The 144,179-nt window shown below is 43.3% G+C and overlaps 1 protein-coding gene and 1 long non-coding RNA gene across 7 annotated transcripts; one reads left to right on the forward strand and one right to left on the reverse strand.

Annotated features, from left to right (window-relative positions):
* Positions 1-44,920: 44,920 nt before the first annotated feature.
* On the reverse strand, positions 44,921-89,088 carry LOC139016143 (leucine-rich repeat-containing protein 37B-like). Of its 5 annotated transcripts, XM_070423782.1 has the most exons (15): positions 89,017-89,088; positions 82,221-82,276; positions 78,221-78,327; positions 69,442-69,513; positions 65,909-65,980; positions 62,774-62,845; positions 61,614-61,694; positions 56,293-56,408; positions 54,363-54,494; positions 53,980-54,107; positions 53,067-53,165; positions 46,736-46,773; positions 45,370-45,424; positions 45,188-45,288; positions 44,921-45,073 (listed from the first exon to the last, which is right to left on the reverse strand). In XM_070423782.1, exons 7-15 carry the CDS (start codon positions 61,631-61,633, stop codon positions 44,992-44,994), a joined length of 771 nt encoding a protein of 256 aa, XP_070279883.1. In that variant the 5' UTR covers positions 61,634-61,694; positions 62,774-62,845; positions 65,909-65,980; positions 69,442-69,513; positions 78,221-78,327; positions 82,221-82,276; positions 89,017-89,088; the 3' UTR covers positions 44,921-44,991. The 5 variants fall into 5 exon arrangements, with proteins under 5 accessions (XP_070279883.1, XP_070279880.1, XP_070279879.1 ...); XM_070423779.1 differs by lacking the exons at positions 61,614-61,694; positions 62,774-62,845; positions 65,909-65,980; ... (2 more) ...; positions 82,221-82,276; positions 89,017-89,088 and adding exons at positions 59,385-59,459; positions 60,085-60,150 and having other exon boundaries at positions 45,370-45,421; XM_070423778.1 differs by lacking the exons at positions 61,614-61,694; positions 62,774-62,845; positions 65,909-65,980; ... (2 more) ...; positions 82,221-82,276; positions 89,017-89,088 and adding exons at positions 59,385-59,459; positions 60,085-60,150.
* A 108-nt stretch (positions 89,089-89,196) lies between these two features.
* Positions 89,197-111,288, forward strand: LOC139016764 (uncharacterized). 2 transcript variants are annotated; one of them, XR_011472714.1, is made up of 7 exons: positions 89,197-89,450; positions 93,017-93,093; positions 99,209-99,302; positions 99,876-100,065; positions 103,946-104,016; positions 104,300-104,376; positions 110,741-111,288. It is a non-coding gene; the product is annotated as an uncharacterized lncRNA (long non-coding RNA). The 2 variants fall into 2 exon arrangements; XR_011472713.1 differs by lacking the exons at positions 93,017-93,093; positions 99,209-99,302; positions 99,876-100,065.
* Positions 111,289-144,179: the final 32,891 nt, after the last annotated feature.

Here is a 144,179-nt window from a genome sequence, read left to right on the forward strand (position 1 = left end):
ATTTCTCCAATTCACAATGACATTAGCCTTTTAATGAGTCCTGGCATCTCCTGAAATTACCCTCTAAAATTAATACTACACATTATTTAGCATAAAGAGTCATGGAATGAATATATATATATATATATATAATTACAATGTAGATTTTGAAAACATGGAGTGTATATATATATATATATATATATATATATATATATATATATATATATATTACAATGTAGATTTTGACATTATACTACAATGTAGACATATATGATATACTGGGGTTGACCAGTATCCCCACAAAACATTTGTTCACTCAGAACCTGTGAATGTAACCTTGTTTGGAAACAGGGGTTTTACAGATGTAATCAAATTTAGATGAAGTCATACTGAATTAGGGTGAGCCCTAAAAAGAGAGGCAGAGATTAAAATGATGTATATATGAGGGAAGAAATGCCAAGGGTTGTCAGATACCACCAAAAGGAAAGAAAGTATCCTCCTGTAGAATTTTCAGAGGGTACATGGTGCTGTTTACTAGGACATTGTGATTTCAGACTCCAGAATGGTGAGAGAATATATTTCTATGGTTAAAAGCCATCCGGCTTGTAGTAATTTCTTATGGTAGTCCTAGGAAACTAATATAAATGGTATGGATATGCCACCTTTTGTTTATCCATTCATCAGCTGATGGACTTTTGGGTTGTTTCTGCTTTTTGGCTAATAGAAATAATGCTGCTGGGAACATTGTGTACACCTATGATACATTTTGAGTTAATTTTTGAAAAGAATGGAAGGTTAGATAGATTCTTTTTTAAATCTATGAATATTGAGTTGGTCTAGCATCATTTGTTGACGATTATCCTTCCTTCAATGAATTGCTCTTTCATCTTTGTCAAAATCATTTGGTCTTACTTCGAGGCTCTCTATTCTGTTCCATTAATCTATGTATCTATCCCTTCTCTAACACAATCCAGTCTGATTACTACAGTTACACAGTAGGTTTTTAGATCAAGTAGAGGAATTTCTCCTAATTGATTCTTCTTTCTCAAAATTCTTTTAGCTATCTAGGTTCTTTGCCTTTCCACATATATTTTAGAATAATCTTATCTATTACCATAGTCTGCTTGGGCTGCTATAAGAGAATAAACACACTGGGTGTTTTATAAGTAACAAAATTTTTTAAAATGTATTTTATTGATTTTTTATAGAGAGAAAGGGAGAGAGATAGAGAGTAAGAAACATCGATGAGAGAGAAACACCAATCAGCTGCCTCCTGCACATCCCCTACTGGGGATGTGCCCGCAACAAAGGTTCATGCCCTTGACCTGGGACCTTTCAGTCTACAGGGCGACGCTCTATCCACTGAGCCAAACCAGTTTCAGCGAGTAACAAAAATTTATTTCTCACAGTTCTGGAGGCTGGGAAGCCCAAGATCAAGGTGCTGGCAGATTTGGTGTCTGGTGAGAGTTTGCTTCCTGATTCATACAGCATCTTCTTGTTGTGTCCTTACATGGTGGGAGGAGAAGGGAGCTCTCTGGAGTTTCTGTCATGAGGGCACTAATCCCATTCATGAGGGTTATGCCCTTCCCCATGACCTACCCATGTTCCAAAGTTTCCTCCTCCACAAACCATCATTTTGGGGATTAGGTTTCAGCATATAAAATTTTTTTTGGCGGGGAGGGGGGGGTGGGGGGGGGGAGATTAGAAACATTTAGTCTAGAGCATCTGTACTTACAAATATTTTTTTCTGAGTAAATCCCAAGTTTGAAAAATCAATTACATATTCAATTAAATGAATAAGTCACATATTTCTATCTCTTAACTCCAGCCTTTCTCCTGAGATGCATATTTGAATGTCCAACTAACCACTTGACAGCTACACTTCAGTATTTTGTTTTGAATATGTTAATTTTGAGATGCTCCTTTTATCTTCAAGTTTATCCTCTAGTCTTCCCCCTTTTAGAAAATGGCACCACTACTTAGCCAGATGCTCAAAACAAAACAAAATACAAGCTTCTTGTACTGGCTGGATGGCTCATTTGGTTAAAGTATCGTCCTCTACACCAGAAGCTTGTTTGTTCAATTGCAAGTGAGAGTACCTACCTAGGCTGAGGGTGTGATCCATGCTCAGGGTGCCTGCATGTGTGTGTGTGTGTGTGTGTGTGTGTGTGTGTGTGTATGTGTGGCAAATGATCAATGTTTCTATCTCCCTTCCTTTCTCTCTAAGATCAATAAAAAACAGCATATTCTTGGGCAAGGATAATAAAACAATAACAAAAAACAAACAGAAGAGTTTTAGTGTCTTTAAATACACACACACACAAGCACAGCAGAACATGTCTTTGTTAGTTTCAAAACATTTCAGGTTCTGGTGAAGTTGGCAGAATAGGTAAATGCAGTGCTCACAGTCTCCTACAACCACATCAGAAGCACCTGAAATATAGACGAACAGAAGTCCTAAAACTAAGGATACGCAGAAGAAGGCACATAAAGACTAGCAGGAGGGGCACAGAAGCAAAAGTTGCTGGCCCCACATCCATGTGTGGCAGGAAAAAATCGGGAGGGATATTTCATCATTGGAGATTCCTCCTGAGGAGCTGAGGAGCAAGGAGTCCCAGTCCCACACCAGGCCCCTCAGCCAGGGTTCCAGTGCCATGAAGAGAAGTGCCCATAATTTCTGGTTTTGAAAACCAGCAGGAACTGTGACTGATTGAAATGGAGGGCTTCAGGAGTCCCAGGTTTTCCTCTTAAATGGCCCATGCCCAGTGTTACTTGAACTCACTTGTTCTGAGATCCAGTGTGTGTGGAGTAACAGCTCTAAAGGCTTTAGGGGAAGGGTTGGCGGGAAAGCTTTCTGCAAGACAGAAGTGCTGGCAGAGACCATTGTTCCTTTGCTGAGCCTTCACCCCACAGAGAAGGTGCCTTGTCTGAGACTCCATTCATCTAGCTAACACTGTTTGCTCCACTCTGGAGATTCCCTGAGACCCTGCCCCAACCAACTTTTGGACCCACCGAACTTTCCAGTGGCTCCTCCATACAAATGGTCTGTCTTGGCTCATGCTGCAAACTTTCCTAGAATTTCTCAAAGGTTCACAAACCCCCAACAAGTAACATCTGTCCTCAGCATGCTCCATACCTCTTGCTAAGTGGCCCCAGGCCCAGCACCAATAGCAGCTGGTCTTGGTTTGCAGCTTGGCATTTCCCAGGCATCTCCAAACCCAGCACAGGTAACAGCCATCTGTAGATCTCTCTGTAGCTCCTGCGGAACAGGGCACTCGTGGCAAATGATCCCGGTCTGCACCTACTGAAAGGTCCCAGAGCCAGGGCATCCCGTAGACGGCTTCAGATCACACCAGAGCACCACCCAAGCACCCCCACAATGACACACTTAAGGGGTGAACTCAGTGGGCAGTGGAACCCCTCTGAAGTGGAGTTGGCCCCTGCACAGCAGCTCCTCTGCTGCCATCTTGGGCAGTCCTCAAGCCAACTGACCTGAGGGTAAGTCCCTCCCAGTGATGTGCCAACAAAAATCAAGGCTCAGCTACAGCCGGAGGGTGCACAAAGTCTCACAGGGTGAACCCCTGAAGCACCTCGTTTAGGTGACTGAGAAGTCTGAGTGGGCCACTGGGCCCTACAGGACACTTACTACATTAGGCCACTCAACCAGCAACTCTACCCAATACATAGAAACATACACAGGCAGCCAAAATTAGGAGATAAAGGAACAGTATGTCTCAAATGAGAAACAAAACAAAACAAACACACACACACACAAACCCCAGGACAAGATTGCAGAAAAAGAATTAAATAAAATCGAAGCAAGCAACAGATCAATGTTTCTCTTACATCAATGTGTGTTTCTCTCTCTCAAATCAATAAAAACATGTCCTCAGATGAGGATTAACAAACAAAAACACTTGTGAGCTCCAAGAGACAGCTTGTTTTGTCTGTGATGTTGTCTCCCCAAAGCTAGCTGTGTTCAGTTATCCATAACGCTTATTGAATGGGTGCATTAGAAAGAGAGGCATGACCCCCAAAGTACCAAACTACCTAAAAACAGTTATCTCTGAAAATCTCTGAAGTAAATAACTCCAAACTCTTACATCAAAGATTCCTTAAGGAAAAAAAAATCATTGCAAAACTTTCAAAGAATAGCACATGGTTACCTTCCTTTTCAATCAGCCTCGGGTGATAGTCCGTGCTCTTCCTCGGTGGATCTACATTTCTGTGGCATTTCTCATGGAGGTCAGCCGCGGAAACGTGGGTCTGGGCTGCCTTCACCTGGAGCTGTTTGTATTGTTGACTTGCTCTCTGAACATTTAAATAATTTCTTCTTCCCAGCTCTTGGTCCACTCTCTCCCCTTCCTTCCTTGACTGAATTTTTCCTTGAGTGGGTTTACACTCTCTAGGTGGGAAAGCGTGGGGTTTTTTTTTTTGTTTTAACTATATTTTTATTGATTTCAGAGAGGAATGGAAAGGGAGAGAGAGAGAGAGATAGAAACATCAATGATGAGAATCATTGATAGGCTGCCTCCTGCATGCCCCCTGCTGGGGATTGAGCCCGCAACCCGGGCATGTGTCCTTGGCTGGAATCGAACTTTGACCCTTCAGTCCGCAGGCTGACACTCCATCCACTGAGCCAAACCAGGTAGGGCTGGGAAGCGTTTTGATGCTCTTATATTTCTGAATCTACAACGACATCCGATCGCATGAAGTTTATTTTTATTTTTTAAAATATATTTTATTGATTTTTTACAGAGAGAAAGGGAGAGGGATAAAGAGTTAGAAACATCGACGAGAGAGAAACATCGATCAGCTGCCTCTTGCACATCCCACACTGGAGATGTGCCTGCAACCCAGGTACATGCCCCTGACCGGAACTGAACCCGGGACCCTTCAGTCCCCAGGCTGACGCTCTATTCACTGAGGCAACCGGTTAGGGCAAACCCCATGACATTTAAAGGGAAGGATTCTCCTGGCTCGTTCGCCAGCGCCCATGTGTCTCGCGGCTTCTTGCCTGCATGGATGGTGCTCCTTAGGGATAATATGCTCCCCTCTCCAAGGGTAGCATGTCCGGCGGTGGGTTTGGAGGCGGGTGGGAGACGGGGCGGCTGAAGGGGAGAAAGCATAGGCATACCTTGGCGTACAAATCCCAATGCCGCCCCAGCGACAAGTGGGGCAACCCTGAAAGCCCAAGCACTTCTTCAAACGCTGCCAGCCCCACCTGCTCCATGAGACATGCAGGTCCCATCTCATAGCCACTGGCCGCCCAGAGGGATGAGGGCGGCTGCAGGAGGACACGCGCCTGCGCACCTGCGCCCAGGAGCCCCAGGCCCTGGCTGGAGCACGCAGGTCCCGCCTTCCCGGGTAAACCAGCACGGCGCAGGCGCAGGCGCAGGCGCAGGCGCAGGCGCAGGCGCAGGCGCAGGCGCAGGCGCAGGCGCAGGCGCAGGCGCAGGCGCAGGCGCAGGCGCAGGCGCAGGCGCAGGCGCAGGCGCAGGCGCAGGCGCAGGCGCAGGCGCAGGCGCAGGCGCAGGCGCAGGCGCAGGCGCAGGCGCAGGCGCAGGCGCAGGCGCAGGCGCAGGCGCAGGCGCGAGCCAGTGGAGGGGGGAGGGTCGCACGCGGGCTGGGAGGAAGGGAGGGGCCGGCGGCCATGGCGGTGGACAAGGCCTCCAGAGTGTTCCGTGGCCTGGCGGTGGCTGGTGGAGGCGAGAGTAGCGAGAGCGAGGATGACGGCTGGGAGATTGGTTATCTCGACCGGGCCTCTCAGGTAGCAGGGGAGGCTGTTTCTTCTCCGCCGAGGTCTGCCTCCCCGGCCCTGGAAGCCCCGGCCTCCTCGGGAACCCTCTTCCTTCCTCCCCTGTTTGCCCTTCCTCCTTCGTTTCTCCAGTGGGAGTACAGGCGCTGGGGTTGGAGAGAAACCCGCAGCGTGTTGGTCTGGCTTCTTTACTGTGCTTTCCATCGCCGGCGCCTCGCCAGGTTGTCCACGTGGTAGCTCGTCCAGTGGGCTCGGACCCGCCATTACCCGGGCCCCTTTCGAGGTCATTTGAGACACGAATTCTTAGCAAACTTCGGGTGTCGCCCACCACCACCGTCCCGTCCCCCATCCTCCCTCTTCCAAAACGATCTACCGGTTACAGTGGAAATGAAAACGTGTATAATTGTTTTTTTTAAACTGTCTCCTTTTTTTAGAAATTAAAAGGACCGTTACCCACTGAAGACAAGAATGAAACGTTTAAGAAAGCGTTGACCACAGGCGATATTTCCTTGGTCCAGGAGCTCCTCAGTTCTGGTGAGAAATACGGGGTAGTTTCAGCCCAACACCATTGTCTAAGTTCACAGCTGTTTCTGATTTTAAAAGGTGTGAGTTGCTTTTCTCAGGGGGTCACAGCGAATGTTAGTGGATCGAGTGTCCTGCAAATCTTTCTGACTCTGAGTTCTCTCTGCCTTTTCTTCCTCTAGTTTGAATGCCACCCTGTTACCTTCCATTAGTTCTTCCACCTCAAGACGCTTATTCTGACCAGTCCTACACAACTAATACTGTTGTTGTTTTTTTTCTTTACTTTTTTCAGCATTTCTTAATCTATTAATATGTTCTCAAGAGTTGATTCTAGTTAGGTACATCTCAGTTACGGTTTTCTCCTGTGCCTGGTGTGTGTGTGCGTGTGCGTGTGTGTATGTGTGTGTATGAGAGTGTGTGTGTGTGTAACATGAGGCCTGGGGTAGGAATCAGAATATCTGGGTATCTGTCCCAGCTGTATTGACTGGTCAGTGTGGTTCCCTGGAAATGTCATTTAAACTTCCAGAGCATCAATTTCTTTGTGTCAAGCATCATAATTCTGGCCCTGGGTCCCATGACATTTTATTTTCCGTGGATCAAATACTATTTTTAGGAATTGCCTTGACGTAGAAATGTGAGTCGTTGATCATAATGATTGAAATTATCCAAAGGAACACCAGGCATTTACCATTGGAGTGGAGGTGTGGGGGTGGGTGGAGGATTGAGCAAAATGGAAAGAGAGAGAGAGAACTCATGGGCATAGACAGCAGTGTGGTGATGTAGGGGGCAGGGATAGAGAAGGTGGAAAATGCATGGAGGCAGTAAATGGTTTTGGAAAATAGAAAATAAAAACATTCACACACAAAAGAGTTAAATAATATTGTATATAGAAAAACGTTTGTCTTCTACCCTAGAGATGCCTCATTGTATAGTGGAAAGGAAGTCATTTTGTTAACAGTACAGTTCTGGGTTTGAGTACTAGCCCTGCCATGGGTGGCTCTGTAATTTTGACCAAGTTACCAAACATTCCTAAGCTTCAATCCCCCACCCCCTTTTCAATGGGATACATTTTATCAAAGATATTTTTCAGGGAGGGATGTTAAAATGAGATAATACATTAATAAAGTTATTAGAACAATAGGCATTAGGTAAATATTAGCTGTTATAACAAAAAAGTTTTATGTGAATTTGTGGACAATGGAACTTGAGTTGTAAGTGAAGAATGAAATTCGCATAATTAAACAGGGCCTACTACCTAACATAAGCACATGCAAAGAATGCACATAGTGTTGGATGTGATGTATTGTCTTTCTCTGACTTATTTCACTTAGCACAATGCCCCGAGATACATCATTCCTGTTGTTGCTGAAGGGAAAATTTTGTTATTTTTTATGGCTAAGCAATGTTCTATGTAGTTCTTCTTTTTTTTAAACATTTCTTTTTTTTCTTTCTTTCCTTTTTTTAACATATTTTATTGTTTTCTTTACAGAGAGGAAGGGAGAGGGATAGAGAGTTAGAAACATCGACGAGAGAGAAACATCGATCAGCTGCCTCCTGCACACTCCCTATTGGGTATGTGCCCACAACCAAGTTACATGCCCTTGACTGGAATTGAACCTGGGACCATTGAGTCCGCAGGCCAACACTCTATCCATTGAGCCAAACCGGTTAGGCGGGTTATGTAGTTTTCCTTTATTCATGCATCTGTTGATGGACATTCATGTAGCTTCCTTATCTTGCCAATTATAAATAATGTAGCAGTGAAAATATGTGTGCATATGTGTTTTCAAATTCGTTTTGGGATTAATTCAGACAAAATACCCAGAAAAGGAAATGCTGTGTCCTTTCTTGTCTCTTGTTATAGTCTTTGTTTTAAAGTTTGTTTTGCCTGGTATAAGTATTGCTACTTCAGTTTTGCTTGTTTTCATTTCATGAAATACCTTTTTCCATTCCTTTACTTTTCTTTCTTTTTTTTCTAACATATTTTTTAAATTGATTTCAGAGAGAGGAAGGAAAAGGGAGAAAGAGATAGAAACATTAATGATGAGAGAGAATCTCCTATTGACTGCCTCCTGCATGCACCCGACTGGGTGGGGATTGAGCCTTCAACCCAGTCTTGTGCCCTTACCAAGAATCAAACCATGAACATTTGGTTCATGGGTCCATGCTCAACTACTGAGCCACACCGGTTGGCCCCTCCTTTTACGTTTCAATCTGTGTGTGTCTTTTGATCTGAAGTGATTTACTTGTAGGCAACATATGCAATGGTCTTGTTTGGTCAGCCAGTCAGCCACCCCATGTCTTTTGATGGGAGCATTTAATACATTTACATTTAAAGTAATTGTTGATAGATATGTATAGTTATTGCCATTTATTATAAATATTTATTTCCTTCTTAATGAAGTCCGTTTAACATTTCTTATAATACTGGCTTATTGTTGAAGTCCTTCAACTTCGTCTTGTGTGGGAAGCTCTTTATCTTTGATTCTAAATGATAGCCTTATGGTTAGAGTAATCTTGATTGTAGGTCCTTTCTTTTCATCACTTTGAATATTTCTTACCAGTCCTTTCTGGCCTGCAAAATTTTTGTTGAAAACTTAGCTGAAAGTCTTATGGGATCTCCCTTGTAAGTAACTACCTGCCTTTGTCTTGCTGGTTTTAAGATTCTCTTTGTCTTTAATATTTGGCATTTAATGTATGTGTCTTGGTGTTGGCCTCTTTGGGCTCATATTGTTAAGGACTCTTTGTACTTCTTGGACTTGTATGTCTATTTTCTTCACCAGTTTAGGGAAGTTTTCTGTCATCATTTCTTCGAATATTTATCAGTCTGTTGCTCTCTCTCTTCTCTGATACCTCTGTGATAAGAATGTTGTTATGCTTGACATTGTCCAAGTTTCCTCAGACCATCCTAATTTTTTTATTCTTCTTGTGTGTGTTTCCTTTCTTTTTTTTCTTTTTGCTATTGCAAGTGGCTGTTTTTCGCTACCTTGTATTCCAAATTGCTAATTTGATCCTCTGCTTCATCTAATCTACTATTGATTCCATCTAATGTATTCATTTCCTTTTTTGTAATCTTCATTTATGAGGGTTCCTTTTTATGTTTTCTCTCTTCTTTTTTATGTGTTTTATCTCTTTGTTGAAGTTCTAAGTTCCTCTCTTCTTTCCCTAAATTCGCTGATCATTCTTATAACCAGTGTTTTGATCTCTCTATCTGGAAGATTGCTTGCTTCAGTTTTATTTAGTTCTTTTCCTAGAGTTTTCTTAGGTTCTTTCATTCGGGACATGTTTCTTTGACTCCTTGTTCTGATTGCCTTCCTGTGATTGTTTCTATGTATTAGGCAGAGCAGCTACATCTCTCAGTCTTGGTAAAGTGGCCTTATGTGTTAGGTGTCCAATGAGGTCCAGCAGCACAGTCTTCATGGTCACCTGATTAGGATCCTCCATGTGTTTCTTCCATATGAGTTATGTGTGCCCGCTTTGATTGAGGTTGGCACCTTAATGGGAGGGATTGAACCTCCGGTGATTGATTGTGATTATTGGCAGTTAAGGAGCTTAATGGGGCTCTAGTGCTGGCTGAGACTACCCTTTTAGTGTGTGGTTGGTAGAATTGTTTCTGCAGTGCACTGGTGTGGTCTGAAACTGGCCACCAGGTGTATCGGTTCTGGACCTTTTGGAAAGGGTTCTGGGGCAGGCCAAGGTCAGCTGCTGCCTGCACCTGCCCACAACCACTTGGTTTGAGCTAAAGAGTGACCTGAGGATGTTTCCCACTTATGATTGGCATGGAGGTCCCTGGAGGATGCTAAGCTGTGAACTGAGGTTGACTGCCTCTAATGCTGGGCTTGGAGCTGTTTATTAAGAGGACTAGAGGCCCAGTGCATGAAATTCATTCACTGTGGAGAGGGGTGTCCCTCAGCCCAGCCTGCACCCTCTCCAATGTGGGACCCCTCGTGGGATGTCTGACTACCTGCAGTCGGACATCCCTCTCACAATCCGGTACTGCTGGCTCCCAACCCGTCGCCTGCCTGCCAGCCTGGTCACCACCTAACCACTCCCCTGCTGGCCCGATCGCCCCCAACTGCCCTCCCCTGCCAGCCTGGTCACCCCCAACTGCCCTTCCCTGCAAGCCTGGTCACCCCCAGCAACCCTCCCTTACTGGCCTGATCACCCACAACGGCCCTCCAGTGCTGGTCATCTTGTGGCTGTGGGTGCTGCCATCTTTGAGGGTGGGGCATTGAATTACCATATTTCCTCCTTGACTATGGGTGCTGCCATCTTTGTGACAGTGTGAGGGTCAATTAGCATATTCCCTCATTATTAGATAGGATAAGAGACTGCTGTTTGGGGTTGTATACCTTTGAGAGATGTTAGGAAAGACGAGCACGAGCCAAGATAGGCCATTTGTATAGGAAAGCCATTGGAATTTACTTGAGTGGGCCCCAAATTTGGGAATGTTGGGGTCTCAGGGACTCATCAGGATGAGGCAAATGTTGTCAGCCAGGTTGATGGAGACTCAAACAGATATGGCACCCATCAGTGTGTGCAGGCTAAGTTGGGCAAGGGCTCAACAAAGGAACAATGGCTCTCCCCAGTACTCTGTCTGGGAGAAAGCTACCCCTACAGCTCTTGTCCTGAAGCCAGACAATTCACTTCCTGCACATCTCTCCCTGGTGCCTTGAACTGCTGCCCCAGTGCTGGAGTTCAGTGTGAGTGAGTCTCTCAGTGAATATGTGTGTGGGCCCTTTAAGAGGAACATTTGGGACTACAGCAGCCTATTTTCTCACTCAATCACAATCTTTGCTGGTTTTCACAGCCAGAAGTTACGGTGACTTCTTTTCCTTATACTAGAACCCTGGGCTGGGTGGCCTGGAGAGGGGTTGCTCCGAAAGGGGGACCTCTGCATGTGAAATAGCTCTCTGGATTTTGAACCACCACACATGGATGTGGGACTAGCCCCCTCCTACCTATCTGCCTGTGGCTTCTTAAGTATACCCTTAGCATTGTCTACATTTTCAAATTGGTTTTTACTTATATTTCGTCTGTTAGGTCTTTAATTTTTTCTGTTCCATGTAGACATTTTTAATCTTGTGGAAAATGGCATTGACTTAATATTTAATGATTAGCTTTCTATATAAGTACATAAAGATCTATTTTGTTGTTTTATTTTTTCTTATGTTTAAAAATTCTTTTTTATTTTCCCTCCAGTGGGACTAATAGTCAAAACATGATAACTTGAGCCTGGCCGGAGTTGCTCAGTGGTTGGGCATTGACCTATGAACCAGGAGGTCACAGTTCGATTCCCGGTCAGGGCTCATGCCCGGGTTGTGGTCTTGATCCTCAGTTTGGCGGGTGGGGAGACAGGGGGGAATGCAAGAGGCACTGGATAAATGATTCTCTCTCGTCATTGATGTTTGAGTCGCTCTCTCCCTTCCTCTATGAAATTAACTAAAGCATATATTTTTTTTAAAAATGGCAGCTTGAAAACCATTTTTACATTAACACAAATCACATCTTACGTTTCTCTTGGATCTTGCTATTGGCAATAATTAGTGCATTGTTTTTTGTCTAGCAAATATGGGAATTTAATACTGTCTTATTTATTGGGGTCTTAGAATTTGTTTCTGGGGTGATGCTTTTTAGTTTTTAAAGGAAACATGTATTGAATGTTTTCTGTGTACTGGTTATTGTGTTAATTACTTTTAACTGTTATTTAATATACTCCTTACAACTAGAGATAGATGCTATGTTATTTGTACATAAAAGAAAATTGGCATGAGAGCATTTAAGTCTTTGAGTGTAGCAGAGGTTTAATCTGAACAGGATCTCCCATTGGAATGAAATTATATTTTCCATTTTCTCTGTATTTGGGATTATATTACATATTTTCTCATTGTTGCAAAACACATGTCTGTGTTACATTGCCGTATGTCTTTGGGTTTTTCCCTCCCTTTCCCTAAATTGTTGTAGGTAATTGAATATTTGGGTTTAAAAAGTCTACAGATTGCAATGGGAAGCACTATATGAACAGAAAAACATTGTTACTTTAATTTGACATAATATTTAGCCCTGAAAACAAGGTAGCCTGTGATCAACTTAAGTGGAACTTGGCAATTGTGCCAAAGTATGGACTTCACATTCCTTTTTTATTTGCATTGGTAATCTACACTAATAAAAGAGAAACATAGTAATTGGCGTATGACCACTACCCTTCCCATTGGCTAATCAGCGTATCCTTATGCAAATTAACTGTCAGCCAAGATGGCGGCCGGCAGCCAGGCACTGAAGCGAGCAGGGAGGCTTGCTTCTTCCAGGGACTGCAGACTCCAACGTTCCCCGCCTCACTTGCCGGCCTCTCAACTGCAACTCTAAGCAACTATTACTATGTTGCAAATAAGAAGCTAAACAAAACCGGCTTTCAGTCAGCCCCGGACCGCAACATTGTATCCATGTTTTCAGCAGCGAGGCCTCAGAGCTAAAGCTGGCCCAGAATAAAAAAAAAGAAAGAAAACAAGGAGCGGTTGGGAGCTTTTAGTCAACTGCCAGCGGGAAAACAGCCCTCAGCCCCTCAGCCAGCCTGGCCAGGCACCCCAGTGGGGACCCCCACCCTGATCCAGGACACCCTTCAGGGCAAACCAGCCGGCCCCCACCCATGCACCAGGCCTCTATTCTATATAGTAAAAGGGTAATATGCCTCCCGGCACCAGGATCAGCGTGACAGGGGGCAGCACCCAATCCCCCTGATCAGCCCTGCTCTGTGCCTAATGGGGGGGAGCTCCCCAATCCCCCGATTGCCCTGCGGCTCTGTGTTTGACAGGGTGCAGCGCACCAACCCCCTGATTGGCCCTGCTCTGTGTGTGACAGTGTGCGGCGCCCCAATACTGCCCCCCCATGGGCCCTGCTCTGTGCCTGACAGGGGGGAGCTCCCCAACCCCCTGATTGCCCTGCGGCTCTGTGTTTGACAGGGTGCGGCGCACCAACCCCCTGATCGGCCTTGCTCTGTGTGTGACAGGGTAGAGCCATAACCTCCCCATTGGCCCTGCCCTGAGTGTGACAGGGTGCAGCACCCCAGCCCCCTGATCTTCCCTGCTCTGTGTGTGACAGGAGGCAGTGTCCCAGCTCCCCTATTGGCCCTACTCTGTGAGTGACAGGGGGGAGCTCCTCAACCCCCTGATGGGCCCTGCTCTGTGAGTGACAGGGCGCAGCGCCCCAACCCCATGATCGGCCTTGCTCTGTGAGTGACAGGGAGCAGTGCCCCAACCCCCTGATTGGCCCTGCTCTGTGAGTGACAGAGGGCAGCGCCCCAACCCCCTGACCGGCCCTGCTATGTGCGTGACAGGGGGTAGCGCCGCAACCTCCCCATCGACCCTGCCTTGAGTGTAACGGGGCGGTGCCCCAACCCCCCAATCAGTCTAACCTGAAAGTGACTGAGGGTGGCATTGCAACCTCCCGATCCGCCCTGCTCTGTGCATGACGGGGTGGCACCCCAACTCCCCAATCGGCCCGGCTCTGAGCCTGACCACGGGCTGCACTTAGGGATTGGGCCTGCCCTCTGCCACCCGGGAGCAGGCCTAAGCCAGCAGGTTGTTTTCTCCCGAGGGGTCCCCGACTGTGAGAGGGCACAGGCGGGGCTTGGGGACCCCCCCCCCAGTGCACAAATTTTTGTGCACCGGGCCTCTATTGTGGTAATAAAAGATAGTATAAATTATGAAAGTCTAAAAGGTTTCTATTAGATTATTAAATACATGATAAAATTTGAAACCTCCTTCAATCTTGCCTTAAATTTAGAATTGACATTTGTATTGTTGGAGACTTTTAAAAGTATATATAATAAACATTTCTGGATTTAGGAATTAGGTGGGTTTTCTTCCTAGTTTGCTGACACATTTTTTAAATAAATAAAAAAATTCATTACACTTAGAAGGCAGTTTTCCTGGCAGAAGAGGGTGTTCTATTGAGATTGCTCAGTCACGAGGTAAAGGTTTTGTAAAATGATGTGACACTTTAATTTCAATAGGTGTTTTATTAGTGTTGATAAGACAGCACACATTAACTAATGTCCGAGGTTTTTACGTAATCATTGTGCGATCATTAACTTGTCAAATGTTAATGCCCATTTTAACAAATAGAAAATACCCTGGGAAAAATGTTGCTTTCTTTCTCTGAAGAGAAATTTAGTTGTAAATGTCACTGAAGCTGTTTGGTAGATTGAGGCCTAATTTTGTATTATAATGTTAACTTGTTTTTTAGTTATGAGGAATTAAGTGATATATCTTTGTTGAAGTCCCACAAATATTTTCAGAAAGGGTTTGTTAATAGCTTATTTAGAAAACCTTACTAGAAATGGTGATTTTTCTGATTTTTTTCCTGTATTTTTTCCAATAAATTGCCTGTCCATATCCTATGCTCATTGTTTTATTTACCTGTTTTCCTTATGTACCTTTAGGAGCTAATCTTAACTTTGTTAGCAGTTTTACATGTTTGTAGACAATTAGGAATATCTTAGTGTAACTTTACATGAAGAGGGCATAGCATTCATATTGCTGTTTATGTACCTGGAAATCTACTTGTTCCTTTTGAAAGCACAGAATGGAGATGAAGGAAGTCCTTCGCAAAGGCACAGAAGTGAAGTCTTAACATTTAAAAAACGAAAGAAAACTACCTTCCAGATTCTGTCTTGACTTTTTGACTTACTGGTGTCTAGAACCAGTGGTAAGTTGTGTGCTGGCATTTATTCTCTTTCATTGTGGTCACATGGGCATATATAACTTCAAGGGAGTGAGAAAGTATAATCTTCCTGTTTTCACAGAAGTGAAATCAGTAATAATGGTGGACAGTCCTGACTCTTTACCACCTAAATATATTTTCTTCATGCCCACAATAATTGTATTTTTTTACTATGTGGTTAAAGCAATAACTAATTTGAAAATAAATTTGCACCAAGAAAAATTATTTATCTCAAATTATTTCATTTGCTCTTATATATAATTTGTCCCAAATTGGTTCTTTCTTTGTAATGTCTGTTAGATTCATTGCAGTTTTGATATTGTAATCCTTTAGGGCAGGGGTGTGGTACATCCAGCCTGTGGGCTGTCAGGAGGCCCTGGAAATCATTTAGTCAGACCCTGCCAGTGCATTAGGAGTGAGTTAACAATGTTTTACCAAATAGAGCAGGCTAATTTTTAAGGTGATAATTTTGTATGGCCTATGAATGATAATATAAATGGCCCTTGGCAGAAAAAAAGTTCTACACCCTGCTTTAGGGGTTACTTTTATAGCCCCCTAATTGATATTTTTTTAATATATATTTTATTGATTTTTTACAGAGAGGAAGGGAGAAGGGTAGAGATTCAAAATGCTGACACGCTGAGCTCAAAAGATTCGATATCACTGGTCTAAGAGAAGACTAATTTGCTGTTTTGTCAATGCGGTTTCAATTAACCCTTGGATGAGACCCCCAACACATGGGATGGTGTGAGATCTCATCACTGTAGCTCCTAATCAAAGGGGTGAATGTGGACACCATTGCTCTAGTGCAGTGGTTCTCAAACTTCTGGCCCTTTAAATACAGTTCCTCATGTTGTAATGACCCCCAACCATAAAATTATTTTTGTTGCTACTTCATAACTGTAATGTTGCTACTGTTCCGAATTGTAATGTAAATATCTGATATGCAGGATGTATATTCATTGTTACAAATTGAACATAATTAAAGCATAGTGATTAATCATAAAACAATATGTAAAAGTTGTCCCAAAGTCACAAGGAGAAGTAATTTTGATAGAAAACACAGGTTTATAATTCAAAATTGTAAATTTCTTATTGATTCATAAAGTATACCATATAGGGTTATGTATGGAATAGTATATGGGTTAAATGGCCTCAATGGCTTCACTGGCACATACGCACTCTTTTTTTATTTTTTTAATATACTTTATTGATTTTTTTACAGAGAGGAAGGGAGAGGGATAAAGAGTTAGAAACATGGATGAGAGAGAAACATCTATCAGCTGCCTCCTGCACACTCACCACTGGGGATATGCCCGCCACCAAGGTACATGCCCTTGACCAGAATGAAACCTGCGACCCTTGAGACCACAGGCTGAAGCTCTGTCCACTGAGCCAAATCAGTCAGGGCACATACGCACTCTTGTGTTGAAGTTTTCCATGACCGTTTTACATAAATGTGGCTGAATTTCGTTGATAGAGTGCTCAATTTCCTCCATGAAGACGTGGGTGGTCATGGGCTTGTTGGAGTAAACCTTAGAATTCAAAAAACCCCAAAGAAAAAAGTCCAACGTCCTTAAATCCCATGATCTGGGTGGCCAATTCTGATCACCAAAACGGGAAATTACACCACCCGGAAATGACTCATGCAGTAATTGAATTGTTTCGCGGGCGTATGTGGCAGCAAAGCCATGGAAGCCATTTACCCGATATGCTATTTCATACATAACCCTACACTGTATACTTTATGACTCAATAAAAAATTTACAATTTTTTATCATAAACCTGTGTTTTCTATCAAATTTACTTTTTGGGACACTCTTTAATTATATGTGTTTACTGATGGTCTTAGGTAACCCCTGTGAAAGGGTTGTTTGATCCCCAAATGTGTCACGAGCCACAGGTTGACAACTGCTACTCTAGTGCATCAGAGAAAGGACCCTCAATCCCAGGTTCCAGCTCACTCATCAGGTAAAGCTGCCAATGCCTTAGGGCAGTGGTTCTCAACCTGTGGGTCGCCACCCCTTTGGCGGTTGAACGACCCTTTCACAGGGGTCGCCTAAGACCATCCTGCATATCAGATATTTACATTACGCTTCATAACTAGCAACATTACAGTTATGAAGTAGCAACGAAAATAATTTTAGGTTAGGGTCACAACATAAGGAACTGTATGTAAAGGGCCAGAAGGCTGAGAACCACTGCCTTAGGGCCTTAGTGATGGTCTGTGTGCTGTGTTGTCAGGGATGAATGTGCAGCACTGGCCCACATCTTCCTCCTCCTGCCTGTTCTCCCAGGTCACCCTGCTGCTGGCAACTAGCTGTTCACCATACCTTTAGCTGCATCTTAAGGAGAGTTAACAAGTGCTGGTTTTAGAAAATATAATTAATCCACCACATTCCTGTTCACACCTCTATGGATAGGTGGTCAAATATCCTATCTAATAAAAGACAAAAAGGGTAATTGATGGTACCTTTGCTACGCTTCCCATTGGTTAATCAGGGCGATATGCAAATTAACTGCCAACAAAGATGGTGGTTAATTTGCATACATAGGCTCCAAGCCCACAAGTCAAATTGCCCCGAAGCCAGCCGAGCAGCCAGGCCTCCTGGCCACGGCGCCAAGCATATCCGCAAGGCCTCCCAGCCCCAGGATCAGTGGAGCTGCAAGGCCTCCCCGCCCCAGGATCAGCAGAGCCGCAAGGCCTGATAGCTGGGGTGGGGCTCTGACCTGAGCCCAGCCAGAGCAAAGGCCTTGGTCCTGGGTGCCAGAGGAAAACTGGTGCCAGCAGCCAAGGGAAGGGAAGGCCTATTGCACAAATATCTTTGTGCAACAGGCCTCTAATCTATATAATAAAGAGGTAATATTCTAATTTGTCCATTACGGTGTCCCAGTCACAAGTAGTCTGTGGGCAGGGCCGGGGCGGGCACTTCTGCCCCCAGCACTAACATCAAGTTGCCTGGGTGCGTCCCCATTCAGCACTGGTATGATGCTGGGGGCCGGGGGGGGCGGAGAGGGAGGAGTGGGGAGGCTGGGCTTGGCGGGGGACCTCAGGCCACATCCCCTGCTCTGACTCTGGGCCAGGAGACCTCAGGTTGCACCCCCCGCGCCAGCACTGTGCCGGGGAACATCAGGCCATGGCCATGGCCCACAGGGCTTGATGGGGAACTTCAGGCCATGCTGCCCGCCCTGGCTCCAGGCTAGAAGACTTCAGACTGGGCCCCCTGCCCTGGTGCCAAGCCAGGAGACCTCAGACTGCGCCCCCCACCCCAACACTGGGCTGGGGGACCTCAGGCCATGCCCCCCACCCGGCGAGGCTTGATAAGAACCTCAGGCGGTGCCCCCTGCCTGGTGGGGTTTGATGGGGAACCTCAGGCCGCATCCCCCACCCCGGCACCAGGCTGGGAGGCTTGAGGCTGTGCCCCCACCTGGAGGGGCTTCTCAGGGGTGTGGCCAGCCAGGTCTAGGTCTCACCCAGTGGGGATGTGGCCGGCTGGGTCTGGGTCTCCTGCATTTTCGAAGTGCATCAGGGTGGTGGGCAGGGACTTGACTCTAGGTCCCTCAGCATGCCCCAGACTCGGACAGGAGGGAAATTTTATATACATTTTACTAATTTCTTTCATCTCTGGCACTTCTATTACAGAGAAACAGCAAATAGCAATATTAAAATATTTCTTCTCATTAATCCTCTTTTAATGTGCATGAATTTCATGCACTGGGCCACTAGTGTTATAACTGGTGAGCCAAGGGGATAGAGCATCAGAATAACCTATACCCCTGGGGGAGGAGGTGTCTTCCAGTTCTCAGGGACTGAGTGTCTTGGGGAAACAAGGAAGAGAAGACCTCTTCACCAGGTTGGACCACACTGCTGCTTGAGGAAGTATTGGCTTCCTCAGGGATTCCAGCTTCAGCCCAGCTTTTCTTGCCTATGGCCCTTCTTATTTGTATATAAATACTTGACTATTTACACTATAATTCCTTACCTTAAGGCTAGAGTTAGCTATGAATTGATACATTCAAATGCATGCTTTAGTAACTATACTAATAAAAGCCTAGGTCAGGGGTAGGCAGCCTTTGTGTGAGTTCATGCCAAAACCAGCAAAATCTCTGCCTCAAAATTCTTCTCACTGCCAACCCTAATTTTTTTAGAACATGTTACACCTACTTGATATCTCTTAAGGTGTACGTATGTGAAGAACCTTGAAGAAATAATAAAATTCAATTGAGCGACAAAAACACAGTATATGATGATGAAAAAAACATTTATTTTTTTTCATTAAATCTTTATTGTTCAGATTATTACATTAGTTACTCTTTTTTCCCACCATAACCTCCCTCCACCCAGTTCCCACACCACCCTCCGCCCTCACTCCCCACCCACTGTCCTCATCCATAGGTGCACGATTATTGTCCAATCTCTTGCCGCACCCCCCACAACCCTTCCCCCCCCACCCCAAGAATAGTCAGTCCATTCCATTTCTATATCCCTGCTTCTATTATAATCACCAGTTCATACTGTTCATCAGATTATTTATTCACTTGATTTTTAGATTCACTTGTTGATAGATGTGTATTTGTTGTTCATAAGTTGTATCTTTACCTTTTTCTTCTTCCTCTTAAAGGATACCTTTCAGCATTTCATATAATACTGGTTTGGTGGTGATGAACTCATTTAGCTTTTTCTTATCTGTAAAGCTCTTTTTTTAATTATTTTATTTCTTAAAGTATTACAAAGGGTATCACATAGGTGTCCCTTTTTTTCCCCTGCCCTTGACAATCCCCTGCCCCCCCCCCAGTGTGTTCTACCCATTGGTTATACTTATATGCATGCATACAAGTCCTTCGGTTGATCTCTTACCCCCCTCCCTCCTGCCCCCCAACCCTCCCTGGCCTTCCTGCTGCAGTTTGACAATCAGTTTGAGGCAGCTCTGCCTCTGTATCTATTATTGTTCAAACGTTTGTAATGGTCTCTATTATCCATGAATGAGTGAGATCATGTGGTATTTTTCCTTCATTGACTGGCTTATTTCACTTAGCATAATGCTCTCCAGTTCCATCCATGCTGTTGCAAATGGTAAGAGGCCTTCCTTTTTTACAGCAGCATAGTATTCCATCATGTAGATGTACCACAGTTCTCTAATCCATTCATCTACTGATGGGCACTTAGGCTGTTTCCAGATCTTAGCTATGGTGAATTGTGCTGCTATGAACATAGGGGTGCATAGAACCTTTCTGATTGGTGTTTCTGGTTTCTTGGGATATATTCCTAGAAGTGGGATCACTGGGTCAAATGGGAGTTCCATTCTTAGTTTTTTGAGGAAACTCCATAGTGTCTTCCATAGTGGCTGCACCAGACTGCATTCCCATCAGCAGTGCATGAGTGTTCCTTTTTCTCCACATCCCCTCCAGCACTTGTCGTTTGTTGATTTGTTGATGATAGCCAGTCTGACAGGTGTGAGATGGTACCTCATTGTTGTTTTGATTTGTATCTCTCGGATTATTAGTGACTTTGAGCATATTTTCATATGTTTCTTGGCTTTCTGAATGTCCTCTTTTGAAAGGTGTCTATTTAGGTCTTTGCCCATTTTTTGATTGGATTGTTTATCTTCTTTTTGTTAAGTTGTATGAGTTCCCTATAAATTTTGGAGATTAGGCCCTTATCAAATATGATATTGGCAAATATGATTTCCCAGGAAGTGGGTTTTCTCATTGTTTTGTTGATGGTTTCTTTTGCTATGCAGAAGCTTTTTATTTTGATGTAGTCCCATTTGTTCATTTTCTCTTTAGTTTCCAATGCCCTAGGATCTGTATCGGTGAAGAACTTGCTTCTGCATATGTCTGAGATTTTGTTGCCTTTGGATTCTTCTAGAATTTTTATGGTTTCCTGTCATACATTTAAGTCCTTTATCTATTTTGACTTTATTCTTGTGTATGGTGTAATTTGGTGGTCCAGTTTCATTTTCTTGCATGTATCTGTCCAATTTTCCCAACACCATTTATTGAAGAGACTATCTTGGCTCCATTGTATGTTCTTGCCTCCTTTGTCAAATATTAATTGAGCATATTGGTTCGGGCTAATTTCTGGACTCTCTATTCTATTCCATCGATCTATATGTCTGTTCTTGTGCCAGTACCAGGCAGTTTTGAGAACAGTGGCTTTGTAATACAGCTTGATATCTGGCATTGAGATCCCACCTACTTTGTTCTTTCTCAGGATCGCTGCAGCTATTTGGGGTCTTTTTTTATTCTAGATGAATTTTTGGAGAGTTCGTTCTAGATCTTTGAATTAGGCCTTTGGTATTTTAATGGGAAGTGCGTTGAATTTATAGATTGCTTTGGGCCAGTATGAACATTTTAATGATGTTGATTCTACCAATCCAAGAACATGGTATGTTCTTCCATTTCTTTATGTCTTCCTCTATCTCTTTTTTCAACGTCTTGTAGTTTTCTGAGTAGAGGTCTTTTACCTCTTTAGTTAAATTTATTCCTAGGTAGCTTAATTTTTTTGGTGCGATGGTAAATGGGATTGTTTTTATAATCTCTCTTTCTGCAAGTTCACTATTGGTGTATAGAAATGCCGTAGATTTCTTTTCGTTAATTTTGTATCCTGCTACATTGCCGAATTCTTTTATTAAGTCTAAAAGTTTTTTGATGGAGGCTTTAGGGTTTTCTATGAATAATATCATGTCATCTACAAATAAGGACAGTTTTGCTTCCTTTTTTCCAATTTGGATGCCTTTTATTTCTTCTTCTTGTCTAATTGCAATGGCTAATAATACTTCCAAGACTATGTTGAACAGGAGTGGTGAGCATGGGCATCCCTGTCTTGTTCCTGTTCTTAGGGGAAATGGTGTTAGTTTTTGTCCATTGAGTATGATGTTGGCTGTGGGCCTGTCATATATGGCTTTTATTATGTCGAGGTATGATCCTTCTACTCCCACCTTGCTGAGAGTTTTTATCAAAAATGGGTGTTGGATTTTGTCAGATGCTTTTTCTGCATCAATTGATAGGACCGTGTAGTTTTTTTCTTTCAATTTGTTTATGTGATGTATCACGTTTATTGATTTTCGGATATTGTACCATCCTTGCATCCCTGGAATAAATCCTACTTGGTCATGGTGTATGATCTGTCTGATGTACTGCTGGATCCAATTTGCTAAGATTTTGTTGAGGATTTTGGCATCTATGTTCATGAGGGATATTGGCCTGTAATTCTCTTTCATTGTGTTGTCTTTCCCTGATTTTGGTATTAGGGTGATGCTGGCTTCATAGAATCAGCTTGGAAGTGTTCCTTCCTCTTGGATTTTTTGTAGTCGTCTGAGGAGGATTGGTTTTAGTTCTTCCTTGAATGTTTGGTCAAACTCCCCTGTGAAGCTGTCTGGTCGTGGGCTTTTGTTTGCTGGAAGCTTTTTGATGACTGCTTCAATTTCTTCCATAGTTATTGGCCTATTGAGATTTTTAGATTCTTCCTGATTGAGTGCTGGAATGTTGTATTTTTCTAGGAATTTTTCCATTTCCTGTAGGTTGTGTAGTTTGTTAGAGTAAAGCTGTCCATAGTATTTTTTAACAATCCTTTGTATTTCTGTGGGGTCTGTTGTTATTTCGTTTCTATCATTTCTGATTTTGTTTATTTGGGTCCTCTCTCTTTGCTTCTTGGTGAGCCTGGCTAGAAGTTTGTCAATCTTGTTTATCCTTTCAGAGAACCAGCTCTTGGTTTCATTGATTTTCTGTATTGTCTCTTTGGTCTCTATGTCATTTATTTCTGCTCTAATCTTTATTATCTCCTTCCTTCTGTTCACTCTGGGCTTTTCTTGTTGCTCTCTTTCTAATTCTTTGAGTTGTAGAGTCAGATGATTTACTTACCATTTTTTCTTGTTTTTTGAGATAGGCCTGTAGAGCTATAAACTTCCTTCTCAGGACTGCTTTCATTGTGTCCCATAGGTTTTGGATTGTTGTGTTTTCATTGTCATTAGTGTCCAGGATGTTTTTAATTTCTTCTTTGATCTCATTGGTAACCCAATCAATATTTAATAACATGCTATTCAGCTTCCTGTAGAGGGCCGCCTGGGAGGCACCTAGGCATTTTCTTATTATTATCAGCTGAACTCAGAGTATAGGCAGCCACGCCCTGGGAACATGCTTCCCCAATAAGGCTGGACATGTTAATCATGCAGGGGCAGAACTAGATATGTATATCTAGGCCTTTAAAATAAACCTGCTGTGTGGCTCAGCCGCTTTTGCTGCCTCTCCATCAGAGAGGATGGCGCCCACCTGGCCCCAGCTTAAGATCTATTTCTGCATCTTGGTCCTTCTTTAATTTCTTAATCCCCAGCTCCTCCGCTCAAGAACCTGTCGTTTTCCCATGCGGGTCGCGGGAAACAGAAACAGCCCATCACATTTGGCGTACCGAACAGGGATTGAGTAAGGAGGCAAGAGAAGAAAGCGAGGGGGTCGCTCCTAGAAGTGTGCACACGACAGATTGAAGGTAAGGAGTGTATTATGTCAATTGAATCAACCGGGTGTAAAATATGGGTAATTCAGAGTCTCGGGAAAGAGATCTCTACTCTCAAATACTTATAAGTATGCTTTAAACTATGCTCTGTTAGTTGTAGTCATATTCTTGATTTCTTGCTTAAGCTTTGTTGATGAAACCTGGGAAAAGGTTAGAAAGCAGTTGTGTGACGAATACTCAGCAAAAAGTCCAGAGAAAAGTCCTATTTTAATTGGCGATGGCCTTGATTCAGCACAGGAGAGTATAAAAATGTCTATGTGGGGTGCTGCCACCGCCTTACAGCCTGGAGGGGAAGGGTGCGAGTCTCTAAGAATACCATCTACACCTCCTCTGCCTCCAATGATTCTTTATCTTAAAAAATCTTTTCTTTCCTTGAAAAATAAAAATAAATAAAAATTGAAAAATAAAGAAAATAAAAAGAGTAAATGCCAGACCATTACTGAATCTTCCCCCTAAGAAACAAGGAGGTGGGGGAAGCCCACGTGGCCATCCAATATGGACGCCACTCCCCAAGAAAGCCACTTCTTCACCTCATCTTCACCATCTTTATCCTTTTTTCCAGCTAATGACTTAAAGCTTTTACAAATTCATAAATGTATCCGGGATTTCTGTGCACATGTAAAGAGAAAAGGCCAGTTTAAAAACGAGTGCGCATAGTTTTAAGCTGAATTGACCTTTTGCTGTGTACAGAATAAAAACCCGAGACTGTTTTGGCCTTAAAAATGGCGGAGATGAACCCGAGAAAGAAATACAGGGTGGTTTCCCAAGGCGATTTAAAGCAGCTCTTTTGAAATTTCCCACCCTGAGGCAAGTACCACCAGGAAGTTGATAGTCAAGTTTACATGTGAATAGCCATGGATTCCCTTCTTGACTTTCCCAGCAGGAAAATTGTGACCATTTTGAAATTTAGCAGCCATCTTTAGGAATGTTAATTTGCATTTCAATGGCTACACCTTTTGCTAGTCAACCTTCCCAGAAAAGGTGAAGAGGCCAAAGCGGCTCCTTTGAAATCAACTTTCCACCAGTAGTCATTTTTTAATACCTGCAAGTTTGCTTCTCAGTTTCCCTGGGCAGAAAAAAAAACGTGGTTTAAATTTAATTATTCGATTTTAATATTTATTCTTAAAAATATAAGAGTGTAGTTAATCAAAGAACTGCTAATATTTGACTTGTAAGCTCTGAAAGTTTAAAGTACAAATTGAATCTGGAGAAATTAATTAAATATCTAAAGTATAACTTGTTTTTGAAAAAATAAAATGTGTTTTCTCTTAAATAATTAGAAATTCAAAATATGTTACTTCTTGGTCTGATTTAAAAAATAGGATTAATTTTATGATCTCAACTGAAAATTTTTTAATACAAAAACCAGTTTAAATTTGATTGATATTCCTTAAGATAATTATAAAAGGTATAAACAGCTAATGAGATTTCTGTTTGTCTACAATATAATGTTGGTCATCTATCTTTTAGGGATGTTGGTTTGCTCTATCAAAGAACAGTGTAGACAGCCACCATTTTGGTCTTCGTGACTTGGCAGCCGCCATGTCAGCCACATGGCCTGCCGCTCCCCTGGGGGCCGCCATCTTGAAACAGCAAAGGCCCCTCCCTCAGATTTAGCCAAAAAGGTATGTCTTCTCACTGAGGCAGGATGGGATTTCAGAGGTGGAGCTTTAAGGCGGAATTTTACTACAAAAATGCGAATGAGGCATAAAGTATGCTTGCCTCTCGGATTTATTTAATACTATTTTTAAGAAGATATTTTTAATGCTTAATAAATTTAGCAATCACAGTCTTAATATAATTTAAGTGATATGATAGACCAATGTTTTAAGCAGTTGGCTTTATAATGGCCTACAATAAAGCTCGTATTCCTTTAAAAGGCTAAGTTATTTTTCTAATTTCTTAAATCTAGAAAACCCTACTTTCCTTAAACTAAGGACAATTAAAAGTTTTATGTTCCCTCCCTAAACAAAAGTTAAATAGATTATGTCAAAGTATTTAAAAGGGACTGATAACAGTAATCCAATTTCTGTGATCTCAACCGAAATTTTAAAACCAATTTAAATTTAATTGATATCTCCTAGTAGTTATAAGAAGTATATAATTTTAAAATCATATATATTTGATGGTCTTTCAAGTTGGATTTCAAAACTATAACCAAGGAATGACTTTATGAAATTTCACGGACCCTGAAATGTTTTCAAAAGTTTATTCTCTCTTTTTATTTTTTATTTTTATTTTTTTTAAATATTTTAATAATTTTTATTTCTTAAAGTATTACAAAGAGTATTACATATGTCTCCTTTTTCCCCCCCCTTGACATTTCCCCGGCCCCTACCCCCCGCCCCCCCCCCCCGGCCCTGTGTCTTGTGTCCATTGGTTAATCTTATATGCATGCATATAAGTCCTTCAGTTGGTCTCTTAATCCCCCCCCAACCCTCCCCAGGCTTCCCACTGTAGTTTAACATTCTGTTCAATGTTGCTCTGCTTCTGTATCTACCCCTGTTCATCAGTCCATACTGGTCCCCTTTATTTGTCCCAACCTCACTAGAGTAGTCTCAACCTCACCAGGGCCGTCTGAGCCTCACCAGGGCCGTTTCAACCTCACCGGGGCCGTCCCTACCTCACGGGGGCCGTTTCAACCTCACCGGGGTCATCCCTACCACACCGGGCCGTTTCAACCTGACCGGGGTTGTCCCTACCACACCGGGGCCGTTTCGACCTGACCGGGGTTGTCCCTACCAGACCGGGGTCGTCCCTACCTCACGGGGGCGTTTCAACGTCACCGGGGCCGTCCCGACCTCACCAGGGCAGTTTCAACCTCACCGGGATTGTCCCTACCACACCGGGGCCGTTTCAACCTGACCGGGGTTGTCCCTATCACACCGGGGCCGTTTCGACCTGACCGGGTCGTCCCTACCTCACGAGGGCAGTTTCAACCTCACCGGGGTCGTCCCTACCTCACGGGGGCCGTTTCGACCTCACCGGGGTTGTCCCTACCTCATGGGGGCCGTTTCAACCTCACCAGGGTCGTCCCTACCTCACGGGGGCCGTTTCAACCTCACCGGGGTCGTCCCTGCCACACCGGGGCCGTTTCGACCTGACCAGGGTCGTCCCTACCTCACGGGGGCCGTTTCAACCTCACCGGGGTCGTCCCTGCCACACCGGGGCCGTTTCGACCTGACCAGGGTCGTCCCTACCTCACGGGGGCCGTTTCAACCTCACCGGGGTCGTCCCTACCTCACGGGGGCCGTTTCAACCTCACCGGGGTTGTCCCTACCACACCGTGGCCGTTTCGACCTGACCAGGGTCGTCCCTACCTCACGGGGGCCGTTTCAACCTCACCGGGGTTGTCCCTACCTCACGGGGGCCGTTTCAACCTGACCGGGGCCGTCCCTACCTCACGGGGGCCGTTTCAACCTCACCAGGGTCGTCCCTACCACACTGGGGCCATTTCAACCTGACCGGGGTTGTCCCTACCACACCGGGGCCGTTTCAACCTGACCGGGGTCGTCCCTACCTCACAGGGGCCGTTTCAACCTGACCCGGGTTGTCTCTACCACACCGGGGCCGTTTCAACCTCACCGGGGTCGTCCCTACCACACCGGGGCCGTTTCAACCTCACCGGGGCCATCCCAGTCTTACCGGGGAAACAGGAAGTTTGGCCCTCTGTCCCCTGCCGGCGGCTCCCCACCAGACAAAGTCTCCAGGCGTTCCTGGTGGTTGAACATCCAGCACTCCTGCCCTCCACCAAGTGCACAGACTGCCTGTCTGCTGTCCCCCAGCGCCCCACAAGAGACTGGGACCAGTGGGCATGTTTGTGTGCCTGCTGGTACAGCAGTTCCACAGTGCCGGCCCAGTCAGGCCCAGCCCTGGCCGGTCCCGGACCCGACTCTGCCCCCCGATTGCGTCCCTCCCAGATGCAAGGAGTGTGCTAGGGTGATGGACTGCGCCATGGAAGGGTTACAGAATGTTACAGAATGTGCTGGGAGGGGGGACTGACGTATGGAGAAGGATTGTGTTGCCAGGATATGAGGATTGTGTATGTGCTGGGAGGAGGGACTGATGAATGGAGGGGAGTTGCAGGGTTAGGAACCATGGAAGAAAAATTGCTAGATTGTCTTAGACCAGCCAGGTGTGACTCTGTTTACCCCCCCTTTGTGCTTATGAACTTTCTGTGAGCTTCTAAGGTAACACTGTTTTGTTATAAAAATCATAATGCACACTTGCTCTTTGCCACATGCCGCGAGGCTTCCCAGAGGGGGAAGGTACGGGCTGTGGTCAGCTGGCCAGCTTAATAAACGGCTTTCAAATTTAAATTCTGAGTCGGTGGTCTATCTCGTTGAGCCAACCCATAACATTTGGAGGCCCGCAGCGAGATACCCAGCAGGGGTGAGAGGGACCCCCTATTTAGGGCTGGAGGCTCTCCCCCAGCAGGGGTGAGAGGGACCCCTTGTTTAGGGCAGGAGGCTCTCCCCCGGAAGGGAGGAGAGGGACCCCCTATTCAAGGCAGGAGGCTCTCCCCCACTGGTCGCCGGGCACTCAGCGAGATACCCCACACCTGTGGAGAATGATTACCAAGGAGGCCTCCAGTCCACCCAAAACTTTCAATTCGGAAACTGAGCCACCTGGACTCTCGAGAGAGGTAAGGACCGGTCGTTAAACAGGAATTGGGACGTCCCACGGAAGGATCTATACGGAGGGCTGGGCGCAGCGGTACTCCTGGTCCTGACCCGCGGCCACGACGGTGGCCAGGGTCCCTGGTTCGTGCGGCTGTAGGCTGCACTGGGTTTGTCTGTCTGGTATTTGTTTGTCTTGGTATTTGTTGTCAAGAAGTTGTATGCTTCTGTGCACACCCTGCTGCAATGTTTTTTGAAAATTTTCAGGACTCCAAGGAGCAAGCTGCAGGTTCCGGGCAACCTTAGGTTGCATTTGGCTGATTTATTTTGTCTTTGTTCTTTGTTGTCTTTGTCTTTGTCAAATGGGATAGGGGCAGTCATCTTCGTTGACCCCCTATCAGTCAGGCCCACTCCGGGTGAGTGGAAGGGGAGCTTGATCACCTCCCGGGAAGCTATAGAGCTCCCTCAGGAATTGGGAAATTGTTAGGAATTGGATGAATTGTTTAAACTCTGAATGAATGTCTGGTGAAAGTGTGTGAGTGTGGAGGGAGGGGGCCTGCCCTCTCCTCTCCTTTATGTGGCTCCACGACTTCGGTTACGGAGTCCGAGTGGGCCCCAACCTGCGGTTCCGCGATTCGTCATATGGCATAACGGTGACTCACCCCCACGTGGAGGTGACCAGGCCCGGGGTTTATACGGGTGTACCTTAGCTACGACGAATCTAAGCTCCCAAGGGACGCGGCCAGGCGGGCATCTGAGTGAGGATCTGTGAAAACAGGTCACCCCCTCCCTTGTCTGTCTCTCGCCACTGATCATCATGGGGTCGGGACAAAGTTTGTTTGTGTGGGACTGGCCAAATTACTACAGAGAAGAGAGACTGGATACAGCTCCAGCCTGGGCTGGTCTATCAAGAAAGTGTAAATCATTACTGGTCTGTGTGAAGTAAGAGCTACTTTGATTTATTCTGCTTTCTGTTGATACGCTTGGCTGAACGTTTGGGCTGGCCCCTTGGCAGTCTGCAAAGTCTCTCGGCAGCTGCGAGAATTATTTTTCTCAGAGTGTTTTGCTCACTGTTAAGGAGAATCAGCTCACTTAGTTAAAAATTTCTGTCTATCAGCTGCTCTTACCTAGGTTGTAATTTACTGTATTAAACTGAAGTTCTAGGGTAGATTTAAAGGTTATAATGTTAATGCTTTTGATTTACAGCGATTCTGTGAATGGGAGTGGCCCACTTTCCAGGAGGGGTGGCCGGATGCAGGGTCTTTTGATCTGACCACTGCCTACCGGGTCCATTACATCATACACGGCCGCCTGGGGCATCCTAATCAAATTCCTTATATTCAAGTTTAGGTTGACATATTGTCCAAGAAAACTCGGTAAATGAGGGCTTGCCTCCTGAGGGAAAAATTGGGACAGAGACAGACAATTCTTTTGGCCGGGCCCCAGAAGGGAAAGGCTCCCCGAGTCCTTCAGGGAGAGCAGGAAGAACCCATTAGCCGGCCGCCCCTTATGGTCCCCTGGTGCCAGATCTGGGTGATCCCTGGCCTCAAGCCCAGGCCACGCCACCAGCTCTTGACCGGGAGCCCCTGCCTCCCCTGATGCCAATTGTCTTCCCTCCACACCCACCGACGGGAGGGGCTTTGTCATCCTTCAACCCCTTCAGTCCGTCCCATACTAGACAGGGACAGCGTATGGAGGGAGAGAGAGAGGCGGGGGAAACTGCAGGACCCTGCAACATCTGCCAGTCCTGCAGTTCCTATGTTGCCACTACGGCAGGCCGGCCCTCTAGGTCTGGGGCTAGACAGGCAGCCCTCTGGGGAAGCAAGGCAGACCAAGGCGCTATTCCCAGCTCCAGACCAGATTGGGGAGTGAATGAACAAAGAAGGGGGGCTGAATGCCTGAGCTGCCTGCAGTGGCCCTGAAAAAAGAAGCAGCAGCAGCAGCGAAAAAATAGAGAACAGCAGAAAATTACCTGACACTAGAGCTGCCTCTCTGCTGCTGCCCAGTGAGAAATGAATGTTTTACAACAAGCAGTACAAGACCTGGGCCTTTGGCTTGCAGGCTACAGCAGTTAAGCCAGAAGCCAGTGACTGGTACTAGCCTTCCTGCAGCCCCAGGAATAGAGCAGCAAGCCTGAGATCTATGAAAGCTGCAGATAGAGTTAGTAAAAGCTCCCTGCTTGCAAATGTACTGAAAGGGTTTAGTACCTGTTGCTGCTGGAAGAGGAGGGGCTGATATCCCCTTCCAGTACATTCCCTTCAAAGAGGCCTGGTCGCTGTTCTGCCATAAAGGGGACTAGTGGGAAGACAAGGAAAGCAGGGCCCTGTAACTAATAAACAGAGTTAAGAAAAGGGCACTCTCCCTAGACCTGGGAGCCATCAGGACTTTGAAATTCTCCAAGAGAGGAGAAGTCTGACACAGAGACTGGCCGAAAAATCATTGGGTTAGGAGGACCGGAGGCTGCATATTGAACTTATAGACTGCAATTTGCTAGGCAGAGGTCCAAGCCCAGTTGTATAGGGATTAAGCTACCTATGTACAGCAAAACAACTTTCTCCTGTGCCAGAATACATTTTAAGAAAATTGGACAAACTGTATTTGTGGCTAGAAAGAAGAGCTGGCCTATGTGTAAACTGTCCTGGAAAAAGGCTATGTGGAATGAACCCAAAAAGTAAAAGGTGTCTAGCTGCCGAGAGGGCAGTTGCCCAGGTGGGCAAAGAAGAATACGCATTAAATTTTGGTCTCTATTGAGAGACAGTTGACAGTTAGCAACCTGTATACTGTCTTACAGGCCTGTGTGACCATGCCCATGTCAGGGGTGGCACAAAACCTCAACTGTAGGAAACTGGGGAAGGCCTGTCTAGAATAGAGGGGTTAATAAAGTGGTGAATACTAGCCCTCTGTTACAGGAATTACAGACCCTGTGAGGTCCTGTGACATATAAGAACCTGTAGGGAAATAAAGCTCCTTTAGTCCATTCTGAAAGAATAAATAAAAGACAGATTGAAGGCTGTGTTTCCCTCCAGGCAACCAAACTGGAACCCCTATAGTGACAGGGGAAAGGAGGCTCTCGATCGGTATCGCCAGACTCTATTAGGGGGCATCTGAGCTGCTGCTTGGAGACCCACAAACCTCTCTAAGGTGACAGAGACAGTCCAGGGGCCTAACCCTGATGCCCTGGAAAGTCGGAGGGCTGTCAATGTTGCATTTGTTTCCCAGTCGGCCCCAAATATTAGGAAAAAATGACAAAAGTTAAAAGGCTTTGAGGGGAAATCAATCTCTAAGTTGGTTGAGGTGGCCCAGAAGGTTTTTGACAATCAGGAGGACCCGACAGCAGGTTTAAACACCCGGATGGCCAAGGTCCTCCTGGCCCTAAACGAGGAGGAAGGCCCAAGGGGCCGGAGAGACAACAAGGGCAAAGAAAAGCCTCGCGGAAGAAAAGGAGTCCAACCTAGGCTTGGGAAAAATCAATGTGCATTTTGCAGAAAGGAAGGACATTGGAAAAGGGAGTGCCCTGAACCTGCGGGGGAACCGACTCCCTCCCATGCTGGTGGAGGAGGTGGATTGGGGTTGTCTGAGCTCAGCTGGTCCCCAGGAGCCCAGAATGACCCTGACAGTGGGGGGCCAAAAGGTGGACTTCCTTGTGGAACTCATAGCACTCACTCAGGCCCTCTGGTAGAGAAAGAGAAAAAGAGTAAACATTTCAGCTTCCTGAAAACAGCTGCCTTGAACCCTGCCACACTCCTCCCTGACGAGAAGGCAGAGGCCCCTTTGCCTGACTGTGAGGAGACACTGACTACCCTCACTTCCCTCCGTGAGGACCTCGTGGACCAGCCCTGCAGGATCCGGATGAGACTCTCTACACGGACTACGGGAGCAGCTTCATAGAGGAAGGTACCCGGTAGCGGGGGGCACATGAGGAGGAGCCAGGAGAGATCTAAGAAGCCCTGGTAAGCGCCCCGGCACTGGCCCTGCCAGTCCTACCCAGGGACTACAGGGATATATCTCCTCACACTGCCCTTACAGGAGGACACGGGAGCCACCTTAAAGAAGTCTCCTGACCTCAGGAGGAAAGGAAAAAGCTCCTGAGATACTTAACCACCTGGCAGCCATATAGGGGCCAAGGAATTGACTAAAAGACCAGCAGGGCCCCTAGAAGTTCTCATAGCCCTGCCAGCACAAAGGCTCCCGGAGAAGCCTACTCATCTGCCAGAGGAGCAGAGGCTAGCTGAGAAACTAAGGGCCCGGGAAGGAGAGGCTGAATGGCTAATTCTGCCAGATGGGAGGCCTATAATGCCAGAAGCCCTGGGGTGGACCATCGCTTCCCAGACCCACCAGAGCACCCACCTCAGGGGAATGAAGCTATCAGAACTACTGGGAAGAGAATTTTACATCCCAGGGCTCCAGGAAATATCTCAAGAGTTGGCTAGAAGGTGCCAAGTGTGTGCCCGAATGAATCAAGGGCCCCCTGTTGTGGCCACGCCAGGACAGCGATTCCGAGGTCAGAACCCCGGAGAACACTGGAAAGTGGACTTCACCGAGATACCAGGAGGACAAGGAGGGTATAAATACTTGCTGGTTTTCATTGATACCTTCTCTGGCTGGCCTGCGGCATACCCAACCAAGGCAGAGACAGCACAGGTAGTAGTTAGAAAACTCCTCACTGAAATTGTCCCCCGGTTTAGCCTGCCACTATGCATGGGGTCCGACGATGGCCTGGCGTTTATCGCCAATGTTACAATCCATAGTTAAGTCCCTAAGAGTTACTTGAAAATTGCATTGTGTTTATAGACCACAGAGTTCTGGACAGGTAGAGAGAATAAATTGGATCTTAAAGAAAACATTAACTAAGTTAAAATTAGAGACTGGCGAAAACTGGGTAAGTCTCCTTCCTTTTGCCCTCCTCAGAGCTAGGTGCACCCCGTATATAAAAGGACTCACCCCTTTTGAAATTATGTTTGGTAGGCCGCCACCTCTTCTTCCCTGCCTAAGGGAGGAAGAAATTGCCCAGCCGTCTACCCAAAGTTTGCTTAAGTCCTTACAGGCTTTGCAGAGCAGCGCCACGTCAGCACAACGGGTGGTGAGAGCAGTACGGGAGGAGGACGCACCGAGAACCAGTCCAACGCAGTCTGCCTTCTCTCCAGGTGACCTCGTCTGGGTGAAACGGCACAACCCTGGCAGCCTAGAACCTAGGTGGGATGGACCCTACCAGGTGGTGCTGAGCACTCCAACCACCATCAAAGTCGCAGGAAAGAGGCACTAGAAATTGTAACCCCGTCCTCCTCATGCCTCTTGCCTGGTGAACTGACCAATGGGAAGGAGAAAGACATGGAAACTAAGACTCTATGTCAGTGGCCGAGACCCTGGCCAATTCTTCACCATCAAATGCCAGACTCTTGCCGGCGGCTTGACCCCTACATTGCCAAATGCCTCCTCAATTTCATAACGTAGAGGAGGGCGCTGAATCAAAGATTTGATTCGGGCATAAGACCAGTAGGGAATGTGCTAGGGTGAGGGACTGCGCCATGGAAGGGTTACAGAATGTTACAGAATGTGCTGGGAGGGGGGACTGACGTATGGAGAAGGATTGTGTTGCCAGGATATGAGGATTGTGTATGTGCTGGGAGGAGGGACTGATGAATGGAGGGGAGTTGCAGGGTTAGGAACCATGGAAGAAAAATTGCTAGATTGTCTTAGACCAGCCAGGTGTGACTCTGTTTACCCCCCCTTTGTGCTTATGAACTTTCTGTGAGCTTCTAAGGTAACACTGTTTTGTTATAAAAATCATAATGCACACTTGCTCTTTGCCACATGCCGCGAGGCTTCCCAGAGGGGGAAGGTACGGGCTGTGGTCAGCTGGCCAGCTTAATAAAAAGGCTTTCAAATTTAAATTCTGAGTCGGTGGTCTATCTCGTTGAGCCAACCCATAACAGGAGCTGAAATCTGCAGCCTGCTGGGATGGGCTCTGTACTTGGTGCCTCTGCACATCCTACTCAGTCTCAATGCGCTTTTTTCTATGCGAGGAGTTGAGATCTGCAGTTTGTTGGGTTGGGCTCTGTACTTGGTGTCACATCCTACTCAGTCTCAATGTTCTTTCTCTCCTTCCAGTTGTAGAGCTTCCACTGGGCCAACTTTCCCATGGTTCTGTATGATAGGTGTTTGTCTGATATTTGGTCGTTTCGATGTTGTTGTGTGAGGTAGCACGCACAGGTCTCTTCCTTATGCCGCCATCCTGGTTCTCCTGGGTCTGCTTCTTGAGTGTGTCTCCCATGGCTGCGAGCAGTTGAAGTCTGCAATTTGTTGGGATAGGCTGCAAAAGCGCAGGTGGGTCTTTTTGTGCACCTGGCACAGCTTGGATGGGGATGTAAATTGATTAGGGTTGAGTCTCAGGGAGTCGCCATGGCGGAGCAAATAGCACTGGCTGAGTCTCCGCGGCCCCTTGAATCTCTGCCAGGGCTTTGTGTCCCCCAGTGCCGGCGAGCAGCTGTGCGACAGAGTCTCCCTCGCTTTCTGATGGCTGCAAGGCCGTGCTGCCTCTCCCAGTAGGGTCTGGTGCCTCATGATCCCGCCTGAACCAGCTCAGAGGATTTGAAAGTTTGCAGAAGCAAAGGCGTTTCTACTTGTGAGTCTGGCACAGCCCAGATGGGAATGTAAATTGCGTAGGGCGGGGTCACAGGGAGTCTCCAGGGCGGAGACTCAGCGGCCCCTTGCCTATCCAGGACACCAGGACTTTGCGTCCCCCAGTGCCTGCGAGCAGCCGCGCGCCAGAGCCTCCCTTGCTTTCTGACCGCTGGAAGGCCGTGCTGTCTCTCGCCTTGGGGCCTGGGGCCTCAGAGACTCGCCCAAACCAGCTCAGTGGATTTGAGAGTTTGTAAAAGCACAGTCATTCCCTCTTGTGCCTCTGGCACAGCCCTGAGGGTAGGGCGGGGTCACAGGGAGTCGCCAGCGTGGAGGAAATAGCAATGGCAGGCAGCGTCTCCACGCCCCTCGCCTCCCTGGGACACCAGGACTTCTTGTCCCTCAGTGCTGGCGAGCAGCCGCGTGTCAGAGCTTCCCTCGCTCTCCGACCACTGCAAGGCCGTGGCCGCCTCTCCCTGTGGGATCTGGGGCCTCAGAGACCCGCCCCGAGCAAGCCCAGAGGATTCGAGGGTTTGTAACCGCTTCCGATTGAAAAAAAACCGCGAATCCATTTGTAGCCCGCCTGGCGTGTGACTGTGTACCTCTGGTTTTGGTGCCTCCGTAGCTCCCACTCAGTCTCACTGCGCTTCTTTCTTTTCTTCCAGTTGTAGATCTTCCACTGGGCCAACTTCCCCATGGTTCTGAGTGGTGGTTGTTTACTTCATAGTTGATAGTTTCAATGATGCTGTGAGAGAGCAGCACACACAGGTCCGCTCCCTACGCCGCCATCTTGGTTCTCTCTATTCTCTCTTTTTAAAGGATTTTTTTTAATTTAACCAAATTTAATATATTTGAAATCACATGGAAAACTTTATCAAATAAAAATTAATAAATACTTATTTTATGTTTTTGCCTCTGAGAAAGGGCAAAACAAGTTATTTTGTTTAATATTTCTTAAAATACAGCAGTGGAATTTTAAGATGTAATTTGAAATGACAAAAGCTCCTTGCTACTGCATTTTAAAATTAGGCTGGAGGTGGGTCAGCATTTGCCCCTTGTGAATCAGAAGTATACTAAACACTGAATTTACTTGCTTTGCCTTTTAAAAAAAAAAATAAATACTTACTTAAATTACTATCCTTGTAAGCAATTGAATCCTAGTAAAAGGCACATTTTTCCTTTACCTGGGAGGGACAGCACGACTATCCCAAGGTCAGAGGGCTCCAGTTAATGTGTCGGCTCAGTGTTCTGGAGACCCAAAACTGTAATTTAGATAACATGCCTAAGTTTAACCTAGGTTACCAAGGACTCTAGATAATGTGTTCACCCCAAACTGTAATTTAGATAGCATACTGTATCTGCTTCTGTAAATTTTTTTTTTTTGAAAACTAGGTTCCACATTCCAAACCTTGAGTTTAAAATTAAGTTGTCATGACCTAGAGCAAAGAATATTCTTACATGGTATTATTCTACAAGTTTCATTAATAATTTTGATGCTTTACAACGGTATATTGTGCATTTATCCCAAACAAACTTACAAATTAATTCTACATGAAAGGATTTATTCCCTCCTGTGAAGGCGCTTAAGCATTCTGTGTTGACCTCTCTTGACCTTTTTTTTTTTTTTTTTTTTTTTTTTGCCAAGAGGATTCCAATTGTCTACAGCGGTTATCTGAGCTATTCGTTCATACTGAGATCATGAAAAGCTGGTACCATGGATCTGTCTCTTGCCCAATGGCGTAAGCTGGGCCCTCTCTGGAGAAGAAACGTGGGTTCCCTATGATCAATGCCGGGGCCCACCAGCAGGCGAGGCGATCCAAAGGCAGTTGCTGGGCATGGAGGCCAGAGGGACATAGACTACCAAGGAGACAGAACTGAATCTCACATCACCCTACTTGGCCCAGAGAGTACGGCTGGTAGTCAATGATGGGTAAGACCCCACAGGGTGGGGCGACCTAAGAAAGGCACAGTCGGGGGGGGCCAGTAGGAGAAAACTTGGGGTTCAACAGAGGTGGGACACAGATCCTCACCCCCCCCAATGGTGTAGGGGCTTGAACACTCGCCCCTTCTGAGGGAGGTCTCCTGTCCCCATGGCTGCTTCTTGCTTCCCATGCCCAGCCCAGATCAGGAACCAATTAACAGAAGAGACTTGGTCCAGCTGAAAATGGTACCCAGAAAAACAGAAGGCTTAGTTAACAGACTCTAAATTTAAATCTAGCCTAAGAGGAATGCTTAAGCCTCCTCAAGGACGTAAAGTGGTCCTTTCAATTAATATTTACAGTGTAAATTAACATTATTGTTAAAATATTAAATTTGACAGTAAAATAGTTGTCAAGTTTTCAAATTAAATTGGGCTAATTTGAAAAAAGTAATTATTCAAAAGGTATTAACCAAAATTTTCATTTTGTGATAAAATTGCTTAACATGCTATGACCTAAAGCAGTCATATTTTTCTGCAAAAAGTTGGAATTTAAAGTTATCTAGACTGCATTGTAAATTTTCCAAAATTCTCCTTATAATTAAATAAAAAAGGGGGGATAGTGGAATAATACCATGTAAAGAAAAATATCCTATAACTAAATTACATTTAGATAAAATTTTTCATTTAATGCTAACAGCGATACACCCAGAAAAAACATATGATGTCAGGGAAAGCCAGGAGAAGATCATTTTAGAGAAAAGACCCCAAGTAAGGTTTTCCCCTTAACCTTTGGTCGCGAATATGTTTGTATATTTCAGAAGAACAGCTCCCAGACCATGTGGATTCCTGCAACAACAGATCCCAACTGATCAGATTGCTCCAGCCACAAAGACAGGAGAGACAGTTCAAAGATGGAGATGGTGAGGACGCCTTGTCATGATAGCAGCCAGTACCTGTCCATTGCTGCAGGTTGCCAGGACCAAGAGCAAGGAAGAAGGAGTAATGCAGCCAATTAGGGTGCCAGAGTGTTACATCCGTCACCACAATGGACTCAGACAAGCTCCTGTGTCCATTCACTCAAGGAATAAGTACTGCCCTAATGATAGCAAAGGGAAAGACAAAGAAAACTGAAAGACGCAAGGGACTATTGTACCAATATGGAGTCATCTGAAGAAGTTAGTGACTGAAGCGCAACAGATTGTGGAAAAGCAAGAAGTTGAAGCTACTTCTTCAACCATGTTCCTGCTCATGCTAGCATCAGTTACATGCCAGTCTTCTGAAAAGTCTTGCACGGCCAAGTCCAAGGACTCTGAGTAAATATACACCAGCAGTAAAAGAGACTTTTCTTTTCATTTAGTAGAAAAAATGTTAATATGTCCATAGTTCTGATTTCTCATATTGTTGTTTTGCATTGGCATTGTTTTGTTAATATTTAATAGCCAGTTTTGTTCTTAACGTTCAAATTTTGAAAATGATAACATGGATGTAGTTTCGTTTTTGCATTTGCATTGTTTACAATTGTTTTAATTCTAGAGCCCTACTATTAATGTTTAAAATTTTACTTTTATTATAGTAGCTTAAAAAACAAAAACGGGGGAGATGTAGAGGGCCGCCTGGGAGGCACCTAGGCATTTTCTTATTATTATCAACTGAACTCAGAGTATAGGCAGCCACGCCCTGGGAACATGCTTCCCCAATAAGGCTGGACATGTTAATCAGGCAGGCGCAGAACTAGATATGTAAATCTAGGCCTTTAAAATAAACCTGCTGTGTGGCTCAGCCGCTTTTGCTGCCTCTCCATCAGAGAGGATGGCGCCCACCTGGCCCCAGCTTAAGATCTATTTCTGCATCTTGGTCTTTCTTTAATTTCTTAATCCCCAGCTCCTCCGCTCAAGAACCTGTTGTTTTCCCTTGCGGGTCGCGGGAAACAGAAACAGCCCACCGCAAGCTTCCAAGTGTTTCAGTATTTTGGGTTGTTTTTATTGTAGTTTCTTTCTAATATTATGCCATCGTCATCTGAGAAGATGCTTTTTATGATTTCAATCTTCTTGAATTTGGGAAGACTTTGCTTATGACCCAATATGTGGTCCATTTTTGAATCTGTCGCATGAGCACTTGAGTAGAACATATATTTTGTGGCTTTGGGGTAAAGTGTTCTGAAAATGTCTATTAAGTCCATCTGATCTAGTGAGTCATTTAGGATTGCTGTTTCTTTGCTGATTGTTTGTCTAGAGGATATCCCGTGATGTCAGTGGTGTATTAAAGTCCCCTACTATGATTGTATTCTTGTCGATCTCTCCTTTGATATCTTTCAGGAGTTTTTTTATGTATTTGGGTGCTCCTGCATTAGGTGCATATTTGTTTACGATGGTTATATCTTCTCGTATTGATCCCTTTAGTATTAAGAAGTGGCCTTCCTTATCTCTTGTTATGGCCTTCACTTTGAGGTCTATTTTGTCTGATATAAGTATTGCTACCCCAGCTTTCTATTCCTTTCCATTTGCCTGAAAGATATTTTTCCATCCCTTCAGTTTCAGTCTGTTTGAGTCCCTTCTAATGGGGTGGGTCTCTTATAGACAGCAAATATATGGGTCATGTTTTTTTATCCATTCAGCCACTCAATGTCTTTAGGTTGGAGCATTTAGTCCGTTTATGTTTAAAGATATTATTGAAAAGTACTTCTTTGTAGCCATTTCTTTTTTTGTGTGGCTGTTTTCTTTCTGAGCTTTTCATTTCTTCTTTTTACACCAGTCCCTTTAGCATTTCTTGCATTGCTGGCTTGGTGGTGATAAACTCCCTTAGCCTTTTTTTTTTTGTCTATGAAGCTTCTTATTTCCCCTTCAATTCTGAATGCTAGCCTTGCTGGATAGAGTATTCTTGGATTCAGTCCTTTGCTTTGCATCACTTTGTAAATTTCCGTCCATTCTTTTCTGGCCTGATGTGTTTCTGTTGAGATATCTTTTGATAATCGAATGGGAGATCCCTTGTATGTATCTTTCCGTCTCTCTATTTGCAGCCTGTAAGATTCTCTCTTTATCCTGAACATTTGCCATGGTAATTATGATGTGTCTTGGTGTGTGTCTTTTCGGGTTCACCTTGTTTGGGACTCTCTGTGCTTTTGTGACTATTTTCTCCCCCACCTCAGGGAAGTTTTCTGATATTATTTCTTTGAGTAGGTTTTCTAATCCTTGTTCCTCTTTCTGTTGTTCTGGCACCCCGATTATTTGTGTGTTGTTTCGTTTTATGTTGTCCCAAAGCTCCCTTAGGCTCTCCTCCTGTCTTTTGATTTTTTTCTCCAATTGCAGTTCAGTTTGGGTGTGTTTTGCTTCCTTGTCTTCTAATTCACTAATTCGGTCCTCTGCTTCTCCTAGTCTACTGTTGATGCTTTCAATGGTGTTTTTTATTGCAGCTATATCACTCTTCATTTCTTCTTGGGTCTTGCATAAGTTATTGATTTTTTCATGTGTTTCTTCTTGATTCTTGCATAAGTAGTTGATTTTTTTCATCTGTTTCTTCTTGCTTCTTGCATATGTTGTTGATTTTTTCCTCCATCCGGTTTATGCATGCTAGCATACTTATTCTGAATTCTTTTTCTGTCAGGTTGCCTGCCTCTGTCTCACTTAGCTGCTTTTCTGGCAAGTTCTCCTTTTCTTTCCTTTGTGGGTTTCTTTGCCTTCCCATGTTTGATCTCACTGACATATCTAGATGTTGAGTCTTTCAGTGGCTACTCCCTGGGTGGCATTGGCTCCTTGGGCTGTGGTTGCGATAGAAGCTGCTTCACAGTTGGTAGCAGCTCCTTTGGTGGGTGCTGTTCACAGGTGTGGTGGCTCTTCTGACTAGTGGGGGGAGGCTTCACGTACAGCTGCTGTTCCTCAGACAGAGGGTGTGGTGATGAGGAGGCTGCTGTTGCTTGGATCTGCTGTGTTGATTTCAAGGCACAAAATACAACACAACAAGGCACAACGTACCAGGCACTGAACACAAATATATTCACAATATTAATAAGCCCAAATAAAGGTGACCACCCGAAGTAAGAGAATTAGGGGATAAGGAAGAAAGAAGAGAAAAAGAGAAAAGAGAAAAAGGAAAAGAAAAACAAAAAAAATCACAAAAAAGGAGTGCAAAAATGAAATTGGGAAAAAAAGGGATGGAAAAAAGAGCGAAAAGAGAATGAAGTAGAAGAGGGGAAGAGACTATTTGTATGAGGAGAAAACTCTGATAGAACTGCCACTAATCCCAACAAATTCCAGCAACAGATCCCTGGAGATGAATGCAAACTACAAACAACCAATGATATCAAGAGAGGTCAAGGGAAAACAGAAGCACAAAAATACCCGGGGGGGTGGGGGAGGGGAGGGAGGGGTAAACCAGCAGAAAAAAATAAAAAGAAAAAGCAAAACAACCTCACAACCAGTCCTAAAAAAGCAAAGAAAAGCACAAAAAACAAACAAACAAACAAAAAATCAATATACTCAACAATCAAGCAAACAGCAAGAAAACAATAGAAAGATAAGAGAAAAAGTATTTGGATAGTGAAGAAGGATAAGGGATAGGTGTATAAGGATTTAGAGCAGTGGATTGGAAATAGGATATATAAGTAGGGTGAAAATAGACAGGGGGTAAAAAGACGGAATAGGGAAAATCTAAAGCAGGAATAGGGTAAGAGAAACAGGACACCAAAAGGGGAAAATTGAGGAAGTGGGTTTTAGCATAGAGGTAAAATTGAGGTAGGGAAAATTGATGCTAAAGGAATGATGAAAATAGAATGGAGAACACTACTCCCAAAATAAAATAAAGAGAAAATAAAATGGCACTTTAAAAAATGGTTAAATGATAGCAGTAATAATACTGGTTAAAAATAAAAACGTAGTAATTAAAAGAGTAAAATCAGGTGATGGAAAAATAAGAAAAAGAAAAAAATTGGTTTCTTAGTTAAAAGGCGAAAAAAGAAAAAATTTGCAGTAGTGAAGGTCTTTCGGTTCTTCTACTCTTCAGCCTGGCTCGCCTTAGTCCTGCCAGGTATTCAGGAGAGTGTTGAATTTCCCTGCGATACACTGTTCCTCTGTGTTGTAAATCACAGTCCTGATTTTGAAGCAGGACGTATTTGTGATCCAGATTGCCTTAATTTGTGTTCACCTAAGAGTCAGTTTGTGGCTCAGACTCTGGGTGGCAGTGTTTTGGGGTTGGCCTCTGAGGCTATACGGCTTCTCTATTCAGCAGCAAGGGATTATTTTCTCTCTTGCACTTAAAACTGGTTTTCAAAGCTCTGTATCTGACCTTCACTTCTGAATGATAGCTTTGCTGGATAAAGTAATCTCGGTGGTAGATTCTTGGCATTCATCACTTTGAATATTTCTTGCCACTCTCTTCTGGCCTGCATAGTTTCTGTTGGGAAATCAACTGGAAGTCATATGGGTACTCCCTTGTAGGTAACTGACTTTTATTCTCTTGCTGCTTTTAAGATTTTCTCTTGGCATTTTAATCATGATGTGTCTTGGTGTGGTCCCCTTTGGATTCCTTTTGTTTGGGGTTCTCTGTGCTTCCTGGGCTTGGAAGTCTATTTCTTTCACCAGGTAGGGGAAGTTTTCTGTCATTATTTCTTCAAATAGGTTTTCAATATCTTGCTTTCTCTCTTCTTCTGGCACCCTTATAATTCCGATGTTGGTACTCTTGAAGGGGTCCCAGAGGCTCCTTACACTATCTTCATATTTTTGGATTCTTTTTTCATTTTGCTTTTCTGATTGGGTGTTTTTTGCTTCTTCGTCTTTCAAATCTTGGACTTTATTCTTGCTATCCTCTGGACTGCTGTTGGGAGTCTGTATAATATTCTTTATTTCAGTCAGTGTATGCTTAATTCCTAGTTGGTTCTTTATCACAACATCAAGGGTCTCACTAGATTTCTCGAAGGCCTCACTACATTTATCGGCGGTCTCACCAGTCTTTTCAAGGGCCTTACTAAATTTATCGGCGGCTTCTAGACAGTTCTTTCAAGTCCTTAAAAGTGTGATTTTGAACTCTATACCCAGCAGTTTGCCTTCCTCCATTTCTGTCATTTGAGTCCTGTTTCTTTGTCTCTGCATATTTTGTGCTTCGTTGTGTTGATAGAGTGCCTTTCTGTGCTAAGTGTCCTAATTACCTGAGGTAGACACTCTAGGTGCACCCCTTTGTGGGCTTTGTGCACAGTCTTGTTGTAATTAAGCCTTGATTGTTGTAGTTATCACTGGGAGGAATTGACCTCCAGCCCAATTGGCTGTGAGAATCAGCTGTGTCTGCAGTGGGAGAACTTCTGTGCTAGAGACTCCCCTCTGGGGCAAGACTTGCTTCAATGGGGCTTTGGTCCTCACGGAGTCTGCCCCCTGAGTGTGTCTTTTATGGTCCCATGGAGCTGCCAACTGGATGGTCCCACTCTGACCTCTGGGGTTCCTGGCTCCTGAATCTCTAGGGAGGTGCTAATCTCGCCTTTGCCTGTGGCTATCCAGCAAAAGCCTCCCAGCAGGGCTTGGTCCCATGGGATCAATAGGGTGGGACTAGCAGGTATGGCTGCTCTCAGTCTTGCCCTCAGAGGCTCTGCTTCTCAGTGTCCTGAGAATCACTGCAAGCCCCAAGGAGAGAAAGCTGCCCTCGGGTTCTGACCGATGCTAGACAGTTGCACTTCTCCTGTGTGAGTCTGTGTCCCTAGAGACCCGCCCGGAACTGGAGCTCAGAGCCTGAGACTCCCTCCTGATTGAAAACGACAAACGCGCCCTCAGCCGCCAGCCTGCTCCCCATGCACTACGCACTTTAGTATTTTACTTCCGCACTGGGCCTCCTCTGAGCCTCGGTGTGCTTTTTTCTTTCCTTCTAGTTGTAGAATTTCCACTCAGCCAGCCTTCCTGTGGTTCTGGATGATGTCCATTCTGTCTTTTATTTGTATTTTTGAAGTGGTTGTTCGAGTCAGCAAACTCCGGTGTTTTTCACATATATATTTTTTTAATATTTTATTGATTTTTTACAGAGAGGAAGGGAGAGGGATAGAGAGTTAGAAACATCCGTGAGAGAGAAACATCGACCAGCCTCTTCCTGCACACCCCCAACTGGAGATGTGCCCGCAACTAAGGTACATGCCCTTGACCGGAATCGAACCCTGGACCTTTCAGTCCGCAGGCTGACGCTCTATCCACAGAGCCAAACCAGTCCGGGCTACATTTATTTTTCAATGTATACATGTACACTGATAGTCTGACCGAAAACTTTATGACTCTGATATTATCCGTGGGACTTTTGCTGCTGTATCACTGATGACAGAGATTTTACATCAGGTTTATATTTTGTGACCTTCAGAGATATGCACGAGCTACTACTTTCATCCGTCAGACTATTCCTATTAGGAGACTTAACAAAATTCATCAGTGAGAACAAAGAGTCACAATCGTATATGGTTGAAACCAAAACACTGGTGGGATATAGGAAGGCAGGAAGAGTTAAGGCAGAGGCATAGAAATTGCTCTTCCCCTCTCTCGTCAATCCATGTCTATGGTCTTAAAGATAACTAGTTATGTTAAATTGTTTATTTATCTAAGATGCACCTACACTGAATTTATCTGAAAAATAAAAAAGTCGATATTAAGAAAGAAATTGTAAATGGAAGATTATGAGAGGGTTTTGCATACCAGCAGAACTTAGTGGCGTGCCATGTTTGGCATGCGTGCCAGGGGTTGCCCACCCCTGGCCTAGGTGGTCCTCACGTCCTTGCAAGCGATGTCATCACAAGATGGCCATCACAAGATAGCCACCAAAAGATTGCCACGTGCCCAGTGCCGCTCTACGTGGTGAGGTCTAGGACTCCCATGCCTCCACACGGCACAGAGGAGGCCAGTATCGGCATCTCCTCCACCTCATGTGAAGGAGGCGGGTCCCAGTGGAAGAGACGGGTCTCGGTAGAGGATGACAGCTGAGGGCGATTGGGCCCACAGGGGAGGGCAGCTGGGGTCAAACAGGCTGGCAGGGGAGGGCAGCTGGGGGGAATGAGACCAGTGGGGGAGGGCAGCTGGGGGAGATCAGGCCAGCAGGGCAGTAGTTAGGCATCAATTGGGCTGGCAGGGGAGCGGTTAGGGAGCAATCAGGCTGGCAGGCGGAAGCACTTAGAGGCAATCAGGCAGGCAGGCAGGCGAGTGGTTATGAGCCACTGGTACTGGATGGAGAGAGGGATGTCCGACATCCCTTGAGGTGTCCCAGATTGGAGAGGGTGCATGCCGGGCTGAGGGACACGACCACCCCCCATGCACGAATTTCACACACCGGGATGCTTTATTAATAAGCCATAATCAATCATCCTTAAGTTGGCGTTCATTTTGATATTTTAGGTAGAACTTTCCCCTCCTGTGTCCTCAGCTGACTCTGAGTCAATGTTTGTTAAAGAAGGGGAGGATGTACTCCGCTTCCTAGGGTAAGAAGAAAAAGAAGAAGGTCAAGGTTTTGACTCTTGAAAGGAACAATTAAACTATTCATTATTTCCTCATTTTACATAAGAATTCTGAGTGTTCCCAATTATTTACTTTTTTAGGAAGACCTCCTGCTCCTCTGACTTTGGTGTGTTTTTCTTTCTTCCATAAATATTTTTTAGCCAAAGAAGCCGCTTTCTCCAAAACCCACGTTCCTAGAAAACAGATCGGGAGACATGAACTCTACATTTGCCCTGCTTTGTCCCGCCACAGTACTTTGTCCTCCTCAAATTTACCTCGATGTCAATATCTGATGATGCCTTTGATGTCTTGAACTTGGAGAAAAAGCTGCTTGGAGGAAAATACATACCAACAGTTAGTGATTCGTGCCATTCTCCATGACTCTCGCACATATAGTTCTGGTCTTATTCGGACTATTTGGATACCTGGGTCCATATTCCTGAGCAAAATCACCACAGACCTGGGACCTTGAAAATGATTCCTTGCGTGCTGGGCTTCCAATTCTCTGTGCAGTTTAAAATGGCCCTGCAATGTCTCTGGGAGACCTATGTATGTGGCTTGGCATGGGGTATAGGCAGGATTTTCAGTGTTGCTTACTGCATTTTTAAGCATGTGCAGTGTGGACAAAAGGGGCCACATGCCAACCTGAAAAGCTCAGGGGAGGCCTGCATGGCAGTCTTGCAGACTCAGAGACCTAAAGTAACCACAAAAGATGGTCTGAAAATTCAATATTTAACTGCAAACAGGTTATAGTGGGTTGTCATGTCCTAGGCCAGAATTTTCCCTGACAAAGATCAACTTAGATCTTTACTGAGCCCATTTGTCTTTTTACCTCTAAGATAACATATCTGTGAAATGTCTGGGTAATTTGTAAATTCCTCTTTTTTCTGGACCTTCAGGGTGCAACAAATATCACCAGGACATTTCCTCATTGTTATGTTGTCAAGTTAATTGTCAACTGTTAATGATGTGGAACTATCCTGTGTCCATCTATGTAAAAGCAGCACATGTCCACCATTTCAGTTTTTATCCTATCCCAGAGGTTTTCCTGCTTTGCTTTATCCCACCTCTTTAATCTATCACCAATGGATTTCATGTAATCCACCTACATCCCTTTCCTTTGATTGCAATGCATAAATACAGATGTAACCTGCCATTCTTTGGAGCATTATCTCAATTCCTAGAGGTTCTGATTCCCAGCATGTCGACAGTTTGGCTCAAATAAACTCACAAAAATTCTTTACAATGTTTTTTTTATGTTAACAGCAGCAAAAATTCAGCACTCTTTGGGGTCACCAACCTGCACCCAATCCTGACCCAGCCTCTCTCTCTCTGGCCTGAGCACGTCTACCAACTCTACCACTGTAATGACAGAATTGCACACATTGCTCCTATAAAGTGACATCCTTGAGATGCTTGGTGGTTTTCAGATATGCATACCCTTGATGACCCGTGTACTTTCACGAGTGTCCTTAAAGTGAACACAAAGGTTTAAATCTCTTGACTTCCATGATTTTGTGAGGTTTTCTGACTCAAGTGAATAATAAACCATTTTCAGAGGTCACCTCTGGCCGCTTACAGAAAGAGGAAGGTCCTTTCCTTATAAAATTCTACTTTAAAAATCTCCAGACCCATATTTACCTTGAGCTTCGTCTTTTTTGTAACTTCCTCCGAAAAATCTATTTTGGAAGAAAACAGCATCGTGATTATTCATACAATGACCACTCTTTCTAAAACTTTATTCCTTCTCTTTTAAGTGAGATGGTAACTTTTTGAGGACAGACTCTGCCTAGTCCTTTTACTCTTCCATAGTCCTATCTTAGGACCTTGCATGCAGCTGGCAATGCATTTTCTTGGCTGTTTCAGATAACATTCAGCAGATAATTCCCAATAAAAACTCTTAGAAGTAGCAAAGAAAATGAAAGTATCTACCCGAAACCTACACAGCAGCTCTGTTTTCTGTTACTATTTATCATTGTCGAGGAGGTCCTAATCAATGTAATAGGAAAAATGAAGTACTGGGAAGAAAGAGACAAAACCTATTTGCACATGAGATGATGCACAACCTAAAAAGCCCAAAAGCATAGATTAAAATTTTTTTGGCAGTAATATGACAACTCAGTAAGAAGGCTAAATCAAGACATGCAAATTTCAATAGCTTTCCTACATACCACAAATAATTAATAAAAAATGAAATAGGGGAGAAACCAAGATGGCGGCATAGGTAAACACCGGAAATTGCTGCCTCCCACAACAACTTCAAAAATACAATGAAAAGACAAAACAGACATCATCCAGAACTACAGGAAGGCTGGCTGAGTGGAAATTCTACAACTAGAAGGAGAGAGAAAAGCACACTGAGAGTCAGAGGAGCTGCGAAAGTAAAGTGCAGAGGTACGGAGGCTCTAGCGCACGGAAAGGTGCTGGTACCTGAGGACGTGGCTTTCTTTTTGAATCGGGAGAGAGTCTCCAGCTCCCAACTGCTCTGAACTGCAGTTCGGGGAAGTCTCTGGGGACCCAGGACTCATACCGGGAGAAACTGGACTGTCTGGCAGCGGACAAAACTCGGAAGTTGAGGGCGGCTTTCCCTCAGAGTTGCTTGCAGCAATTACTGGGACACTGAGATTCGGGGCTTCTTAGGGCAGGGCTGAGGATCAGCCATAGCTGCTTGCTCTGCCCTGTTGATTCCCTGATATCCAGCCGCACCCAGGATGAGGCAGAGGATTTGCATATGAATATCCTGGCCCTTTGCAATCTGAAAATTACCCAACAATTTGCAGCTGGGCCAGACAGACCCAGCACTTGCAAGAGAAGGCCCAAGGCCCCACAGCAGCTTGCATTGCTTCACAGCTGGGCCTCATCTGGGCACCTCCAAACCCCCCCCAAAAAGAAGGGGAATCTGCAGATCTCTTTGTAGCTCCTGCTGGGTAGCCTCAGGCAGAGGCTAAATTAGCACCTCCTTAGATCCAAGAGCCAGTGTACCCAGTGGTCAGAGTGGGACCATCCAGATTACAACTCCTCAGATCCATAAGGGTCACACTCAGGGGGCAGACTCAGTGATCACCAAAGCCCCAAGGAAGCAAGTCTTGCCCCAGAAGGGTGTCTTCAGCACAGAAGTTCTCCCACTGCAGACACAGCTGATTCTCACAGCCAATTGGTCTGGAAGTCAATTCCTCCCAGTGATAACTACAACAATCGAGGCTTAACTACAACAAGACTGTGCACAAAGCCCACAAGGGGGTGCACCAAGAATATCCACCTCAGGTAATTGGGGAGACTAAGCCACTGGGCCCTATAGGACATCTAGCACAGAAGGCCACTCTATCCACACAGGGAAGCAGCCAAAATGTGGAGACAAAGAAACATGACAGAAATGGAGGAAAGCAAACTATTGGATTTAGAGTTCAAAATCACACTTTTAAGGTTTTTCAAGAACTTTCTAGAAACCGTCGACAAATTTAGTAAGACAGAAGAGACCACCAATAAATGTAGTGAGATCCTTAAGAAATCTAGTGAGAACATCGAGGGTATGAAAAAGGACCAACTAGAAATTAAGCATACACTCACTGAAATAAAGGATATTATGCAGAGTTCCAACAGCAGACTAGAGGATCGCAAGAATCAAGCCAATGATTTGAAATACGAAGAAGCAAAAAACACCCAATCAGAAAAGCAAAACTAAAAGAAATCCAAAATTATGAAGATAGTGTAAGGAGCCTCTGGGACCCCTTCAAGCATACCAACATCGGAATTATAAGGGTGCCAGAAGAAGAGAGAGAGCAAGATATTGAAAACCTATTTGAAGAAATGATGACAGAAAACGTCCCCTATCTGGTGAAAGGAATAGACTTCCAAGTCCAGGAAGTGCAGAGAACCTCAAACAAATGGAATCCAAAGGGGACCACATCAAGACACATCATAATTAAAATACCAAGAGCAAAAGACAAAGAGAAAATCTTAAAAGCAGCAAGAGAAAAAATGTCAGTTACCTACAAGGGAGTACCCATATGACTTTCAGCTGATATCTCAACAGAAACTATGCAGGCCAGAAGAGAGTGGCAAGAAATATTCAAAGTGATGAATGCCAAGAATCTACAACCAAGATTACTTTATCCAGCAAAGCTATCATTCAAAATTGAAGGTCAGATAAAGAGCTTCACAGATAAGGAAAAGCTAAAGGAGTTCATCACCCCCAAACCAGTATTATATGAAATGCTGAAAGGTATCCTTTAAGAAGAGGAAGAAAAAGAAAAAGGTAAAGATACAAATTATGAACAACAAATACACATCTATCAACAAGTGAATCTAAAAATCAAGTAAATAAATAATCTGATGAACAGAATGAACTGGTGATTATAATAGAATCAGGGGCATAGAAAGGGCGTGGACTAACTGTTCTTGTGGAGGGAAATGGAGGGGATGTGAGAAGAAACAGGACAAAAATCATGCACCTATGGATGAGGTCAGTGGGGGTGGGGGGCAAAGGACAGGGTTGGAACTGGGTGGAGGGGAGCTATAGGGGGAGAAAAGAGAAACAACTGTAATAATCTGAACAATGAAGATTTGAGTATTTAAAAAAATTAAAAATCCCATAAAAAAATGAAAGACCATTTACAGTATCAATAAAATCTATAAAGAAACAAACTTAACAAAAAATGTTAAGACCCATTAAAACTCTTCTAAAAGACTTTAGAATGAATACACAAGTGAAGTACTATGTTCCTCCAAGGTAGTAAAGATGCCAATTCTCCTTAAATTAACCTACAAGTGCAATGTAATCCTATTCAAGTTCCAAGATGATTTTTAAACATAAACCGACCAACTGACATTTGGTAGAGAAAATATGCAATGAAATGTATGAAAAAGATCAAAAAGGAGGAGTTTAGCTTCCAAAAAGGAGTTTAAAAAGGAACTGGAATTATATAGTGACAATTATATCCTCTAGCCAGTTTTGCTCAGAGGATAGAGCGTTGGCCTGAAAACTGAAGATTCCTGGGTTCCAATCTGGTCAAGGGCACATACCCGGGTGGCAGACTCCATCCCTGGCAGGGGATGTGCAAGAGGCAGCTGATCAATGATTCTCTCATCATTGATGTTTCTATCTTTCTCTCCCTCTCCCCTCCTCTCTGAAATCAATCAAAATATATGTATAGTGATACTGCTACTGGTACAAAAAAAGATAACTGGGTCAACAGAATAGAGTCCACAGATTTCAGGTCAGTAAAGAAAGAATGAGATCTTCAATAAAACATTTTAAGACAATCGGATCTTCATGTAGGGGAGTAACAGTCAACCACAAGAAAAGCAAATAAAACCAATGATAGTTTTTTTTAATTTGAGAAAAAAAAACAAATATTACAAAAAGGACTAGAAGAAAATATCAGACTACTTTCATACTGTGAGGTGACAAAGACCTCGCTAATAAAATCCACACCCTATAAACCAAGAGAAGATGGACAGATAGGGTGACAGATGTCTACACACAGCATACTCTTCACAGCCCTTGCCCTCTTCCACCCTAGATTGTCTTCTTCCTGTTGATTTATGGAACTCTTTTTACATTAAGTAACTTAATCCTTAGTGGCTTTCACTGAATTTCAATGTTTCAAATATTCCCCAGTGCTCTTTTTTGTTGTTGTTAATCCTCACCTAAGAATATTTTTTCCATTGTTTTTCAGAGAGTGTGGGAGGGAGGGGGCAGGAGGGAAAGAAGAGAGAGAAATAGGAATGTGACAGAGGCACATCAACTGGTTGCTTCCTGCATGGCAGGTGCCCTGCTACCCAGGTACCCGCCCTTGTCCTGGAATCAACCTGGGACCCTTCGGTGCTTGCACTGATGCTCTAACTACTGAGAAACAGCGGCTATGGCCCCAGTGTTTTTGTCTTTAAGGACACAGAACAGTGGAGTAGGAAGCACGGACTTCGCAGTCAGGCAGAACAGGGTCCTGCTTTTGCCTTTGCCACTGGGAGCTTAAGTCCATCTCCATCTATGGGAGAAGGTGGTACTATTTTCCTCACAGGATTGTGGGGATTGAATCACTCATGTATATGGAAACATCTTCATCCTGTGCTTGGCATCAACCAGTGCTAAGTTTGCTAATGGTGTCACAGACAAGGTGGTCAAATCTATCAAAGTTTCTGCCTGTGGTATCAGGCTCAAAAAGCTGTTTCCCACCACCAGATTATAAATATATTGCTTCTGTTTACTTCTAGTATTTATACAGGTTCTATATTTTTTTACATTTTGTAAATATGTTTGTTTAAGATGAGAATATAAATCTGCTATTATTTTCCCTCTCAAATAATTAGGTGGCTTTTCTATTCCCATTTTTCATTTTCTTCCACAGATTAGAATATTAAAATGTGACATTTCAAAAGTCTTAGGAACATATAGGTCTGAAGCCACTTGGTCTTTACACATCTCTGCTCTGCTCCATGATGTGTTCACCCAGGTATTTCTCTCTTGGGGAGGCACATTTTTAAAAATTGTTTACCATATTTTTAAGTTCTCAGGGGATGGAACTGCCTTACTATTACCTCAAAGAAAAATAGTGACACAGCTCACAAAAAAACTAGGAACAGCATGGCTGGAAGACTCTGGGAAAGCTTCATGAAGAAAGATGAACCTGAGCTGGCTTTTGAGATATTCACCAGACTTCCCCAGGGAGAGCACAATAAGGGAATTTTAGATGGGCAAAGGCATTTTAAAAAGTGGGAATGGGGCTGGTGTGGCTAGGTTATGGTGTGGGGTGCCTTTGGCTGGAATGGAGGGCTGTCATGACTGTTGAAAGGGTAAAGAAAATATGTTGGATTTATGGGGTAGAGTCAAGATCATCAGCTTACAAAATCGTTCTTTTAATGTCAGCAATCTGCCTATAGGGAAAAGTACACCATTATGTAATTGAACAAAAGGGACACAGACAAGCTCTAGGAACAGGTGACTCTAACATGACATGCTTTAGAGAAGCCTGATGCAGGATTTAGGTTGCAGTGTTTTAACTGAACCTACGAACACCATGCCTTACACACTGGAGAAGAAAGCTGCTAAGTATACCTTAAGAATTGACAAGATCACACTTTTATCATTATGCCATGTCCCATCTGCTAGGGTGACATAGCTCCATGAGGTTGGAGATTCTATATCTCTCCTCATTTTATCCAACAAAGTAAGAAATCAGGAAGAGAGTAATAGGTGAGTACATCAACTCAACCTCGTACATTTTGAGTTGAAGAAATTTTGCTATCATATCAAATCAGGCCTATAAAACTTAAGTTTCAAAATAGTCTAGTGGCTGGTATGGCTCAGTTGATAGACCATTAGCCTGTGGACTGAAAGGTCCCAGGTTCAATTCCAGTAAAGGGCACATGCCTGTGTTGCGGGCTTGCTCAAAATAAGGGCCTTGCAGGAGGCAGCCCATCATTGATGTTTCTATCTCTCTCTTCCTCTCCCATCCTCTCTGAAATCAATAAAAATATATATTTTTGCCGAAACCGGTTTGGCTCAGTGGATAGAGCGTCGGCCTGCGGACCGAAAGGTCCCAGGTTGGATTCCGGTCAAGGGCATGTACCTGGGTTGCGGGCACATCCCCAGTAGGAGATGTGCAGGAGGCAGCTGATCGATGTTTCTCTCTCATTGATGTTTCTAACTCTCTATCTCTCTCCCTTCCTCTCTGTAAAAAATCAATAAAATATATTTTAAAAAAATAAAATAAAAATATATATTTTTAAAATGGTCTAATGGCTTGTTATCTTGATTTCATTTTCAGAGATTTCAAGGAGTGGGCTTCCTTTAGACATCCCAAGAATATAATTTGTAATAAAAAAAAGAATAAAGCATATCTCAGTGCTCATGACTAAAGAAGAACATCAAGTAGGAGTAGACAGGACAGTGGCTTTGATTTTCAGGTTGTGGGTTCTGAACCTCCTCAAAGATGGACTATATATTGGAAATCTGAATTAACTGTTGTCTTACCACAAGGAGACAGAAAACTACAAAATAAAACGTTGTTACTGCAATCACAGGTGATGCAATGATGATTTCCTTCTTATATCTTGGCACTTCTTGCCTGAGCTAGAAGGAGGAGGAGGAAGAGGAAGACGAGGGAGAGGAAGAGGGGTCGGTGGAAAGGGAGGGGAAGAAGAGGAGGTGGAGGATGAGGAGGAGGAGGAGAATGAGGGGGAGGAGAATAAGAAGAACAAGAACACCAACAACAACATTAAAAAAAACCCACAAAGATACAGAAAGCATAAAAACTAACTATTCTCTAGCCTATTCTAATGAATTGCTAGCTATTCTTAACTACTACTCTAAAACCCCACCTTTCCACATGGTTCTTAAGCAATATACCAAATCTTATAGGTTTTTAAAGAACATGCCACATCTGATGTGTTATGTAATCTGATCATTAGCATGTTCTTGTACAATTTGTTTATTTTAGAATTTAGGTCCTCTTCTCATGTACCCTAGGAACAGTGGCACAGATCTCTAAATGAGCAAAGTGGAAGATCACTGTCTAAGCCAAAGTCACATGATCAAGACAGGACTGAGAGGAGGTGCTCCTGGTCTTCCTACCTGAGTACTTTCATGGCATGTCCTAAATCAGTGATGGCGAACCTTTTGAGCTCGGCGAGTCAGCATTTTGAAAAACCCTAACTTAACTCTGGTGCCATATCACATATAGAAATTTTTTGATATTTGCAACCATAGAAAAACAAAGATTTATATTTTTGATATGTATTTTATATATTTAAATGCCATTTAACAAAGAAAAATCAACCAGAAAAATGAGTTTGTGTGTCACCTGTGACAGGTGTGTCATAGGTTCTCCATCACTGTCCTAAACTGACTACAAGTCCAGGTCAGGTGTTTCAGGACCTGTCCTTACCTCATTAGACACCCTCTCTTCCTGCTTCCCGAGGGTTTGCATCCTCTCATCTTTCCATTGTTTCTCATTCCACTCTGCGTTGGATATCTTTACTTCCTGCTGCTCAGTGAGCAGTCTCATCAGAAGGCCTATTCCAGAAAAGAGTTTCCTCGGTTAATTTTTGAAACTTGAATGGTTAAGTTCAGGTTTAAGAGAAGGATTTCATCTGTTGTTTTTCAAATGATTCAGGGACATATCTGCATCATATACATTTGAAAGAGGCAGTTTAATGAATGGTAATAAAGTTGATTCTATATCTTCTAGATTTCCCTCCAAGAAATAAGGCAATTGGTAATTTAGTGCACTATTAACATCACTTTTATCATTAAAGTCTAGCTGCTCACTCATAATGGATGCGGAAGTGTCGCCTTTTTTGACTGAGGATGCCCTCTCTGGCTCAATGGTCAGCTCAGTGCTGGAGTCCTGCCGGGCCTGTAATGTGTTCATTAGCGGTCCTTTTATTATGAGTTCTTCATCTGTCAAAAAAGAAGAAATCGAATTTGATATTGAAAGACTCACGGGATAGTTATTTGTCAGCCCACAGCCATACATCCAAGTCCAATATATAGGGAATCAGCAAGTATCTGAGTGCCGTTTGGAGAAGAGAAATATAAACCCCAACTTACATCTATGATTGTCCACAAAACAAAAGGAGAAACTGTCTCTTTTTTTAAAGTGGTTAATTACTTAGAACATTCCATAGCATGACATATGGTGACTATATTTAGGATTATTCCATTGGTCCCCAAGGGCCAACTGCCGGTTACTGGAGGAAAGCCAGGGCTGGAAGACCCACTCAGTTAGACGCTCTGCAGATCTACTGTGAGCTCCTCACTTTCACGCACCCATCCTGTCCTGCTTCAGATGCAGAGGGGGCCTGAGCCTTCCTCTCTCCGCTCTTCAGAATGCTTGTGTTCTTGCTACCATCACAGATGACCACGATTAACACCCACGGCTAACACGTCCTCATCTGGACACACCCTTCTCCACTAACCCACCGATTCATCACTTGGGCCCTGCCTTCACATATGCCAGCCCCATAACAGACGGCTCTATACAGAAAAAAAAAGTCTACCCTCACTCTGTGCTTAAGATATAGGCAGGCATCTAGGATGTACATTAAGAGACTTGCCAGGTTGTGTACCACTGTGGAATGTTCAATAAATCTATGGAATAATATTTGGGGTTCTAAAATACATAAGGGAAAAATAACTTTTGTCAGATGCCTACTTTGTGATCATTTCATGTCATTTCTTATATTTTCAGCTGTACTTGGGGAACCATCCAAAGATTCTGACTGTGTGAAGGTCAAGTGCACCATTGTGCAGCTGGTACACAAGAATTTTCAGAAGAATTAAAAGTATTGCTGGTTGTGATAAGGGTGAGAGAAGGAGGTAACGTCCTGGGAAAGAGCATGGGCTTGTGGAGAGCCCCAAACTGGGAGCTGGAGACCTGGGCACGAGGTGACAGCTGTCAGCCCTTTCTGGTCTTGTTTTCACTCACCTTAAAAGGAGATGAAAATGCCTGTTCTGCCCACTGTTGGGGCAGAAGGGAGTAATATCATTGGTCAAAACATTGTTTTCAAAATAAGCAACACTGACTCTATATCAGTAGCACAGATCACTGATAGAAACTTGTATTTAAGCTCTCTGGGCATGAAAACACATTTGGGAAGTTATCAAGTAGCTGCCAATAAACCTAACGTGTGGAAAAATACTTAAAAGCACACGACTGTTTGGTGGATAGAACACCTTGTGCTTCAGAGCAAGTTCAGAGGTGCATAGTCTTTAAAGAAAGAGCCCTCCCATGCCATAGAAGGGCTGGGTAGCAGCTTCTGGTGATGGATCCAAAAACTCTCAGGTTCCAAATAAAACTTACATAAAACAGCATCATTTGTACTCTTTTCATAAACTTGCAAAACAAACAAAATAAAAATGTATCTTCATCTGTCTACACTGCAAAGGGCAATTGAAACCTAATGCATACAAAAGAGTTTACAAACTGTGACACTCTAATGAACAAGTTCTCATTTGGAAGCAAAGCACCCAGCAGAGAGCACAACACACACGATGTAGCCATTAATGGTAATACCCTTCCCTTCATCTGACTTTTAGCAAAGAGAAGTTCTTAAAATTTTAGAGTTGAACTCTGAGTAATTGAATAAGAATAATACAGTTACTTTATTTGCCTAAAAATGTATCGTCATTGATTACAAATAAAAAATGAAAACAAAATAAAAATTAAAAAGTTTATCATCAGGCAATTGAGACTCACCACAAGGTGTGTCGGTCACACATTCGATCTCACAATTCAGTTTGACTGTCTTTGCAACAGCCTCAATATGATTTTTAAATTGGCAGAGGCAGCAGGCCAAATGGTTAGGTAAGATACTATAAATGGAAACATACAGAATTATATTAGTGACAAAGGAGTTACTTGGAAAACAGTTGTTTTTTAAAACTTAAACATGCACCTACTGTATGACATAGCCATTCCACTTTCAGGCACTTATCAAGAGAAATTGAAGTATATTTCCATAAACAGACTTGTACATAAATATTCACAATAGCTTTATTGGTAATAGTCAAAAATTGGAACAAGTCAAATAGCCATCAATGTTGAAAAATACGGATATATCCATTTTTAATGGAATACTATTCAGCAATAAAAGGACATGAATTATTGATAGGCAAAACAACATAGACTAAACCTATATAATAAAAGACTAATATGCAAATCGACCAAACTGCAGAACGACCAGTTGCTATGATGTGCACTGACCACCAGGGGGTAGATGCTCAATACAGGAGCTGCCCCTTGGTGATCAGTGCACTCCCACAGAGAGAATGCCTCTCAGCCAGAAGCTGGGCTCATGGCTGGTGAACACAGCGGTGGTGGTGGTGGTGGTGGTGGCGGGAGCCACTCCTGCCTCCACAGCAATGCTAAGGATGTTCAAGTGCTAGCTTAGGCCCACTACCTATAGGGAGCTGTCACTGGGCATCCACCAGGATCTGGGCTGAGAGATACTCCCCCGCCCCCCTGCCCCCATTGCACGATTTTCATGCACTGAGCCTCTAGTCTTAAAATAATCAGCTGAATAAAGGAGGCCAGTTAGAAAAGAGTAGATACTATACGATTTCATTTATATAAAATTCTAGAAAATGCAAACTAACCTATAGTAACACAAAGCAGATCAGTGTTTGCACAGGAATTGGGGAGGGCAAGGAGGAGTGGGAAGGAAGAATTATAAAAGGGACATGATACAGCTTTTTGAGGTTATAGACAGTTTGATTTAATGATGGCTTTGTGGTGTGCAGGAGGCAACCAATCAACCAATTGATATGTCTCCCTCACATTGATCTCTCTCTCTCTCTCTCGCTCTCTCTCTCTCTCTCTCTCTCTCCCTTTTATCCCTTCCACCCTTCCACCCTCACTAAAAATCGATAGGAAAAATATCTCCTGGTTAGTATTACAAAAAGACAAAAAAAAAAAAACACAAAAAAACACTCCAGCCTGCCGGTGTAGTTTAGAGACTGAGAATTGACGTACGAACCAAGAGGTCACAGTTGGATTCCGGGTCAGGGCACAGGCCTGGATGCAGGCTCAATCCCCACTAGGTTACATGCAGGAAGCAGCTGATCAATGATTCTCTCATCATTGAGGTTTCTCTCTCTCTCTCTCTCTCTCTCTCTCTCTCTCTCTCTCTCTCTCTCTTTCTTTCTCTCCCCCCTCCCTCTGCCTCTCCCTCTCTAAATAAAAATATATATTTTTTAAAAACTTCTGGTCTTCAGTGATAAGTTTAATAGAAGGCACAACCTTGGAAAAGATATTTAGTAAACACATATCTTACAGAAAGGACTTGATATAAAACACTCTTAACACTTAATAATAAGATAAATATCAAATTAAAATGGATTTGAACAGACACTCCATTGAAAAATGTATTTTTCACATAGACATTCCACACATCAGCTATTAGAAAATGCAAGTTAGAATCACACTGCAATACAAATGCATTCCTACTAGAAAGGCTAATTTAAAAAATCAAACAGAAATATAAAGGTCAGGTGAAACTGTGGAGCAATTGCAACTCTCATCTACTGCTGGCGGGAAGGCGAGATGGAACAACCACGTTAGAACACAGTTAGGCAGTTTCTTTACTAGTTAGATATGCACTCAGCATATAATGCAGCAGCCCCCCCCTTAGGTATCTTACTCCAAAGCAATGAAAATGTATGTTCACACAAAGACCTGCATGTGAGTATTTTTAGCATCTCTATTCATAATAGCCAAAAAACTAGAAACAGCTCAAATATCCATTACCCGATTACTACAGAAACAAACTAGTATATACACACAATTGGAATACTATGCAGCGATAAAAAAAGAAATGTACTACTGATAGATGCAACAACTAAGATGGATCTCAAAAGGATCATGCTACATGAAAGAAGCCACACACAAAAAGCTACACTACATACAGCATGTCAAACTCACAGCCCACGGCCACATGCCTCATTTATTTGGATCGTGTTAGCTTTTGAGTTTGACACACTTGCTCTACATGATTTCATTTATAAGACACTCTGTAAAAGGCAGGACTATAACAATAAAAAATCAGACCTGTACTTGACAGGGGCTGGAGGTGGGAGGAGGAACTGACTGCAGATTAATATGAGGGGACCCTAGCCAGCTTGGCTCAGTGGATAGAGCATCAGCCTGTGGACTGAAGGATCCCAGGTTCGATTCCGGCCAAGGGCACATGTCAGGGTTGCGGGCTCATTCCCCAGTAAGGGGTGTGCAGGAGGCAGCCAATCAATGATTCTCTCTCATCATTGATGTTTCTATCTCTCTCTCCTTCTCCCTTCCCCGCTGAAATCAATAAAGAAATACATTTAAAAAAAAAGGAGAAATATGAGGGGCCCTGTGGGGATGATAAAAGTGTTCTGGATCTCTAATGTGATGGTGCTACATTTATCAAGACTGCACATTTATCAGAACTCACTAAACTGTACGCTTTAAAAGAGAGAATTATATTAAATACAAATTATACTTAAATAAACCCGACTTAAGAAAATAAAAAAGCAAACCATAAGAACCAAGTGAAAATAAATAGAAGAAAAATCAACTTGCCGAAACCCGTTTGGCTCAGTGGATGGAGCCTGCGGACTGAAAGGTCCCAGGTTCGATTCCGGTCAAGGGCATGTACCTGAGTTGAGGGCACATCCCCGGTAAGGGATGTGCAGGAGGCAGCTGATCGATGTTTCTCTCTCATCGATGTTTCTAACTCTCTATCTCTCTCTCCCTTCCTCTCTGTAAAAAATCAATAAAATATATTTAAAAAACAAAAAGAAAAATCAACTTACAGTTTTTCTAATTCAGGAGCTGTCATGAGAATGTTATCAAGTGTTGTCAATGTCACTTGTGTTCTTCCCATGTCTCTGAAGGAGAAGGACCAAACATGCATGATATGAACCCAAAGACAAAAATTTTATTCTTGAAAAAGACACTTAACAACATCTGTTGACCTAAATTCTGGCTTCTCTGTCAAGCCAGCTCCATAATTCAAGGTGCTTTAGTTTATTTTCCATACATAATCATTTTAGAGAGCTCTTCTTGAAGAAATTTAAATGTATTGCATCATCAGATTAATGTATTTTCATCATCAAACTAATGACTTTGGTGAACAGTACAATGTGTTATTTTGTTTTTGTGTTACCATCATCCTACTTCTCATTCTCTGTTCCAACCACTATTTGATCACTTTTTTAAAAAAGCACAGAATGTATAACTTCTTCCTTTTTTCTTTTTGAGATCCATGGTATTTCTCCATGCATCTACATGTTTCATGGCCGAATGTGTTTTTCAACACTGCTCCCTTTCTCTGCTGGCTGTCTTGCCCTTGTACATTTTTTATCACTTTTCTGTGCCAATAAATCATTTTTGAGAATAACCCAGTTAAAATTTAAATTATGAGTTTTTTTGTCAAAATGCAAAATTGTTCTTCTTTGACAAAAGTAAGAACAGAAATCATCTCATGAGCCATGAAATTGTTGCAATACTTACAAATATTTCAATGCTGGCAAATTAAAAAGATATGGATCTTGAACAGTCATCAGAGGATTTTCATGTAGAATTCTGGAAAATGCAATAGAATTAAAATTGTCTGCATTTTTAATAACTGCTATGAAAGTTTATATTCATTTTGTTGGTTCAAAACGTGAAGGTTAAAAAAATCATTTTTCGTCTATTCCCAGAGATCACCCTTAGAATCTGTAAAGCATTCTCTTTTGTTGTTGTTAATCTCACCTGAAGATATTTTTTCCACTTCTTTTTTTAGAGAGAGTGAGAGAGAGAGACAAAAAAACAACAACAACACATCGATGTGAGAGAGACACATGGGTTGGTTGCCTCCACCACATGACCCAATGAGGGCCAGAAATAGAACCTACAACTCAGCTATGTGCCCTTGACCAGGTATTGAACCCAGAATCCCTTGTTGTATGGGCCAATGCTCCAACCACTGTATAACACAGGCCAGGGCTACAAAGGATTCTTAATTGGGGAACTACCCAAGTCTCTGAATGATAAAGTGCAGAAGAGAAAGTAAAAAATAAAAAAGAAGAAGAAAGAAGTGGATAGCAAAGAAAAATATACTGAAGAACCTTTCAGATTGAAAACCCCATTATTAACTATGCTGAGAGGAAGCTCCTGCTCTACAGAAAATCCATTTCTTTTTTCTTTTTTTCAATATTTCTTTATTCATTTCAGAGAGGAAGGGAGAGAGAGAGAGATAGAAACATCAATGATGAGAGAATCATTGATATGCTGCCTCCTGCACACCGCCTACTGGAGATCAAGCCTGCAACCCAGGCATGTGCCATTGGCCAGTATTTAAACTGGGACCCTTCAGTCCCCAGGGCGGTGCTCTATCCAGTGAGCAAAGCCGGCCAGGGCAAGGAAATACCATTTCCAATGTCCTCATAATTCAAGGTGCTTTTCTATCATCTCCAGAACTTTTTAAAAATCCAGTGTAAACCATCCAGATGAATAGAAAAATAGACCTAATTCCTTGCTTTTGGAGCCACAAATGGGATAGATGTAAGAGGAACTGGTGAAAGCCATGCTCCTATCACATACTCCCATGTGTATTCTTGCATCACAGGCTTCCTTACAATGTATGTAATCACCTATTTACTTGTCAATTTCTTGACTATTAGTGCCTGACATTTACTAGGAATTTAATGGATGCTTGTTTAAAAAATAAATAATATTTTGATTACATATCAATCAAATAAATAAATTTCTTAATTGACACAAACTTTTATTCCCAGTGCTGAAATAAATTTTCCCCTCAATTCAGTATTATCACCCTCCCCCCTCAATTCTTGAAAACAAACAAGCCCATGCCAAAAGTCAGTTCTGGGAAAGCAGAGCATGGCATATGTCAGTTAAACAAGTCTCTTGGACACTTTGTACCTTAGTTTCCTCATTTAAAGAAGAAAAAAAAAACTGAGCTTATACCCAGCCAACCAATCACTGTATGAAGTTTTTACACATAGCTTTTACATGTGTTCATCTTCTATTTCACTTACAACTTGTGTAACAGCTTCATTCCATGCCAGGTCTGAAATGTTCCAAAGTTCACTTTGGTGATTAAATTGCAACCAAGATTTCTATTAAAAAAAGACAAGAGCAAAAGAAGAGAAAAAAATTCTTTCAGATCACTTATCCTTTAGCAGAGATTCTAATTTATATATGATAAAACAACCTCAATACTCCCTCTATATACCAAAATTCTTACTATGGGAGATATTTGCTTATGGTTTATGCTTTCATGTTTATACATGTGGTGCATTAGATAAAAAAAATGCTTCTATTAAACTGATCTATATTTCTCTGAAATAAAGCTACACAACCTCAACACTATTGACATTTGGGGCTAGATAATTCTTTATCATGGGGAACTGTCCTTTGCCTTGAACAATAATTCTGGCCTCTGCCACTAGATGCCATTAGCAAATCTACAGTTCTGACAACTACAACTCTCTTTGGCGATTGCCAAGTGTCACCTGGTGCAAAATCACCCTGGTTGAGAACCACTGCTATAGTATGGTTCATACTGTTTTTAACTTTTTGAGGAAAGTCCATACTGTCTTCCACAGTGGCTACACCAGTCTGCATTCCCACCAGCAGGGGAGGAGGCTTCCTTTTTCTCCACAGTCTCACCAGTACTTATCATTTGTTGATTTGTTGATGATAGCCATTCTGATTGGTCTGAAATGTTATCTCATTATTGTTTTGAGTTGCATCTCTCTGATGATTAGTGACTTTGAACATGTTTTCATATGTCTCTGGGCGTTCTGTATGTCCTCTTTCACAAAGTGTCTATTTAGACCTGTTGCCCATTTTTGTTGGATTATCTATCTTCCTTTTGTTAAGGTGTATGAGTTCTCTGTAAATTTTGGAGATTATACCCTTATTGGAAAAATCATTGGCAAATATGTTCTCCCATGCACTGGGCTTTCTTGTTGTTTTGTTGATGGTTTCTTTTGCTGTGCAGATAGAATGGTTCATTCGGAATGTGACAGAATTCCCACACTAATCTATACTAGAGACAAATGGGATTTTCTACATAAATTTAGTAGTTTTCTAGTAATAAAATTTTAATCTTACTTCAAAATAAATAACAAAAAGGTTTACAATTATGTTTTATGAAATTCCTAAACACGATGAGGTTATATTTATAACTTACATATATTGTAAAAGAGGTAATGAATCAAATGCATTCTTTTCAATAAATTCTATCTTATTACAGGACAAGTCCCTAGAAAAAGTAAAAGAAAAATAGTGTTTAATTACTTATTAGTATCTAATTAGTAGGAATAACTGGTAGAGCTTACAATAATATTGAATACACAGGTTTAGTCTAAACTGAAAACCTTAAGAATTGTGATTTGAACCATCTAGAACCCATTATACTGCCCTCACTCAAAAGTCTCACCATCAGGATCTTCACAAATACAACATACAACTATAGATCTGGATACATTTTGAAGGTATTTATTCCTGAGAGCAGAAGAATTAATTAGAAGACCCTTTGCGGTCTCATCAAATTTAGATTATGAGCTAAAGTTTATATCTTCGTGTACATTTATAAATGTCTAACATTAAAAAAAATAGTCTCACATCTACACACCTCCATGGTTTACTTCTGTGTTTTAGACAAATTCAATACCAGAAGAAATAAATGATGCCTTTTCACATAACTTAAAAGGAAGTGACTGCTCTAAATAATACAGAACTTTGAACTAATACAGAACGTTGAACTAATGATACTTTCTATTATACTAATAGCAATTCATTTCTTATTATACATTGTTTTAATATCCATGTATTTAATGGCTTCAGTTGTACAGTGGTCGGACAACACAACACAACATGGTGCTGGATTTTTATTTGAAAACACCATCCCTTGTCTATAATTCACTGTCTTATTTCCATTGATTCCACTTTAGTCCCTCACTTTTCTCCTCACTTTTCTAACTGTCTTCTGACTGGTGTTTCCATCTATAATCTCGCCTTTGCTAAACCATCCTGCACACAGCCACCAGATTAACACTCCAGAAGTGGTTCTCAAATACCAAGTCAGCATCACTTGGGAACTTATTAAAGATGGAAATTCTCAGTCCGACTGTGGAGCGACTGAATTAGTAACTGAGGGTACAGCTTGGGTTTTAACAAGCCCTCCAAGTGACTCTGTTGTAGGCTAAAGCTTCTCCTCGAGCAATGGTGTGATAACTTGGTACTTGGTATTCAAAACTCCAGAAGATCTGGCTCTAATCTCCTCCTCCGCCTACGTGTACTCTACAGCTACTCAAGGTATATTTTCCCAAGCTCCTTTTGCAAGCTTATTCTACTCAAGATGTCTGTCCATTGATCCCCAAAAGCCCTTCAAGGTCGTGTTCAAACAGCATTGCTCTACTGACATCTTTGCTGATCCAACATAAAGTCTTTTTTCCCTCTGCTGTCACCAAAACCAATTTATATATTCATTTCTTACCAAATTTTAATAGAGTTATTTTTGCATCCTATCTACTCTGAGTACAAACTCCTTAAAGTATGGATTGGGTCTTGCTCATCAGCATTGTCTACTGACATGCAAACAGGTGCAAACTGAAATATTTATCAAATAAACAAATAGCTGGGAAGTAGAGAGAAAAATGATTTTTAAAAGAAATGTAGTTTTATTATTTCATGGCTCCCTCTTGTGTGAGACTGCAGCACATAGTCTTCCATTTATTACTTGTGCTCTGTGGTTTGAGTTGATATGTTTATTTTCCCTATGAGAGCATCAATTATCAGAAGGCTAGGAACCCTGACATAGCTATCTTGTGCCTATAGTTCTAGGTACAGTGCTTGGCATGTTCTGTTTTAGATTGCTTATTGATAGGCATTTTTTAATGGATGGGGATATTTTATGCTAGCATCAAATAGGTAGCTTACAAAGTATTTCACAGTAGAAGTAATGAATGACATAACCTATTGAGCAGTTATTTACTTCATTTTATTTCCTCCAAACTGTATGGAAGGTTTGAAAGCGAGATAGCAAGAAGACCAATATAAAAGTGGATGTCCCTCTGAAGTTTGAAAGATTTAATAATACAAATGACTATTTTTAGTGTCATGTGAGGCTCTTTATACCTACTTGCCTGAAGCCTTCCATATTTGCAGAAAGAATCCATTTGCTAAATAGCATCATTCATTAGCCTAGTAAGGATTAATGACAGACACAGCTCTGGGTGCCATGGACAAAGAATCATAGTTGAGTTTTTATCGTAACCAACATCTCCCTATTTCTAAGTAAATAGGATACTAGGCAAGCATTTCTTCCTTGACAAGGAGGCTGAAGAGATTTTTATTTTGTAATTAGTGAAGTCAAGTCAGGGGCATTTCTGATATATTTACTTAGTGGAGACATTTCTAATACCACTTAACCATCATTTTAAACATTTATTTTTAGTATTGGTATACCAATTCTTGCATTGAAATCCTCAACACCAGTCTGCTCTCTTCATAATATAATATGTTCTTAATAATATTTTTTACATAAGTCATCTGCTAAAACATTTAATTGTAAATGTTAATCTAATTTAGAATCAATTATTAAAAAATTTTGGGTCAATGGCATTCAAATTAATGTAAATGCTTTATAGTTTCTTGTCCTATAGGAGGCAATTTGAGGTTAAGCTAAATTCCTCTCATTTGACTAAATCAACATTTTAAAACCTTTTATGTAAAGGTCAGAAAGTAAATATTTTGGGCTTTGCAGGCCACAAATAGTCTGTCTTGCATATTCTTCTTTGTTTCTTTTCTTTCAAAGTCCTTTAAAAGTGTGAAAATCCTTCTTAACTTATGTGCTGTAAGATCCAAACAATCTGGGGGAGGAAGGAGGTGGCCAGGGAGAGGTAAATGGGGGGGAAAGGATACTTATGTAATACTTTAAAAAATAAAGAATTTAAATTTAAAAAATGTAATGAGCAATCATAGGCTCAATTTAATTCTTGGGCCCTAAACTAAATATAAATATAAGCAGATGGTATATAAACCTTATATAACAAGGCTCATAATGGTGTGTATCATTACTCAGACCTCATCACCACTTTTACTCCATAACTGAAGAGTTTTTCCTATCAATATTTTGTCTAGAGGGCAAAACTGAAACTGAAAATGCATAGGAGATATTAAATGCTAGAGATGAGCTACACAGACTTATGGAATTGTAGAATTTTATTGCTGGAAGAAATTGTAGAAATTTTTTCATTTGAACCCCTTATTTATTTTATAGATAATATAACTAAAATCTCATAAGTAAATACAATTAACTTACAAATACTGGAGGGAAGCCAGGCCTTCAAATGAATCTTTACGTAATTCTCTCAAATTATTTGCACTGAGATTTCTGAAAAATGAAAAGGTTATATCTGGATCAAAATGCAAAATAACTACAATTATTTCCTGCACAGAAATATATATGGGGAAACCCGGGTAATGGTGCCCGCGAAATACCCTAATTCTTATTTAATCGAAGGAAGATAATCTGTGTGTTTTTTTTCAAACCTTTCTTCTCCTGTCCTCTTTTGCAAACAATATAGCATTCTAAAATGGATTCACTTTCTTTACTCAGCTTTCTTTCTTTCCAAAGAACTTACCAATATTTGAAATGATATGTACCTAGTTAATACGTATATATGTGTGTATATATATATACACAATATAGGCCTAGTGCTCAAAGTTCATGAATAGGGTAGGGTCCATATACCTGGCTGGTGATCAGGGCTAATTGGGACCTTCCGGCTGCCTGGCCAGGGCCTCCCTTCCCTGGTTGCTGGCTGCTGGCCAGGGCCTTCCTTCATTTGTTTCGCACCACTCCCTGATGGTCAGCGCACATCTTAGCAAGCCATCGGCCTCCCAGTTGAAATCCCATGGGGACAATATGTATATTAGGCTTTTATATATATAGGTATTCATTTTCATTTTATATACTTGTAAACCCCTTGAAAAATGGAGTAATTTGCCTACTTTGTTCTTGAGCATGTAATTCTGGCACATAAAACAGTTCCTGGCACACAGCAGACGTTCCATAAATACCTTTTCCATGATTTCAGAAAATGACAAACATCATTTTCAGTCTACTACTTTTGTTTAAAACAAATCATCCATTTACTATTACTCATGAGAATAAGCACAGCTTTATAGGCAAGGAACTGTCTTTCTTTTCCTCAACATTTGTGACTATTAATCTTTGGAGACAAGAGCCCTGTGAAAATTTCATAAAACTATGGACCCTTTCCCTAGAAAACTACACTTTCTTGAATACATGCCAAAGTGTGCATATAATTTTCATTTGCTGATTACCACTTCAGGCCAGAGTCGGTGAATAGCATTGTACGGATTGAATTCAGGGGGCCAAACCTGAATGGGAAATAAAATTACATCTCTATTTTCACAAACATCTATCAAAAATTAGCATTGCCCTACCTTGTGAATGTAGGCAACAAGCCATACTGGATTAACAGTATAGTACTTCATTAGGTCTCCAATAAATTCACAGATGTTTTCATATAATATATTTGTTGCAGATATCTCAAAATAACATTTATTCTCATCACTACATTGAAGTTATAATAGTTATCAGGTCAACCACTACAGATTGTGTTACTTATAAGAGGAGCAGATTTGCCATGGCTGGTTTTGCTTAGTGGTTAGAGTGCTGGCCAACAAACCAAAAGGTCATGGGTTCAATTCCCAGTCAAGGGCACATACCTTGGTGGTAGGTTCAATCCCTAGCCCCAAACCAGCAGGAGGCAGTCAATCGATATCTCTTTCTCATGTCTTTCTATCTCTCTCTCTCTCTTTCTCTCTTTCCCTCTTTCCACTCTCTTTGAAAAATATTAACGGAAAAAATATCTTAGGACAAGGATTAAAGAAAAACGTAAAAAAGAGAAGTAGTATCAATAATATTTTTATTGCTTTAATTTAAAAATATACTTTTGTTAATTTTACAGAGGAAGGAAGAGGTAGAAAGAGAGAGAGAAACATCAATGATGAGAGAGAATGATTGATCAGCTTCCTCCTGCACAGCCCACTGGGGGTTGAGCCTGCAACTGGGCATGTGTCCTCAATGGGAATCCCACAGGGACTTCGATGTGCATAGGCTGACACTCAACCACTGAGCCATGGTGGCTGGCCTTTCAATAATCTATTTTTTAAAAATATTTTAGTCCTAGCTGGTTTGGCTCAGTGGATAGAATGTCTGCCTATTGACCAAAGGTCCCGGGTTCAATTCTGGTCAAGGGCACATACTTGGGTTGCAGGCTCTTCCCCAGCCCAGGCCTGTTAGGGGCTCCTGCAGGAAGCAACCAATCAATGTGTCTCTCTCACAGTGATATTTATCTCTGTCTTTACCTCTCTCTTACACTCTCTCCAGAAATCAAAGGGAAAATATCCTCAGGGGAGGATTGAAAAATAAATAATCATAGGAAAATAAAAAATGTTTTTAAATACGCATTTTAATAATAGCTTTCCTTTATTTTCATATATATTTTAACTTATACATCTTTTAAAAATATAGTCCTCAAGAATATAGGCTTCTGCACATAACCAAGAGATATTTGGGAGGAAAAATGGTAAGAAATGGTGCAGTGTGGGGGGTCCACTGACTCTAAGTTAGGAACCTCTTCTTTCCAAGGTATAAATCTCAAGCTGACTTAGAAATCTCCAAACCTGCCTGGCCAGCAGGGCACAATGTTTGAATGTCAACCTATGAAGCAAGAGGTCACGGTTGATTCCCAAGTAGAGGTATATGCCCAGATTGCAGGCTCAATCCCCGGTGTGGAGTGTGCAGAAGGCAGCCAATCAATGGATTCTCTCTCATCATGGATGTTTCTATCTCTCTCTCTCTCCCTCTTCCTTTCTGGGATCAATAAAATATTATTTTTAAGAAACAGATGTTCAATAAACAAATAAAAGTATCTGAATTCACAAGTAATCAGAAAAATTCAAACTTAGGTGGGACTGCCTTTATTCACCCATTGGATCAGCCAAAAAATGGAGACTATCTAGTGATGGAAGGATAGAAGACAATAAATACTGTAGTTGCTCACTTAGTGGTGTATAAATTGGCATAATTTCTTTAAGGAAAATTAAATGCTGTATCAATATAGTTTCATCCCAACAATTCCATTTCTAAATATCTATTCTACATAAATACCAGCCCATGGTCCCAAAGATGCATGGACAAGAATGTATGTTGCATCAAATACATGTAACAAGAAAACTGGACATAATCTAAATAGCCATCAATAGGGGGATTATTAAACTATGAAATATTCTGAAACAGTTTAAATGAATTGGGTAACCCTCTCTCTAACAAGAAGGAAACATGTGTAAGATATATTATGAGGAGAAAGAATCAAGACGTAGGATGTTATCAATTATGTAAAGAAAGATATGAAAATCACATAACATACCTATTTTGCTATCTGTAAATATGTATGTAGGCAAATGCATTGAAAAGGATATGTAAGGAAATATAGGAAACATAGAGAAGCAGTTACCTTCGGGTGGGGATGAGGACACAAGCAGGGTTTTCAGTATATCTGCTCTCTAATTTTCATATATTAAAAAAAATCATGTGTTGCTTATCATAAAAGAAAATAAGTTTCAATTGACTGTGATTATAAAGAGGGCCTACCAAATTTAATTTTTTAAAATGAACAGAATTGCAATCAATAGACTTGATTTGGGATACAGAGTAGGAAATACCTTTTCTCAGAGCTACTGACCTCAAAATTCTGGGCCAAGAAGTTCTTACAATGCAGTTAGTTTTTTTTAATTTACGTATGGAGAGAATATACTCACAGTTTCTCAACCAAATGGTATGACTTCCACGTATCTTTACCAATGTAAGAAATGGCGTTTCCTTGCAAGTTTCTGCAAAGAAACAGTTAGTATCATTGAATAAGTAAGAAACAAATGAACAGAAAAAGTAAAAAAAACATTACAACCTTGATATTTAAATGCAGGAAACACAAGCTTTCTAATCTCCACATCTGTCAGCTTTCCAGTTTGCACAATTAATAAAGATATAATGTGAGCTCCAGTTGGTTTTGCTCAGTGGATAGAGCATCAGCTTGTGAACTCAGGGGTCCCAGGTTCAATTCTGGTCAAAGGCACATGCCTGGGTTGTGGCTACATCACCAGTAGGGGGCGTGAAGTAAGCAACAGATCAATGATTCTCATCATTCATCTCATCATTGATTCTCATCATTGACCTCATCATTCTCTCTCTCCCTCTCCCCTCCTCTCTGAAATCAATAATAATGTATTTTTTTAAAAAACCCACAAACAGTGAGAATTCATGTGTCCATGAATTACAAGTGTTTAAAACAAGCTGTTAAATTCCTGAGGTTCAGTTTCAAACACTAACTCAGTGGATGACTTTGAATCTTTAGCTTTGTCCTCATCCCTCAGCAATAAATTACCTATTCAGTTTACATATTTTTCAGGAAGGTCAGAAAAAGTCAGTTATCTGTCTGCCCCTCTGCCTAGTGGACATCTCCTCTCAAGCAGAAGCCTTCTTGTTGCTTTATGCTCACCAATGAAAGAAGCCCAAACTGAGCTCACCTCCTAAACCTGGCTCTCTTTCACAACTGCTGTATGCCCACCTGTCATACCACCATCATTCTCCTCATCATCCAGGACAGAAATTTTCCAGGGTCATACTTGATCTTTCTCTTTACTGTACATCCCATCCTCACTCCAGTCAATTACTAAAGCTTGTCAGTTCTTCCTTTATAGTGTTCTGAGGATTTTCTTTCTTCTTCTATCACAACATTCTGATTCAGAGTCTTCTCACTGAACTCCTAGAGTATTCTACTTGGTCTCCCTGACTCAAGATTTCCTTTCTAGATCACTCTACCTATGGAATCTGAAATAATCCCCACCCCCCCTTTTTTTTTTTTACTCATCTGTCTTCCTCACTTGAAAACTTTCACTAGAGCTCCTTTTTTCAGTGTAACTTCGAAACCCCTAGATCTGATAGTCAAGAGTTTTCATCATCATATTTATCACTACTTCCTAAATCAATTCTTTATAACCAGACTGGTCTATTAAGTCATGATCATTCCTGTAGCCATGCCTTTGCCCTACTGTACTCACTATTTTACCAAACCATAGCCTCCCTTAAGTCCCAGCTAAACTTCTGGGTTATCCATGCAGCTTTCCCTGACTTCCTTACACCAATAACTAAAGATTCTGCTGTATTATAGCACCTCTGGCCTGTATTTCTTTCAGAGCTTAATTATATATCACCTCCTTTTTTATGTATATTCCCTTTCTTCCCCCCTACCACTGTCATGTTCCATAGACAAAGTCATACTTCTGTGGCTCACACAGTACTTAAACCTGGGCTGGGAACAAAATGGGTCATTTATATAGAAAGCCAGGGGACAAAGATAAGTTCTAGATATGACTGAGGGATCAAATAATAATAGCGAACACAGACATATGTTAGGAAATTTTATAAATTATATATATGTATACACACACACACACACACACACACACACACACATTAACTCTCCTAAAACTCACAACAATCCTATGTAAAGGTAACTATATAATCTTCATTTTACAGGTGAGGAAATTGAGTCTCAACACTAATAAAGGCGTAGTGGGTTCAAAGCCAGTCACTCTGGTTGTAGAATCTCTACTCCTAACCACTTTGTTGTATCACCACCAATGAGTCTGGGAGAGGGCCATGTGGCTATAAAGAGAATGAAGCATAAGTGGGAGGACAGTAGAGGTTAAGGAATGAAGTGCTAGGGCTAAAAATTTGGAAAAATAATATGGGCAATTACAAGCAAAAGACTGGTTAAGGGGGAACAAAGTATTAAGAAGAATAAAGATAAGGAAGAGCTATCAAACAAAGATAAAAACAAAGTCATTCAACATGGTTTGGGGGAGATGAGGAAGGCCCAGGAAGACCTCAAGGAAAAGGCTGCCATGTCAGCCAGGATGCAGAGAGCAAATGAGGAAAGGCAATACTTACAAGATGGTGAAGGTGCCATTATAGGTGCTGGGCTCTGGTACTGGCACTCTGTCGAGCCTCTGCTTTGAGTCAAAACCAATACACGACAGTGTCCCATTACTGCAGGAACAGAGCTCACAGATGTTCATGGTGGCACTCTGTTCAGTCATTGGAGGAACTGTCTCTGATGTCTGTGGAGGCGGAGTTATGGTGACTTCTAGGTTGAACAGTAGACCTGTGGCTGTGACCTCAGGAAAAGTTGGCTGCGTCACCTGAGCAAGTTCTGGATGTTGAAGTGTCACCTCGGGGTGCTTTGCAAGAGCTGTAGTCTGCTGCAGGGCTGTAACATCAGCCTCCAAAGTCGGTTCTGGAGTGATGGTGATCTCCAGGTCCAAAGGTGGAAAGGTTGGCTGAGGAGCCTGAACCGGTGCTTCCTGTGGAAATGTCACCTCAGAGGACTTTGGAGGAGCTGCATTCGGCTTCAGGGCTGTAGCCGCAGCCCCCGAAGTGTGTTCAGGAGTGATGGTGAGTCCCAGGTCCACGGGTGGAATGTTTGGCCACTGAGCCTGAACCAGCACTTCCAGTGGAAATGTCACTTCAGAGGGCTTTGAAGGTGCTGCATTCTGCTGCAGGGCTGTAGCCGCAGCCCCCGAAGTGTGTTCAGGAGGGATGGTGAGTCCAAGGTCCACGGGTGGGATGGTTGGCCACTGACCCTGAACCCCCACTTCCTGTTGAAATGTCACCTCAGAGGGCTTTGGAGGAGCTGCATTCTGCTGCAGGGCTGTAGCCGCAGCCCCCGAAGTGTGTTCAGGAGGGATGGTGAGTCCAAGGTCCATGGGTGGGATGGTTGGCCACTGACCCTGAACCCCCGCTTCCTGTTGAAATGTCACCTCAGAGGGCTTTGAAGGAGCTGCATTCTGCTGCAGAACTGTAACCGCAGCCCCCAAAGTGTGTTCAGGAGGGATGGTGAGTCCAAGGTCCACGGGTGGGATGGTTGGCCACTGACCCTGAACCCCCGCTTCCTGTTGAAATGTCACCTCAGAGGGCTTTGGTGGAGCTGCAGTCTGCTGCAGGGCTGTAGCCGCAGCCCCCGAAGTGTGTTCAGGAGTGATGGTGAGTCCCAGGTCCACAGGTGGAAAGGTTGGCTGCTGAGCCTGATGGATGTGAGAATTTTTTATCTCTTCAAGAGGCACAGAAGGGAGAATTGATCTCTTTGAAGAGCGAACATATTCACGATAGGGTTGCTGTTTATCTTGATCTCCGTGGTGGTCCAACAAAAATTTCAACGGCTCAGAGGACACTGCAGGCTGAGTTGCAGCTTCTTGTTGGGGTGGAAGCTGAACTAAAGCCTCCTGAGGGTTTGGAGAAGGTTCCGTTTTCTCAGGGGCCTCTGCAAGTACAGCTGAGACTTCATGGTTGACAGAAGAAAGTTCAAGGTGTGCAGGATTTTGCTGATCCCAAGACCAGGGCTTGGTGGGCCCCAGGGGCATGGGGGTCAGCAGGAGAGAGTCCATGGCCACCTCCGGAATCGGAGCTGCCTGGACCTGCAGCCACAACAGCTGCCATAGGAACAGGAACCGTGGGGCCCACATGTGCAGCCCGGACATGACAGGCAGAGGTCCGGGGCACAGTGAGCCACCAAGGCGAATGGGGCAAGGAGAGTGACCCAGAAGACTGGGGCACAAGAGGTAATCCAAAATAATGGAGCACAATACGCGATCCAGGAGACTGGAGCACAAGGAGCGATCCAAAATACTGGGGCACGTACACGCAACCCAGAGAAGTGGGACCAAGTCCCTGCGCTGAGCAGGAGCCCAATAATTGGCAGCCATGTCACAATTGGCAGCCATGTCACAATTGGCAGCCATGTCCTGCATGTGCCCCTTAGCAACCAAGCAGCCCTCCCCCTCCTCAAGTTCTAACCTTTATTTAGGCAACCTTTATTATTCTTGGGCTGAAGTGCCTACAGAAGAGGGAGCCTTTTCCCCAAAATCACCAGCGACTAAATGGTTCCTTTCACCTGCAGAAAAGATAACTATCTCCCTCTGGGTCTCCCCTCTCCACTCACAGTGAGGCAGGATTTGGACTGCACACTTGGGTGGCCCCAGAGCCCAGGCATGGTGGGATGTGGGGAGGGGGTGTAAAAGAAGGTGGGAGGAGGGGAGTATTGAAGAGCTCTCCAAGAAAGCCACAGGGCCTGGCATCTTGTTATAATGTACCCCACGAATCACAGAAGGACGCCTCAAGAAGTCGAATTAAAGAGTCACGTTTATTGCAATCCGGGGCTCTGAGGGGGCATTTCACTCTCCCAAATCTCAAATTGATAAGATGGCCGCAATACCAGATTTATAGAGGCAAAAATCACAAAGGTATTGACTACATCCCAGGGTTTGGGATGAGGAACCTGGTTGGCAATAAATTAGTTTGCAGAAGCAGAATTAAGCATGTTAATTATAGTTTTGGATCTCAGGATCAGTGCCTTAACAGAAACAGATTATCTAGAGCCCTGGCTCTTGGGACCACTGAGTCACCAGGAACACATTATCTAGAGCCATCGAGGCAATTTAGAGTAAATGTGCTGTCCTGGTTTTGGGGACTAGAAGAATGTGCTTCCTAAAACCAGTAAGATCACAATCAATGGGATATTCACATTACAATCAATAAGGCATTCAATCGAATGGGATGATTTCTATAATTCAGAAAATCAAAATAACTTTTCTATTGTTAAGCCAAACAGCAGGGTTAGAGTTAAGCTACAGTTTCTACCTGAGATGGTTGCTACCATACTTTATTCTCAGGAAATTCAGAAGAGCTAGTCCAGTCTGGCAATCTGAGCTCCTCTTCAAAGCTGAAATCTGACAGTCTTCCTCCCATGGCCATACTGCTTCCTGGAAAAATAGCTGACCTACAAAATACACCAGTTACAGTGGTGTGGAGTGGGACACACTTTACAGTTCAAAAATGTTGCCATTTTCTTGAAATTCTCAATATCCATGTTTGATTTTTTTTTTAAATTCGCACCCAAAGATATGTTTATTGATTTTAAAGAGAGACAAGGGGGTAGGGAGAGGGGGAGAAAGAGAGAAACATCAATATGAGAGAGAAATATATCGGTTGCCTACAGTACACAACTGATATCACACGGCATCCTCACATGGAGAGTAGACAGAGAGGAAGCAAGCTCTTCATGACCCTTACAAGGACACTATTCTCATTCATGAGGGCTTCACCATTATGATCTCCTCTAACCCTAATTACTTGCCAAATGAAATAATACTCTTGCATTGGTCATTGGGTTTCCACATATGAATTTGGGTTGGGGTGACATAGATATTGAACCGTAACATTTCAATTTTGGACTTAAGCTAAGTTTGTGGTTCTTGGTTACGCTAGACCTATCAAACTAATACAGACTCCAACTACCCTTCAGGAATGGTTTTGAACTTCAGTGATTAGTGGGTTGAGAAATCGTCTCAGGTCTCTTGATTAATATAAAGCTAACTGAAAATAGCATATACATAAATAACTTTCCTTAATCTTTAGAGAATAAAAGAATTATCACCTTTTAAAAATATATTTTTTGTTGATTTCAAAAAGTAGGGAGAGGGAGAGAGAGATAGACACATCAATGACAAGAGATAATCATTGACTGGGTGCCTCCTGCACACCCCACACTGGGGTTTGAGCCTGCAACCTGGGCATCTGCCCTGACGGGAAATCAAACCATGATCTGATCGTTCATAGGTTGATGCAGCCAGGCTATTTATTACCTTTATAAAGGAACATTTCTCAGCCAGACCCCACAATTAATTCACAGCTTGGGGCTGTCAGGATAAAATCTGTGTATTTCCAACCACCCCAGGCAGTTGATCCATAATCCACCAGAGACGAAGAACTTGAAGAGCCCCAGATAAGGTCAGTTAATTAAAAAAATGAAATTATGTTCTAGGACTCCATCTACAAGGAAAAAATGATGAAAGAAAAATCAGAAACTCAAATCAAGCTCCAGATAACTGAAAATTCCAAAATCCTTTCTTGTTGGCTGGGAAAATCTACATCATAGTATAAGTATTATTGTTCTGACTAATTAATGATGTCTATGCCCATGGGAATGCTGGCTAGCCATAAAACAGCAAGAAAGAACACTCCCCTAGAGCAAGCATGTCAAACTCGTGGCTGGCGGGAATGAGGCATGTGCGGCCTGCCGGCTGCAAGTTTGACATGCTTACACTAACAAAACCATTTAAGGCAGAGACTTAAAAAAATCAACTGAAAACAGCTAACAAATTCAAAGATCAAGTGGCTTGTTTTTCTGGGAAATAAATGAATAAGAAAACATAATTTTTGTTATTTGTTTACTCTTATACTATTTATTAAAGAACCACTGATGTGAAAGTAATAAACCAACTCATAGCCACAAATGCCATTGAAAGCAAGCTCTTGAAATTTGCTGTAATTCCGGTTCATTCAAAGAGCCCATAGTTCTCTGCCACCTTATTTTATTTTTGACAAAGTCTGGTTGCATTTTCCAATGAGTTCTGGTAAGCCAGCCAACAACTCTCTGACCTCTCCTATATTTTTTGGAATTTTAAGCATAAAGCCAGCAAGGACTTGCCTGGGGTTGAGGGGACAAAGTTATTTCCGATTAAGACTCTAATTGGATAAAAATCATTAAGAAAATAATTTAGTAATGCCAACTAAATTTACAAAGACTTATATTGATCCTTAAGTTAAAGATTGAGTGTACAATGGCAAGCTAAAATGAAACATTGTATACCGAGCGGTGCTGGGGCCGTGGTCTTCTTCCCGTGCCTGTGTGGCAGCCTTACTAACTCAGAGACTTAAAATAACCACAAAGGATGATCTGAAATTAAAACTGTTTAAAAAATATATATTTTTATTGATTTCAGACAGAGAAGGAGAGAGGGAGAGAGGAACATCAAGGATGAGAGAGAACCATTGATTAGTTGCCTACAATATGGACAGGTGCCCTGACCGGGAATGAAACCCGGACCCTTCAGTCCACAAGTCAGCGCTCTATCCCAGAGCCAAACTGGCTAGGGCTGAATTTAAAACTAAAAGCAGTAGTCACGTTCTAGGCTAGAATCTTACCTGACTAAGTTCAATTTTCACCTTACTAAGCCTGTATGTTGTCTTTTTGCATCTACCATAACATTCCTTTGGAATCTCAAAATAATTTCCTTTTTCTAGACCCCTCAAAGCACAGATACCACATTAGAAGGGAGACCACAAATGCCCTCACTGTTATTGAACTAGTTGCTCACTATTAACTATCTTGTACCCACCTATGTAAAAGAAATATGTGCCGCTCTAACAGGTTTGGCTCAGTGGATAGAGCGTCGGCCTGCGGACTGAAGGGTCCCGGGTTCGATTCCGGTCAGGGGCATGTACCTGGGTTGCGGGCACATCCCCAGTGGGAGATGTGCAGGAGGCAGTTGATCGATGTTTCTCTCGCATCGATGTTTCTAAGTCTCTATCTCTCTCCCTTCCTCTCTGTAAAATATCAATAAAAATATATATATAAAAAAATTAATAAAATATATTTTTAAAAAAGAAGTATGTGTCTATCATTTTACTTTTTATTCTATCACCAATGGATTTAATACATGTAAGTCTTATTTGGATTGTAATGTATCAAATAAGGTGCGAAACTGCCATTCTCTGGAGCATTTTCTCAATCCTTTGAGATTCTGCTTCCCAGCAATTGTCAGTTTGGCTCAAATAAACTCACAAAAGTTCTTACACGTTTGAATATTTCTTAGGTTGACATAACCCAAACTGATCCATTTCCTCAACATAATTTTAAAACCACACAGCTAGGCGTGCAAAGGGGAGTGTGTGTGTGTGTGTGTGTGTGTGTGTAAGAAAGAGGAGAGAGGGAGAGGGAGAGAGTGAGGGAGAGGGAGAGAGAAAAAGAGGGAACAGGGAGGGAGACAACCTCTCTAAATCCTTAAGTCCCTTTTAAAGAACAGATATATAATATAAACCTAAAGGAAACCACATTAGAAACACAGAGAGGTTTGCAAAACAAGAGGCTTCTTTCATCCCAAAATACCAAACCAACACAAGGGGAGAAAAAATGAATGCAATGGATCCATGTGCCAAAGTTTTGGTCCTGCCTCATGGAGACACTGCAAGCAAAGCCAAAACAAATGTGATAATTCACCTGATTCATTCCCAGGCTGTGCCTTAAACACACTATGTATTTGCCGGCTCACTGGTCAACACAGAGAAAAACACTTGTTTTCATTCTCAGTAAGGAACTTTGGGAGGTAACTTGGGCAGGCACCAAGAGAACAGCATTAAAGAGGAAAATGGGAGGGCTGGGGGCAGAGAAAGAGCGAGCCAGTATGTGGCCTGCAAACTGAAACAAGGCAACCTCCATGAACAATTCGCTCTGTCCTCTGGTAGATGTAGGTGTGCTGTTGTGTTGTGTTGTGTTTGTTTCTATTGTGTGTGAGTGTCACTCGATGTGCCCTGGCATTTCTCCTCAGTCGGGGGAGTGGAGGTTGGGGTTCGGGTTTGGGAGAGCTCGGGTGAGGGCAGAGGAGGTGGGCAAGAGCCCTCAGCCATGGGCTGGGTGGGTACCTGTAGGCGCTGTGCCTCCTGAAGCTGCTTTCCCTGCAGTCACTGGCTGAGTCGGCCTCTTCCTCGTCCTCTCCTCCTCTTCCTCACCATCTTCCCCTCTTCTCCATCTGTGGTCAACGTACAACACACACTATTTGGATCTGAGCCACGGAGCCCCTTACGGCAGTGAGGCACACCTATGACACAAGAACTCGTTTTTTTGGTTGATTTTTCTTTGTTAAATGGCATTTAAATATATCAAATAAATATCAAAAATATAAATCTTTGTTTTACTATGGTTGCAAATATCAAAAAATTTCTATATGTGACATGGCACCAGAGTTATTTAGGGTTTTTCAAAATGCTGACACACAGAGCTCAACAGGTTCGCCATCACTGCCTAATGGCCCCAGCAGCTCAGTGCCTGGTTGGGGGGAATGTAGGGGAGGAGCTGGCAGCAGCTACCTCCTGTGACTGCTGTCCCCTCCGCCGTGCATCATCTAGGTCCCCACCTCAGCCACCTCCCGGTGCTTCCATAGAAGAGGATTAGGCCAGACTTAGTTGGACCATGTGTCCCATGGCTACAGGTCCTGTGGAGAGGGAGCCTGCATGGAATGCATCATGCTTATAGGCAAGGTGAGGCAGGGACATCTATACCACCACCATGAAAGCTGTTGGATGAAAGAAATTATCTCATTGGAAAAGGGGGTTCTTTTTCCATTATGTGCTGGTACCTGCTGAGCTAGCGATCTGGTGAGCCACTGAAAGGGGTCAGGAAATGAGTCTCCAGGACGATCCCATTTGTTTCTCCTCACCTCCTGGATTCCCCACACTCACTGATCCCCATTCCCAGGCTGTGCCTTAAGCACACTATGTATTTGCTGGCTCACTGGTCAACACAGAGAAAAACACTTGCTTTCATTCTCAGTAAGGAACTTTGGGAGGCAACTTGGGCAGGCACCAAGAGAACAGCATCCGCAAACTAATTAACCACATAGGAATTGGAGGCCCTTGCACTCTGCCTAGAATCCCACCTAACCATTTCAGATAAGAATTCCAAATTGTCCCCATTTACCCTTTATTCTTATAGAAAATCTCATCCTCGTTAGACAATCCTTGTCATGTAGCGTCTGTGCCATGTTTTGCTTGTATGTGGCATTGAGAGGTCTAAATGTATCCCTTAGCCAAGGCGGCTGCTTTCTCCAGAAAAAGCCCTCCTAGAAAACAGATAAATATGAATTCTGCGTTTCCCTTGTTTCTCCTGCCACAAAACATGCTGTCCTGTTTCCCAGTCCCACTGCTCCACTAGGGGACGCTGTGCTATTGTCCTCTGTGTGGTTGGCAGCATTCTGCATCTCAGATTGCTAAGCCACCAGCAGTTATCTGTGGTCATTTAGGTCTATTATTAAATCTTATTCACTCAGAATTTCTTTCACTCACTCAGGCATTTAACTCTCACTGACTTAATGTGATGTAGTAATGACTCTCCTCTCTTTGCAGGAGTAGATGAACCAGTACATTCACTTGGAATCATGCGTCAAAGGATCTGTGTTGGACACAGAAGTAAGTAGGTAGGTTTGGTGCTGGGCTGAGCTGGAGGGAGCGGAGGAACACACACATGACCCACAGTGGGGTCGACAGAGGCTGAGGCAGGACAAGTGAATGGAGCAGTGGCCCCACCAGTACGTTTCCAGAAATAAAGTCCTGAGGAGGGAAGTCATAGGCAGTTACTGCTCACACATTCTTCGTTATCTCCAGCAACTCCTTGATAGCTGGCCAACAGTTAGGAAGGGATTTTTGTTGTGTGTTTAATAAAAATGCTTGATTATTTTTTTTAGTTCTGGATTTCACAGAGACACAGAGAGAGAGAGAGAGAGAGAGAGAGAGAGAGACTAGATGCCTACGGCCAGCTCTCCTACTAGAATTGAATTTGAAACTGGGCATTTGCCCTCACCTCCTGATGCATGGGACAAAGTTCAACAAACTAAGCCATGCTGACTTGAAGTAACCACAAAGAATGGTTTGAAATTAAAACTTTTTAACTAAAAGTAGGTTATGGCAGGTAGCCAGCCGGCCCCACCCCCTGGTTGAACTTCTGGTCAAGGAGACAATTTGCATAGTAGATTTTTATTACATGGGATATATATATATATATATAGAGAGAGAGAGAGAGAGAGAGAGAGAGAAAGAGGAAATATGCAAATTAGGCCAGGACACCATAACGGGTCATGACCATACACCAGGAGGTTGTGCGCACAGGTGAGGCCTGAGCTAATATGGAGACAGAGACAGGAGGGCTGGCAAGCCGTCGTGCTGGACTTGGGCCGGCCCCCTGGAGCCAGAGCGGACACAGACAAGGACAGGGCTCGCTGGCAGCCTCTGCAATGGAGCACAAGCCTGGAGAGGAGACTGTGGGCCCGCATCCCGTGGAAGCAGCAAGGCTCCCTCTGGCCTCCCGCAGAATTGGCGCGAGTCCCTCCCGGCTCCTGTGAGCGCTGGTGGCTCGATTCAGCCTCTTGTGGAAGCTTCGCAGCTCCCTGTGGTGCACCTCGGTTCCCCCCTGCGCCCGCAGCAGCAGCAGGTGGACTACTGCACACGATATCGCAGGATGGGCTACTAGTATCAGAATAACTTCCCCTGACAGTACATCAGGACTCAAATCCACCTATCACATTTCCTTATGTGCTTTTGGAATATGTTAAACCACCCCTAGAAAGTTTTCACTTCCAAAGCATACCCACATATACACATTTACCTGATTGGGGCTGGGGATGGGGGTGAGGGTGGGGGGCTTCCTCTGGCTACTACCCTTGGGCAAGCTTAGCCCCATCTTGGGCACCACCTCAGCCTGGGCAACAGCCCACTTGCCCCGGCTGTTGCCTAGGTGCCTGGAGCAGAGCACCTCTCCCCGTGGGTCCAGCATATGGGCATCTACCATGTAGGGCACAGACAGAGCTGGAGCTGGGGGCTGCATGAGTGGTCTGCCCCTGCTGGCCCCTCCAATGGGAGTGCAGGCAAGGAAAAAGGGAGAGCTGAGTGGGGAGGTGCTGGGGCCAGGCAGGAGGTGCAGGCCTGCAGAAATTTGTGCAGGTAGAAGGCCCATCGAAATTGCTGAGGTCCCTCTGGATCAACTTCAGACTTTTCTTATCTCTGGCTATGTGACCAGAACTAACAATGGGTTTAGCATGGTCAGTCAAGGGAGCTATGTCTCCAAGGAGCCTAGAAGAGACTGAGCCCATGAAGGGACCACTATAGGGCATGCAGTGAGGTTGGGATAGGATGGGGGTGTGGGGGGTACTATAGGTAACCCAGGCGGCTCTGTACTGTGGCATATATCTCATCAGGGCCTCCCTCCTTGTCTCCCTTTCCAGCTTGGAGAGGAAGGCAGGGGAGGCCTCAAAGGCGTCCCCCTCCTGACCCTTTGATGCCAAGAGATCTCGAGGGTATTGCAGGGGATGGGGGAGGGCGGGGGGAGGAACTTATGCAACCCAAGCAGGCCAGGGCAGCAGTTAATCCACTCCATCCACAAACAGCCCTGCCTCTGACTTAAAACCCTAAGCCAAAGTGCTATAGATTTTAGGGAAAAAACTCAGTACTGATCAGAATATCCTATTTACATTTGACTCTTCCTCCTCTAGCCCCTCTATAAGAGGCAAAGGATTGAATATTTTCATGAGAGTATTTAAATCTTTGGAAGGTAATTTTAATGGAAGGCTACACAAGATCAGTATTTGAAGCAAAACCTTAACCAAAATTTCCCTCCTCCAAGCATCCTAGCAAGAAGTCATCTCTAAAATTTTAAAGTTAATGGTTCTTTCAGGTATTGCTTAAAATTAAAAAACAAAAACATGCAAGCAAAAAACCGGTGTTGAAAGGCAGAAAAATTCTGCTCAGAGGGTTAGTGGTTTAACAATGGGAGAACTTGATGATGTATTTGAAAAGATGAGTTTTAAATCAAAGAAAAAAAGAGAGGTCCCTACTACCCAAACACACTCCAGAAACAGACCCTCCTCCAGCTTACCCAAACGCTCCTCGGCCATGCCGACTCCGAGATTCCTGCACTCAGGATGACACCACCTGTAAAGCACAGAACTTCAGCTTTGCTTCTGAAGTGATGCAACCACAATACCTTCCTTTTCCCTTTCTTCAAGGTCAGAAAGATCCTGAAGCTGTAAGGATTTTGAAGTAAAGGTCCTTCCCAGAGTCTCAATGTAGACTTCAAAATGTTTTGTTATTAGAAATAAAAACTAAATTCCAACAATCCCAGCTATCAGTTGAGGTGTTCTGCGGCTTCAAAATCAAAGAAGACTTGCAGATGCATTACTAGACATAAACAATTGTTTTTATAAGTGCCATACAAATACTGGAGAAAATTATGGACACCATCACCCAAGTCTATGAAATTATTATGAATTCTAGCTGGCAGTCCAATACTCAGATACTTCCACTTACAGGCCTTTCACATCTCCTCCCCACAACCCAGGTCTATTCTTGTCTCTAAAGTCTAGAATTTCAATGTTGAAAGGAGTCTAGTTAGTTCATTGGTCAGCAAACTAATTAGTCAACAGAACCAAATATCAACAGTACTTCTTCAAAATAGACTCGCCCAGGCCCAAAACTGACTTTTGCGCATGGGCCACAAAGTTTCAATCGCCCTGTAAATGCACATCCACACGTGGTATTTTGTGGAAGAGCCACACTCAAGGGGCCAAAGAGCCGCATGTGGCTCGTGAGCTGCAGTTTGCCAACCACGGAGTTAGCCAAAGAAAATCCACAAAGTTTACCTTGATGATTCCTTTTGAACAATCACTGAAAACAATGTAGTAAATTGCCAGTTCTTAGTTAGCACTGGGAGCTGTTTAGGTCAAGGGCCTCATGTTGAACTGTCCTATGTCTGATGCCAAGATGAACCATAGGACAAAAGACATAGACATAAGAATATCACAAATCTGGAGAAACCAAGATGCTGGCATAGGTAAACACTGGAAATTGCTGCCTCCCACAACAAATTCAAAAAACAACTAAAAGACAAAAGGACATCATCCAGAACCACAGGAAAGCTGGCTGAGTGGAAATACTACAACTTGAAAAAAAGAGAAAAGCACACTGAGACTCAGAGGAGGTACGGAGGTAAAGTGCAGAGGTACAGAGGCACACACGGCAAGGGCTGGCAGGAGGGAGTCACAAGCCCCCTACTGCTCTGAACTCCAGTTCCAGGTGAGTCTCTGGGGACCTAGACTCATACAGGGAGAACCTGGACTGTCTGGCAGCAGGCAGAACTCAGAACTCGAGGGCGGCTTTCTCTCAGGGGTGCCTGCAGCAATTACCGGGACACAGAGGGGGGGGCGGGCCTTAGCGCAGGGCTGAGGATCAGCCATAGCTGCTTGCTCCACCCTGTTGTTTCCCTGAGACCCCACCCCACCCAAGCTGCTGCAGAGGCTTTTGCATATGAATGCCCTGGCCCTTTGCAATATGAACATTATCTAACAACTGCAGCTGGGACAGACAGACCCAGAACTTCCAAGAGAAGGCCCAAGGCCCCACAGCAGCTTGCATTGCTTCACAGCTGGGACTCATCTGGGCACCTCCAAACCCCAAACAAGGAAGGGGAATCTGCAGATATCTTCATAGCTCCTGTCGGGTAGCCTCAGGCAGAGGCTAAATTAAACCACCTTAGATCCAAGAGCCAGTGTACCCAGTGGTCAGAGTGAGACCATCCAGATTACAACTCCTCAGATCCATAAGGGACACACTCAGGGGGCAGACTCAATGAGCACCAAAGCCCCACTGAAGCAAGTCTTGCCCCAGAAGGGTGTCTTCAGCACAGAAGTTCTCCCACTGCAGACACAGCTGATTCTCACAGCCAATTGGTCTGGAGGTCAATTCCTCCCAGTGATACCTACAACAATCAAGGCATAACTACAACAAGACTGTGCACAAAGCTCACAAAGGGCTGCACCAACAGTGTCCACCTCAGGTAATTGGGGAGGCTGAGCCACTGGTCCCTATAGGACACCTAGCACACAAAGCCACTCTATCAACACAGGGAAGCAGCCAAAATGTGGAGACAAAGAAACAGGTCACAAATGACTGAAATGGAGGAAAGCCAACGACTGGATGTAGAGTTCAAAACCATAGTATTAAGGTTTGTCAAGAATTTTCTAGAAACCGCCGATAAATTTAGTAAGAGGATATGAAAAAAGACCAACTAGAAATTAAGCATACACTGACTGAAATAAAGAATAATATACAAAGATCCAACAGCAGACAAGAGGATCCCAAGAATCAAGTCAAAGATTTGAAATACAAAGAAGCAAAAAATACCGAACCAGCCGAAACTAGTTTGGCTCAGTGGATAGAGCGTCGGCCTGCTGACTGAAGGGTCCCAGGTTCAATTCTGGTTGAGGGCATGTACCTGGGTTGCGGACACATCCCCAGTGGGGGGTGTGCAGGAGGCAGCTGATCGATGTTTCTCTCTCATCGATGTTTCTGACTCTCTATCTCTCTCCCTTCCTCTCTGTAAAAAAATCAATAAAATATATTTTTTAAAAAATACCCAGCCAGAAAAGCAAAAAGAATCCAAAAATACGAAGATAGTGTAAGGAGCCTCTGGGACAGCTTCAAGCGTACCAACATCCGAATTATAGGGGTGCCAGAAGATGAGAGAGAGCAAGATATTGAAAACCTATTTGAAGAAATAATGACAGAAAACTTCCCCTACCTGGTGAAAGAAATAGACTTACAAGTCCAGGATGCACAGAGAACCCCAAATAAAAGGAATCCAACAAGGACACACCAAGACACATCATAATTAAAATGCCAAGGGCAAAAGACAAAGAGAGAATCTTAAAAGCAGCAAGAAAAAAACAGCCAGTCACCTACAAGGGGGATACCCATACGACTGTCAGCTGATTTCTCAACAGAAACTATGCAGGCCAGAAGGGAGTGGCAAGAAATATTCAAAGTGATGAATGCCAAGAACATACAACCAAGATTACTTTATCCAGCAAAGCTAACATTCAGAATTGAAGGTCAGATAAAGAGCTTCACAGATAAGAAAATGCTAAAGGAGTTCATCACCACCAAACCAGTATTATAGGAAATACTGAAAGGTATTCTTTAAGAAGAGGAAGAAGAAGAAAAAGGAAAAGATAAAAATTATGAACAGCAAATACATATCTATCAATAAGTGAATCTAAAAATCAAGTGAATAAAAAATCTGATGAACAGCGTAAACTGGTGCATATAATAGAACCAAGGGCATAGAAAGAGAGTGGACTGACAAATCTTGGGGAGAAAGGGGTGTGGGGGTACAGGAAGGGGCAGAGGGTGGGGTGGGAACTGGGTGGAGGAGAGCTATGGGGGGAAAAAAGAGGAACAACTGTAATAATCTGAACAATAAAGATTTCATCTAAACAAAAGAATACCACAAATCTGACACAGAGACTTATTTTTAATACACCTGAAATTTATGAATTTCATAGTGATTGTGAATATTAAATAGGATACATTTTAAGCAATAAGTTCATAGTAAACTATAAGTATTATATTTTAAGCCACAGTACTTTTCGGCACCATTTCTAGGGGCCCTGGCTAACTGAAAAGTTGCACTGAACCCTGGTGGTGAAAATGATGATGGAACAACTTAGAAAGCCATGCCTATGCCAATATAGGGTTATGGGTACCCAGAGGAAGTAAATTGTTTTAGTCATCCCATCCTGTAGCTCCTGTTTCAGACTATAGCATGAAGAACAGAAAAAATGGACCTCCCACCAATAGGATCTTAATTTGCAGCACTCCCCTCCCCAAGTTACTAACCCCTGTTAGAAGATACCTCTGCATAAATTTTATAAGCAACTAAAACAAAGGTCATCTGCATCTAAGATTCAAAGCTGTTTTCAGAATGCAAATCTTCAGTGTTAACTCTCTAAATAACTTACACATTCATGTGGATTTCTCATATCCCTAGACTTTCCTTAAAGGTGTATTTCAATTTTTAATGTACCGCAGGTCCTCAAATTCAACATCATTTTGTTGTGTCCTAATGTCCACAGGAACTTAACTCTTATCTTATTAATTAATCTATATGGTAAAATTGTTTTTGTTTTACATCATTTCACTTAAAAGTTGCAGAACATACCAGCATGGTTATGTGAGCACTTTGTGTACATGAATGGATTTATAAAATTCCAATAATACAAATAAAGTCAAAGCATTATTTTTATTGAGTTATTGGTACATCTTCCTCTATCACTAGTTTGTAAGCTCTTCAAGTGCTAGAAGGAACCATTATCTTATTTTTTCATCTCCAGAACCTAACACAGTTCTTGGCATATGATAGGAGATTGATAGTCTGTTGATTGAGTGAATGAATGAAATGAGCAAATATGAAAATGAAATTACTTTATCCAACTGAAGCTGACTGCTGACAAGCAGGGCTGAAGACAAATTTTTAAATGCTGACTGCTGCAGGGAAAGCCAGCCTGTACAGTGAATCAGTGAAGCAGCTCTGGACAACAAGGAAGCTTCCGAAGCTGGTCCCTGGGGAGCAGAGACAGTTGTCTCCTTGGATAACCTGGCCACACTGCTTGCTGGCAACCATTTTTCTTCATGATACTGAAAAAAAAACAATCTCTCTGATGCCTTAGGGCTTTCCTTGATTTTAAGACATTATTCATTTTCTGAATTTATAAAGAGTTTAATCATGTGTACTTGCCAAAAATATAAAGGTACAAATAATCACTAATAATTAAGGCCCTGAATTAAAAAAAATAAATCTACAATGCTCTCTTTTCTCAACTATATATTAACATGTGGAACATTTCCTTCATTACTCTATCAGTGATGGGCTTTATGTTGTGAAAATCTCAAAACCTAAAGCTTATGCAATGAATAGGTCTTAATGTCCAATTGAGAGGGGAAGAAATGTATTACAACAGATACCAAGTAACTGTTTCCTGATCTTTCAAGTACCTGTAACATCTGAATAGCTGTGTGAAATGGCTACAGGCTTGAAAGAGGTAGATTGGCGTCTGCAAATTAATGTCTGCTGATCATCTTTTCAGTGACAGGATTGAAGAAGGTGGTGAGCAGGGGACACAAGTGAAGGTGGTCTACCTGAGTCATATCTGGGGAGAGTTCTCAGATTCAGTAGAGGTGAAGTCAATGAGGAAAGGAACATGGGTAAGAATAGGCAGCAAGGTCAATAAAAAGCCAGATCATGAAGTCAATCAGAGAAGCTTATAAAGACATAATTATAACATGAAAAGTTTGGGAAATCTAAGCCTCACTCATTCATTCAGAGGAATCAAAATGGTCCATGAGAGATTGGGTAGGTGGGAAGACATCAACCAAAGAACTTGCATGCGTATATGCATAACCCATGGACAGAGACAATAGTGTGGTAAAGGCCTGAGGTGGGGGTGGGGGAGGACTGAAAGGGGTCAATGGGGGGAAAAGGAGGATATACTTTCAACAATAAAGATTTTTTTAAAAAGTCATGGCTAATAATAATGAAATGGTCCATGAAAAAAGAATGATGGTTGAATTGAGGCACATACCTGGTAATTAACTATACTTCTGGGGCTCTGTGAAAGTAAAATTGGACAGCACTTAAATGGAATAATGTTTCTACAATGCATTAAAGAATGTTTAAACAGCCAAAACCGGTTTGGCTCAGTGGATAGAGCGTTGGCCTGCGGACTGAAAGGTCCCAGGTTCCATTCCGGTCAAGGGCATGTCCCTGGGTTGCGGGCACATCCCCAGTGGGGGATGTACAGGAGGCAGCTGATCGATGTTTCTCTCTCATCGATGTTTCTAGCTCTCTATCTCTCTCCCTTCCTCTCTGTAAAACATCAATAAAATATATTTTAAAAAAATAAAAATAAAGAATGTTTAAACATTTTTTCTGGGAACTGACGGGAGTTCTCAATAGGCAGTTTGGGAGTGATGATAAAGCATCCTTTGGGTTGTAACGCATGAGAAATTTTGTCAAGCATACATATCTTAAAACCACATAATAGTAAATGCAAGCAAGATTCTTCCTGTGAACATTTCTTAAATTAAGGGGCAGCATAAAATGACATGGGGCTTTAACATCATTAAATTTGGGTGTGACCTCGAGCTTCCACCGGTATTGTCATGAACCTTAAGTAAGTCCCTTCACCCTCCTGAGTTTACGTTTCTTTATCTAATAACAAGAGTAATCACAATAAAACCGGACCCAGCGGCAGGGTGTAGCGAGGCATCCGCAGGCGTTCTGTAAGCCCTGCAAATGGCAGCCTGTTACCCTGAGTTCAGTGCTTCCTGCGGTGGAGCTGGGAGTGTGCACCTGGGCCCCTTCACTGGAGATTTCGGGGAAAGCTGCTCTGGTCTCAGGCCTTGGGCTCCGTGGGCATCCCTGGCTGAAGAGCAGGATCCTCCATGAAGGCAGGGGAGCCGGGCGGCCCTGCAGCGGGGAGGCCAGGCTGGGAGCACCCGAGGACGCTGTGGGTGGTCCCCGGACATTTAAGTGAAATGTCAGCCAGGAAAACAAAACCGCCCCTTCCCGCCTCTTCCCCAAGGCACCTGCCGAGGGGTCATTTCATGAACCAGTTTTGTCTGAAATCCTAACATTCGAGAAGAACGAGGAGGCCACCTGAGCTGCTGTGGAAAGTTCTCTCTCGAAAATCAGTGCCTGCGAGCAAGGGCCCCGCTCAGAGGACCTGAGGCGGCTGAGGTGCCGAGGCTGGACTCCGGGGCGCCCCGTCGCCCGGAAGCCGTGTCTCCATCCTCCCTCCACCCTGGGCTCAGCTCCCAAACCGCCATGGTTTTCTTACTGGCGGTCGGATTCCCAAAGGGCACGGACTCCCGCCTTCCACCTTGAAGGGTTCCGCGCAGACCCTTGAGTCGCCAGCGGCACTGCGCCTGCGCCAGGCTGTGCGAGGGGCGGGGCCAGCTCGGCACCTGACCTCTCCTTGGCCCCGCCCACTCCGGGATTCTTTGCCTGCAGATTCATTCTTCCCAAAACAGACTATGGAGTGCTAGGGAGTTAGCTCTAACTGCTGAATTTTTAGAAATGTTTCCACTTCCTGACTCTGAGAAATGACCACTAAAGATGTAATCCTTTGGCCGTGCAGTCAAGCGCTGGTCCGCGCGGGGTCATCCCGGCGTGGGTCCCCTCAGCGCTCCCAGCACCCGCCTACTCCCACCCCAGCCCCACCCCCGCTGCAGAGCAGAGCCGTACAGAAGTCGGGTGACACACACCGACAAGGTAACCCTGGGTTATAAATTAGGTGAAAGTCATGACAGGCAGAGTGAGGTGAGGCGGGCGGGTGGTGACTGGAGTGACTGGAGGGCTTACTGGACGTGTGGGAGGGAAGGGTCTCCAAGAAGATGACATCTGAGAGGCACCAGCCACGGAGCGCAGGACAGGCGTAGTGCCCAGCCAAGTGCAAAGGTGCTCAGTGGGGGAGTGCCCGGGGCAGTAGAGGAGCCGAAGGCGCTTCTCATAGCTGGAGAACTGAAATGTTCAATGGGGTGAGGTGCAGAGTGGAGCGGACCAGGTACAATAGGAAGCCAGCAGCCAGATTATGAAAGGCGCATAGACACTTGGATAAAGTCTGCAGTGATATGCATTGAAAGGTTTTTAGAAGGTGACCTGATACATTGTGATAGATGTTATAACAAGACCACTGGGTAAAGGGGGAATATCTATCTGCCTTGACTTACTTGGGAGATAAAACTGTCAGAACCAATTGTGGGAAGCCTTGGTTTCTGTTCTAAACCTCTTTCCCTCCAACGCTGGGGCTGTTTGGAGCAAAGGAAGCAAAGCAGTTTCTAAATGAGAAAACCAGCAGCTGCAGGACTCCAGGGCAAGGCCAGGCATTCCCAGGTTTCCTGGGCCTTGAGTCACTGGCAGTGCAGCAGGCAGCGCACAGGAATGTGTCCAGGCCAATGGTCTGGCAGGGGGGTGGGCAGCAGGCAGGCAAGGACAATGCAGCACTGGACCCTCAGTGCAGGCCCCTTAGGGTCCCCAGCTGTTACCCTACAAGGGGGGGGGGGGGGGGGAGACAGACCCTTTTTGTACTTCCAGGCTCCACCCTGACCCCCAAGTAAAATGATCCTTGGGAGGCTCAAGGGCTGCCTAGGGGCTTCTGAAGAGGATGTGGGAGAAAAAAATACAACTTTCATTCCTATTGATTTGTATTTTACTCTGGACTTTTAATTTATTGTGGGTTTTTTTTTTTTTCAAATAAGCAGCACATTCAAATGCTTTAAAAATGTAAAGATACAAGGATCTTGAAGAGATATTGGTACCCCCATATTCATAGCAACATTCTTCACAATAGCAAAAAGGTAGAAGCAAAGGTAACAAGGGAGGACAGAATAAACAAAATATGGTATATACACTGGAATATTATTCAGTGCTCCCACTTGCTACAATATGAACTTGGAGGACACTATGCTATGTGAAGAAAGTCAAAGACAAAACGGCAAATACCGTATGATCCCATTTGTATAAGGTGTCAGAGTGGTCGAATTCACAGGACTAGAAAGGAGAGTGGTGGTTGCCAGGGGCTGGAGAGCAGGCATGGGTAGAGTTTCCGTTTTGCAAGATGAAAATGTTCTGGGGATGGATGGTGGTGATCATTGCACAACACTGTGAATGTACTTAATGTCACAGACGTGTACACTAAAAGATTTTTAAGATGGGCCGGGTCAGTGTAGGCTCAGTGGTTGAAAGTCTATGAATCAGGAGGTCTCAGTTCAATGCCCAGTGAAGGCACATGCGTGGGTTGTGGGCTCAATCCCCACTAGGGTGTGTGCAGGAGGCAGCTGATCACTGATTCTCTCTTCACTGATGTTTCTATCTCTCCCTCTCCATTCCTCTCTGAAATCAACAAAAAATACAGTTTTTAAAAGGGTTAAGATGGTCACTATTATAGTATGGGCATTTTACCACAATTTTTAAATAAGAAAAATCCAAAGAGTACAGAAGTCACTCTTCCACTTCTGTCCAACAGCCATCCAATTTCTTCACCCAAAACACCTAACATCACCAGTCTTTGTGTGTCTTTCCAGAGTCTATGTATATACACGCAAATCCATAAGAAGATATAGACAGGTTCATATGAGGAGGAATTAACGCCTAATACACTGTGATACAGGGGTTCAGTGAGACAGACTTGAGACCCTTTGAGCTCTTATATTAACGAATGATGCCCTTATAATGATTGGGGACTTGACTCCATGCTCTAAGTCTTGCTCCGTATAATATCAGCCACGCTAACATCCTATAGATTTTTGTGGGCATAAAATTCCTTGAACCCAGCATGTAAAGAGGACACATGTGTCAATATAGTGTGGGTTATTTGGGGGAAGAGGGACTTCCAATCAAAATAACAGAGCCCTGGCCAGAGTGGCTCTGGGGCTTGTATGTTCTCCTGTACTCAAAAAGTTGTATGTTGGATTCCTGGTCAGGGCAAACGCCTGGGTTGCAGGCTCAATACGAGGCTGGGGCCATGCAATCAATGTATTGCTCTCATGTTGATGTTTCTTTCTCCCTCTTCTTTCCCTTATCTCTCTCACATTTTTCACATATCTTTTAAGCAATTTAAAAGAACAAAGCAGAATTTACTCAATCCCTATGTTTCCATAGAAGGGGATTAGGCCAGACTTAGTTGGACCATGTGTCGCATGGCTACAGGTCCTGTGGAGAGGGAGCCTGCATGGAATGCATCACACTTATAGGGAAGGTGAGGCAGGGACATCTATACCACCACCATGAAATCTGTTGGATGAAAAAAAATTATCTCATCAGAACAGGGGGCTCTTTTTCCATTACGTGCTGGTACCTGCTGAGCTAGCGATCTGGTGAGCTACTGAAAGGGGATGGGAAATGGAGTCTCCAGGACGATCCCATTTGTTTCTCCTCACCTCCTGGATTCCCCACACCTCACTGATCCCCATTCCCAGGCTGTGCCTTAAACACACTATGTATTTTCTGGGTCACTGGTCAACCCAGAGAAAAACACTTTCTTTCATTCTCAGTAAGGAACTTTGGGAGGTAACTTAGGCAGGCATCAAGAGAACAACATCAGCAAACTAATTAACCACGTAGAAACTGGAGGCCCTTGCACTCTGCCTAGAACCCCACCTAACCACTTCAGATAAGAATTCCAAATTGTCCCTATTCATTTACCCTTTATTCATATTGAAAATCTCATCCTCATTAGACAATCCTTGTTGTATAGCTTCTGTGCCATGTTTTGCTTATATGGGGCGTTGAGAGGTCTAAATGTATCCCTTAGCCAAGGCGGCCACTTTCTCCAGCATAAGCCCTCCTAGAAAAAGACACATAAATATGAAATCTGCATTTCTCCTGCTTTCTCCTGCCACAAAACATGCTGGGCTGTTTCCCATTCCCACTGCTCTACTGGGGGACGCTGTGCTATTGTCCTGTGTGTGGTTGGTACCATTCTGCATCTCATATTGTTAAGCCAGCAGCATTTATCTGTGGTCATTTAGGTCAATTATTAAATCTTGTTCACTCAGAATTTCTTTTACTTACACAGGCATTTAAATCTCATGACTTAATGTGATTTCGTAATGACTCTCCTCTCTTTGCAAGAGTGGAGGAACCATTATCACTTGGTGTCATGCAGCCAAGGATCTGTGTTGGATACAGAAGGAAGTTGGATAGTTACTGCTCACACATTTTTCTTTACCCTGTATCTTCAGCAATTCCCTGGTAGCTATCCAACAGGTTAGAGGAGTTTCTGTTGTGGTTTGTTTTTCAAAAGACTTTTGATTCTTTATTATTTTTATTGATTTCAGAGAGAAGAAGGGAAAGAAACATGCTCCCCTACTACCCTGACATGTGCCCTGACCAGTATTCCAACCATGGACTCCTGGTAAACGATACAACATTGAATCAACTGAGCCACACCAGCTGGGCTGGGAGTTTAATTTTAAAAAAATACCAAAACCTACTGAGAATTTTACACTAGCTTTTAAGGGTGAAGATCCTGCTACACCAGGACAGGGCACACATTTGTGTATGATCTTAAAAGCTTGGGGGGCAAATAGGCTCAGGGACCCAAATATTCTGACAACCCCAAGATCTGTTGAGAGGGGTGAAAGTGAATGATCCTGTACAGATAGGTTAAATATGTTATAAATAACTGGTGAGCCAGGGGGACAGAGCACCTGAGTAGCCTATACCCCTGGGGGAGGAGGTGTCTGCCAGTTCTCAGGGACTGAGTGTCTTGGGGAAACAAGGGAGAGAAGACCTCTTCACCTGGTTGGACCACACTGCTGCTTGAGGAAGTAATGTCTTCCCCAGGGATTCCAGCTTCAGCCCTGTTTGTCTTGCCTATGGCCCTTGTTATTTGCATATAAATACTTGACTATTTACACTATAATTCCTTACCTCAAGGCTAGAGTTAGCTATGAATTGATACATTTCAAATACATGCTTTATTAACTATACTAATAAAAGCCTAGGTCAAGGGTGGGCAGCCTTTTTGTGAGTGCATGCCCAAACCAGCAAAATCTCTGACTCAAAATTCTTCTGCGTGCCAACCCTAATTTTTTGAGAACATGTTAGGCCTACTTGATATCTCTTAAGGTGTACATATGTGAAGAAACTTGAAGAGACCTGACCGATTTGGCTCAGTGGCTAGAACGATGGCCTGTGGACCGAAGGGTCCCGGGTTCGATTCCGGTCAAGGGCATGTGCCTTGGTTGCAGGCACATCCCCAGTGGGGGGTGTGCAGGAGGCAGCTGATCAAGGTTTCTCACTCATCGATGTTTCTAACTCTCTATCCCTCTCCCTTCCTCCCTGTAAAAAATCAATATATTTTAATAAAAAGAAATTTGAAGAAATAATAAAATTCATTTGAGCGACAAAAACACAGTATATGATGATGAAAAATACATTTATTTTTTAATGTATACATGTACACTGCTAGTCCAACAGAAAACTTTATGACTCCATTTGATATTATCAGTGGGACTTTTGCTGCTGCATCACTGATGACAGAGAAATTACATCAGGTTTATATTTTGTGACCTTCAGAGATATGCACGAGCTACTACTTTCATCCGTCAGGCTACTCCTATTAGGAGACTTAACAAAATTCATCACTGAGAAGAAAGATTCACAAGTGTATGTGGATGAAACCAAAACACTAGTCGGATCTAGGAAGGAAGAGACAGTTAAGGCAGAGGCATAGAAATTGCTCTCCCCCTCTCTTGTCAATCCATGTCTATGGTCTTTACGATAACTTGTTATGTAAAGTTATTTATTTATCTAAGATGTACCCACACTGAATTTATCTGAAAAGTAAAAAAGTCGATATTAAGAAAAAAAATTGTAAATGGAAGCTTATAACAGAGGGTCTCAGGTGCCAGCAAAAGTTACTCATTATTATAACTCATTATAACTATTCATTATTTCCTCATTTTAGATAAGAACTCTAAGTGTTCCCAATTACTTACGTTTTTAGGAACAATTCCTCCTCCTGAGACTTCCACTCCCCCTTCTTGCGTTTCTTGCTGCCAAACATATGGTTCAGCCAAACATGGCATCCGTGTCAGGGGTTGCCCACCCCTGGCCTAGGTGGTCCTCACGACCTTGCATGCGACATCATCACAAGATGGCCACCACAAGATGGCCACATGCACCACGCAGGCGGTGCCCAGTGGCCGCTCCATGTGGTGAGGCCTAGGGGTCCCATTGCTCCACATGGTGCGGAAGAGGCCAGTATGGGCATCTCCGCCACCTCAAGTAAAGTAGGCGGATCCCAGTGGAGGAGGCGGGTCGCTATAGCAGAGGGCAGCTGGGGGCGATTGGGCCGGCAGGGGAGGGCAGCTGGGGGCGATCAGGCTGTCAGGGCAGCAGTTAGACATCAATTGGGCTGGCAGGGGAGCGGTTAGGGTGCGATCAGGCGGGCAGGCAGAAGCGGTTAGAGGCAATCAGGCAGGCAGGCAGGTGAGTGGTTAGGAGCCGGTGGTCCCGGATTGTGAGAGGTATGTCCGACATCCCCCGAGGTGTCCCAGATTGGAGAGGATGCATGCCAGGCTGAGGGACAACCCCTCCCCTCCCCCCACACACACACACGAATTTCATGCACTGAGCCACTAGTGCTTTATTAATATGCCTGAGGATGGGGTTCACTCTGGAGATTCATTCAGGAATTTATTAGAGTCTAGCAGCTCACTCATAAGAAATGAGGAAGTGTAGCTATTTTTGATAGAGGATGCCCTCTCTGACTCAATGGTCAGCTCAGTGCTGGTGTTCTGTCGGCCTTGTAATGCTTTGATGACAGTTCCTTCTAATAGGAGTTCTTCATCTGTCAAAAAAGAAGAAATCACATCTGATATTGAAAGACTCACGGGACACCTATTTGTCAGTCCAGAGCCTACATCCCAGTCCAATATATAGGGACTCAGCAAATATTTGAGTGCCATTTGGAGAGGAGAAAAATAAACCCCAACTTACATCTATGATTGTTGACACAACAAAAGGAGAAACTGTCTCTTTTTTTAAAGTGGTTACTTAGAACATTCCCTAGCATGACATATGGTGACTATATTTAGGACTATACCATTGGGCCCCAAGGGCCAACAGCCAGTTACTGGAGGAAAGCCAGGGCTGGAAGACCCACTCAGTTAGACACTCTGCAGATCTACTGTGAACTCACATTCACGCACCCATCCTGTCCTGCTTCAGATGCAGAGGGGGCCTGAGCCTTCCTCTCTCCACTCTTCAGGATGCTTGTGTTCTTGCTACCATCACAGATGACCACGATTAACACCCACGGCTAACACGTCCTCATCTGGACCCACCCTTCTGCACTAACTCACCTATTCCTCACTTGGGCCCTGCCTTCACATATGCCAGCCCCATAACAGATGGCTCTATACAGAAAAACCAATATGTCTACCCTCACTCTGTGCTTAAGATTTAGGCAGGTACTCGGGATGTACATTAAGAGACTTGCCAGGTTGTGTACCACTGTAGAATCTTCTAAATATATAAAAGCCTAAGCAACCATCGCAACTGAACAGGCGACCAAACAGCCTGTGTGAGGCAACTAGGCTGGCAGGGGGATTAGTGAGGGGCAACCAAATGATCGAGCAGCAGGCTGCATGCGGTGACCAGGCCCACAGGGAGTTAGTGAGGGGTGACCAAACAACCAAGCAGCATGGTGCATGGGGCAACGAGACCCACGGTGGTGGGGGGGGGGGGCAGTTGTGGGCAACCAGGCCGGAACGGGGGGGTGGTGGGGGGCAGTAAGTGGTGACCAGGCCAGCACAGCGGCAGTTAGGGGCGACCAGGCTGGCAGGGGAAGAGCAGTTGGGGGCAACTAGGCTGGCAGGAGGGGCAGTTGTGGGTGACTTGGCCAGCAGGGGGGGCAGTTAGGGCTGATCAGGCAGGCAGGCAGGCAGGCAGATGAGGAGTTAGGAGCCAGTGGTCCCATATTGTGAGTCAGACATCCTCCAAGTGGTCCCGGATTGGAGAGGGTGCAGGCTGGGCTGAGGGGATCCCTCATGTGCAAATTTCATGCACTGAACCTCTAGTGTTCAATAGATCTATGAAATAATTTTTGGGGTCCTAAAATACAGAACGGGAGAAACAACTTTTGTCAGTTGCCTACTTTGCTATCATTTCATGTAATTTCTTATATTTTCAGCTGTACTTAGGGAACCATCTAAAGATTCTGACTGTGTGAAGGTCAAGTGTACCATTGAGCAGCTGGGTTTATTTTCCAGAAGAATTGAAAGTGTTGCTGGTGATGATAAGGGTCAGAGAAGGGGGTAATGTTCGGGGAAAGAGGAGCATGGATGGTCTTGTGGAAAGTCCAAAACTGGGAGCTGGAGACCTGGGCTCTAGGTGACAGCTCTTAGCCCTTTCTGATCTTGTTTTTACTCACCTTAAAAGCAGATTAAAATGCCTATTCTGCCCACTGTTGGGGCAGAAGGGAGTAATATAATTGGTCAAAACATTGTTTTGAAAAGTAAGCAACACTGACTCTATATCAGTAGCACAGATCACTGATAGAAACTTGTATTTACGCTATCTGGGCATGAAAACACATTTGGGAAGGTATCAAGTAGCTGCCAATAAACCTAACGTGTAGAAAAATACTTAAAAGCACACGACTGTTTGGTGGATAGAACACCTTGTGCTTCAGAGCAAGTTCAGAGTTGCACAGTCTAAAAAGAAAGAGCCCTCCCATGCCATAGAAGGGATGGGTAGCAGCTTCTGGTGATGGATCCAAAAACTCTCAGGTTCCAAATAAAACTTACATAAAACAGCATCATTTGTACTCTTTTCATAAACTTGCAAAACAAAATAAAAATGTATCTTTATCTGTCTACACTGCAAAGGGCAATTGAAACCTAATGCATACAAAAGAGTTTACAAACTGTGACACACTAATGAACAAGTTCTCATTTGGAAGCAAAGCACCCGGCAGAGAGCACAACACACAGGATGTGCCCATTAATAGAAATACCCTTCCCTTCATCAGACTCTTAGCAAGGAGTAGTTCTTAATATTTTAGAGTTGAACTCTGAATAAATGAATAGAAATAATACAGTTACTTTATTTGCTTAAAATGTATCGTCATTGATTACAAATAAAGAAATTATACTAATAAAAGGGTAATATGCTAATCAGACCGGACATCTTCCAGAAAAAGCCAGGGTGGCAGGGAATGAGGCAAAGGCAGTTAGGAGTAATCAGGCCAGCAGGGAAGGGCAGTTAGGGGCGATCAGGACGGCAGGTAGAATGGGTAGGAGCAATGGGGCAGGCAGGCCCTTGATCAGTTAGGAGCCAGTGGTCCCAGATTGCAAGAGGGATGTCCTGGATTGGAGAGGGTGCACGCCAAGCTGAGGGACTCCCTGCCCGTGCACAATTTTGTGCACAGGGCCTCTAGTGAAAACATAAAATAAAATAAAAAAGTCTATCATCGGGCATTTCAGACTCATCACAAGGTGTGTTGGTCACACATTCAGTCTCACAATGCAGTTTCACTGTCTTGGCAAGACCTCAATATGATTTTTAAATTGGCAGAGGCAGCAGGCCAAATGGTTAGGTAAGATACTATAAATGGAAACATACAGAATTATATTAGTGACAAAGGAGTTACTTGGAAAATAGTTTTTTTTAAGGTTAAACAGACACCTACTGTATGACCCAGCCATTCCACTTTCAGGTATTTACCAAGAGAAATAGAAGTATATTTCCATAAACAGACTTGTACATAAATATTCATAATAGCTTTTTTTGTAAGTCAAAAATTGGAACAACTCAAATAGCCATCAGTGTTGAAATATACTGATATATCCATTATTAATGGAATACTATTCAGCAATAAACATGAATTATTGATATGCAAAACAACATGGACTAATCCTGCATAATAAAAGGCTAATATGCAAAACAACTGAATGAGGAAATGACTGGTCACTATGATGCACACTGACCACCAGAGGGTAGACACTAAACACAGGAACTGGCCCCTGGTGGTCAGTTCGCTGGCACAGGGGGAGCGCCTCTCAGCCAGAAGCTGGGCTCATGGCTGGTGAGTGCAATGGTGGTGGCTGCAGCCTCATCTGCATCCAAAGCAGTGCTAAGGATGTCTGAGTGCTGGCTTAGGCCCGCTTCCTACAGGGAGCCATCAGTTGGGCTTCCCCCGAGAGCTGGGCTGAGAGACCCCACTCCAGTGCACACATTTCGTGCATGAGGCCTCTAGTCTTAAAGTAATCATCTGAGTAAAGGAAGCCAGTAAGAGAGAGTAGATGTAGGTGTGCTGTTCTGTTGTGTTGTGTTTGTTTTTGTTGTGTGTGAGTGTCACTCAATGTGCCCTGTCATTTCCCCTCAGTCGGGGGAGTGGAGGTTGGGGTTCGGGTTTGGGAGAGCTCGGGTGAGGGCAGAGGAGGCGGGCAGGAGCCCGCAGCCATGGACTGGGTGGGTAGCTGTAGGCGCTGTGCCTCCTGAAGCCGCTTTCCCTGCAGCCACTGGCTGTGCCGTCCTCTTCCTTGGCGTCCTCGGAATCCAGGGCCTCCTCTGCTTCCCGGCTTCGTCGTCCTCTTCTCCTTCGTGGTCAAGGTACACCACACAGCATTGGGTCTGAGCCAGGGAGCCCCTTATGGCCCCAGGCGCTGGGGGTCGGGTCGGGTCTGGAGAGGTGGGGGAGGAGCTGGCGGCTGCTACCTGGGGTTACTGCTGCCCCCGCCGCTCCCCCGCCCCGAATCATGTAGGCTCCCACCTCAGCCACCTGGTCCTGCAGGGGAAGCGCCGCCAGGGGAGCGGAAGTGCCACCAGGGGAGCGGAACCCTAGATGGGTCCTCACGTGGGTGGGGGCGGGGCCAGCGCTGCCTGGGTGGACTGGCACGTGGGAGGGGGCGGGGCCAGCGCTGCCTGGGTGGACTGGCAAGTGGGCGGGGGCGGGGCCAGCGCTGCCTGGGTGGACTGGCAGGTGGGAGGGGGCGGGGCCAGCGCTGCCTGGGTGGACTGGCACGTGGGAGGGGGCGGGGCCAGCGCTGCCTGGGTGTCCTGTCCCAGTGTCCATTCAAGTTGAAGCTGGCCGCCTGGTGCGGGCAGGAATGAGGCCCTAGGGAATTGCTGGGGCCTCACTCTGGACCGTCTTGAAGCCCTAAGTCCTATCCTCCAATTTTCTAGGTGACTGCTGGAACCCATGGTTGACAAGCAACAGGTACCACAGGCCTGGAGCAGCGTGGTCACCTGAGCTGCACCTCCCAGGAGCCTAGAACTGAATGAGCCTCACTGATGCACTAAAGCAGCGGTTCTCACACTGGGGCTTGAAGGACCCTTTCACAGGGGTCACCTAAGACCATCAGAAAACACATATGTAATTACATCTTGTTTTGTGATTAATCACTATGCAATGAAAATACATCCTGCATATCAGATATTTACATTATGATTCATAACCTTAGCAAAATTACAGTTAGGAAGTAGCAACGAAAATAATTTTATGATTGGGGGTCACCACAACATGAGGAACTGTATTAAAGGGTTTCGGCATTAGGAAGGTAGAGAATCACTGCTCTAGAGGGAAATGTGCATGCTGTCCAGACTGATGCCTCCCTGTTGCTGTTATGAGTATTTGCCTTTTAATATTAATTTGGAGACATACTATTTATTTATTTATACTAGAGGCCCAGTACATGAAAGTCGTGCATGGGTAGGCTGCCTAGCAGATGCTGGGGGGAAGGGGGAGAAGGGAAGAAGGCGGGGAGAGTTGCAGGGGGGCGGGGTGGGTGGGGAGGGCCTCCCTCCCCTGGCTGCCAGGTGGGACCTTCCTTCCTTCCATGCTGCCCCCTGGTTGTAGCGCACATCATACTGAGCCATCGAACTTACGGTCTCCCAGTCGAACTCCGGAGGAGACAGTTTGCATATTAGCCTGGAAAAACCCCATACAGTTTTATATATTTACATTCCATACCCTGCTAAATTTGCAGAAATGAAAGATTTTGCTACATAGCAACACAAGCAACTAAAGAATCTATGTTAGATACTTTTGTTTCTGAAGTCTCTAGGCTATTTCCCCAGAATGTGCTCCAGCTTTGTAGCAAATACCTTTTGTTACCAGTCAGGGCACATACCTAGGTTCAATCCCAAGTAGGAGGTGTGCAGGAGGCAGCCGATCAGGATTCTTTCTCACTGATGTTTCCTCTTCTCTCTCTCTCTCTCTCTTCCTCTCCACTCCTCTCTGAAATCAATAAAAATATATTTTTAAAAGGTTAAGATGGTAAATTTTAGGGTATGTGCATTTTACCACAATTTTCATGCATTGGGCCTCTAGTAAAAACATAAAAAGTACAGAAGTCACCCTTCCACTTCTGTCTTAACATCCATCCAATTCCTTCACCCAAAACACCTAACATCACCAGTCTTTGTGTATCTTTCCAGAATCAATGCCTATACAAGCAAATCCATACATACATGTAGACAGGTGCATATGAGGAGGAACTGAGGCCTAATACACTGTGATACAGGGGTTCAGTGAGACGGACTTCAGACTCTCTGAGCTCAAATATTAACCAATGATGCCCTTGTAATGGTTGGGGACTTGAGTCCAAGCTCCAAGTCTTCCTCTGTATAATATTAGCCCCACTAACTACCTATAGATGTTTGTGGGCACAAAATTCCTTGAACCCAGCATGTAAAGAAGACAAATGTGTCAATATACTGTTTTGTTGTTTTTTTGGGGGAAATAACCATCAGAATAACAACGGAGCCCAGGCTGGTGTAGCTCTGTGACTTGGGTGTCCTACCATGCACCTGAAGGTGGTTGGTTTGATTTCTGGTCAGAGGATATACCTGGGTTGCAAGCTTGATCCCCGGTAGTGGGCATGCGACCCATGTTCTCCTCTCACATCTATGTTTCTCTCTCTCTCCTTCTCCTTTCCCCTCTCTCTCAAATTAAAAAAAAGTATATTCATAGCAACATTCTTCACAATAGCAAAAAGGTAGAAGCAAAGGTAACAAGGGAGGACAGGATAAACAAAATATGCTATATACACTGGAATATTATTCAGTGCTCCCACTTGTTACAATATGAACTTGGAGGACACTATGCTATGTGAAGAAAGTCAACGACAAAAAGGCAAATACCGTAAGATCCCATTTGTATAAGGTGTCAGAGTGGTCGAATTCACAGGACTAGAAAGGAGAGTGGTGGTTGCCAGGGGCTGGAGAGCAGGCATCGGTAGAGTTTCAGTTTTGTAAGATGAAAATGTTCTGGGGATGGATGGTGGTGATCATTGCACAACACTGTGAATGTACCTAATGTCACAGACGTGTACACTAAAAGATTTTTAAGATGGGCTGGGTCAGTGTGGCTCAGTAGTTGAAAGTCAATCTATGAATCAGAAGGTTACAGTTCAATGTTCAGTCAGGACACATGCCTGGGTTGTGGGCTCAATCCCCACTAGGGGGTGTGCAGGAGGCAGCCAATCACTGATTCTCACTTCATTGATGTTTCTATCTCTCCCTCTCCATTCCTCTCTGAAATCAATAAAAATATAGTTTTTGAAAGGGTTAAGATGGTCACTATTATAGTATGGGCATTTTACCACAATTTTTAAATAAGAAAAATGCAAAGAGTACAGAAGTCACTCTTCCACTTCTGTCCAACAGCCAACCAATTTCTTCAGCAAAAACACCTAACATCACCAGTCTTTGTGTGTCTTTCCAAGTTTATGTATATACACGCAAATCCATATTAAAATATAGACAGGTTCATATGTGGAGAAATTAACGCCCAATACACTGTGATACAGGGGTTCAGTGAGACAGACTTGAGACCCTTTGAGCTTGTTCATATGTTAACAAATGATGCCCTTGTAATGGTTGCGAACTTGACTCCAGGCTCCAAGTCTTCCTGTGTATATCAGCCATGCTAACAACCTATAGATTATTGTGGGTATAAAATTCCTTGAAGCCAGCATGTAAAGAGGACACATGTGTCAATATAGTGTTTGGTTGTTTTGGGGGGACACTTCCAATCAGAATAACATAGCCCTGGCCAGAGTGGCTCTGAGGCTTGTATGTTCTCCTGTATACCCCAAAGTTGTCAGTTAGATTCATGGTCAGGGCACACGCCTGGGTTGCAGGCTCCATTCCCGAGAGAGGGCATGCAAGGGATGTTTTGGTCTCATATTGATGTTCCTCTCTCCTTCTTTCTGTTCTCTCTCACATTTAAAGAAAATATTTTCAAAAATTTAAAAGAATGTAACAGAATTTACTCAATCCCCAAGCTTCCATAGAAGGGGATTAGGCCAGACTTAGTAGGACCATGTGTCCCATGGCTACAGGTCCTGTGGAGAGGGAGCCTGCATGGAATGCATCACGCTTATAGGAAAGGTGAGGCAGGAACATCTATACCACCACCATGAAAGCTGTTGGATGAAAGAAATTATCTCATTGGAAAAGGGGACTATTTTTCCATTACTTGCTGGTACCTGCTGAGCTAGCGATCTGGTGAGCTACTGAAAGGGGACAGAAAATGAGTCTCCAGGACGATCCCATTTGTTGTTCCTCACCTCCTGGATTCCCCACACTCACTGATCCCCATTCCCAAGCTGTGCCTTAAACACACTATGTATTTGCTGGCTCACTGGACAACACAGAGAAAAACACTTGCTTTCATTCTCAGTAAGGAACTTTGGGAGGTCACTTGGGCAGGCACCAAGAGAACAGCATCCGCAAACCAAATAACCACATAGGAACTGGAGGCCCTTGCACTCTGCCTAGAACCCCAGCTAACCATTTCAGATAAGAACTCCAAATTGTCCCCATTTACCCTTTATTCTTATAGAAAATCTCATCCTCATTAGACAATCCTTGTCATGTAGCGTCTGTGCCATGTTTTGCTTGTATGTGGCATTGAGAGGTCTAAATGTATCCCTTAGCCAAGGCGGCTGCTTTCTCCAGAAAAAGCCCTCCTAGAAACAGACACATAAATATGAATTCTGCCTTTCCCTTGCTTTCTTCTGCCACAAAACATGCTGGCCTGTTTCCCAGCCCCACTGCTTTACTGGGGGACGCTGTGCTGTTGTCCTGTGTGTGGTTGGCACCATTCTGCATCTCATATTGCTAAGCCACCAGCAGTTATCTGTGGTCATTGAGGTCAATCTTGTTCACTCAGAATTTCTTTCACTCACTCAGGCATTTAACTCTCACTGACTTAATGTGATGTAGTAATGACTCTCCTCTCTTTGCAGGAGTAGAGGAACCAGGACATTCACTGGGAATCACGCGTCGAAGGATCTGTGTTGGACACAGAAGGAAGTAGGTAGGTTTGGTGCTGGGCTGAGCTGGAGGGAGCGGAGGAGCACACACATGAGCCACAGTGGGATTCACAGAGGCTGAGGCAGGATAGTGAATGGAGCAGTGGCCCCACCAGTATGTTTCCTGAAATAAAGTCCTGAGGAGGAAAGAATTGGTCAGTTACTGCTCACACATTCTTCTTTATCTCCAGAAACTCCTTGATAGCTGTCCAACAGTTAGGAAGGGTTTTTTGTTGTGGTTTGTTTTTCAAAAGACTTTTGATTCTTTATTATTTTTATTGATTTCAGAAAGAGGAAGGGAAAGAAACATGCTCCCCTACTACCCTGACATGTGCCCTGAGCAGTAATTCAACATGGACCTCCTGGTAGGTGAGACGACATTGAATCAACTGAGCAACACAGGCCGGGCTGGGAGTTTTTTAATTAAAAAAAAATACCAAAAACCTACTGTGAATTTTACACTAGCTTTTAAGAGTGAAGAACCTGCTATTCCAGGACAGGGCACACATTTATGCATGATCTTAAAGGCTTGTGTGTGGGGGATGGGGGGAGGGGGTGGAAATTGGCTCAGGGACCCAAATATTCTGAGAACCCCAAGGCCTGTTGAGAGGGGAGAAAGTGAATGATCCTCTATGGATAGGAGGTCAAATGTATTATAAATAACTGGTGAGCTAGGGGGACAGAGCACCAGAATAACCTATACCAAGGGTGGGCTCCTTTTTGTGAGTGGGTGCCACAACCAGCAAAATCTCTGACTCAGAATTCTTCTGCGTGCCAACCTAATTTTTTGAGAACATGTTACACCTACTTGATATCTCTTAAGGTGTACATATGTGAAGAACCTTGAAGAAATCATAAAATTCATTTGAGCGACAAAAACACAGTATATGATGATGAAAAATACATTTATTTTTTAATGTATACATGTGCACTGATAGTCCGACAGAAAACTTTATTACTTCGTTTGATATTTTCAGTGGGACTTTTGCTGCTGCATCATAGATGACAGAGATTTTACATCAGGTTTATGTTTCGTGACCTTCAGAAATATGCACAAGCTACTACTTTCATCCATCAGGCTACTCCTATTATGAGACTTAACAAAATTCATCACTGAGCACAAAGATTCACAAGTGCATGGGGATGAAAACATGGAGAGTAATGCTGTTGCAGTTTTTTAAACAGAAAAAATTTTCTGCAATGGCATTTCAAGTCCTCAATAGATCGTTTTCAACACTATTGACATTGCTCTTCCCCTCTCTCGTCAATCCATGTCTATGGTCTTTAAGATAACTTTTTATGTAAAATTATTTAACTAAGATGCACCTACACTGAACTTACCTGAAAAATAAAAAAGTCGATATTAAGAAAAAAATTGTAAATGGAAGTGTTAGGTCAGAGAGAGCCCAGGATCAGATACATGAAGACATGTGATGAGACAATGGGCTTCCCTGGGAATTTCTCACATGTCAGCGTGCCAGACAGATACTGGCTTCTCCCTGACGGCCCCCACACAGATACTGACTCCTTCCTGAATACCTTGCTGACCCCCTGCAGCTGAAACTTCCTCAGCTAGATACCTCAGCTCATGTCCCCGCCCCTCACCCAACCGCAGTATAAAAAAGCGCCCCCCCCCTCCCTGTTGGCGTGAATCCACGTGCCCTGTCTTTGGAGTACGTGGGTCTCCCGGGGATGCAGAAATAAACCTTTCCTTCTCTTTTCTTTTCTGATTCACTCGAATCTTTATTTCTTATGCTGCCTCCTGAGCCACCTAACCTAACATTTGGTGCCTTGAAACCTGGGTGGTGTGAGCACCTCATTTGGCCGTCCCTCTGCAGCTTGGGGTGCCTGCCTCTTCCTCCTTGTAGCTCTGGACCCATCAGGACCTCATCTCTTCAGTTCAGCAACTTTTCCCAGTTTGGCAACATCAGCGCTGAGTCCCATTCCACCCCTGTGCCGGTCCCAGGTGGCCACCTGCCCGCCAGCATCTCTGTCCATAAAACGCGGCAGAGTCAGAGATTGCCTCTTTCCGGACCCTTCCAGGAAGGCTCCTCCGGACCAGGGAAGTAGTGGAGACGTCCCTACATTTCCTGGCCCAATCGTCCTTCCGTAGCGTGGGTTAAACTGCTGGGACCCCAGGCTTTGGCCCCTCTACAGGCCACGGGATCAAGCACAGGGGGAATCCAAATTCCAAACCTGACTGAGCACACCTCTAGGGTGCCGGCTCACCGATCTGGCTAAACACTATGCCTGCCCCGGAACTGCGTCCTATTTCTGTAATGTAGCATGGCCTCAGTCTGAAAACGGGACCTTGACTTTACCATCCGCACCGATCTCAGGAATTTCTGCCAGCGAACTGGGAAATGTGCCCAAGTCTCTCTCTCTCAGTCCCTCTCTCCACCCAGTCTGTGTCCCCATCTCTTCTCCCCACAGTTCCTTCTGCGGTCTCTCCTCGCCTGGTCCTTCCTCCTCCCTCTGGGCTGTCCCTGCACTGCCCAGTGGCCTTGCGTGCCTCCGAGCCCGCGGTGTCTGTGGTGCGTGGGGGGGTGGGTTCATGTGCTGTGTGTGTGTGGTGGCGACAGCACTGCCATCTCTCAGCGTCCTCCCACCCCACCCCCCCACCCCCACACTGGAGACCACCCGGAACATCCCCTGGCAAAAGCCGCCTGTTCTCCCACCAGCTTCTGTGCCCCTGTCCATCCACACTCTCCCCTCCTCCCTGCCAGACCCTCCTCCAGCCTCGCCTTCTCTGCAGCCTCCTGGCCCCGCCTCCCTTCTTCCACCCGCCCCCACGGAAGCCAAAAACTCAAAAGGCCTGGACAACGAGGACAACAACCCCACGCTCCTGCACGCTACCGCTGTGTGCACTGCGCCCTCGTCCTCAGGCTACACACACACACACACACACACACACACACACACACACACACACTTCTGTAGGCTCCACCTTCCTTCTATCTCTCCTCCCCTTTGCCCCGCCCCTGGGAGGTTGTGACTTTTAACTACAATTGAGATGCAGCTGGTGTCTTTCTCTGCCAACCCCACTGCGTTCATCAAAGAATTCCGGTAACTCTCCCACGCCCACCCAGGCCACCTCTCCCGCTCTCTCCCCTCCCCTTACGGGCCTGCCTAGTAACCTGGACCCCATGCAGTACCCTCTGTAAATTCTAATTGCCCGCCTTCCTCTGTGCGCTCCACCGAATCTCTTCCCTCATGACTGCCAACACTTTAATTCACAGGTGGCCGGCCAGTTCCCTTTGCGAGAGGTTGCAGCTGGGCTCTCTGCAGACCCTCTTAACCAGCAGCTTCCTTCTCCCCTATCCCTGAAAGCCCAAATCCTGAGAACGTTAGCTCCAAAACAGCCTCTTCCCTCATACCCCGGTCCGAGATCAAGTGAAAAATGGCCTTGAAGGTTCTTAATGCCCGTGAGGAGCAGGCACAGTCAGAATGGCAGGCCTGCCTTTCACAGAAGGTAGATCTGCAGACACGCCTTGGTTTTGGCCCTGAGGTCAACGGCAGCCACGCATGGCCCTAAGGGGGCTGTGCGCAGTGGGGTGCAACAAAAGGAACGCCACCGGAGAATGCTTCAAATGCAGAGATGAAGGCCACTGGACAATGCAGTGCCCCCAGCCCCAGGCTCCAACCAAGCCCTGCCCAGCGTGTGGTCAAAGCTGCCGCTTGAAAAGTGACTTCCCCTGGAAAGGTGGCAGGCCCTCTGCACCCCAGTGTGGAGGGGCCACCCTTCCAGGTCATGACCCACCGCTGGCCATGCTGGGACTGGCTGAAGACTGAAGATGCCCAGCCCCGATGGCCCCCACCACCATCGCCGAGCCCAGGGCTGCACTGAAAGCAACAGGTCACCTTCCTGGTCGACATGGGGGCTACCTTCTCTGTCCTGCCCTCCTTTTTAGGGCCCCTTTATCCTTCCAAGATCTCGGTCATGGGTATTGATGGCAAATCCACCTGCCCGCTGGCCACCAGACCCCTTCCCTGCCTCCTTGATGATAGCATGCCCCGTGCCCCTTTTAGGACGAGATATTCTCACCATCCTAGTGGCCACTCTGCCCTTCAGACTCCCTGCTCCTGTCCCCCTTTACAGGGATGCCGACCATCCACTGCCACGAGGCCCCTTATGGGGCCCTGTTGTCCCAGACCTCAGTCTCGCCTACCTCAGTGGCCTACCTCAGTCTCGCTGTGAACACCTGATCTCCTTATCTCCTCCACGACTGTCCCCTTTCCTTAACTGAGAACTACTCTGACCTCAGCGCCTTCTCGCCCCATCCCGCTCCACCCTTCCCAAAGGAAAAAATGCAGCAGTTTTATAATCCAAGCTGCTAGAGGCCTGGAAACAGGCTGCACGACCTGCTCCCTCCCTCCCCGCCTTTTCTCCAACCTCCAGATCCCTGGCTTCCACTGCTCTGTCCCTTTCTCTTTTCCCTTGGATAACAGCACATTCTAACATTTCCTCTCACTTTCACTGCAATACCTACCTCTCTCAGGTTCACCAAATGCCTCCCACCATCCCTGAAGAAGATTCGGCGACACCATCCAGGACCTGATGGATGACCCATCATTCCTCACAGGCTCTTACCTGGCAAGGGACCCTCCAATTTTGCTCAGGTTTTTTATATTTTCAGGTGAAACGGACATGGTATGATGAGGGAATCATCAATTCTACTGTCTGGGATGGGAAATCCTCTAGTGTCACTCTCTATTTATGAACCCTGGACCTACTCCTATGCCCACCCTCAATCACACAACTTTCCATGTACTCTCCAACATCAATCCCTCCTCTTCTACATCCTGCTGGATTTGTCTGTCACTGGCTCGAACCCTCATCATAGCCATTCAACTCCAATGAATTGGACCATCTAACTAAACTCTCTCTAGAAATTCACAGCTCCTGGCCAGACCTCCTGCCCATGGCCCTGACCAAACTCTGCTACACCAAGGAGCCCCGCCTTCTTAAGTCCTTTTGAGCTCCTATATGGGAGACCCTTCTTGCTCAACCACCGTCTCCTTACTGATCCCCCTCCCCTGGGAACCTACATCCACAAGCCTTGGAGCCTAGGTGGACGGGACCTCACATCGTGATCCTTACAACACCCACCGCAGCCAAGCTGCTCGGTGACCCATCGTGGCACCACCTCTCCAGGCTCAAGAGGACTCCGGTGCAGCATGACTTCTGTAAATGTGAGGTGTTGGGACCCACTAAAGTCCGCCTCAGCCACCCACCCCCTCCTCCTTCTCCTCCTGGCCCTGAGCAACCTACACCAACCCCTACCTGCTTATGTGTGGAGGTTCAAGGTCCATGAAACTTACCACCAGAATGGCAAACAAGTCACCCAGCAGGTAGGATCTCAGGATTGCCCCCTGGTCAGATGCCAGACAGGGATCAGGGTGACATCCGGTCAATATACAATGGTGGCTGACCCTATGCCTGTTTTGCTTATGACCAAGAGGACCCAGACAGGTGTAATCAAGATGTTGACACCTATGGGGGTTGCCGCTGGAGAGACTGTGTTGTCAATGATGCCTACAGGGGTGGCTCCTTTATCGGGGAGAAGGGGGCCTTCCACATCATAATCCGAGATCCCTGAGACCAGCAATGGGTTACAGGTGTTGTGGGAAAGCTATACTTAAGTAGTTGGAGCTCAACCCCTTCAGGGACCATTTACATCTCCTGGGAATATGACCTGGCCCAAGAGGCCCAAGTCCAGGTCTCCAACAGCATCCTACAGGCCGAACAGTCCCTTAAAGGGAAGCTGCCTGACTCCCCCCAAGTAGAAGTCCTGTCTTCTTGGCTCCGACTTATTCAACACACCCTACTATTCCTCAATGAGACCCACACCCTGCCCAATGTCTCGCACTGCTTTCTATGCACCTCTCTCCGAAGGTCTTTGCTGGCTGCCATCCCACTCACGACTTCTCCAAGAACCCAAGGGAAAGGTGAATGTCAGCCTCCTGTGGCTGGCATTCCCCTTTGGGAACCTGAAACTCCAGAGCCCACCCTGCCCCCAAGGATATGCTACCAGACCAGTAATCCAGTAATCGGAGGGCGAGTCACTTGGAACTGCACCCAGAACTATATCCCATCCAGTTTCACCAAGGCCAGCCTGGGTACCTTCTTTTGGTACAACGGCATCTTAAGCAACTGCATAAACTCCTCTGACCCCAGTCCTTGTTTCGTGGTCATGGTAGTTCCCCAACTAACCTTGTATGGAGAGTCGGAGCTCGCCTGGCTGCTCCCTCCATCCAGCCCCCGGGCCTGCTAGGCCGCCTTCCTCCCTGTCACTGGAGTATAGCTACCTCCATAGGCCTTGCCGGGGAGGGGGGGCGGGAGAGTCCTCAGGATTAGTCTGGTCATGGCTCAGGACTTTAATGACAAGCTCCAGTTAGCCCTGGAGTCCACTACTGCTTCTTTAGCATCCCTACTGCGACACATAACATCAGTAGTCCAAGTAGCCCTACAGAACCAGAGCGCCTTAGACCTTCTGAGTGCAGAAAGAGGAGGAACCTGCATATTCCTTCAAGAAGAATGCTGCTGCTACATCAACGAGACTGGAGTAGTGGAGTAAAATGTAAAGACCCTGACTAAGCTGAGTGAAGAACTACATGCAGGACACTTCCAGGACAACTCTCCTTTCAGCTGGTTCCAAAGCCCCTTAGCTACCTGGGTCCTACCCAGGGTAGGGCCCCTGATTCTCATCTGTGTCTTTTTTCTCCTAGCCCTCTGCCTCCTCAAGTTCATCTGCTCCCGGATTTCGGAGATGTCACGGGTGACTGTAAACCAGCTCCTGCTTCATCCCTACACTCGGCTCCCCTCTGACCTGCCTCTACCTGACCCTGGCCTTTAAACAACCCCCACACCCCCATGTCCCTGGTCAACTGGAAGTAGCCAGAATGAGTCGGCATCCCCTATCACCAAAAGGCCAGGATGTTAGGTCAGAGAGAGCCCAGGATCAGACACATGCAGTCATGTGATGACACAATGGACTTCCCCTGGAATTTCTCACAGATCAGCATGCCAGACACAGATACTGGCTTCTCCCTGACGGCCCCCACACAGATACTGACTCCTTCCTGAATACCTTGCTGACCCTCTGCAGCTGAAACTTCCTCAGCTAAATACCTCAGCTCAGGTCCCCGCCCCTCACCCAACCACAGTATAAAAAAAGCGCGCCCCCCCCCCACCCCCGGTTGTGTGAATCCACGTGCCCTGTCTTTGGAGTACGTGGGTCTCCCGGGGATGCAGATATAAACCTTTTCTTTTCTGATTCACTCGACTCTTTATTTCTTACGCCGCCTCCTGAGCCACCTAACCTAACAGGAAGATTATAAGAGAGGGTTTCACGTGCCAGCAAAAGTTACTGGCGTGCTCTGTTTGGCACTCGAGCCAGGGGTTGCCCACCACTGCCCTATACCCCTGGGAGAGGAGGTGTCTGCCAGTTCTCAGGGACTGAGTGTATTGGGGAAATAAGGGAGAGAAGACCTCTTCACCTCCTTGGACCACACTGCTGCTTGAGGAAGTATTGGCTTCCCCAGGGATTCCAGCTTCAGCCCTGCTTTTCTTGCCTATGGCCCTTCTTATTTGCATATATACTTGACTATTTACACTTTCATTCCTTACATCAAGGCTAGAGGTAGCTATGAACTGACACATTTGCAAAACATGTTTAATTAGGCAGAAGATGGCCTTGCTCTGTGAAGGCATCAGGCGCTAGTTTCTCCACCTGTGTCAGAAGCAGACTCGGACATGTCCATCCTTAAGGAATCAGCAAATTTACTCCACTCCCTGGAGTAAGAAGAAGACAAAGGTCAAGGCTTTGACTCTTGAAAGATACAATTAAACTATTCATTATTTCCTCGTTTCAGATAAGAATTCTAAGTGTTCCCAATTATTTACGTTTTCAAGAACGGTTCCTGCTCCTGTGCCTTCTGCTCCCCCTTCTTGTTTGTCTTCTTGCCAAATACATGCTTCAGCTTAAACGACCGCCTGCTCCAAAATCCATGTTGCTAGAAAACAGATGGGGAGACATGAACTCTACGTTTCCCCTGCTTTGTCTTGACACAGTACTTTGTCCTCCTCAAATTTACCTCTATATCAATGTCAGACGAAGATGTCAATCTGGAGAAAAAGCTGCTTGGAGGAAAATACATACCAACAGTTAGTGATTCATGCCATTCTCCATGTCTCTCACACATACAGTTCTGGTCTTATTCGGACTAATTGGGTACTTGGGTCTATATTCCTGAGCAAAATCACCACACACCTGGGACCTGGAAAATGATTCCTTGCATGCTGGGCTTCCAATTCTCTGTGACAGTTTAAAATGGCCCTGCAATGTCTCTGGGGGACCTATGTATGTAGCTTCGCATAGGATATAGGCAGGATTTTCAGTGTGTTACTGCATTTTTAAGCATGTGCAGTGTGGACAAAAGGGATCACACCTAACCAGACAAGCTCAGGGGAGGTCTGCATGGCAGTCTTGCAGACTCAGAGACCTAAAGTAACCACAAAGGATGGTCTGAAAATTCAATATTTAACTACACACAGGTTATACTGGGTTCTCATGTCCTAGGCCAGTATTTTCCCTGACAAAGATCAACTTAGATCTTTACTGAGCCCATTTGTCTTCTTGCCTCTAAGATAACATATCTGTGAAATGTCTGGGTAACTTGTAAATTCCTCTTTTTTTTGGACCCTTCAGGGTGCAACAAATAGCACCAAGACATTCCCTCATTGTTATGTTATCAAGTTAATCGTCAACTGTTAATTATGTTGAACTGTCCTGTATCCATCTATGTAAAAGCAGCACATGTCCATCATTTCACTTTTCTCCTATCCCAGAGGTTTTCCTGCTTTGCTTTATCCCACCTCCTTAATCTATCACCAATGGAGTTCATGTAATCCACCTACATCCCTTTCCTTTGATTGCAATGTATAAATACAGATGTAACCCACCATTCTTTGGAGCATTACCTCAATTCCTAGAGGTTCTACTTCCCAGCATATGTTGACAGTTTGGCTCAAATAAACTCAAAAAAATTCTTTACAATGGTTTTTTTACGTTAACAGCAGCAAAAATTCAGCACTCTTTGGGGTCACCAACCTGCACCCAATCCTGCACCCAGCCCCTCCATTGGAGCACGCCTACCAACTCCACCACTATAATGACAGAATGGCACACATTGCTCCTATAAGGTGACATCCTTCAGATGCTTGGTGGTTTTCAGATATGCATACCCTTGATGACCTGTGTAGTTTTCACCAGTGTCCTTAAAGTAAACACAAAGGTTTAAATCTCTTGACTTTCGTGATTTTGTGGGGTTTTCTGACTCAAGTGAATAATGGGCCATTTTCCGAGATCACCCCTGGCCGCTTACAGAAAGAGGAAGTTCCTCTCCTTAAAAAATTCTACTTTAAAAATCACCAGACCCATATTTACCTTGAGCTTCCCTTTTTCTTTAGCTTCCTCCGAAAAATCTATTTTGGAAGAAAACGTCATGATTATTCAGCACAATGACCTCTAAAGCTTTATTCCTTCTCTTTTAAGTGAGATGATTAATTTTCTGAGGACAGAAACTCTGTCTAGACCTTTGTCTCTCCCATAGTCCTAACTTAGGACCTTGCATGCAGCTGGCAATGCATTTTATTGGTTTTTTCAGATCACATTCAGCAGATAATTCCCGATAAAAACTCTTAGAAGTAGCAAAGAAAATGAAAGTGCCTACCAGAAACCTACACTGCAGGTTTGTTTTAGGTCAAGAACCAGAGTAGGATGCCTGTTATTACTGATACTATTCATCATTGTTGAGGAGGTCCTAATTAATTTAATAGGAAAAATGAAGTACTGGAAGGAAAGAGACAAAACATATTTGCACGTGAGATAATGCACAACCTAAAAAGCCCAAGAGCATAGATTAAAATTTTAGTCAGTAAGATGGCTAAATCAAGACATGCAAATCTCAACAGCTTTCCTACATACCACAAATAACTAATAAAAAAATGAAAGAGTCCATTTACAATATCAATAAAATGTATAATGGAATAAACTTAACAAAAAATGTGCGAGACCCATTAAAACTCTTCTGAAGGACTTTAGAAAGAATACACAAAGTGAGGTACCATGTTCCTAGAAGGTAGTAAAGATGCCAATTCTCCTTAAATTAACCTACAAATGCACTGTAATCCTATTCAAATTCCAAGATAATTTTTAAACATAAACTGACCAACTGACATTTGGTAGAGAAAATATGCAATGAAATGTATGAAAAAGATAAGAAAAGGAGGCGTTTAACTTCCAAAAAGGAGTTTAAAATGGAACTGGAATTATATAGTGACACAGGCCGTAGCCAGTTTGGCTCAGTGGATAGAACATTGGCCTGCAGACTGAAGCATCCTGGGTTCCATTCTGGTCAAGGGCACAGTCCCGGGTTGCAGTCTTGATCCCTAGCAGGGGATGTGCAAGAGGCAGATGATCAATTTTTCTCTCATCATTGATGTTTCTATCTTTCTTTCCCTCTCCCCTCCTCCCTGAAATCAATATACATAGATAGATAGATAGATAGATAGATAGATAGATAGATAGATATAGATATATAAATATATATATATATATATATACTGATATATGTATATGTCTATATCATTATATATATATTGATACTGCTACTGATAGTTCTACTGGTACAAAACAAATATAACTGGGTCAACAGAATACAGTCCACAGAAAAGTAAATTTCAGATCAGTGAAGAAAGAATGAGATCTTCAATAAAACATTTTAAGACAATTGGATCTTCATGTAGGGGAGTAACAGTCAACCACAAGAAAAGCAAATAAAACCAATGATAGTTTTTTTTAATTTGAGAAAAATAACCAAATATTACAAAAAGGACTAGAAGAAAATATCAGACTACTTTCATACTGTGAGGTGACAAAGACCTCGCTAATAAAATCCACACCCTATAAACCAAGAGAAGATGGACAGATATGGTGACAGATGTCTACACACAGCCTACTCATCACAGCCCTTGCCCTCTTCCACCCTAGATTGTCTTCTTCCTGTTGATTTATGGAACTCTTTTTACATTAAATAACTTAATCCTTAGTGGCTTTCACTGAATTTCAATGTTTCAAATATTCCCCAGTGTTCTTTTTTGTTGTTGTTAATCCTCACCTAAGGATATTTTTTCCATTGTTTTTCAGAGAGTGTGGGAGGGAGGGGGCAGGAGGGAAAGAAGAGAGAGAAATAGGAATGTGACAGAGGCACATCAACTGGTTGCTTCCTGCATGGCAGGTGCCCTGCTACCCAGGTACCTGCCCTTGTCCTGGAATCAACCTGGGACCCTTCGGTGCTTGCACTGATGCTCTAACTACTGAGAAACAGCGGCCTTGGCCCCAGTGTTTTTGTCTTTAAGGACACAGAACAGTGGAGTAGGAAGCACGGACTTCGCAGTCAGGCAGAACAGGGTCCTGCTTTTGCCTTTGCCACTGGGAGCTTAAGTCCATCTCCATCTATGGGAGAAGGTGGTACTATCTTCCTCACAGGATTGTGGGGATTGAATCGCTCATGTATATGGAAACATCTTCATCCTGTGCTTGGCATCAACCAGTGCTAAGTTTGCTAATGGTGTCACAGACAAGGTGGTCAAATCTATCAAAGTTTCTGCCTGTGGTATCAGGCTCAAAAAGCTGTTTCCCACCACCAGATTATAAATATATTGCTTCTGTTTTCTTCTAGTACTTATACAGGTTCTATTTTTTTTTACATTTTGTAAATATGTTTGTTTAAGATGAGAATATAAATCTGCTATTATTTTCCCTCTCAAATAATTAGGTGGCTTTTCTATTCCCATTTTTCATTTTCTTCCACAGATTAGAATATTGAAATGTGACATTTCAAAAGTCTTAGGAACATATAGGTCTGAAGCCACTTGGTCTTTACACATCTCTGCTCTGCTCCATGATGTGTTCACCCAGGTATTTCTCTCTTGGGGAGGCACATTTTTAAAAATTGTTTACCATATTTTTAAGTTCTCAGGGGATGGAACTGCCTTACTATTACCTCAAAGAAAAATAGTGACACAGCTCACAAAAAAACTAGGAACAGCATGGCTGGAAGACTCTGGGAAAGCTTCATGAAGAAAGATGAACCTGAGCTGGCTTTTGAGATATTCACAGGACTTCCCCAGGGAGAGCACAATAAGGGAATTTTAGATGGGCAAAGGCATTTTAAGAAGTGGGAATGGGGCTGGTGTGGCTAGGTTATGGTGTGGGGTGCCTTTGGCTGGAATGGAGGGCTGTCATGACTGTTGAAAGGGTAAAGAAAATATGTTGGATTTATGGGGTAGAGTCAAGATCATCAGCTTACAAAATCGTTCTTTTAATGTCAGCAATCTGCCTATAGGGAAAAGTACACCATTATGTAATTGAACAAAAGGGACACAGACAAGCTCTAGGAACAGGTGACTCTAACATGACATGCTTTAGAGAAGCCTGATGCAGGATTTAGGTTGCAGTGTTTTAACTGAACCTACGAACACCATGCCTTACACACTGGAGAAGAAAGCTGCTAAGTATACCTTAAGAATTGACAAGATCACACTTTTATCATTATGCCATGTCCCATCTGCTAGGGTGACATAGCTCCATGAGGTTGGAGATTCTATATCTCTCCTCATTTTATCCAACAAAGTAAGAAATCAGGAAGAGAGTAATAGGTGAGTACATCAACTCAACCTCGTACATTTTGAGTTGAAGAAATTTTGCTATCATATCAAATCAGGCCTATAAAACTTAAGTTTCAAAATAGTCTAGTGGCTGGTATGGCTCAGTTGATAGACCATTGGCCTGTGGACTGAAAGGTCCCAGGTTCAATTCCAGTAAAGGGCACATGCCTGTGTTGTGGGCTTGCTCACAATAAGGGCCTTGCAGGAGGCAGCCCATCATTGATGTTTCTATCTCTCTCTCCCTCTCCCATCCTCTCTGAAATCAATAAAAATATATATTTTTGCCGAAACCGGTTTGGCTCAGTGGATAGAGCGTCGGCCTGCGGACCGAAAGGTCCCAGGTTGGATTCCGGTCAAGGGCATGTACCTGGGTTGCGGGCACATCCCCAGTAGGAGATGTGCAGGAGGCAGCTGATCGATGTTTCTCTCTCATCGATGTTTCTAACTCTCTATCTCTCTCCCTTCCTCTCTGTAAAAAATCAATAAAATATATTTTTAAAAATTAAAATAAAAATATATATTTTTAAAATGGTCTAATGGCTTGTTATCTTGATTTCATTTCAGAGATTTCAAGGAGTGGGCTTCCTTTAGACATCCCAAGAATATAATTTGTAATAAAAAAAATAGAATAAAGCATATCTCAGTGCTCATGACTAAAGAAGAGCATCAAGTAGGAGTAGACAGGACTGTGGCTTTGATTTTCAGGTTGTGGGTTCTGAACCTCCTCAAAGATGGACTAGATATTGGAAATCTGAATTAACTGTTGTCTTACCACAAGGAGACAGAAAACTACAAAATAAAACGTTGTTACTGCAATCACAGGTGATGCAATGATGATTTCCTTCTTATATCTTGGCACTTCTTGCCTGAGCTAGAAGAAGGAGGAGGAAGAGGAAGAGGAGGGAGAGGAAGAGGGGACGGTGGAAAGGGAGGGGAAGAAGAGGAGGTGGAGGGTGAGGAGGAGGAGGAGAATGAGGGGGAGGAGAATAAGAAGAACAAGAATAAGAACACCAACAACAACATTAAAAAAAACCCACAAAGATATGGAAAGCATAAAAACTAACTATTCTCTAGCCTATTCTAATGAATTGCTAGCTATCTTAACTACTACTCTAAAACCCCACCTTTCCACATGGTTCTTAAGCAATATACCAAATCTTATAGGTTTTTAAAGATCATACCACATCTGATGTGTTATGTAATCTGACCATTAGCATTTTCTTGTACAATTTGTTTATCTTGGAATTTAGGTCCTCTTCTCATCTACCCTAGGAACAGTGGCACAAATCTCTAAATGAGCAAAGTGGAAGATCACTGTCTAAGCCAAAGTCACATGATCAAGACACGACTGAGAGGAGGTGCTCCTGGTCTTCCTACCTGGGTACTTTCATGGCATGTCCTAAATCAGTGATGGCGAACCTTTTGAGCTGGGCGAGTCAGCATTTTGAAAAACCCTAACTTAACTCTGGTGCCGTATCACATATAGAAATTTTTTGATATTTGCAACCATAGAAAAACAAAGATTTATATTTTTGATATGTATTTTATATATTTAAATGCCATTTAACAAAGAAAAATCAACCAAAAAAATGAGTTTGTGTGTCACCTGTGACAGGTGTGTCATAGGTTCTCCATCACTGTCCTAAACTGACTAAAAGTCCAGGTCAGGTGTTTCAGGACCTGTCCTTACCTCATTAGACACCCTCTCTTCCTGCTTCCCGAGGGTTTGCATCCTTTCATCTTTCCATTGTTCCTCATTCCACTCTGGGTTGGATATCTTTACTTCCTGCTGCTCAGTGAGCAGTCTCATCAGAAGGCCTATTCCAGAAAAGAGTTTCCTCGGTTAATTTTTGAAACTTGAATGGTTAAGTTCAGGTTTAAGAGAAGGATTTCATCTGTTGTTTTTCAAATGATTCAGGGACATATCTGCATCATGTACATTTGAAAGAGGCAGTTTAATGAATGGTAATAAAGTTGATTCTATATCTTCTAGATTTCCCTCCAAGAAATAAGGCAATTGGTAATTTAGTGCACTATTAACATCACTTTTATCATTAAAGTCTAGCTGCTCACTCATAATGGATGCGGAAGTGTCGCCTTTTTTGACTGAGGATGCCCTCTCTGGCTCAATGGTCAGCTCAGTGCTGGAGTCCTGCCGGGCCTGTAATGTGTTCATTAGCGGTCCTTTTATTATGAGTTCTTCATCTGTCAAAAAAGAAGAAATCGAATTTGATATTGAAGGACTCACGGGATAGTTATTTGTCAGTCCACAGCCATACATCCAAGTCCAATATATAGGGAATCAGCAAGTATCTGAGTGCCGTTTGGAGAAGAGAAATATAAACCCCAACTTACATCTATGATTGTCGACAAAACAAAAGGAGAAACTGTCTCTTTTTTTAAAGTGGTTAATTACTTAGAACATTCCATAGCATGACATATGGTGACTATATTTAGGATTATTCCATTGGTCCCCAAGGGCCAACTGCCGGTTACTGGAGGAAAGCCAGGGCTGGAAGACCCACTCAGTTAGATGCTCTGCAGATCTACTGTGAACTCCTCACATTCACGCACCCATCCTGTCCTGCTTCAGATGCAGAGGGGGCCTGAGCCTTCCTCTCTCCGCTCTTCAGAATGCTTGTGTTCTTGCTACCATCACAGATGACCAAGATTAACACCCACTGCTAACACGTCCTCATCTGGACACACCCTTCTCCACTAACCCACCGATTCCTCACTTGGGCCCTGCTTCCACATATGCCAGCCCCATAACAGACGGCTCTAAACAGAAGAAAAAAACTCTACCCTCACTCTGTGCTTAAGATATAGGCAGGCATCTAGGATGTACATTAAGAGACTTGCCAGGTTGTGTACCACTGTGGAATGTTCAATAAATCTATGGAATAATATTTGAGGTTCTAAAATACAGAAGGGAAAAAATAACTTTTGTCAGATGCCTACTTTGCTATCATTTCATGTCATTTCTTATATTTTCAGCTGTACTTGGGGAACCATCCAAAGATTCTGACTGTGTGAAGGTCAAGTGCACCATTGTGCAGCTGGTACACAAGGATTTTCAGAAGAATTAAAAGTATTGCTGGTGGTGATAAGGGTGAGAGAAGGAGGTAACTTCCTGGGAAAGAGCATGGGCTTGTGGAGAGTCCCAAACTGGGAGCTGGAGACCTGGGCACGAGGTGACAGCTGTCAGCCCTTTCTCGTCTTGTTTTCACTCACCTTAAAAGGAGATGAAAATGCCTGTTCTGCCCACTGTTGGGGCAGAAGGGAGTAATATCATTGGTCAAAACATTGTTTTCAAAATAAGCAACACTGACTCTATATCAGTAGCACAGATCACTGATAGAAACTTGTATTTAAGCTATCTGGGCATGAAAACACATTTGGGAAGTTATCAAGTAGCTGCCAATAAACCTAACGTGTAGAAAAATACTTAAAAGCACACGAGTGTTTGGTGGATAGAACACCTTGTGCTTCAGAGCAAGTTCAGAGGTGCACAGTCTATAAAGAAAGAGCCCTCCCATGCCATAGAAAGGCTGGGTAGCAGCTTCTGGTGATGGATCCAAAAACTCTCAGGTTCCAAATAAAACTTACATAAAACAGCATCATTTGTACTCTTTTCATAAACTTGCAAAAACAAACAAAATAAGAATGTATCTTCATCTGTCTACACTGCAAAGGGCAATTGAAACCTAATGCATACAAAAGAGTTTACAAACTGTGACACGCTAATGAACAAGTTCTCATTTGGAAGCAAAGCACCCAGCAGAGAGCACAACACACACGATGTAGCCATTAATGGTAATATCCTTCCCTTCATCTGACTTTTAGCAAAGAGAAGTTCTTAAAATGTTAGAGTTGAACTCTGATTAAATGAATAAAAATAATACAGTTACTTTATTTGCCTAAAAATGTATCGTCATTGATTACAAATAAAAAATGAAAACAAAATAAAAATTAAAAAGTTTATCATCAGGCAATTGAGACTCACCACAAGGTGTGTCGGTCACACATTCGATCTCACAATTCAGATTGACTGTCTTTGCAACAGCCTCAATATGATTTTTAAATTGGCAGAGGCAGCAGGCCAAATGGTTAGGTAAGATACTATAAATGGAAACATACAGAATTATATTAGTGACAGAGGAGTTACTTGGAAAACAGTTGTTTTTTAAAACTTAAACATGCACCTACTGTATGACATAGCCATTCCACTTTCAGGCACTTATCAGGAGAAATTGAAGTATATTTCCATAAACAGACTTGTACATAAATATTCACAATAGCTTTATTGGTAATAGTCAAAAATTGGAACAAGTCAAATAGCCATCAATGTTGAAAAATACTGATATATCCATTTTTAATGGAATAGTATTCAGCAATAAAAGGACATGAATTATTGATAGGCAAAACAACATAGACTAAACCTATATAATAAAAGACTAATATGCAAATCGACCAAACTGCAGAACGACCAGTTGCTATGATGTGCACTGACCACCAGGGGGTAGATGCTCAATACCGGAGCTGCCCCTTGGTGATCAGTGCACTCCCACAGAGAGAATGCCTCTCAGCCAGAAGCTGGGCTCATGGCTGGTGAACACAGCGGTGGTGGTGGTGGTGGTGGTGGCGGGAGCCACTCCTGCCTCCACAGCAATGCTAAGGATGTTCAAGTGCTAGCTTAGGCCCACTACCTATAGGGAGCTGTCACTGGGCATCCACCAAGATCTGGGCTGAGAGATACTCCCCCGCCCCCCTGCCCCCATTGCACGATTTTCATGCACTGAGCCTCTAGTCTTAAAATAATCAGCTGAAGAAAGGAGGCCAGTTAGAAAAGAGTAGATACTATACGATTTCATTTATATAAAATTCTAGAAAATGCAAACTAACCTATAGTAACACAAAGCAGATCAGTGTTTGCACAGGAATTGGGGAGGGCAAGGAGGAGTGGGAAGGAAGAATTATAAAAGGGACATGATACAGCTTTTTGAGGTTATAGACAGTTTGATTTAATGATGGCTTTGTGGTGTGCAGGAGGCAACCAATCAACCAATTGATATGTCTCCCTCACATTGATCTCTCCCTCTCTCTCTCTCTCTCTCTCTCTCCCTTTTATCCCACTCTCTTCCTCCCTTCCACCCTCACTAAAAATCGATAGGAAAAACATCTCCTGGTTAGTATTAAAAAAAGACAAAAAAAAAAAACACAAAAAAACACTCCAGCCTGCCGGTGTAGTTTAGAGACTGAGAATTGACGTATGAACCAAGAGGTCACAGTTGGATTCCGGGTCAGGGCACAGGCCTGGATGCAGGCTCAATCCCCACTAGGTTACATGCAGGAAGCAGCTGATCAATGATTCTCTCATCATTGAGGTTTCTCTCTCTCTCTCTCTCTCTCTCTCTCTCTCTCTCTCTCTCTCTCTCCCCCTCCCTCTGCCTCTCCCTATCTAAAATAAATAAAAATATATATTTTTTAAAAACTTCTGGTCTTCAGTGATAAGTTTAGTAGAAGGCACAACCTTGGAAAAGATATTTAGTAAACACATATCTTACAGAAAGGACTTGATATAAAACACTCTTAACACTTAATGATAAGATAAATATCAAATTAAAATGGATTTGAACAGACACTCCATTGAAAAATGTATTTTCACATAGACATTCCACACATCAGCTATTAGAAAATGCAGGTTAGAATCACACTGCAATACAAATGCATTCCTACTAGAAAGGCTAATTTAAAAAATCAAACAGAAATATAAAGGTCAGGTGAAACTGTGGAGCAATTGCAACTCTCATCTACTGCTGGCGGGAAGGCGAGATGGAACAACCACGTTAGAACACAGTTAGGCAGTTTCTTTACTAGTTAGATATGCACTCAGCATATAATGCAGCAACCCCACCCTTAGGTATCTTACTCCAAAGCAATGAACACGTATGTTCACACAAAGACCTGCATGTGAGTATTTTTAGCATCTCTATTCATAATAGCCAAAAAACTAGAAACAGCTCAAATATCCATTACACGATTACTACAGAAACAAACTAGTATATACACACAATTGGAATACTACGCAGCAATAAAAAAAGAAATGTACTACTGATAGATGCAACAACTAAGATGGATCTCAAAAGGATCATGCTACATGAAAGAAGCCACACACAAAAAGCTACACTACATACAGCATGTCAAACTCACAGCCCACGGCCACATGCCTCATTTATTTGGATCGTGTTAGCTTTTGAGTTTGACACACTTGCTCTACATGATTTCATTTATAAGACACTCTGTAAAAGGCAGGACTATAACAATAAAAAATCAGACCTGTACTTGACAGGGGCTGGAGGTGGGAGGAGGAACTGACTGCAGAGAAATATGAGGGGACCCTAGCCAGCTTGGCTCAGTGGATAGAGCATCAGCCTGTGGACTGAAGGATCCCAGGTTCGATTCCGGCCAAGGGCACATGTCGGGGTTGCGGGCTCATTCTCCAGTAAGGGGTGTGCAGGAGGCAGCCAATCAATGATTCTCTCTCATCATTGATGTTTCTATCTCTCTCTCCTTCTCCCTTCCTCTCTGAAATCAATAAAGAAATACATTTTTAAAAAAAGAAGAAATATGAGGGGCCCTGTGGGGATGATAAAAGTGTTCTGGATCTCTAATGTGATGGTGCTACATTTATCAAGACTGCACATTTATCAGAACTCACTAAACTGTACGCTTTCAAAGAGAGAATTATATTAAATACAAATTATACTTAAATAAACCCGACTTAAGAAAATAAAAAAACAAACCATAAGAACCAAGTGAAAATAAATATAAGAAAAATCAACTTGCCGAAACCCGTTTGGCTCAGTGGATGGAGCCTGCGGACTGAAAGGTCCCAGGTTCGATTCCGGTCAAGGGCATGTACCTGAGTTGAGGGCACATCCCCGGTAGGGGATGTGCAGGAGGCAGCTGATCCATGTTTCTCTCTCATCGATGTTTCTAACTCTCTATCTCTCTCTCCCTTCCTCTCTGTAAAAAATCAATAAAATATATTTAAAAAACAAAAAGAAAAATCAACTTACAGTTTTTCTAATTCAGGAGCTGTCATGAGAATGTTATCAAGTGTTGTCAATGTCACTTGTGTTCTTCCCATGTCTCTGAAGGAGAAGGACCAAACATGCATGATATGAACCCAAAGACAAAAATTTTATTCTTGAAAAAGACACTTAACAACATCTGTTGACCTAAATTCTGGCTTCTCTGTCAAGCCAGCTCCATAATTCAAGGTGCTTTAGTTTATTTTCCATACATAATCATTTTAGAGAGCTCTTCTTGAAGAAATTTAAATGTATTGCATCATCAAATTAATGTATTTTCATCATCAAACTAATGACTTTGGTGAACAGTACAATGTGTTATTTTGTTTTTGTGTTACCATCATCCTACTTCTCATTCTCTGTTCCAACCACTATTTGATCACTTTTTAAAAAAAGCACAGAATGTATAACTTATTCCTTTTTTCTTTTTGAGATCCATGGTATTTCTCCATGCATCTACATGTTTCATGTCCGAATGTGTTTTTCAACACTGCTCCCTTTCTCTGCTGGCTGTCTTGCCCTTGTACATTTTTTATCACTTTTCTGTGCCAATAAATCATTTTTGAGAATAACCCCGTTAAAATTTAAATTATGAGATTTTTTGTCAAAATGCAAAATTGTCCTTCTTTGACAAAAGTAAGAACAGAAATCATCTCATGAGCCATGAAATTGTTGCAATACTTACAAATATTTCAATGCTGGCAAATTAAAAAGATATGGATCTTGAACAGTCATCAGAGGATTTTCATGTAGAATTCTGGAAAATGCAATAGAATTAAAATTGTCTGCATTTTTAATAACTGCTATGAAAGTTTATATTCATTTTGTTGGTTCAAAACGTGAAGGTTAAAAAAATCATTTTTCGTCTATTCCCAGAGATCACCCTTAGAATCTGTAAAGCATTCTCTTTTGTTGTTGTTAATCTCACCTGAAGATATTTTTTCCACTTCTTTTTTTAGAGAGAGTGAGAGAGAGAGACAAAAAAACAACAACAACACATCGATGTGAGAGAGACACATGGGTTGGTTGCCTCCACCACATGACCCAATGAGGGCCAGAAATAGAACCTACAACTCAGCTGTGTGCCCTTGACCAGGTATTGAACCCAGAATCCCTTGTTGTATGGGCCAATGCTCCAACCACTGTATAACACAGGCCAGGGCTACAAAGGATTCTTAATTGGGGAACTACCCAAGTCTCTGAATGATAAAGTGCAGAAGAGAAAGTAAAAAATAAAAAAGAAGAAGAAAGAAGTGGATAGCAAAGAAAAATATACTGAAGGGATTGAAAACCCCATTATTAACTATGCTGAGAGGAAGCTCCTGCTCTACAGAAAATCCATTTCTTTTTTCTTTTTTTCAATATTTCTTTATTCATTTCAGAGAGGAAGGGAGAGAGAGAGAGATAGAAACATCAATGATGAGAGAATCATTGATATGCTGCCTCCTGCACACCGCCTACTGGAGATCAAGCCTGCAACCCAGGCATGTCCCATTGGCCAGTATTTAAACTGGGACCCTTCAGTCCCCAGGCCGGAGCTCTATCCACTGAGCAAAGCCGGCCAGGGCAAGGAAATACCATTTCCAATGTCCTCATAATTCAAGGTGCTTTTCTATCATCTCCAGAAATTTTTAAAAATCCAGTGTAAACCATCCAGTTAAATAGAAAAATAGACCTAATTCCTTGCTTTTGGAGCCACAAATGGGATAGATGTAAGAGGAACTGGTGAAAGCCATGCTCCTATCACATACTCCCATGTGTATTCTTGCATCACAGGCTTTCTTATAGTGTATGTAATCACCTATTTACTTGTCAATTTCTTGACTATTAGTGCCTGACATTTACTAGGAATTTAATGGATGCTTGTTTAAAAAATAAATAATATTTTGATTACATATCAATCAAATAAATAAATTTCTTAATTGACACAAACTTTTATTCCCAGTGCTGAAATAAATTTTCCTCTCAATTCAGTATTACCACCCTCCCCCCTCAATTCTTGCAAACAAAGAAGCCCATGCCAAAAGTCAGTCCTGGGAAAGCAGAGCATGGCATATGTCAGTTAAACAAGTCTCTTGGACACTTTGTACCTTAGTTTCCTCATTTAAAGAAGAAAAAAAAACTGAGCTTATACCCAGCCAACCAATCACTGTATGAAGTTTTTACACATAGCTTTTACATGTGTTCATCTTCTATTTCACTTACAACTTGTGTAACAGCTGCATTCCATGCCAGGTCTGAAATGTTCCAAAGTTCACTTTGGTGATTAAATTGCAACCAAGATTTCTATTAAAAAAAGACAAGAGCAAAAGAAGAGAAAAAAATTCTTTCAGATCACTTATCCTTTAGCAGAGATTCTAATTTATATATGATAAAACAACCTCAATACTCCCTCTATATACCAAAATTCTTACTATGGGAGATATTTGCTTATGGTTTATGCTTTCATGTTTATACATGTGGTGCATTAGATAAAAAAAATGCTTCTATTAAACTGATCTATATTTCTCTGAAATAAAGCTACACAACCTCAACACTATTGACATTTGGGGCTAGATAATTCTTTATCATGGGGAACTGTCCTTTGCCTTGAACAATAATTCTGGCCTCTGCCACTAGATGCCATTAGCAAATCTACAGTTCTGACAACTACAACTCTCTTTGGCTATTGCCAAGTGTCACCTGGTGCAAAATCACCCTGGTTGAGAACCACTGCTATAGTATGGTTCATACTGTTTTTAACTTTTTGAGGAAAGTCCATACTGTCTTCCACAGTGGCTACACCAGTCTGCATTCCCACCAGCAGGGGAGGAGGCTTCCTTTTTCTCCACAGTCTCACCAGTACTTATCATTTGTTGATTTGTTGATGATAGCCATTCTGATTGGTCTGAAATGTTATCTCATTATTGTTTTGAGTTGCATCTCTCTGATGATTAGTGACTTTGAACATGTTTTCATATGTCTCTGGGCGTTCTGTATGTCCTCTTTCACAAAGTGCCTATTTAGACCTGTTGCCCATTTTTGTTGGATTATTTATCTTCCTTTTGTTAAGGTGTATGAGTTCTCTGTAAATTTTGGAGATTATACCCTTATTGGAAAAATCATTGGCAAATATGTTCTCCCATGCACTGGGCTTTCTTGTTGTTTTGTTGATGGTTTCTTTTGCTGTGCAGATAGAATGGTTCATTCGGAATGTGACAGAATTCTCACACTAATCTATGCTAGAGACAAATGGGATTTTCTACATAAATTTAGTAGTTTTCTAGTAATAAAATTTTAATCTTACTTCAAAATAAATAACAAAAAGGTTTACAATTACGTTTCATGAAATTCCTAAACACAATGAGGTTATATTTATAACTTACATATATTGTAAAAGAGGTAATGAATCAAATGCATTCTTTTCAATAAATTCTATCTTATTACAGGACAAGTCCCTAGAAAAAGTAAAAGAAAAATAGTGTTTAATTACTTATTAGTATCTAATTAGTAGGAATAACTGGTAGAGCTTACAATAATATTGAATACACAGGTTTAGTCTAAACTGAAAACCTTAAGAATTGTGATTTGAACCATCTACAACCCATTGTACTGCCCTCACTCAAAAGTCTCACCATCAGGATCTTCACAAATACAACATACAACTATAGATCTGGATACATTTTGAAGGTATTTATTCCTGAGAGCAGAAGAATTGATTAGAAGACCCTTTGCGGTCTCATCAAATTTAGATTATGAGCTAAAGTTTATATCTTCGTGTACATTTATAAATGTCTAACATTAAAAAAAAATAGTCTCACATCTACACACCTCCCTGGTTTACTTCTGTGTTTTAGCAAATTCAATACCAGAAGAAATAAAAGATGCCTTTTCACATAACTTAAAAGGAAGTGACTGCTCTAAATAATACAGAACTTTGAACTAATACAGAACGTTGAACTAATGATACTTTCTATTATACTAATAGCAATTCATTTCTTATTATACATTGTTTTAATATCCATGTATTTAATGGCTTCAGTTGTACAGTGGTCGGACAACACAACACAACATGGTGCTGGATTTTTATTTGAAAACACCATCCCTTGTCTATAATTCACTGTCTTATTTCCATTGATTCCACTTTAGTCCCTCACTTTTCTCACTTTTCTCCGCACTTTTCTAACTGTCTTCTGACTGGTGTTTCCATCTATAATCTCGCCTTTGCTAAACCATCCTGCACACCGCCACCAGATTAACACTCCAGAAGTGGTTCTCAAATACCAAGTCAGCATCACTTGGGAACTTATTAAAGATGGAAATTCTCAGTCTGACTGTGGAGCGACTGAATTAGTAACTGAGGGTACAGCTTGGGTTTTAACAAGCCCTCCAAGTGACTCTGTTGTAGGCTAAAGCTTCTCCTCGAGCAATGGTGTGATAACTTGGTACTTGGTATTCAAAACTCCAGAAGATCTGGCTCTAATCTCCTCCTCCGCCTACGTGTACTCTACAGCTACTCAAGGTATATTTTCCCAAGCTCCTTTTGCAAGCTTATTCTACTCAAGATGTCTGTCCATTGATCCCCAAAAGCCCTTCAAGGTCGTGTTCAAACAGCATTGCTCTACTGACATCTTTGCTGATCCAACATAAAGTCTTTTTTCCCTCTGCTGTCACCAAAACCAATTTATATATTCATTTCTTACCAAATTTTAATAGAGTTATTTTTGCATCCTATCTCCTCTGAGTATAAACTCCTTAAAGTATGGACTGGGTCTTGCTCATCAGCATTGTCTACTGACATGCAAACAGGTGCAAACTGAAATATTTATCAAATAAACAAATAGCTGGGAAGTAGAGAGAAAAATGATTTTTAAAAGAAATGTAGTTTTATTATTTCATGGCTCCCTCTTGTGTGCCACTGCAGCACATAGTCTTCCATTTAGCACTTGTGCTCTATGGTTTGAGTTGATATGTTTATTTTCCCTATGAGAGCATCAATTATCAGAAGGGTAGGAACCCTGACATAGCTATCTTGTGCCTATAGTTCTAGGTACAGTGCTTGGCATGTTCTGTTTTAGATTGCTTATTGATAGGCATTTTTTAATGGATGGGAATATTTTATGCTAACATCAAATAGGTAGCTTACAAAGTATTTCACAGTAGAAGTAATGAATGACATAACCTATTGAGCAGTTATTTACTTCATTTTATTTCCTCCAAACTGTATGGAAGGTTTGAAAGCGAGATAGCAAGAAGACCAATATAAAAGTGGATGTCCCTCTGAAGTTTGAAAGGTTTGATAATACAAATGACTATTTTTAGTGTCATGTGAGGCTCTTTATACCTACTTGCCTGAAGCCTTCCATATTTGCAGAAAGAATCCATTTGCTAAATAGCATCATTCATTAGCCTAATAAGGATTAATGACATACACACCTCTGGGTGCCATGGACAAAGAATCATAGTTGAGTTTTTATCGTAACCAACATCTCCCTATTTCTAAGTAAATAGGATACTAGAAAAGCATTTCTTCCTTGACAAGGAGGCTGAAGAGATTTTTATTTTGTAATTAGTGAAGTTAGGGGCATTTCTGATATATTTACTTAGTGGAGACATTTCTAATACCACTTAACCATCATTTTAAACATTTAAATTTAGTATTGGTATAACAATTCTTGCATTGAAATCCTCAACACCAGTCTGCTCTCTTCATAATATAATATGTTCTTAATAACATTTTTTACATAAGTCATCTGCTAAAACATTTAATTGTAAATGTTAATCTAATTTAGAATCAATTATAAAAAAATTTTGGGTTAATGGCATTCAAATTAATATAAATGCTTTATAGTTCCTTGTCCTATAGGAGGCAATTTGAGGTTAAGCTAAATTCCTCTCATTTGACTAAATCAACATTTTAAAACCTTTTATGTAAAGGTCAGACAGTAAATATTTTAGGCTTTGCAGGCCACAAATAGTCTGTCTTGCATATTCTAATTTGTTTCTTTTCTTTCAAAGTCCTTTAAATGTGTGAAAATCCTTCTTAACTTATGTGCTGTTAAGATCCAAACAATCTGGAGGAGGAAGGAGGTGGCCAGGGAGAGGTAAATGGGGGGGATAGGATACTTATGTAATACTTTAAAAAATAAAGAATTTAAATTAAAAAAACGTAATGAGCAATCATAGGCCCAATTTGATTCTTGGGCCCTAAACTAAATATAAATATAAGCAGATGGTATATAAACCTTATATAACAAGGCTCATAATAGTGTGTATCATTACTCAGACCTCATCACCACTTTTACTCCATAACTGAAGAGTTTTTCCTATCAATATTTTGTCTAGAGGGCAAAACTGAAACTGAAAATGCATAGGAGATATTAAATGCTAGAGATGAGCTACACAGACTTATGGAATTGTAGAATTTTATTGCTGGAAGAAATTGTAGAAATTTTTTCATTTGAACCCCTTATTTATTTTATAGATAATATAACTAAAATCTCATAAGTAAATACAATTAACTTACAAATACTGGAGGGAAGCCAGGCCTTCAAATGAATCTTTACGTAATTCTCTCAAATTATTTGCACTGAGATTTCTGAAAAATGAAAAGGTTATATCTGGATCAAAATGCAAAATAACTACAATTATTTCCTGCACAGAAATATATATGGGGAAACCAGGGTAATGGTGCCCGCGAAATACCCTAATTCTTACTTAATAGAAGGAAGATAATCTGTGTGTGTTTTTTCAAACCTTTCTTCTCCCGTCCTCTTTTGCAAACAATATAGCATTCTAAGATGGATTCACTTTCTTTACTCAGCTTTCTTTCTTTCCAAAGAACTTACCAATATTTGAAATGATATGTACCTAGTTAATACGTATATATGTGTGTATATATATACACATTATAGGCCTAGTGCACAAAATTCATGAATAGGGTAGGGTCCATATACCTGGCTGGTGATCAGGGCTAATTGGGACCTTCCGGCTGCCTGGCCAGGGCCTCCCTTCCCTGGTTGCTGGCTGCTGGCCAGGGCCTTCCTTCATTTGTTTCGCACCACTCCCTGATGGTCAGCGCACATCTTAGCAAGCCATCGGCCTCCCAGTTGAAATCCCATGGGGACAATATGTATATTAGGCTTTTATATATATAGGTATTCATTTTCATATTATATACTTGTAAACCCCTTGAAAAATGGAGTAATTTGTCTACTTTGTTCTTGAGCATGTAATTCTGGCACATAAAACAGTTCCTGGCACACAGCAGACGTTCCATAAATACCTTTTCCATGATTTCAGAAAATGACAAACATCATTTTCAGTCTACTACTTTTGTTTAAAACAAATCATCCATTTACTATTACTCATGAGAATAAGCACAGCTTTATAGGCAAGGAACTGTCTTTCTTTTCCTCTACATTTGTGACTATTAATCTTTGGAGACAAGAGCCCTGTGAGAATTTCATAAAACTATGGACCCTTTCCCTAGAAAACTACACTTTCTTGAATACATGCCAAAGTGTGCATATAATTTTCATTTGCTGATTACCACTTCAGGCCAGAGTCGGTGAATAGCATTGTATGGATTGAATTCAGGGGGCCAAACCTGAATGGGAAATAAAATTACATCTCTATTTTCACAAACATCTACCAAAAATTAGCATTGCCCTACATTGTGAATGTAGGCAACAAACCATACTAGATTAACAGTATAGTACTTCATTAGGTCTCCAATAAATTCACAGATGTTTTCATATAATATATTTGTTGCAGATATCTCAAAATAACATTTATTCTCATGACTACATTGAAGTTATAATAGTTATCAGATCAACCACTATAGCTTGTGTTACTTATAAGAGGAGCAGATTTGCCATGGCTGGTTTTGCCTAGTGGTTAGAGTGCTGGCCAACAAACCAAAAGGTCATGGGTTCAATTCCCAGTCAAGGGTACATACCTTGGTGGTAGGTTCAATCCCTAGCCCCAAACCAGCAGGAGGCAGTCAATCGATATCTCTTTCTCATGTCTTTCTATCTCTCTCTCTCTCTTTCTCTCTCTCCCTCTTTCCACTCTCTTTGAAAAATATTAACGGAAAAAATATCTTAGGACAAGGATTAAAGAAAAACGTAAAAAAGAGAAGTAGTATCAATAATATTTTTATTGCTTTAATTTAAAAATATACTTTTGTTAATTTTACAGAGGAAGGAAGAGGTAGAAAGAGAGAGAGAAACATCAATGATGAGAGAGAATGATTGATCAGCTTCCTCCTGCACAGCCCACTGGGGGTTGAGCCTGCAACTGGGCATGTATCCTCAATGGGAATCCCACAGGGACTTCGATGTGCATAGGCTGACACTCAATCACTGAGCCATGGTGGCTGGCCTTTCAATAATCTATTTTTTTTAAAAATTTTACTCCTAGCTGGTTTGGCTCAGTGGATAGAATGTCTGCCTATTGACCAAAGGTCCCGGGTTCAATTCTGGTCAAGGGCACATACTTGGGTTGCAGGCTCTTCCCCAGCCCAGGCCTGTTAGGGGCTCCTGCAGGAAGCAACCAATCAATGTGTCTCTCTCACACTGATATTTCTCTCTGTCTTTACCTCTCTCTTACACTCTCTCCAGAAATCAAAGGGGAAATATCCTCAGGGGAGGATTAAAAAATAAATAATCATAGGAAAATAAAAAATGTTTTTAAATACGCATTTTAATAATAGCTTTCCTTTATTTTCATATATATTTTAACTTATACATCTTTTAAAAATATAGTCCTCAAGAATATAGGCTTCTGCAGATAACCAAGAGATATTTGGGAGGAAAAATGGTAAGAAATGGTGCAGTGTGGGGGGTCCACTGACTCTAAGTTAGGAACCTCTTCTTTCCAAGGTATAAATCTCAAGCTGACTTAGAAATCTCCAAACCTGCCTGGCCAGCAGGGCACAATGTTTGAATGTCAACCTATGAAGCAAGGGGTCACGGTTGATTCCCAAGTAGAGGTATATGCCCAGATTGCGGGCTCAATCCCCGGTGTGGAGTGTGCAGAAGGCAGCCAATCAATGGATTCTCTCTCATCATGGATGTTTCTATCTCTCTCTCTCTCCCTCTTCCTTTCTGGGATCAATAAAATATTATTTTTAAGAAACAGATGTTCAATAAATAAATAAAAGTATCTGAATTCACAAGTAATCAGAAAAATTCAAACTTAGGTGGGACCGCCTTTATTCACCCATTAGATCAGCCAAAAAATGGAGACTATCTAGTGATGGAAGGATAGAAGACAATAAATACTGTAGTTGCTCACTTAGTGGTGTATAAATTGGCATAATTTCTTTAAGGAAAATTAAATGCTGTATCAATATAGTTTCATCCCAACAATTCCATTTCTAAATATCTATTCTACATAAATACCAGCCCATGGTCCCAAAGATGCATGGACAAGAATGCATGTTGCATCAAATACATGTAACAAGAAAACTGGACATAATCTAAATAGCCATCAATAGGGGGATTATGAAACTATGAAATATTCTGAAACAGTTTAAATGAATTGGGTAACCCTCTCTCTAACAAGAAGGAAACATGTGTAAGATATATTATGAGGAGAAAGAATCAAGACGTAGGATGTTATCAATTATGTAAAGAAAGATATGAAAATCACATAACATACCTATTTTGCTATCTGTAAATATGTATGTAGGCAAATGCATTGAAAAGGATATGTAAGGAAATATAGGAAACATAGAGAAGCAGTTACCTTCGGGTGGGGATGAGGACACAAGCAGGGTTTTCTGCTATCTAATTTTCATATATTAAAAAAAATAATCATGTGTTGCTTATCATAATAGAAAATAAGTTTCAATTGACTGTGATTATAAAGAGGGCCTACCAAATTTAATTTTTTAAAATGAACAGAATTGCAATCAATAGACTTGATTTGGGATACAGAGTAGGAAATACCTTTTCTCAGAGCTACTGACCTCAAAATTCTGGACCAAGAAGTTCTTACAGTGCAGTTAGTTTTTTTTAATTTACGTATGGAGAGAATATACTCACAGTTTCTCAACCAAATGGTATGACTTCCACGTATCTTTACCAATGTAAGAAATGGCGTTTCCTTGCAAGTTTCTGCAAAGAAACAGTTAATATCATTGAATAAGTAAGAAACAAATGAACAGAATAAGTAAAACAATCATTGCAACCTTGATATTTAAATGCAGGAAACACAAGCTTTCTAATCTCCACATCTGTCAGCTTTCCAGTTTGCACAATTAATAAAGATATAATGTGAGCTCCAGTTGGTTTTGCTCAGTGGATAGAGCATCAGCTTGTGGACTCAGGGGTCCCAGGTTCAATTCTGGTCAAAGGCACATGCCTGGGTTGTGGCTCCATCCCCAGTAGGGGGCGTGAAGTAAGCAGCAGATCAATGATTCTCATCATTCATCTCATCATTGATTCTCATCATTGACCTCATCATTCTCTCTCTCCCTCTCCCCTCCTCTCTGAAATCAATAATAATGTATTTTTTTAAAAAACCCACAAACAGTGAGAATTCCTGTGTCCATGAATTACAAGTGTTTAAAACAAGCTGTTAAATTCCTGAGGTTCAGTTTCAAACACTAACTCAGTGGATGACTTTGAATCTTTAGCTTTGTCCTCATCTCTCAGCAATAACTTACCTATTCAGTTTACATACTTTTCAGGAAGGTCAGAAAAAGTCAGTTATCTGTCTGCCCCTCTGCCTAGTGGACATCTCCTCTCAAGCAGAAGCCTTCTTGTTGCTTTTTGCTCACCAATGAAAGAAGCCCAAACTGAGCTCACCTCCTAAACCTGGCTCTCTTTCACAACTGCTGTATGCCCACCTGTCATACCACCATCATTCTCCTCATCATCCAGGACAGAAATTTTCCAGGGTCATATTTGATCTTTCTCTTTACTGTACATCCCATCCTCACTCCAGTCAATTACTAAAGCTTGTCAGTTCTTCCTTTATAGTGTTCTGAGGATTTTCTTTCTTCTTCTATCACAACATTCTGATTCACAGTCTTCTCACTGAACTCCTAGAGTATTCTACTTGGTCTCCCTGACTCAAGATTTCCTTTCTAGATCACTCTACCTATGGAATCTGAAATAATCCCCACCCCCCCCTTTTTTTTTTACTCATCTGTCTTTCTCACTTGAAAACTTTCACTAGAACTCCTTTTTTCAGCGTAACTTCGAAACCCCTAGATCTGATAGTCAAGAGTTTTCATCATCATATTTATCACTACTTCCTAAATCAATTCTTTATAACCAGACTGGTCTATTAAGTCATGATCATTCCTGTAGCCATGCCTTTGACCTACTGTACTCACTATTTTACCAAACCATAGCCTCCCTTAAGTCCCAGCTAAACTTCTGGGTTATCCATGCAGCTTTCCCTGAATTCCTTACACCAATAACTAAAGATTCTGCTGTATTATAGCACCTCTGGCCTGTATTTCTTTCAGAGCTTAATTATATATCACCTCCTTTTTTATGTATATTCCCTTTCTTCCCCCCTACCACTGTCATGTTCCATAGACAAAGTCATACTTCTGTGGCTCACACAGTACTTAAACCTGGGCTGGGAACAAAATGGGTCATTTATATAAAGCCAGGGGACAAAGATAAGTTCTAGATATGACTGAGGGATCAAATAATAATAGCGAACACAGACATATGTTAGGAAATTTTATAAATTATATATATGTATACACACACACACACACACACACACACACATTAACTCTCCTAAAACTCACAACAATCCTATGTAAAGGTAACTATATAATCTTCATTTTACAGGTGAGGAAATTGAGTCTCAACACTAATAAAGGCGTAGTGGGTTCAAAGCCATTCACTCTGGTTGTAGAATCTCTACTCCTAACCACTTTGTTGTATCACCACCAATGAGTCTGGGAGAGGGCCATGTGGCTATAAAGAGAATGAAGCATAAGTGGGAGGACAGTAGAGGTTAAGGAATGAAGTGCTAGGGCTAAAAATTTGGAAAAATAATATGGGCAATTACAAGCAAAAGACTGGTTAAGGGGGAACAAAGTATTAAGAAGAATAAAGATAAGGAAGAGCTATCAAAGAAAGATAAAAACAAAGTCATTCAACATGATTTGGGGGAGATGAGGAAGGTCCAGGAAGACCTCAAGGAAAAGGCTGCCATGTCAGCCAGGATGCAGAGAGCAAATGAGGAAAGGCAATACTTACAAGATGGTGAAGGTGCCATTATAGGTGCTGGGCTCTGGTACTGGCACTCTGTTGAGCCTCTGCTTTGAGTCAAAACCAATACACGACAGTGTCCCATTACTGCAGGTACAGAGTTCACAGATGTTCATGGTGGCACTCTGTTCAGTCATTGGAGGAACTGTCTCTGATGTCTCTGGAGGCGGAGTTATGGTGACTTCTAGGTTGAACAGTAGACCTGTGGCTGTGACCTCAGGAAAAGTTGGCTGCGTAACCTGAGCAAGTTCTGGATGTTGAAGTGTCACCTCGGGGTGCTTTGCAGGAGCTGTAGTCAGCTGCAGGGCTGTAACATCAGCCTCCAAAGTCGGTTCTGGAGTGATGGTGATCTCCAGGTCCAAAGGTGGAAAGGTTGGCTGAGGAGCCTGAACTGGCGCTTCCTGTGGAAATGTCACCTCAGAGGACTTTGGAGGAGCTGCATTCGGCTTCAGGGCTGTAGCCGCAGCCCCCGAAGTGTGTTCAGGAGTGATGGTGAGTCCCAGGTCCACGGGTGGAATGTTTGGCCACTGAGCCTGAACCAGCACTTCCAGTGGAAATGTCACTTCAGAGGGCTTTGAAGGTGCTGCAGTCTGCTGCAGGGCTGTAGCCGCAGCCCCCGAAGTGTATTCAGGAGTGATGGTGAGTCCAAGGTCCACGGGTGGGATGGTTGGCCACTGACCCTGAACCCCCGCTTCCTGTTCAAGTGTCACCTCAGAAGGCTTTGAAGGAGCTGCATTCTGCTGCAGAACTGTAACCGCAGCCCCCGAAGTGTGTTCAGGAGAGATGGTGAGTCCAAGGTCCACGGGTGGGATGGTTGGCCACTGACCCTGAACCCCCGCTTCCTGTTGAAATGTCACCTCTGAGGGCTTTGGTGGAGCTGCAGTCTGCTGCAGGGCTGTAGCCGCAGCCCCCGAAGTGTGTTCAGGAGTGATGGTGAGTCCCAGGTCCACGGGTGGAAAGGTTGGCTGCTGAGCCTGATGGATGTGAGAATTTTTTATCTCTTCAAGAGGCACAGAAGGTAGAATTGATCTCTTTGAAGAGCGAACATATTCACGATAGGGTTGCTGTTTATCTTGATCTCCGTGGTGGTCCAACAAAAATTTCAATGGCTCAGAGGACACTGCAGGCTGAGTTGCAGCTTCTTGTTGGGGTGGAAGCTGAACTAAAGCCTCCTGAGGGTTTGGAGAAGGTTCCGTTTTCTCAGGGGCCTCTGCAAGTACAGCTGAGACTTCATGGTTGACAGAAGAAAGTTCAAGGTGTGCAGGATTTTGCTGATCCCAAGACCAGGGCTTGGTGGGCCCCAGGGGCATGGGGGTCAGCAGGAGAGAGTCCATGGCCACCTCCGGAATCGGAGCTGCCTGGACCTGCAGCCACAACAGCTGCCATAGGAACAGGAACCGTGGGGCCCACATGTGCAGCCCGGACATGACAGGCAGAGGTCCGGGGCACAGTGAGCCACCAAGGCGAATGGGGCAAGGAGAGTGACCCAGAAGACTGGGGCACAACAGGTAATCCAAAATAATGGAGCACAATACGCGATCCAGAAGACTGGAGCACAAGGAGCGATCCAAAATACTGGGGCACGTACACGCAACCCAGAGAAGTGGGACCAAGTCCCTGCGCTGAGCAGGAGCCCAATAATCTGCAGCCATGTCACAATTGGCAGCCATGTCACAATTGGCAGCCTGTCCTGCATGTGCCCTTAGCAACCAAGCAGCCCTCCCCCACCTCAAGTTCTAACCTCTATTTAGGCAACCTTTATTATTCTTGGGCTGAAGTGCCTACAGAAGAGGGAGCCTTTTCCCCAAAATCACCAGCGACTAAATGGTTCCTTTCACCTGCAGAAAAGATAACTATCTCCCTCTGGGTCTCCCCTCTCCACTCACAGTGAGGCAGGATTTGGACTGCACACGTGGGTGGCCCCAGAGCCCAGGCATGGTGGGATGTGGGGAGGGGGTGTAAAAGAAGGTGGGAGGAGGGGAGTATTGAAGAGCTCTCCAAGAAAGCCACAGGGCCTGGCATCTTGTTATAATGTACCCCACGAATCACAGAAGGACGCCTCAAGAAGTCGAATTAAAGAGTCACGTTTATTGCAATCCGGGGCTCTGAGGGGGCATTTCACTCTCCCAAATCTCAAATTGATAAGATGGCCGCAATACCAGATTTATAGAGGCAAAAATCACAAAGGTATTGACTACATCCCAGGGTTTGGGATGAGGAACCTGGTTGGCAATAAAGCAGTTTGCAGAAGCAGAATTAAGCATGTTAATTATAGTTTTGGATCTCAGGATCAGTGCCTTAACAGAAACACATTATCTAGAGCCCTGGCTCTTGGGACCACTGAGTCACCAGGAACACATTATCTAGAGCCATCGAGGCAATTTAGAGTAAATGTGCTGTCCTGGTTTTGGGGACTAGAAGAATGTGCTTCCTAAAACCAGTAAGATCACAATCAATGGGATATTCACATTACCATCAATAAGGCATTCAATCGAATGGGATGATTTCTATAATTCAGAAAATCAAAATAACTTTTCTATTGTTAAGCCAAACAGCAGGGTTAGAGTTAAGCTACAGTTTCTACCTGAGATGGTTGCTACCATACTTTATTCTCAGGAAATTCAGAAGAGCTAGTCCAGTCTGGCAATCTGAGCTCCTCTTCAAAGCTGAAATCTGACAGTCTTCCTCCCATGGCCATACTGCTTCCTGGAAAAATAGCTGACCTACAAAATACACCAGTTACAGTGGTGTGGAGTGGGACACACTTTACAGTTCAAAAATGTTGCCATTTTCTTGAAATTCTCAATATCCATGTTTGATTTTTTTTTTAAATTCGCACCCAAAGATATGTTTATTGATTTTAAAGAGAGACAAGGGGGTAGGGAGAGGGGGAGAAAGAGAGAAACATCAATATGAGAGAGAAATATATCGGTTGCCTACAGTACACAACTGATATCACACGGCATCCTCACATGGAGAGTAGACAGAGAGGAAGCAAGCTCTTCATGACCCTTACAAGGACACTATTCTCATTCATGAGGGCTTCACCGTTATGATCTCCTCTAACCCTAATTACTTGCCAAATGAAATAATACTCTTGCATTGGTCATTGGGTTTCCACATATGAATTTGGGTTGGGGTGACATAGATATTGAACCGTAACATTTCAATTTTGGACTTAAGCTAAGTTTGTGGTTCTTGGTTACGCTAGACCTATCAAACTAATACAGACTCCAACTACCCTTCAGGAATGGTTTTGAACTTCAGTGATGAGTGGGTTGAGAAATCTTCTCAGGTCTCTTGATTAATATAAAGCTAACTGAAAATAGCATATACATAAATAACTTTCCTTAATCTTTAGAGAATAAAAGAATTATCACCTTTTAAAAATATATTTTTTGTTGATTTCAAAAAGTAGGGAGAGGGAGAGAGAGATAGACACATCAATGACGAGAGATAATCATTGACTGGGTGCCTCCTGCACACCCCACACTGGGGTTTGAGCCTGCAACCTGGGCATCTGCCCTGACGGGAAATCAAACCATGATCTGATCGTTCATAGGTTGATGCAGCCAGGCTATTTATTACCTTTATAAAGGAACATTTCTCAGACAGACCCCACAATTAATTCACAGCTTGGGGCTGTCAGGATAAAATCTGTGTATTTCCAACCACCCCAGGCAGTTGATCCATAATCCACCAGAGACGAAGAACTTGAAGAGCCCCAGATAAGGTCAGTTAATTAAAAAATGAAATTATGTTCTAGGACTCCATCTACAAGGAAAAAATGATGAAAGAAAAATCAGAAACTCAAATCAAGCTCCAGATAACTGAAAATTCCAAAATCCTTTCTTGTTGGCTGGGAAAATCTACATCATAGTATAAGTATTATTGTTCTGACTAATTAATGATGTCTATGCCCATGGGAATGCTGGCTAGCCATAAAACAGCAAGAAAGAACACTCCCCTAGAGCAAGCATGTCAAACTCGTGGCTGGCGGGAATGAGGCATGTGCGGCCTGCCGGCTGCAAGTTTGACATGCTTACACTAACAAAACCATTTAAGGCAGAGACTTAAAAAAATCAACTGAAAACAGCTAACAAATTCAAAGATCAAGTGGCTTGTTTTTCTGGGAAATAAATGAATAAGAAAACATAATTTTTGTTATTTGTTTACTCTTATACTATTTATTAAAGAACCACTGATGTGAAAGTAATAAACCAACTCATAGCCACAAATGCCATTGAAAGCAAGCTCTTGAAATTTGCTGTAATTCCGGTTCATTCAATTTGCCCATGGTTCTCTGCCACCTTATTTTATTTTTGACAAAGTCTGGTTGCATTTTCCAATGAGTTCTGGTAAGCCAGCCAACAACTCTCCGACCTCTCCTATATTTTTTGGAATTTTAAGCATAAAGCCAGCAAGGACTTGCCTGGGGTTGAGGGAACAAAGTTATTTCCGATTAAGACTCTAATTGGATAAAAATCATTAAGAAAATAATTTAGTAATGCCAACTAAATTTACAAAGACTTATATTGATCCTTAAGTTAAAGATTGAGTGTACAATGGCAAGCTAAAATGAAACATTGTATACCGAGCGGTGCTGGGGCCGTGGTCTTCTTCCCGTGCCTGTGTGGCAGCCTTACTAACTCAGAGACTTAAAATAACCACAAAGGATGATCTGAAATTAAAACTGTTTAAAAAATATATATTTTTATTGATTTCAGACAGAGAAGGAGGAGAGGGAGAGAGGAACATCAAGGATGAGAGAGAACCATTGATTAGTTGCCTACAATATGGACAGGTGCCCTGACCGAGAAGGAAACCCGGACCCTTCAGTCCACAAGTCAGCGCTCTATCCCAGAGCCAAACTGGCTAGGGCTGAATTTAAAACTAAAAGCAGTAGTCACGTTCTAGGCTAGAATCTTACCTGACTAAGTTCAATTTTCACCTTACTAAGCCTGTATGTTTTCTTTTTGCATCTACCATAACATTCCTTTGGAATCTCAAAATAATTTCCTTTTTCTAGACCCCTCAAAGCACAGATACCACATTAGAAGGGAGACCACAAATGCCCTCACTGTTATTGATCTAGTTGCTGACTATTAACTATATTGTACCCACCTATGTAAAAGAAATATGTGCCGCTCTAACAGGTTTGGCTCAGTGGATAGAGCGTCGGCCTGCGGACTGAAGGGTCCCGGGTTCGATTCCGGTCAGGGGCATGTACCTGGGTTGCGGGCACATCCCCAGTGGGAGATGTGCAGGAGGCAGTTGATCGATGTTTCTCTCGCATCGATGTTTCTAACTCTCTATCTCTCTCCCTTCCTCTCTGTAAAAAGTCAATAAAAATATATATATAAAAAATTAATAAAATATATTTTTAAAAAAGAAGTATGTGTCTATCATTTTACTTTTTATTCTATCACCAATGGATTTAATACATGTAAGTCTTATTTGGATTGTAATGTATCAAATAAGGTGCGAAACTGCCATTCTCTGGAGCATTTTCTCAATCCTTTGAGATTCTGCTTCCCAGCAATTGTCAGTTTGGCTCAAATAAACTCACAAAAGTTCTTACACATTTGAATATTTCTTAGGTTGACATAACCCAAACTGATCCATTTCCTCAACATAATTTTAAAACCACACAGCTAGGCGTGCAAAGGGGAGTGTGTGTGTGTGTGTGTGTGTGTGTGTGTGTGTGTAAGAAAGAGGAGAGAGGGAGAGGGAGAGAGTGAGGGAGAGGGAGAGAGAAAAAGAGGGAACAGGGAGGGAGACAACCTCTCTAAATCCTTAAGTCCCTTTTAAAGAACAGATATATAATATAAACCTAAAGGAAACCACATTAGAAACACAGAGAGGTTTGCAAAACAAGAGGCTTCTTTCATCCCAAAATACCAAACCAACACAAGGGGAGAAAAAATGAATGCAATGGATCCATGTGCCAAAGTTTTGGTCCTGCCTCATGGAGACACTGCAAGCAAAGCCAAAACAAATGTGATAATTCACCTGATTCATTCCCAGGCTGTGCCTTAAACACACTATGTATTTGCCGGCTCACTGGTCAACACAGAGAAAAACACTTGTTTTCATTCTCAGTAAGGAACTTTGGGAGGTAACTTGGGCAGGCACCAAGAGAACAGCATTAAAGAGGAAAATGGGAGGGCTGGGGGCAGAGAAAGAGCGAGCCAGTATGTGGCCTGCAAACTGAAACAAGGCAACCTCCATGAACAATTCGCTCTGTCCTCTGGTAGATGTAGGTGTGCTGTTGTGTTGTGTTGTGTTTGTTTCTATTGTGTGTGAGTGTCACTCGATGTGCCCTGACATTTCTCCTCAGTCGGGGGAGTGGAGGTTGGGGTTCGGGTTTGGGAGAGCTCGGGTGAGGGCAGAGGAGGTGGGCAAGAGCCCTCAGCCATGGGCTGGGTGGGTACCTGTAGGCGCTTTGCCTCCTGAAGCTGCTTTCCCTGCAGTCACTGGCTGAGTCGGCCTCTTCCTCGTCCTCCCCTCCTCTTCCTCACCATCTTCCCCTCTTCTCCATCTGTGGTCAACGTACAACACACACTATTTGGATCTGAGCCACGGAGCCCCTTATGGCAGTGAGGCGCACCTATGACACAAGAACTCATTGTTTTGGTTGATTTTTCTTTGTTAAATGGCATTTAAATATATCAAATAAATATCAAAAATATAAATCTTTGTTTTACTATGGTTGCAAATATCAAAAAATTTCTATATGTGACTTGGCACCAGAGTTATTTAGGGTTTTTCAAAATGCTGACACACAGAGCTCAACAGGTTCGCCATCACTGCCTAATGGCCCCAGGAGCTCAGTGCCTGGTTGGGGGGAATGTAGGGGAGGAGCTGGCAGCAGCTACCTCTTGTGACTGCTGTCCCCTCCGCCGTGCATCATCTAGGTCCCCACCTCAGCCACCTCCCGGTGCTTCCATAGAAGAGGATTAGGCCAGACTTAGTTGGACCATGTGTCCCATGGCTACAGGTCCTGTGGAGAGGGAGCCTGCATGGAATGCATCATGCTTATAGGCAAGGTGAGGCAGGGACATCTATACCAGCACCATGAAAGCTGTTGGATGAAAGAAATTATCTCATTGGAAAAGGGGGTTCTTTTTCCATTATGTGCTGGTACCTGCTGAGCTAGCGATCTGGTGAGCCACTGAAAGGGGTCAGGAAATGAGTCTCCAGGACGATCCCATTTGTTGTTCCTCACCTCCTGGATTCCCCACACCTCACTGATCCCCATTCCCAGGCTGTGCCTTAAGCACACTATGTATTTGCTGGCTCACTGGTCAACCCAGATAAAAACACTTGCTTTCATTCTCAGTAAGGAACTTTGGGAGGCAACTTGGGCAGGCACCAAGAGAACAGCATCCACAAACTAATTAACCACATAGGAATTGGAGGCCCTTGCACTCTGCCTAGAATCCCACCTAACCATTTCAGATAAGAATTCCAAATTGTCCCCATTTACCCTTTATTCTTATAGAAAATCTCATCCTCATTAGACAATCCTTGTCATGTAGCGTCTGTGCCATGTTTTGCTTGTATGTGGCATTGAGAGGTCTAAATGTATCCCTTAGCCAAGGCGGCTGCTTTCTCCAGAAAAAGCCCTCCTAGAAAACAGATAAATATGAATTCTGCGTTTCCCTTGTTTCTCCTGCCACAAAACATGCTGTCCTGTTTCCCAGTCCCACTGCTCCACTAGGGGACGCTGTGCTATTGTCCTCTGTGTGGTTGGCAGCATTCTGCATCTCAGATTGCTAAGCCACCAGCAGTTATCTGTGGTCATTTAGGTCTATTATTAAATCTTATTCACTCAGAATTTCTTTCACTCACTCAGGCATTTAACTCTCACTGACTTAATGTGATGTAGTAATGACTCTCCTCTCTTTGCAGGAGTAGAGGAACCAGTACATTCACTTGGAATCATGTGTCAAAGGATCTGTGTTGGACACAGAAGTAAGTAGGTAGGTTTGGTGCTGGGCTGAGCTGGAAGGAGCGGAGGAACACACACATGACCCGCAGTGGGGTCCACAGAGGCTGAGGCAGGACAAGTGAATGGAGCAGTGGCCCCACCAGTACGTTTCCAGAAA

Source organism: Myotis yumanensis, unplaced genomic scaffold (assembly GCF_028538775.1).
Source record: "Myotis yumanensis isolate MYYU_CA2020_CCGP unplaced genomic scaffold, mMyoYum1.0.hap1 SCAF_9, whole genome shotgun sequence".
Lineage (NCBI taxonomy): Eukaryota > Metazoa > Chordata > Mammalia > Chiroptera > Vespertilionidae > Myotis > Myotis yumanensis.

Coding starts and splice junctions, on each gene's coding strand:
- LOC139016143 (XM_070423778.1), bottom strand. CDS start 60,134: ATGACTGTTCAAGATCCATATCTTTTTAATTTGCCAGCATTGAAATAT. Junction 59,460..60,084: donor TTGCCAGCATTGAAATATTT/GTAAGTATTGCA, acceptor CTTCTCCTTCAG/AGACATGGGAAGAACACAAG. Junction 54,108..54,362: donor CACTTCCGCATCCATTATGA/GTGAGCAGCTAG, acceptor TTTCTGGAATAG/GCCTTCTGATGAGACTGCTC.